This window comes from Capricornis sumatraensis, chromosome 17 (assembly GCF_032405125.1).
Source record: "Capricornis sumatraensis isolate serow.1 chromosome 17, serow.2, whole genome shotgun sequence".
Lineage (NCBI taxonomy): Eukaryota > Metazoa > Chordata > Mammalia > Artiodactyla > Bovidae > Capricornis > Capricornis sumatraensis.
Window position 1 is genome coordinate 61,090,477 of NC_091085.1, and position 120,657 is coordinate 61,211,133.

General features: G+C 40.1%; 6 protein-coding genes across 9 annotated transcripts; 2 read left to right on the top strand and 4 right to left on the bottom strand.

The window, feature by feature from the left end:
* Window positions 1-1,675: 1,675 nt before the first annotated feature.
* Window positions 1,676-22,226, bottom strand: ANAPC7 (anaphase promoting complex subunit 7). 3 transcript variants are annotated; one of them, XM_068989671.1, is made up of 11 exons: window positions 22,055-22,226; window positions 16,652-16,838; window positions 14,311-14,430; window positions 11,078-11,189; window positions 10,655-10,808; window positions 9,849-9,991; window positions 8,143-8,260; window positions 7,365-7,561; window positions 4,920-5,144; window positions 4,138-4,288; window positions 1,676-2,464 (listed from the first exon to the last, which is right to left on the bottom strand). In XM_068989671.1, exons 1-11 carry the CDS (start codon window positions 22,153-22,155, stop codon window positions 2,275-2,277), a joined length of 1,698 nt encoding a protein of 565 aa, XP_068845772.1. In that variant the 5' UTR covers window positions 22,156-22,226; the 3' UTR covers window positions 1,676-2,274. The 3 variants fall into 3 exon arrangements, with proteins under 3 accessions (XP_068845772.1, XP_068845773.1, XP_068845774.1); XM_068989672.1 differs by lacking the exon at window positions 4,920-5,144 and having other exon boundaries at window positions 22,055-22,210; XM_068989673.1 differs by lacking the exons at window positions 14,311-14,430; window positions 16,652-16,838; window positions 22,055-22,226 and adding an exon at window positions 12,578-12,699.
* A 15,863-nt stretch (window positions 22,227-38,089) lies between these two features.
* ARPC3 (actin related protein 2/3 complex subunit 3) lies at window positions 38,090-48,916 on the bottom strand. Its single transcript, XM_068989870.1, has 7 exons — window positions 48,789-48,916; window positions 46,087-46,186; window positions 43,532-43,608; window positions 40,200-40,268; window positions 39,233-39,359; window positions 38,780-38,874; window positions 38,090-38,292 (listed from the first exon to the last, which is right to left on the bottom strand). Exons 1-7 carry the CDS (start codon window positions 48,792-48,794, stop codon window positions 38,230-38,232), a joined length of 537 nt encoding a protein of 178 aa, XP_068845971.1. The 5' UTR covers window positions 48,795-48,916; the 3' UTR covers window positions 38,090-38,229.
* Window positions 48,917-51,474: 2,558 nt separating this feature from the next.
* Window positions 51,475-70,284, bottom strand: GPN3 (GPN-loop GTPase 3). 2 transcript variants are annotated; one of them, XM_068989995.1, is made up of 8 exons: window positions 70,123-70,284; window positions 66,253-66,361; window positions 56,562-56,729; window positions 55,428-55,552; window positions 53,595-53,710; window positions 53,363-53,459; window positions 52,734-52,862; window positions 51,475-51,948 (listed from the first exon to the last, which is right to left on the bottom strand). In XM_068989995.1, exons 1-8 carry the CDS (start codon window positions 70,168-70,170, stop codon window positions 51,886-51,888), a joined length of 855 nt encoding a protein of 284 aa, XP_068846096.1. In that variant the 5' UTR covers window positions 70,171-70,284; the 3' UTR covers window positions 51,475-51,885. The 2 variants fall into 2 exon arrangements, with proteins under 2 accessions (XP_068846096.1, XP_068846095.1); XM_068989994.1 differs by having other exon boundaries at window positions 70,093-70,284.
* Window positions 70,285-70,916: 632 nt separating this feature from the next.
* Window positions 70,917-79,879, top strand: FAM216A (family with sequence similarity 216 member A). Its single transcript, XM_068990284.1, has 7 exons — window positions 70,917-71,008; window positions 72,569-72,606; window positions 75,904-76,019; window positions 77,041-77,170; window positions 77,251-77,431; window positions 78,303-78,385; window positions 79,687-79,879. Exons 1-7 carry the CDS (start codon window positions 70,917-70,919, stop codon window positions 79,803-79,805), a joined length of 759 nt encoding a protein of 252 aa, XP_068846385.1. The 3' UTR covers window positions 79,806-79,879.
* A 412-nt stretch (window positions 79,880-80,291) lies between these two features.
* Window positions 80,292-88,387, bottom strand: VPS29 (VPS29 retromer complex component). The gene is made up of 4 exons (XM_068989830.1): window positions 88,322-88,387; window positions 83,887-84,078; window positions 81,936-82,171; window positions 80,292-81,694 (listed from the first exon to the last, which is right to left on the bottom strand). Exons 1-4 carry the CDS (start codon window positions 88,322-88,324, stop codon window positions 81,577-81,579), a joined length of 549 nt encoding a protein of 182 aa, XP_068845931.1. The 5' UTR covers window positions 88,325-88,387; the 3' UTR covers window positions 80,292-81,576.
* Window positions 88,388-88,814: 427 nt separating this feature from the next.
* Window positions 88,815-115,352, top strand: RAD9B (RAD9 checkpoint clamp component B). Its single transcript, XM_068990134.1, is given in 11 exon segments — window positions 88,815-88,903; window positions 90,521-90,593; window positions 91,982-92,131; window positions 92,325-92,439; window positions 99,449-99,548; window positions 101,921-102,027; window positions 105,594-105,700; window positions 105,788-105,852; window positions 106,370-106,492; window positions 107,687-107,957; window positions 115,224-115,352. Coding segments are annotated over 11 exon segments (1,329 nt in total).
* Window positions 115,353-120,657: the final 5,305 nt, after the last annotated feature.

Consider the following 120,657-nt stretch of genomic DNA (forward strand, 5'->3'; position numbering starts at 1 on the left):
AGGAGGAACACCACACATCAGGTTAAAACATCGCCATGCTGGCTGTGTGGAGATCCCGACAGCAGCAGGAGACTGCAGGCACATGGAAGGCCATCCCTTAGCAGACTGCTTGGCCTCCCGCAGGTGGCTCAGTGAGACAGTCAGAGCTGAGCGGCCTGATTCGGCCCCTGCTTCCTGGGGCTCCTCACTCTCGTAAGGCTTTTTGTTTAGGAGAGCAAGCAACAGTGGCAGAGAGAGCTTCATGCCAAGTGAAACTCTTCCCATTCTCTGAAGTGGACCAAGGGTGTTTTCAATCCTATGTCAGGTGCTCTAAAAATACGGTCTTGTCACCCCAACACTGTGTGATGGATATACTGGAGCTGCAGGCATGAAGGGCCTGAGGAGTCCAGCGCAGGGTATTGCTGGGGTGGAGGGGCCTGGCATGGACAGGCCAGACTAATCCAGGGGCTCCCAGCAGAGATGAAAGGGGAGGAACTTTGTGAAGCTGATGACTGAAGGCAATGTATAGGCCTGGGTGATCCTGAGAGAATCTCAGGGTTCCCGGTGATGAGCCTGACATGCAGAAACAGATCAGGAGGGTAGGGCTGGGCTTCCTCCCCAGGTTTCACCTTTTCTCTCAAAGCACTGGCTGATCATGGCTGCTCATGGCAAGCTGAGGAAGGACATGAGCCTGCAGTTTCTTTCCTGGGCCTCACATTCACCTGGCGTGACTCCAACTGCCTGCTGGGCTCTTTAAAAACTGCTCTGTCAAATGATGCTACTCAAGCTTTTGTTCTCATACTGATACTTTAACAGTAACTTTTTGCCCACTTTAAATTGCAGTAACCAAATGTTCTGAGCTCCTAAACTATTGTACCCTGCTGCTGCTGCTGCTGCTAAGTCACTTCAGTCGTGTCCGACTCTGTGTGACTCCATAGACGGCAGCCCACCAGGCTCCCCCGTCCCTGGGATTCTCCAGGCAAGAACACTGGAGTGGGTTGCCATTCCCTTCCCCAATGCACGAAAGTGAAAAGGGAAAGGGAAGTTGCTCAGTCGTGTCCGACCCTTCGCGACCCCATGGACCGCAGCCTACCAGGCTCCTCTGTCTATGGGATTTTCCAGGCAAGAGTACTGGAGTGGGGTGCCATCTAGACACAAACAATAGTTCTGTTTAAGAGAGAACTTCCCATTTATGTCAAATCATCCTTTGTACTACCTTTGACTAATTTTAGTAAGAATTTGAGATTAGCTGCACCACCCCTCACTACCTTGACCTCTAAAAGCATCACATTTTAAACGAGGAGGAGAGGGTGGGTAGTCTCCCAACACACAAGCCCAGGAATGAGACCCCTGCTGATCCCACAAAAGAATGTTGAAATCAGACATCGACCTCAGCACCCCTGACAGAGACTGGCAAAATCAATCTAAAATCCAGCCAGACTCTTCCCAGGAATTTACCAATTGAAAACGCTAATAGATGAACCAGCTCAGTATACCTGAGGTTCCCAATCCTTCTGGCTCCCACACTCTGGGAAGAAAGGGAGTCTATTTATGGCAAATAATTCTATGGCTGAATCAATGCACTGTAAACAAGAGACCAAAAAAAGAATCTATAAAGGGCTTCCATTCTGATCAACCCAACACCATTACTGTACAAAAAACAGTTTTATTAATTACCCCAACTGCGCTTCTGTTCATGCTCTCGGTCACACGTTTCTCAGACTCAGCCCAGGCTCATAGGCAAGTTACCAGGTTAGCAAATCGGAAAACTGTTCTGCAAAACAGCAACTGTCAGCTTAAGGCATTACTAACATTGCAGAAGGAAGCAAGGTTACTAGGGAAGTTTGGACAACTCAGGATGATGATTTCTGGGACAGGAAACCCTCTCTGAAAGGGCCAGCCCATGCTGCCGCCGGGAGATGACTCTTGCTCTGGACGACAGGTCGCCCCTTTAAACCCATCCACAGTATCACAGACAAAACACTGTCTAGTCCTCGAGCTTTCAGATTTTGAAACAAAAAGCACTCTGTCCCAGAAGCCCCGACACGTCCATGGGCCTCTCAGAGCACTCACTTGGTCCTCCCTGGCAGGAGCACGGGAGGATGCAGGGTTGGTTAGGCTCAGGTTTTAAAAATGAAGTCACTACTAGAAATATGGAGTAAGGGGCAGGGACCCCTGCTGCAATCACATGCTGAATCATTGTCCTCCCAGAGAGCAGGCTCCTACGGGTTCCTTCAGTCCACGGAAGTGCTCAGAGCAGGGCAGGCCAGTGTGGCCTCGGAGCTGCTGCCTGCCTCACTGCATGCCGAACCACTGCTCCTGGTCAGCCCACTGGGCCGCCTCACTGTCGCTGCCCTCCAGGTCCCCTTCTTCCCCACTCCCTTCCATGTCGTCCACATCCTCCTCCTGAGTGGCATCCGTGGGACTCTCCTCCTTCTCCATCTTCTGCATCCCCTCTAGAGACTTCTGGTCATTGGGGTCCAAACTAGGGGACAACAAAACAGAGGAGAGGCCTGAATCTCTGCCTTGCTTCTTGCTGGCTGATGTGTCATCTCCCTGGTACGGCAGTGAAATGACCACCCAGTCACAGAGAATCTGCTAACGCCTGGCCTCTCCAAACAACTCCAGTTCCATAGGCAGGATTGAGGGAGTCCACCACTAGAAGTGAAAAAGGCGTCTTGTCCTAAGTTTTAGAATTCTCAATTTGAATTTTCTCCATATAGTTCTTAAATTTTTTCACACCTAAAACCCCTAGCATTCTGCCAGAGGAAGATACTAGATAAATGAAAAAGCAGCAAACAATCATTAACAGAAAAATTCAAATATAACTTAAGAGTATGGGATTTCTAAGTTACAAGGTTACAAAAACTACTTATTTTTCTGTGCGTTAAAATTGTTCCATGTTCTTACAACATAATTAAGCATATCAGCATTTCAGAAGGCATCCAAAACCATCATGCTTACCATGACCCAGATTTGTCAACTCCTAGGTTAGACCCCAGGACCCCAAGTTATCCCTACCTGGGCATTTGGCTGTAGGAGCTAGGAGTATCGCACATGTCCAAACCCTCAAAGTTCAGAGGGTCCAGAACATTTATTTACTTGGTTCCTAAACAATCTCTCCGCTTGCCTTTGTGACCATCACTAAGGCCAGCTGGTGTCTAATCTCTAGCAAATCCCACCTCTATATTTTATTTTATTTTCTCATTTATTTGCTTCTGGGCTTTCAAAAAGCAGATGAAACCCACGTTGGAATCCTGTTCCTACTTATGTAACTATAGATGATCTGTATCATCTCTTCTCTGAAACCTTCCATACAGCTCTCACCCACACCCATGGATTCCCACCCGCTGCACTCCCACCTTGCCTTCTAGAGATTGCTTTGAAAGCACTTAGCACATGGTATCTATTAGCCTGCACATCTGAGACTGTGAGCTCCTGGAATCACAGCATCCCCAGTGGTTACTGAGATGCCAGCACATGAGTGGTGCTCAACTGCTGAACAAGTAAATGGATGTGATCAGATTCCATTAAAGACAGGCCTTCACCATAACTTTATAGACACACAGACAATCCTCAAAGAAATCACTTCTGTATTAAGCAGTAAGAACACCACTATTTATTTAGTATTTACTATGTACCAGGCACAGTGCTAAGAGCTTTACATGAAATAATCATTTAATCCTCATTTAATCATTCAATACCTAATAAGGTAGATATAGACAAGGAAATTTGTTAGTAACTTCCCAAGATAACAGGTGGTAAAGGTAGTATTCTTCAGAGCTTAAGTTCTTTACTACAGTAGATAGAAACATGGGAAAGTACTTACAATATGCTGATTTGAAAAAGCAGAATATAAAATATATACTACGTATAACCCTATAAAAATATGTGTATGTGTTGGCAAGGCCAAGAAGATGATCTACACAAATGAAAACAGATGTTGTAGTGGTGTGGCTGGTAATGAGTGAAACAGTTCTTTAATGTTGTTAATATCACTTAAGACTTCAGAAGTCATAAATTAACAAACACTATCATCACTATTGTTACTGTTTTCAACTGTGGGCACATAGTGTGTGTGTCTCCAGAACGCCTGTTACACTGATCCCTGCCTCTTCTACCCCTCGTGAGCTCCCCCATGGGAGGCTAAGTGCCTACCTTAGTGCTATACTATACTGGTCCATTGCCTCCTGATACTCATTGACAGCTACAAGGAAATCTCCTAGGATCCGATGCAGGACACAGTCACTCTGATTAGCTAGTGCGTTCCTCAACAAAGCAATTCCATCTTCGTATTTCTGTTCTCTGCCTGAAAAGAAAAACACCCTCATTTTCCTACTTACACATTTCAAAACATATTCCCACTGCAAGTCATATACATATAACCACAAAAATGATTACAATCCAAATATCTATTTATAGAGAGCAAGAGAAACTGGTGTGGCAGGAAACAAGAACAAGCTCATTTGAATCCCTATTCCATCAGGAAGTCAGCAGTTTGAGTTCTGATTTTTAAAAACTTATTCTTAACAAAAGTTCATATAAAAAGCCAAAATGGATTTTATTTGCCAAACTAGCTCAAACTCAGTTACTCACAAATCAGGATTTTAAAATAACCAAGGCTGAAAGGGAAGTCACAGGAGAATCATGATGGGTTAAAACCAGTTGTATTCAAATTAGTTCAGGACAAAGTGAGCTGAATAGGTACTAACCGAGTATAGCTGGCTTGAGCCACTCTATAAGTAATTCACTGTCAATCCAAGAAGGTCTAAGCCAATTAAGTTTGGTTGTGCTAAATATAAACCAATTCAAATAGGCTCAGACCTACTGCAAAAGCACACACCTGTTTGGTCATCTGTAACCAACTGGGACTAGAGAATTCAACTGGACTCAGGTTTTGCACAATTAACTAGGAACAGGGAGGTAAGCAAGATACTTACTAAGCAGTTCTGCCTTTTTCACCACAGCCTTAATGTAATCCGGCCTTTGGGTCAGGGCTTTATCTAACAAGGTTTTGGCTTTCTCCTGTGTCACTGGGTCTTCAAGACAAACGGTGGCTAAAAGGGTAAGGGTCTGTGCATTTGCTCCTAGAGTTTTGTAAACATTGTTAGCCATTACCATTGCTTCACGAATACTGTTGGAGGCTAAGTAACATTCGATGAGACCTGAAAAAATATAACACAGAAAATTCAACCACATTACCATTCCAAGCCATGCTTCCATTCTGACAGCCTTCCAAACGGCAAACCTTCAAAGTTTCAAACAACAGGCAGGTCAGGGGAAGACTCTGATGGTGAGATCAGACTGAAGGGCAGGTTAATGAAACAGCTAAGAGGTGCTCTCCCCAAGAGCACTTGATGAATGTGGAAAAAGCCTGTAGTACAAAGACACCTTTAGTGAAGGAAACAGATATGCATAAGTAAACCAAATCATGTAGCCAGCTCAGCTGACTGTTAGAGGAACAAATGTGACTACTCATTAATTGATACTGAAAAAGATGAGGTTTCCAACAGAACCCAAAGTCTTGCTGCCTTTTAACAAGCTGTTAATTTCCAGCACTGCTCAGTCACCTTTAGTCCTAAATTTAAGGGGGAGGGTTCCTACTGTTTACCTCTAAAAACTGAAGGAAATAGGGGGCAACCTAGGGTCTCCCTAAACTGGATGAAAAGGGCTTATCACAGAGATCAAACACACTGAGACTGGCAGCTCTGCCTTTACACCCACAGCAAGAGGCTGATGCTCCAAGGGGACATTTCAAGAGTCAACCCTCAAATCTTCATGCCAAGAAATCGAAGAGAACAGAGGAAGTACTCTTTGGTACAAAGCACTCATCAAAACAGAAAAACAGCTTAAACCCCAAACCCACACACTCCCTGGCAGATTTTCTCTATATACACTCCTCCACCCTAGCGGCATTTATAACATTTGTGCACATTCTACCACACACTACAGTTACTTAACTAGAAATTACCTAACTCTTAAGGGCAACACGGTGGACTTTGGAATATGGTTGTTTGTAACTACTTGAATAGTTTTACTTTCCTGCTAAAGCCCCATAGGAAATTCAAAGGGAAATGTTAAATGTCCATCGGAGGGCATTACCAAGTCACCCTGATCCAAATCTCCAAATGGGAGCTTGAGTGAAGTCATCTCATAAAGCTTCACAGGCCAACTAGGGAAAAACTCTTAACTATCCTGTGTCCAACCACTCATCTGGGTAATGGAGATACTCGACTGCATTCCTGGGCTCTTGTGTGAGACAGGCACACAGCAGAAGGGAATTAGTGTGATAAAAACAATTGGAGGATAGGGAAACTACAGTTTTAGGATCAAGAATTTAATCAGAAACCAAAAGCGTGGCTTGCTGCAGTTTCTTTAAGAACAAATCCAAAAGAGGCATAGATCTCTGGGTATCTAAGCAGATTTGTTTTTCACTCCAACTTCCAATTTTCTCTTTTTTTAATCTTTTGGCCATGCTGCAAGGCATGTGGAATCCTAGTTCCCTGACCAGGGATCGAACCCACACCCCCTGCATTGGCAGAGCGGATGTAGAGTCTTAACCACCGGACCACCAGGGAAGTCCCCAAACTGTAATTTTTATTTCTCAAATTTGAACTCATCTTTCTGTTAAGAGCAAATCACTCCTAGACTCCTGGGTCTATTTTTAAATTCTTATAAAAATATGCTTTGGAGGAACTGCATTTTGTAAGATCTATTTTAATGTCTGTGACTGAGTCACCAAATGCTGCTGAAGCTGGCACAGCTTTGAACTCCTAGGGTCAGTTCACATGAACCTAAAATAGTATGTCACAAAACAAAGCTTGACCCTGATGAGGCCTCCTCTGGAGGTCACAATGAACCGACCAGTTCCCACAACCAACACTGACATATGGATGTAGAGTTATCCTATGAGTAGTGGCCCAAGGTAAGACAACTGTAAAAAAACACAAAACAATAAAGACATACCAACCAATCCAGCACAGTGCCGGCACAGGGAGATCACATTAACAAGCGAGCCAAATCTGAGAAACAAAACAGAACCAAAAAAACACCAAAACTATACCCGAAACAAAAAAATAAGAAAAATGAATTACAAAAGTATGGAGTGAAAAGTCCAGCCCTAAATAAATGTGTAACGCCTAATGAAGTGGTTTGCAAATATGTCTACATGTTGGCATTACCTGTGATCATAAAAAAGTACTGACACCTCTAGCCCAACAGCAAATATCCTGACTTACGCAGTACTGAAATGACCTAGCATCAAGATTTTTAAAAGTATCCAGAGAGGACTCCAACGTGCAACACAGTTTGGAAATTGCTGGCCCAACAAAACCTTCTATCTGAGTGCCACATCTATAGATCCACACCATCTATAATTATCTTACCTTCATAACAATCTAAGCGACAAGGTGCAAGACGTATAGCCTCCCGAAAGTGGATTATTGCTTCCTGTACTCTGCCCATGTTTCTAAGAGCTGCTCCCTTAAGTAGCAAAGCTTGAACACTGTTACTGTTCAGCTGAATGGCCTTGGCTCCTAAATAGAGGGCTCGAGAATAGCGTTTGCTGTAGAAGCTGTGGCACCTGGAGGAAAACACAATCAAAGTTATCTGAAAGAAGACCATAAATAAACTTCATTCAAAAGGAAAAATCAAAGAGACAGCCTTCTACATGATCCTTACTACAAACCCCTTAAAACTTTAGCGTAAGGTATTAGTGAAAAACAACAGAACAACAAAAATCTACTGAATATTTAAGAGTAAAATCTTGATATGGAAGGGAAAATTACAAAAAAGAATCTGATCATCTGTATATGTTATCAGATCAGAGACATTCAGAGAATTTGTTAAGCCAGGTCAATAACAAGGCAGCACAGCTCCTGGCCTGCTCACTGATGGCTTCCTGTGAGCGGGTCCAGAGCTGAGCATGAGGTATTCACTCAGTAAACACTTACCCCACAAAGCAGGGGTAGGATCCTCATTTTCCAAATGAGAAAACAGACTGAGAGAAATGATGCATCCAGAGTCACAGACAGACCATGACTTGAATTCAAGTCTGATTATTCTTTAAACCAGTGCTTTCAAATCTATATTCTACTTAGGTGAAACCACAATTTCCTAAAGAATCTATTAAAACTAGGGAGAAAAGGGAATGCATAAACATACCCAGAGACCACCCAGGGTTCTGCATGTTGGTCAGAAATATTAAAAAGGCGGCAGCCAAGGTTCTCCACATCCTCCAGCCGCCCTTCTCGTGCCAGGAGGTAGCCATACACATCCATTCCTACAGAGGAAGAGGCTCATTAAAGCAGCAGGGGTCTTTTCTAACGGAGCTACAACCTTCATCAGAGCCCACACAAGGGCTTCTGCAGGGTCTGAGCCCTCTCCAATATCATAAGCTCCTCCCACCAGCATTCCCATTTTCCTACAGAATGACTATTAAAAAGACAAAACACTTACAAAAGTAAAAATAAATAAATAAAAATAAAAAGCAAAGGAGTAGAAGGACCTACCTCACAATTTGAAAGCCTGTAATTTTCAGGAACTATTTGTCCCTACATCCTGTGGCGTGATAATACAGCCATAGTTATCCTAACACATAACCAGAAAAGGCCCAAAAAAAGCATCAAATTAAGTTCTCTCTTCCAAGAAGTCTAGACACAATCAGGAGTATACACTTAATATGCCAGTTAGTCTCAGAAAAAAGCTATTCTAGAAAAAGCCATCCAGTTCTTTCTGGAGTCTATTTCATTTAAGTTCATCCCCCTGCCCTCCCTCCACCCTATCCCCTTTATTCTCGTTTATGCTCTATTAAAACAAAAGAAAAAAAAAGGCCTTCACTCACTGTCACCCATCTCTTACCACCATTCCCCTCCATTCCTTACTATTCCTTCAGATGCTCAAGAAAATGTCTCTTAAACCAAATTACTGCAACACTCCCTGCTGGTTCCTGGACTCGGGTCTGAGCTTCCAGTCTTAAGCAGCTGACTACTGTCAGGCTAGTACTTCTCAAACGCCATTTTCACCATGGGCACAGGCAGTTTGGTAAAGAGGAGTAACACTGGGCAGGAGGGACTCTGAGCAAACAAATTCATCTTTCTGAATCTGTTTCCCTATCTACATGCTTGTGAAGGTCCCCTCCCTGCCCTGTCATTCTTGTGGCTTAAGAGTCTACAAAACTGTTTATTGTCACAAGGCCGTATTTTTCTGATGGCCATTTCTGGGCCTTTGCAAGCAGACTTCTGCCTATTTACGCAACGTTTTTTCCCATCACTATTCCCGCACACATTTCCTTCACTCACTGCCAGTCACCAGACAGCCATCCTTTGGAAGTACAGATCTGCTGAGCTTCCCAGCAGGTCCATGCTATCTCTGTGGACCTGTGGCTTACCTCTTTAGCACCAATCTTCTTTTACATCAGTGACTTTTTAAAAATTGATGTTCACTTCTAATTACTTCTTTTAATCATCTTATCACTTTCTTAATATCTGTTCACTCACTCCTTTTTAAACTAAATTTAAGGACATAGTGAACCTAAATTCCCTAAAAGGATATTATGATTCTGGGGATGCCATCCAAATTCTCAGTCAGACACATCATAAATTTATAAACCGTAAGAAAGGGCTGTGATCCCTCCCCAAAGAAAAAAAGTCAAGTAATGATCTGTGGGGATATGACACTTGAATCCAAGCAAAAACAACTGCTCAAAATGGAATTACCCAGTGTTAAGAGACATTGTCAGGGTCTTAAAAAAAAGGCTACTCTAATATATTTTATGAAAAGCTGTTATCAGAAGACCATGCTACATCTTCTCCCTATCTTCTGATCTGACCCTGTACAGTCACCTCCATCCTGTCCCAAGAATGAATTACCTTTTATCAGATATGGATCCAACATCTGTGCCTGTTCAAACTTGAGGACAGAGTTTTTATTGTCACCAGCTCTGAAGTACAGATCTGCTAAGCTTCCCAGTAGGTCCACGTTATCTCTCAACAAGGACTTTTTCTCTAGTGAACTTCAAAATATTAAACATGAATCTTAAAATATATCTTAAGTCTCTTAGTTGTTGAATCTGGGTGATGGGCATAAGGGTACTATTTTATGTAAGATTTTTCATAATGAAAGACTTCAAAAACAAACTATGTAACTAATTTTCTTAATTCTGAGCTTATAACAAAGTTATAAAAGATAGGATAGTAAATACACAGAACAAAGCAGAAATCTCTCTCATTACCTAGAAAGAACTTTCTGGTTGCAGTTTTTCAGAAGATAATATATACTGTATAGTGTTAAATATAATATTATTCAAAGTAACAGCTATTTATTACTCAACCCTAATACAAATCCCACTCTGATGACCTTGGACTTTACCTAACTAGAAAGAAAAACCCCAGTACTGAGGCAACCCAGGTCAGATGGTGCCAAAACCATGCTTCTAGGACATCCAAAAAGATGTTCTTTCAAGTATGATACACAGAGTTAAACTTGGGCCAAGTTTACATTTAACAAAGATTATTACATCTGGGGCCACTGAGTACATTAAGAGATTAACAAAGCCCAGGGACAACAGGCTTTAACAACAAGAGACAAACATCTCATTTTTCCATTTTGTTAATTTAGATACATCAATTTCCATATAAGGGTCCCAAGAATACTCAATTAACTTTGTGGTTCTCACCAAATGGTATTGATTGCTCTCGAATTGTCACCAACATGCACAAAAGCATAGGCTTTGATCCACACAGAAAGCCAATCCAAGTTAGGCACAGTCTGGATCACATTCATTGTCATTGACGCCACCTCGGCACCTTTTACAGAAAGAGACAGCAAACCTAATCCAACAGAAAAGTAGGAGAAAGAAGGTGAGGCACAGCATCCTTCTACAATGCAAGAAGCAATAGGCTACACTTTTCCTAGGCTGTAAGGCAACCCTTTCCCTATTTTAAGCAAGATGCATATGATAGAACAACTACAGTATTTTTTCAGCAGTGAAAGAATACACAGCAGTCGTAATCTAAATTATTCTAACGTACAGCCAAGATTAAGAATCACTATCTTAGAGAGTGAACACTCCATGAAACTAGGGGAAGAATGACCTTACCTAGAATCGCATCAAGGGCTAATGGGCACTGCCTCAGCACTTCCTTATAGCTGGTGACTGAAGGTCGCTCCTGACCAGCCTTCTTGTACAGGTTTGCCAACATCATGTTTATCTGCAGTGAAAACAAAAGATAATAAGGTAAGTATTTAAAAATAAAATCTTACCATCAACAAGTTCTGATTTTCATTATTAGCTATTCTACTTTTTACTGAAAAATCTACCCAAGGCCCTGTGGAAACAAAGTGCAACCCCACTCTTCAAACAAAGAGGAAATTACTACCTTTGCTTTTCTATGTCCTCCCATTACCTCCCAAATTCCTCACACTTACCCAACCAAAAGGCCCAATAATATCTGGACCAAAGATGCTGCCTCTGGAAATGGAAGTAACATTCATTTGAGAAATGTTACAGAATTTTAATTACCTTCATTTTTAAAACAGAAGATGAACTATGTTAAAAATGTTTGTTTACATATTTTATTTTTTAAGCTTAATATCACAGTATAAGAAAGTGAGAAAGTCTTAACAAAGCTAGCTCAAAAAGATCAGATGAATTTTCCCCAAAAAGGAAATGATGGACACAGAAGTAAGACATTTGGCTCCTCTCTGACAATTAGTCTAGCAGCTAGACTCTTGGCTTTTCTAATGCTTAAAGCTTTGACTCACAGGTATTGTCTGACTCAAAAAAATGCTACAAAAATCAAACTCTAACTGATCTCCAGAGGTGACAATGATCCAGAGATTAGCTTTATTATTTAAATCTAGTGAATGCATTTTTAGCACAACTCAAATATGTAACTCAGTTTGGGGGCAAGAGGTGGGGGCAAGACAACTTCCTAAAAATGCAACAGGGAAAATTTGAGAAAACCTAAAAGTTCCAAAGAATACAGATGTTACAGAGAAGAGATAAATGATCTTCATAGTACAAAGAGTACACAATATTCCAATTTAAAATTAATAGATCTTAAATGGAACACAATGTTTGCCAGATCATTAATCTAAGAAAGCAGTCAACACAAGGGCACAAAAGAAAAAGAGCCAATCCCCAATCTCTTCAATTATCTGTAGCTTGGTATGCCAGATATTTACTCAAAAAATTACTCTGAAGATGAAAAACATCTGTTCCAGTTATGAACTCACAGTATATAAAACAATCTAGTATGACATTAATCCATACTGATTCAATGAAATAATGAAATACTAGAAATTAAACTATTTTTTATTTGGCCTCAGATTTTTCATTTTAGGCTATGTTGAAATGCAAAAAAAAAAAAAAAAAAAAGGTACTTAAAGGAAAACTCCAGTAGTGGTGTCAATACTTGAAAAAAATAAAAGAATTAAATTTAAAATCCTTTCTTGATTGCTTGTTATTAATGAACTATGACTGACGGGCCTTCTATCTCAACAAATATTAAAAATTCCCTTTAAACTACCTGACACTTTGAATTTTGAGAACTACACCTAGTTAGAAAGTCAATTCCTTTTAAAAACATATCCTTACTTGGGGACATCATTTAAGTTGCATTCCACCAATTATAAATATAAGCAGTCATCATTTTCTAAAAACTGAGTGACAAATTGTTTCTTGGTATGTTTCTCTTAAAAGCTGAAGATTTTCCACGACATAATAATCTCACACTGGAATTTTCCTTTAAAATGTGAAGGAATGTGTGGCGGTGTTTACCATACATTAACAGACGTTCACTTAGACGTGTTTTGACTCACTTCCTTGTCCTTTACACAGACTGAGAAGCCAGTTAACTCCCTAACGGACAAGAAAGAAAAACTGTAAATATTATAGGTTTATGTTGGAGGCACACATCTTTGTTTGCTCCTGGCTACAACAGCTCTATGAAGGATATGTACTCCTAACATATGTGGACTCCTCTAGCGCTTCCTAAAATGACAGCTGTAAACACAAAAGTGTTGGATACCACAACGCTCACTTGCTTCGCCATTACTCATTTTTAAAAATGCCCCCAAACTCCCTCAAGTCATTAAGAAGAAATTATGGAATGTTTCCAATAAGATAAGGAATAGGTATCCTTCAAAGCTTACAATCAAAGCAGCATTTTCCAAATGAAGACACCCTTCATATATACAAAAAAATTACTCTTAGGGTAGACTTTCATAGCGTACCAGAATATAATTAAGTATACAGTGTCCAGCTTATTGTGAGACAGGTTAGTCTATAATATACTTACAAATGTTTTAAATAACAATTATCACCATAAAATATGAAGAAATAGCTTAATTTTTAAAATTCAGAAAATATTAAATAAATCTTCAACATGAGAAGATGCTTAAACATGTTCTCATCAAGTGTGATTACTTTTAAAACTCAGTAACACTTGGGTGAAAAAACACTAAATACACCTGGTCCCTACTGCTTATAATTCCTTTTCTTTTAATGGCAGGGAAGATGTGCAAAAGTTCCTATCGTTAACTACACTGCCCAGTTTTTCAATGAAGAGAGGAAGGTAGGTGACATGAAAGTATGTGTTAGAATATTAAATAATGATGTGACTTCACTCCAAAGAGCTAAGATTTTCATTGTTCTTCTAAACTGGACTTCAAGAAAACCTGTATTCAGATGCCTAATACTCCTTATAGAATAATACTTTAAAAAGTATTCTCACATACATGAACTTAGTTTATACCAGAGAAAGTATTATCATCCTCAACAAGGAAAAAAGTAAAGCCAGATTTTTAACTTGCCCAAGCTCACCACACACTGCCTGTATGCCCTAAACGCAAAGGCAAGAGACTAGATCTTCTGATCTCAGCTGGAGGTATGCTATATACTATTGTTGCCAAATAAAACACAAATACTATCCTACACACAAACACGTACAAAGAATCTTGAAGTTTTAATTCTGAAAATAAAAGGAATACACATTATCAAATGGGCATACCTACAGAATGCAAAAAATGAGATTCTTAAAAAGTATTGTTGCTACCTGGAAATATATTCAAATCATGTTTCCTACAATAAGAGAAACAAAATAATTAAACACATGTAGTACTCTCCAGCTACCATTTTCCTCGGCAGCATTTTCAGGGTCTTATAAGAAAGTCACTCCTCTCTCTAAACAAGGAGAACAGGGGAACAAACTGGGAATAAGAGACAAGGTTTGTAAAATGTTCAGATGTAGTCCCTGAAAACACGGAGGAAGACAGCTGGAAGGACAGGGGAAGAGAAAAGTACGTAACCAAATTGTTAATTCAACTTACTTTGGGAGTTCTTTGTCTTGAAGGGATCCCATCAAGTATAGCAATGGCATCTTTATCTTGTTTTAGCATTGTATAACATTCAGCCATTTTGTATTTTACTTCAATTTCAGATGGAAGACACTTAAGAGGAAATGAAAACATCTCTTCAAAATATTACTTCAGAAGTATGGCAGTTCTTCAAAATGTTAAACATGATTACCATATGACCCAGTAATTCTGCTTCTGTGTACACAGCCAAGAAAACTGAAAACCTATGTCCACACAAAAACCTGCACACAAATGTTCACAGAATCATTAATGATAAAAAGCAGAAACAACACAAATGCCCACCAACTAATGAACAGTTAAAATATGGCACATCCACACAATGGAATATTATTCTGCAACAAAAAGGAATACACAACTGCTTCTTTATTATGTGCCATAATATGGATCAACCTTGAAAACATACTAAGTAAAAGCAGCCAGCCACAAAAGGGCACACACTGCATGATTCCATATATAAAAGGTCCAGAATAGGTGAACCCACAGAGGCAGAAAGGTCAGTGATTTCCAGGGACTAGAGAGATAACAAGGCTTTTCTAGAGGGATGTAAACCTTCTGGAATTAGTGGTGGTGGTTGCACAATTCTGTGAAAATACTAAAACCCCTGAACTGTGAAAATTATGTTGTAAACTGTATCTCAATTTTTTAAAAACTCCTTCAAGATTAAATAAGCATAGTGCTTAGCATACAGAATGCCCCCAAAAGTTACTTCTATGAATTATTCTGTGTGGATAATACACATGACTTCAGGGTCAGAAAACAACTCCTGGCAATCAGCTCTTTAGTAACAAAAAACAAAGGCTCTACATAAAGAGAAATAAAACAAGAAAAAAATGTACAGGTGCTGAAAAAAAAAAGCAATTATATTACTTTGTCTTTTTTTTTAGTGGAAAAATACAGAACATGATTCATAATTTCACTTCAGTTCATTCTGATATTCCTTTTAAATGTAAATTGTATGTATAATTTAAAGACAGGTTCAAACTGAAAGTCAAGGTTCCCCCCTCTCTAAAGTTTTGTTAATTTTCTTCACACACATATGCTAAATTTTCCATGTATATTATCCATATATATTTTAGGCATATACCAGGATGTATGTATATAAACTATCCCCTTCAGGGAATTCTCTGGCAGTCCAGTGGTTAGGACTCCACACTTTCACGGCCAAGAGGGCCAGGGTGGGTTCAGGTTCAATCCCTGGTTGGGGAACCAAGATCCCACAAGTAGCAAAGTGTGGTCAAAAAAATAACTATCACCTTTAAACAGAAAGAGTAAACACACTGCTTAAAAGCTTATTTACTAATATATACAGGCCTTTCCAAATCAGCGCATACAATGCTATATTTCACTTCCTCAATATCCCATCCTAGGGCTACACTATAACTAGATCCTACTGATAAATACTTTTGCTTGTAGTTTCTTACCATTATAAACAGTGCTATAGTAAGCAGCCTTACTTATATACCCTTGCAAACCTTTTGTGAATCAACTATTACAGTAAGTATCTAGCAATGGTATGACTGTCAAGTGGTGAAATTAGTTTTTTACCCTTCATTTATTTAATCATCAAGCAACCAAAACCAGTAAGAACTCGTAAGATAATTTCATATGAATTTCCCCAGGTATTCACAATCCTAAGAATTGACTGACATCTTGAAATTAAAAAAAAAAAAAAATTTTAGACTTCTTAACTCTGTTTGTATAAAAGGGAGGAATAATACATGACTTTGGTTAGAGCCCAGATAATTCTATTTTTCAATTCATCCAGACTGAATTTTGTTTTTAGCCCTTTGTGCTTAGTTGGATGAATTCTTGTACCTAAGTGGTTTTTAACTTTTGTTTCTCCAGTCAGCTCCCCTTTAAAATTACTTTAAAATTTTTTTAATTTATTTCTGGCTGTGCTGAATCTTCATTGTTGTGCAGGCTTTTCTCTAGTTGCAGTGAGTGGTGGGGGGCGGGGGCTGGTCTCTAGTTGCAGTACACAGGCTACTTATTGTGGTGGCTTATTTTGTCAACCACAGGCTCTAGGGCACGTGGGCTCAAGAGCACAGGCTCTATAGTTATGGTGCATGGGCTTAGTTGCTCCGGGGCATGTGGGATCTTTCCAGATCAGGGATCAAACCCATTTCTCCTCCATTGACAGGCAGATTCTTTACCACTGAGCCACCAGGGAAGTCCTTAAAATTACTTTTTATTTTACATCTTCTACATCTAATCAGCAGTCTTACATTCCTTCCACCTCTCCTGCTCTCAATACAAACAAACCAAAACATATCACACATCTATCTCCAATTACCTGACTCTGCGGAGTGGATGCAGAATTTCCAGTTGAAGGTCTCACTTTTGAAGTTTTACTTAGGGCTTTCTTTTGCTGTAAAGCCATAGTATACTTACTCACAGCATTCCGATACTCCTTATCATGAAAGAGAGAATCTGCATGATACACCAAAAGCTGGTACTTCTGAGATGGGGAGAATAACTCACTAGAAAAACAAAGAAAGTATACCCCCTACATGGGTTATTTTGAAATGTCAGAAAGAACGCCCTCCTTAGTGTCTACATAAGCCAAAAAACAAAGGCAATTACTTTAATTGCTAGTCCCTAAAATAAGAGCCAAGACACATACTCCATGTTAATACTGTCAACATATGTAGGAAATTGCCTTAAATTGTTTTCCTTTACTATGAAAACAATGATACTTCTAAATCAAATTCAGTAATACAGAGATATACAAAGAGAAATATTAATACAGCTGACCCTTGAACAAACCAGGCTTGAATTACAGGGTCCACCAATATGTAGATTTCTTCTTTCAATAGCACACACTACAGGAGTATATACCATCTGGGTAGAATCTGTTTGCAGAACTGCAAACTCAAAGGAAATGCATACATAAAGAGCCAAATATAAGTTATACATTAATTTTTGACTGTGAGCCTCCTACCCTCCTCTGAAACTTGCTCAAGGGTCAGGTGTACATCTTTTCCTCCCCCTCTTTAACCCAAGCCCCCTTAAGAATTAATACTCTCACAGTAACATCAAGTTTTCAGGCTAATACAGACAAAGGAGAGCAATCATGACTTAATATTACCAAATACTGCCAAAGAAGGGTTAAAAAACTGCAAAAGAGAAACTCACCACTCTGAATCTTTTTTATCTAAGTGTTAACAAAAAGAGGTTTGGAGGGAATTTGAAACTCTTCAAATACTGAAGAAAATGGGAATATTTGAAATACAGAAAAAGACTAGGACAAGCCAATGGGACAGAATGGAACAGATGAGAGGATTAGCCGTATTTGATAGAAGCTGTTTTTCTCTCCATATGTAAGTAAATTTTACTGGGGCTTCCCAGGTGGCTCAGTAGTAGAGTCCACCTGCCAAGCAGGAGACACAGGTTCAATCCCTGGGTCTGGAAGATCCCTAGAGGAGGAAATGGCAACCTACTTCAGTATTCTTGCCTGGGAAACCCCACGAAAAGAGGAGCCTGACAAGCTACAATCCATGGGGTAGCAAAGAGTTGGACACAACTTAGTAAGTAAACAGCAGCAGCAAATAAACTTCACTAGCACTAGAAGATTACTTCCTTGAGTCTCAGGGGTTTAAGGACATAGTAACGAAGAAATACATTTCAGAATGTTCCCTTCAATATTGAATATTGCTTGCAAGTGTTATAGGTGCCAGAAGTGTCCACCAATCTTAATGGGAAACTTGTATTTTTAATCTCCAATCCCATCCCTCATCTAGTTAAAATTTACATTTTTCCTTTGACAGGGACAAGCTGTTGCTGCTAAGTCACTTCAGTTGTGACCAACTCTGTGTGACCCAATAGATGGCAGCCCACTAGGCTCCCCCGTCCCTGGGAGTCTCCCGGCAAGAACACTGGAGTGGGTTGCCATTTCCTTCCCCAGTGCATGAAAGTGAAAAGTGAAAGTGAATTCGCTCAGTCGTGTCGACCCTCAGCGACCCCATGGACTGCAGCCTTTGAGGCTCTTCCATCCATGGGATTTTCCAGGCAGGAGTACTGGAGTCGGGTGCCATTGCCTTCTCCGGACAGGCACAAGCTGCTGCCACTTACAAAGAAAAAATAGTCCAAGAACTCTGTAGATGGTTAATTGCTCAGCAAATGAAGGATACTCAAGAACAGGTACCACGGATTAGTAACTGCCAAAGGCTGGGGCAAGTGGGATCTGTGACTACGAACTGATTTGGGGTTTCTTTGGGGATAATACAAATGCTTTAGAACAAACATTGGTGATGGTTGTACAACTCTGTGAATATACTTAAAACCACAGAAATGTATTCTTTAAAAGCGTGAATCTGATGGTATGCAAATTTTATCTTAATACAAAATAATTTTAAAAAAGGATAGATAGGCTAAACACTGAATATAAAGTGACAAAGAAAGTTAAGGATTGAAAGGTACAGTTCAGACAGTTGAGACCTATTCCAGCTCTGACATTCTATTTAGGGAGACACACTGGATCATGGAAAAAGCAAGAGAGTTCCAGAAAAACATCTATTTCTGCTTTATTGACGGTGCCAAAGCCTATGACTGTGTGGATCACAACAAACTGTGGAAAATTCTGAAAGAGATGGGAATACCAGACCACCTGACCTGCCTCTTGAGAAACCTATATACAGGTCAGGAGGCAACAGTTAGAACTGGACATGGAACAACAGACTGGTTCCAAATAGGAAAAGGAGTACATCAAGGCTGTATACTGTCACCCTACTTATTTAACTTCTATGCAGAGTACATCATGAGAAACGCTGGGCTGGAAGAAGGACAAGCTGGAATCAAGATTGCTGGGAGAAATATCAATAACCTCAGATATGCAGATGACACCACCCTTATGGCAGAAAGTGAAGAGGAACTCAAAAGCCTCGTGATGAAAGTGAAAGAGGAGAGTGAAAAAGTTGGCTTAAAGCTCAACATTCAGAAACTAAGATCATGGCATGTGGTCCGATAACTTCAAGGCAAATAGATGGGGAAACAGTGGAAACAGCGTCAGACTTTATTTTGGGGGGCTCCAAAATCACTGCAGATGGTGACTGCAGCCATGAAATTAAAAGAAGCTTACTCCTTGGAAGGAAAGTTATGACCAACCTAGATAGCATATTGAATAGCAGAGACATTACTTTGCCAACAAAGGTCCCTCTAGTTAAGGCTATGGTTTTTCCAGGGGTCATGTATGGATTTGAGAGTTGGACTGTGAAGAAAGATGAGCACAAAAGAACTGAGGCTTCTGAACTGTGGTGTTGGAGAAGACTCTTGAGAGTCCCTTGGACTGCAAGGAGATCCAACCAGTCCATCCTTAAGGAGATCAGTCCTGGGTGTTCATAGGAAGGACTGATGCTGAAGCTGAAACTCCAATACTTTGGCCACCTCATGCGAAGAGCTGACTCATTGGAAAAGACCCTGATGCTAAGAGGGATTTGGGGCAGGAGGAGAAGGGGATGAGAGAGGTTGAGATGGTTGGATGGCATCACCGACTTGACGGACATGAGCTTGAGTGAACTCCGGGAGTTGGTGATGGACAGGGAGGCCTGGCGTGCTGCAATTCATGGGGTCACAAAAGAGTCGGACACAACTGAGCGACTGAACTGAAGATTTGAAAGAAAACAGTTGATTTGATAATATTACCCTCAGAGAAAGGATTCAGATGTTTATATATTGTAACTTACATGCCTACTTACTGCATCCACAAGTTATTTCTGAAATGATACAGAAAAAACTGTTAATTTGTTGCCTCCAGAGAAGGGAAAAGGTGGGGTGAAGTTCCAGACTCCGGAGCAGACACTTATCTGCATACCCCTTCATACTGCTTTCTTTTTTTTTTTAATGGTATATACTGGAGATTAAGTAATAAACTTTAAAATAGAAATGATTAAGGTCAGAATTTAAACACCTTCTGAAAGCAGGAAGGAAACTGCCAGTTCAGCCTAATATAAAGAATGGGCTAAATCTAATCAGAAGACCAACCTCCTTCTAATTACCCTGTAACATCTGAAAAACCAAGAATAATGACTGACCAGTGTATAAATTCCCAATAGTTGACACTGTATACTTTGACAACTCACTAAGAACCAGGTGAAAGGCTCCAGAATAAACAAAGTAGGCTGACAGAGACCAGGGCTCCTCACTGTCAACACTAAGTGGATGGTGGTAAAACGATGGGCCTCACATAGTGAGGCCTAAAAGCACACTAGTGGAAATCAAACAGGGAAAAACACCTGCAACACAGTTAAGTGGCCCAGACAGCTTCCAGAGCAAATGCAAACGGGTCCACACTGAGTAGATTGTAATGCCACTTGACACAGTAGACTATGGAGGGTCAGAATGAGACTTCAGAGTCAGAAGGACCAAAATCCAGACATTGTGGCTCCTCCACTTACTAAATGTGTCAACTTGAACACCATGTTTCAACTTTGTGAGGCACGCACTTTCTTTGCACATCAACAGGCACACTGCAGACTTCATTAAGTGTTAAGAGGAAGAATACAGAAAAAAGAATATAGAAAAGTTCCCATCACAAGAAAAATATTTTTCTGTAACTATGTGGGGTTGTTAGATGTTAGCTAGACTTACTATGGCGATCATTTCACAATATATACAAGTAACAAATCATCATATTGAACATCTGAAACTAATAAGTCAAAGATATCTCAAACAAACAAAAAGTGATGTATAATATACAACAGGGTAAAGAGATAGAATGCTGAGGGCCAGGAACAATTCTGACGGCCAGACAAGAGTTCTCTAGGAAGGATATCTGAGTTGAAACCTGAAGGAGGGAGCTCTGAGTTGGACTCCAAGCAGAATGGTAAACGCAAAAGCCCTGAGCTGAGAACGACCTTGGGGTGTTCAAGTAACAGAAGAGCATAACCAGGGAAGCGAATACAGAGAGCAGAGTAGGTAAGACTGAGTCGGAGAGAGCTCTTTGGCTTCATAGGCCGTGGGAAGAAATTTTCATTTAAACACAATGAAAAATTTAAGCAAAGGGGCAAGCAGTCAAGGCTAGAAATAACCCACCGCTTCATCCGCAATGTGTGCTAAGTCACTTTACTCGTGTCCGACTCTTTGCAATCCTGTGGACTATCTGAAAACGTCAAAGGGTCACTGCGGGTCCTTAAAAACGCGCCACTCCCACCCACCCAGGAAGTCTCCCGTCTTCAGGTGTTTGCGCGAACGAGAAAGCAAACGCTACTGATACACTCAAGGGGAAAGAAAAATCAACCTCAGACGTGGCACGAGGATCTAAAACTAAGAACGAAGTATTTTAATCAGGCGCCAGGACAAGGCTTCTTTGAGCCTGGGCAAGAGAGAAAACGTTCTTCGGGAAGAGAGGAGTCAGCCCAGAGATGTGACTGTCGCTCTGACCGGCGACAGTGCCTTAGCGAACCCTCTGCTTCCAACTTCCTGGAAATCTTAGCCAGGGTAATTCTCAGAGCCTCCGCCTTCTCGCTCGCCGCATCTCCCGCAGGGAGCGCCTCCCAGCGCCCTGCACAACGCGGGGACCCGGCGAACTCAACTTGCGTTCCTAAGCCTGCTTCGCCCGACAAGGCCCTTGCTGACCTCGGAACCTCAGCCGGGAGCCCGCATCCGCTCCTTCCCGCCAATGCCCAGGCCCCCACAGTCCCCGCTCCCAAACCGGCGCCGCTTTCTCCAGAGCCCCAGGCCGCTCCCCGCCTCAACTCACGGGTTGTTATTACTCATTGTAAGTAACAAGCTGCTGAGGAGCCGCACGTTGGAATGCAGCCCCGCGGCCGCCATGTCTCGCACATGGTCTATCACATTCATTCTGCCCAGAAAGGCCGCAGATAGCGGCGGCGGCAGCGCTAAAAGCCGGCTGAAGCTCCTTGGGGAAGAGTCCAAAATGGCGGCCTCACCCGGGTCCATCGGGTCTACACGCGGCCCCGCCCCCAGGGTAATAGGCAACTACTTAAATGCCTGAGGAACAACAACGACAAAAAAAAAACCCTCCGTTCCTTCCGTGCCAAGTTCCCTGTGAGCTGGTACAATTTAGTTTGGGATTTTTTGGTTTGTTTTTAGCAAATGTTACATCATTTTAAGTTGTAACCTTTCCTGAAGGCTTACAGCTGGCTGGGGACAAAAGACACTTCAGGATCAACTGAAATTAGACTTAAAATTAATTAAAATGTATTAACATTTATCATAAATAAAAACTAATATTCTAGTAGGGTGCGGAGGGAAAATCTCCAACAGTTGGAATTAAATATCTTAATCAGGCGCCAGGGGCAGTCCTAACTGCTTTAACGGTCTCGCCCGAGCTCTAAGAGCCACGCCCCCTCCTCTCAGGTGTTGTGTCTGTAGTACCTGCGGGAGTCAGGCTTCGCTCTTTGGGGACCAAAGGGCGTTTTTTGACCCTGTGAAATTAGTCGTTAGCTCAGAGTGAATCAACAGCAGGTTGAGTTTTAGCCATCCTAATATGAGTGCAGTGTTATCTTATTGTGATTTTAATTTGCCATTCTCTAGTGATTTGTGAAACTGAGCATGTTCTCATATGGTTCTTTGGTGAAGTATCTATATAGATCTTTTGTCTGGTTTTAGTCTTTTTTTTTTTTCTTTTTGCTGCCCCAAGAAACTTGTGGGATTTTAGTTTCCTGACCAGTGATTGAGACTGGGCCTTCATCAATGAGAATAGGGACTCCTAATCATTGGACCTCCAGGGAATTCCCAGGGTGTTCCTGGTCTTATTGTTCAGTTTTAAGGGTTCTTTGTGTATTTTGGATAGCACCTCTTTATCAGATTTTATCAGAAAATATTTTTTAGTCTGTGGCTTTTCTCAGTCTCTTGACCACTATTTTATTCTCAGTAATAGCCCTGAAATAAGATGACCAACAATAATGGTCAGAAAAGAAACAGTGAAAATAGTTGGGAGTGGGGGTTGAAGGAGAAAAACATTGCTTTATTGCTTTGCCAGGCAAAGGGGGACACAATGGGTTTCTGTCTGGAAAAACTGTGGATTTGATGAGGAATTTTATAACTATTCAAATGTAGGATTGCTGATAAGAACAGAATGTGTACTCCTTTAATCTGGTCTCACCTAATCTTAATGAGCGTCTTTGGTTCCTGGCCTCAGGTGGTCTTTTTGCTATGAAAAACACTGACATCTTCCATTTGTTGGGTCTTAATTCTGGTCTCAGGACTTAATGAAGCTCAGGTTCTTGATGTCTCATGGTAGAATTCAGTGTGAGACAAAGTGATAGGCAAGATGTGGATTTATTCAGAGAAAAACATTCCACAAAGTGTGGGGGCTACCTCAGAAGGTGAGAGCAACTGGCTACACACCAATATAAAATAAAAACAAAGAACTGCAAAGAAATCTGAAGCTTTCTTAATATGGTAATCATTAGCTTCAGAATCATACTATGTATTACATATGCATATGGTATAATAATATTACTACCATTATAAATTAGTATAAAGCAAATTACAAGTATATTAATGATAACAGAAACCAAGATTTTCATTGAAAGATAAAAGAGAAATAAGATTTTTTAAAAAGTCAAGAGCAGCATTATTTTATTAAACTTTACCTAAATAATATCAATCAAATTTCTAATGAAAAAACTATTATACAGGACAAAAAGGTACTGTATTGATACTTTTTAATTATATTAATGTATTTTTAAATACATGTGGATTAGTAAAGAAATGAATAAGATACAGTTTCTGGCTCTGATCCTTAAATTCTGCAAACTTATCAATGACTGCTTATCAACTTATAATGACTAATCAATGATCATCTTTACATATTCATGTTCCATACACAAGGTAAACAGATTTGTCAATCACTGGAGCACAGGCATGAAAAGACATGGAGAAAACTTAAATGCATGTTACTAAGTGAAAGAAGCCAATCAGAAAAGGTTACATTATGTATCATTCCAAGTGTATGACATTCTGGAAAAGATAAAACTGAGACAGTAAAAACATGAGCAGTTGCCAGGGATACCGAGGAGGGGAGAATAGGTGGAACACAGGGTATTTTTAGGGCAGTGAAACTATTCTATGTGACATTATGATGGAAGATACATGTCATTCATTTATCAAAACTCATAAGATGTACATTACCTAGATAGAGAAACCTAAGGTAAACTATGGACTTCAGGTGATAATGGTAGATTCATCTTTTTAACAAAAGTATCAAGAGTGTGAGATGCTGATTGTTGGGGAAGCTGTGCATGTGTAGAGGCAATGAATATATGGGAACTCCCTGTTTAGTTCAGTTCAGTTGCTCAGTCATGTCCGACTCTTTGCGGCCCCATGAATCGCAGCACGCCAGGCCTCCCTGTCCATCACCAACTCCCGGAGTTCACTCAGATTCATGCCCATCGAGTCAGTGATGCCATCCAGCCATCTCATCCTCTGTTGTCCCCTTCTCCTCCTGCCCCCAATCCCTCCCAGCATCAGAGTCTTTTCCAATGAGTCAACTCTTTGCATGAGGTGGCCAAAGTATTGGAGCTTCAGCTTCAGCATCATTCCTTCCAAAGAAATCCCAGGGCTGATCTCCTTCAGAATGGACTGGTTGGCTCTCCTTGCAGTCCAAGGGACTCTCAAGAGTCTTCTCCAACACCACAGTTCAAAAGCATCAATTCTTTGGCGCTCAGCCTTCTTCACAGTCCAACTCTCACATCCATACATGACCACTGTAAAAACCATAGCCTTGACTAGACAGACCTTAGTCGGCAAAGTAATGTCTCTGCTTTTCAATATGCTATCTAGGTTGGTCATAACTTTTCTTCCAAGGAGTAAGCGTCTTTTAATTTCATGGCTACAATCACCATCTTCAGTGATTTTGGAGCCCAAAAAAATAAAGTCTGACACTGTTTCCACTGTTTCCCCATCTATTTCCCATGAAGTGATGGGACCAGATGCCATGATCTTCGTTTTCTGAATGTTGAGCTTTAAGCCAACTTTTTCACTCTCCTCTTTCACTTTCATCACGAGGCTTTTTAGTTCCTCTTCACTTTCTGCCATAAGGGTGGTGTCATCTGCATATCTGAGGTTATTGATATTTCTCCCAGCAATCTTGATTCCAGCTTGTGTTTCTTCCAGTCCAGTGTTTCTCATGATGTACTCTGCATATAAGTTAAATAAGCAGGGTGACAATATACAGCCTTGACATACTCCTTTTCCTATCTGGAACCAGTCTGTTGTTCCCTGTCCAGTTCTAACTGTTGCTTCCTGACCTGCATACAGATTTCTCAAGAGACAGCTCAGGTGGTCTGGTATTCCCATCTCTCTCAGAATCTTCCACAGTTTATTGTGATCCACACAGTCAAAGGCTTTGGCATAGTCAATAAAGCAGAAATAGATGTTTTTCTGGAACTCTCTTGCTGTTTCCATGATCCAGCAAATGTTGGCAATTTGATCTCTGGTTCCTCTGCCTTTCCTAAAACCAGCTTGACCATCAGGGAGTTCACAGTTCACGTATTGCTAAAGCCTAGCTTGGAGAATTTTGAGCATTACTAGCATGTGAGATGAGTGCAATTGTGCGGTAGTTTGAGCATTCTATGGCATTGCCTTTCTATGGGATTGGAATGAAAACTGACCTTTTCCAGTCCTGTGGCCACTGCTGAGTTTTCCAAATTTGCTGGCATATTGAGTGCAGCACTTTCACCGCATCATCTTTCAGGATTTGTTAGTGGCCCTTAATTTTGTGCTGAATTTAAACTGCTTGAAAAAAACTTACTAAAAAAGAAAGGGGCTGGTGGTGTAAAAACTGACCTTCTCTGGGTGTCAAACATGCTAAATACACCACTGTATCTAACACACTTAGAACAAAGGAAGGCAAACAGTAAGCATAAAAATGCTTGCTATTATATATTTTTCTGATACACTTGAAATATTTCATAATTAAAACCATATCTAAAAAAACCCATATCTAATAATAGCAAAAAGTGGAAACAATTGAAATGTTTAAGTGATCACTATATAACCAAATATGGTATATTAATACAATGTAATCCTATTCAGGAAAAATGAACAAATTGCTGCTAACGTGGATGAATCTCAAATATTATGCTAAATAAAAAGTCATGCTAGACGAAAGAAACCAGACCATAAGAGATATCCAGAAAAGACAAGCTGAAAGCTACAGAAAGATTTGTGGTGACTTGGTGGTGAGAGTGGGAACAAAAACAAAAGCCCATGGTCTTATGGAGCGACACTCTAATGAATAATAAACACTAACTAAGTAGTACAAATATTACATGAGATGGTAATAAAACATACTACTCACCAAAGAAACAATGTCTAGGATTTATTGTTAAAATATTCCTGGGAGTGGGGGAGATAGATGAAAATTAGCAAAATGCTGGTATCAACTGAAATTAAGTGGCAGGTACACGGGAGTTCATTATGCTATTCTTTCAAAATGTATATATATTTAAAATTTCCAGGACTTCCCTAGGGGTCCAGTGGTTAAGATTTCACCTTCCAAGGCCGGGAGTTAAGATCCCACACGTCTCAGGGGCAAAATACCAAAAACATAAAACAGAAGCAATATTGTAACAAATTCAATAAAGACTTTAAAAATGGTCCACATAAAAAAAAATCTTTAAAAAACATTTAAAAAAAAATAAAATAAAATTTCCAGACTTCCTTGGTGGGCCAGTGGTTAAAAATCTGCCTGCCAATGCAGGGGACAAGGGTTCAATCCCTGGTCCAGGAAGATTCCGCATGTGCGGGGCAGCTAAGCCCGGGCGCCACAACTACTGAGCCCAAGCGGTACTGAAGCCTGCATGCTTTACAGCCCATGCTCAGCAACAAGAGAAGTCACCTCAACGAGAAGCCCACGTAGCAACTAGAGAAAAGCCCTCATAAAGCAAAGAGCCAGCACAGCCAAAAATAAATAAATGAATAAAATTTAAAAAATAAAAAATAAAATTTCCATGTTTTTTAAAGGTGCTTAAAAGGTAGAGAAGAAAGAAAAGGAGCATTGGGGCAGGGATTGCCGTTTTTAACCAGAGAAGGATGCACTGACTGGGTGACATATGAGTAAAGACCTGAGGGAGGGAACAGTGGGAGCCACGTAGAAATCTAGAGGGAGGGAGAGGACCCCGAGCAAATGAAACGATAAACTTGGAGGTCAGAAGCAGGAGTAATCTTAGCAAGTCAGAAGAGTAAGGAGGTAAGTGGGCTGGAGCTGAGAGAGGTGGAAGAGGAGTTGGAAACAGGCTTATGGATGTCAAGACTCTGGAGCAGAAAAGTAATGCGGTCTGACTTGCTTTTTGATGGTTGTTCTGTCTGATGCATTAAGTAGATTGAAAGAGGAAATCAAATCCAAAATGTCCAAGTGTCAAACTTGAGAAGTCCTGTGATACAGGGAAGGGGCAGGGGTGGGGCGGGAATGAGTGATAGCAGAAAAACAGAAGGTTTGGTTTTTTTTTTTTCTTTTTTAAGATGGAAGAAATAACATGTTTATGTCCTGATGGGAATGAAGGAGAATGTATCACTAGCTAAATGGCAGGAGAAATGTTGATAATTTCGATAAAGAAATAGTGGTAAAACACATCTGTGTAGTTGATAAACCACAAGAAGAATGCACAAAGCAAAATATTTATAGGAAAAAAAATAGGCAAAGGAGAGTCCGCCCCCTCTGGAAATTTTTTTATAATCCTCTTTAAAATAAATTACTACAAAATAGGATGGATTCATCCATAGTTAATCACTCACCCATGGTTAACCATTCATCCAAGGTTAAGTTCCATTAAACTCATGCAGGTCAGATCATACTGATTTTCATAATATACAAAGGGCACATGTAATATTAAACTAACATGGAACACACAAGGGGACAAGGCCTCCTCTTTCTCATGGAATTTTCTAAAATAATTAATAATTTTGTAACTGAAGGGGTCTTTTTAGACACACAGCTGGCTATGAACCTTTTGCTAAGCCAGTTAACAGATGCAGAATGACATGGATTCTGTGGAGTATTGACTAGAGGAACAATTTATAAATGTAAATGCTCTGGTCCACTTAAGTTCATTTCTAAATGTCCAACAGCCACCTAAGAATGAAAATCAAGCAGCTGCATTAGACATTTTTCTTAGGTCTGTCTTTTGTACAGGGGAAAACATAACACTTGTAAATTGTTCTAAGGGAAACATTACTTAATATGCCTTAAGTGTCTCCTGGCAGTGATAGCCTTCCTTTCACTGGGAAAGTAACTTCAGGATGAAGAATTTCCCTGGACAACTGGAGGGAATAAATACAGTCATCTTTCCAAATGATTTTCCCTCTTCTCAGTAAAAGTGGCTGACAAGGCAATATATTCTAGGGTTCCAAGTTGTCCAGATTGACGTTTTGTTTATGAGATGGTAAGACAACTAAGGATACAGCAACTAACTGTAAAATGCAAAACCAAGGTTTCCAAGTGAGTTCAACTGCCATAAAATTTTTTGGAGATTTTAACACTATCAACAACCCCTTCCAAGGAATTCCTCTCTAGGACTCCCACACATTATTAATCCACCTTTTACTCTGATTTACTCTAATTAATTAAGAATCTTAGGCTGATTCTTTGCTGAGTCCTTCATTCTTCCTGATTTCTAGCTGTTGACTTGTCTCAGGGATCAAATTCAGTCTCCTAATTCTGCTAGGACCTCCTGTCTCTCAAGTGCCTCTTGTATGCACCTCATTGTTCTAGGCATTGGGGCTACGAAAAACTTAAATAGCGATATGACAGATAATGACTAGTTCAGGGAAAAGTCTTCAGGGGGGACTTGTGACAAAGTGGCAAATGAGTGATCTTTATTTTAAAGCACTTTTGAGAGAGAAGAATTCGAACCGACACTTGTACACTGATGTTCATTACAGCATTATTCACACTGGCCAAAAGATAGAAGCAATCCACCAGCAGGTGAATGGATAATGGGGTATTATTCAGTCACATAAGGGAATGCTAAAAATGAACCCCCAAAACATGATGCTAAGTAAAAGAAGCCAGTTACAAAAGGACAAATACTGTACGATTTCCCCTTCTATGTGACATGTAAGTAAGCAAATCCAGAGACAGAAAGTAGATTAGAGGTTAACACGGGCTGGGGGTAAGAGGAATGGGGAGTTACTGTTTAGTGGGTTTGCGATGATAAAAAGTTTCAGAAATACAGGATTATATTTTTCTCCTTCTAGACTGAGCTGATGTAGTGTATTCTTGGTTATCAAAATACTCATAGCCTTTGGATTGTGAAATAATAAATATTCAGGATGTGTGAAAAAGCATGATACATAACTATGATTTTAATTACATAAAAATGGATGGTTACTTGTGTAAACACACAAATGAAACCTAGAAGGACACATCAAACAGTCAACTGCTTGTGATTATGGATGACTGCTTTTTGTTTCTTGTGGTTTTTGGTTTCCTATTATGTACATGTTAACTTTAAAGAAATGTTAGAATATAATGCCACTGAATTGTACACTTAAAATGGTTACAATGGAAAATTAATATGCTACAAACCATTGAATTGCATACTGTAAATTAGTGAATTATATGATATGTGAATTTTATCTCAAGAAGGCCACTGTTTTTTTGTTTCTGTTTTTTAAGAAAAGCACTTGAAAGTAATGCACAGAACTATGGAATGGTTTGGGGGGAAAGAGGGAAGGAAAAGTGATGATTAATCAGGCAAATAGGGGACTTCCTGGGTGCTAGTGACTAAGACTCCATGCTCCCACTACAGGCGGTCCAGGTTTGATCCCTGATCAGGGAACTAGATCCCACATGCCCCAACTGAGTAAGCTGCAACTAAAGATCCCTGGTGTCTCAACTAAGACCTGGTAAAGTAAAATATTTTTAAAAATCAGGCAAATTGTTCTCACGTGTGCATGCTCAGCTGCTCAGTTGTGTCCGACTCTTTGTGACGCCATGGGCTGTAGTCCGCCAGGCTCCTCTGTCCACGGGATTTTCCAGGGAAGAATAATGGAGTGAGTTGCCATTCCCTACTTCAGGGGATCTTCCCGACCCAAGGATGGAACCTCCATCTCCTACACTGGCAGGCAGATTCTTTGCCACTGTGCCATAATGGTCGGTGAAAACAGAATGGTGCCTTTGTGTGGAGGTACCGTCCTATCCTTTGTCCCACTAACAGAATACAGTTTAAAGTTCTAACCCTGACCCTGGCTCTCAGAAACATGGGTCCTTCATTATCACCTGGTAGGGCAGCTTTGTCCCCATATTCTTTGTGCTAACGTTGTCTTCATGCCAGGCCTGCTTATGTCAAAATATACTTCTCTCTCATTTAGCCTACCTGATTGGGCTTACCTGTTCTGACCTCAGTTAATTTAATTGCCATCTTCATTAAGCCTTCCCCAACCGACCTCAGTAATATCAGCCTGCCCTTTCTCTGGGCTTCTACATCACTGAACAGTCATGTAAATCTTTCAGTGTTTCTTGGTTTTTATATTGTTATACATATTTCTCATCAGATGGCTAAGAGCCTGGAAAGCATAGCTGCTGTTTACATTTCTTGAACATCTGCAATCTCCTGATTTTATTGCCTGAATGTTTTACTAAAAAGTTGCAGTGTAGCCAACTGACCATCTTATAATGGCTGCGAGGGCCAGCCCTAGGTTTGGAAAGACTTAGGTTTCATTGCCATTTCTGCCAACTTCCAAGCGTTTGAGTTTGGGCAAATTATTTAGTTCCTGTAGGCGTCAGCTTCTTGATAGTACTTGTATCTGCCTCAAAGACCCTTGAAAGGGTTAAATAGGATTTAAACATGCAAATTGTTTAGCAAGCTGCCAGACCACCTGTAAATTGGAGTTGCAATGTTAAGGCAAAGTGGGAAATTGTGATTGGTGATTTATCTCAAACTCAACACAGAACAGATGTGGCCCTAAAATTACACTCTCCTAATGAAATGGGCTTCCAAACTGCTATAAACAAAATGAAGGGAGAAATGAACCAAGTGGCTTTTAGTATTACATCCCTTTCTGGACACAGCTCCAGACTTTTATTAAGGTCTTCAGTGCTAATAATTTTGGAGGAAAGGAAAATGTAGAAGAAAACAATTCTCATAAATCTTATTCAAGCATTTCCATGTGCCATTACTATACATATGACAGTAATCAGTGGCATATTAAAATAGCAAATGTAAACAGTATGCTTAAGAAAAGTACCAGGTGACTGCTGTCCTCAACTTGCTTATGGCTAATGCAGTTCTTCTATTTGATTTTCTATCAATGTTTTTTTAAAGACTAGATTCCTGCCCCCTCAGTTATTAAGTAATACACATCTTACTGAATTACAGTTTATATGACTTAGAATGTACAAGTCTTTGTAATTGCCTTTGGTGCAAAATAATCACTCTCAACAGTTTGGTGTTATGTATTTCTGTAGTTTTTTGGGGAGTTCAGTTCAGTCGCTCAGTCGTGTCTGACTCTTTGTGACCCCATGAATCGCAGCACGCCAGGCCTCCCTGTCCATCACCAACTCCCGGAGTTCACTCAGACTCATGTCCCTCGAGTCAGTGATGCCATCCAGCCATCTCATCCTCTGTCGTCCCCTTCTCCTCCTGCCCCCAATCTCTCTCAGCATCAGAGTCTTTTCCAATGAGTCAACCCTTCACATGAGGTGGCCAAAGTACTGGAGTTTCAGCTTTAGCACCATTCCTTCCAAAGAAATCCCAGGGCTGATCTCCTTCCGAATGGACTGGTTGGATCTCCTTGCAGTCCAAGGGACTCTCAAGAATCTTCTCCAACACCACAGTTTAAAAGCATCAATTCTTCGGCGCTCAGCTTTCTTCACAGTCCAACTCTCACACCCATACATGACCACTGTAAAAACCATAGCCTTGACTAGACGGACATTTGTTGGCAAAGTAATGTCTCTGCTTTTCAATATGCTATCTAGGTTGGTCATAACTTTTCTTCCAAGGACCAAGCGCCTTTAAATTTTTTTGGGGGGGGAGAGTACGTAAAACAAATAATCAAGGATGGAATCATACTATAATGCTACCCTAAACCTTTTTTTAAAAGTCACTGATGTATATCCTAAGGCATCTTACATGACAGAACAGATAAGAGCCCCTTATTGATTTAATGGCTGCATATTTCATTTTATAAGTAGGTCATGACTACTTATGTATCCAATACTCTATTGAAAATGTCTGAATTATTTCCAGGTGTGTGTGTATGTGTTCCAATATTCAACAATACTTCAAGCTGAGTTGCTGAATCAAAAAGAATGAACACTTAACAATATAATACAATTTTAAAAAGACAAAACAACCTCAATAACTACTAAACTGCCTTCTCTACAAAGTTGTACCTTGTAATCATCTTCTTTTAATGTCAGCATTGAATTTTGATTAAAGCTGTATTTTTGAACCCATTATGCTATACTTCATGTATAATTTACTTCTAAATCCTTTGGAAAGTGTTCTCTCTGGTATGTTAAAAAACAAAACACTTAACCATCATACAGCACTGATGGGAAATGATTAGAAGCCAGGCTTTTAACTTATTGTCTGTGCTCCCCCTGCTGGTACTAATGAAATAGGCACCACAGTGAATTGGTTTCTGTAACAATGTTTCCACAATTAAAAAAAAAATAGAACATTTGTTAGAAACAAACCTTTGATCTTGATATGAATCACTGTGGCTTAATTTTTGACATGTCTCTCAGTCTATAACAGAACTTCCAACCCAAACACCTAGCATCTGATTTGAGATAAGAGTTTCAATTAAAAAAAACCCAAAACACTCTTTTGGCTTCAGGACTATTCTTTTATCTATCTATGGAGTATGTTTTCTTGGGTATGTGAAATATGGTACTTAACTTTGTCCATAAGTTAGATCACCAGTGAACAGATGCTCAAGAGTTATAATTTAACTCAAACATTTTAATTACCTTTTAACCCATAAAAGCCAAAGTGAAAATTCTCTGTCAATCAAGTTTCACTGCAAAGCTCCAGTTTTAATACCATTTGAAATTTAGTTCTGCTCCTATATGCATTCCCTGTGCCCTTAGCAGCACAATACAAACAATCTGGGTGGCAAGATGCTCAGTTAAAACTTGCCTCTTGGGCTTCCCTGGTGGTCCAGTGGTTAAGAATCTGGCTGTCACTGCAGGGGACACATTTGATCCTGGTCCAGGAAGATGCCGCATACCACAGGGCAACTAAACCTGTGCTCTGAAACAAGAAAAGCCACTGCAATGAAGCCCATGCAGCGTAAGGGTAGCCCCCACTCCCTGCAACTAGGGAAAGCCCATGCAGCAAAGCAGACCCAGTGCAGGCAAAAATAAATTTAAAAAAAGCAAAACAATCTTTCCAAGCTCTCTTGTAGCTGGAGATCAAGACACAAGTGCAAGTCTGGGCAGGATTTCTGGGAAGGTAAGGTGGCACTCAGCTGCTATGCTCCTTCAGCCAAGCTGAGATGCAGGAGCGAGAGACTATGAGGATGACAGCCACGTGCAAAGGAGAGTGGAGCAGGAAGACAGGAAGAGCCTGGGCCCTCCACAACATCTTTAAATGGCCACCCCATCTGGGACTACTTCCAGATTTAAAAAAACAGGGACTTCCAAGTGTTTTAGCAGCTAAGACTCTGAGCTCCCAATGCAGGGACCCTGGGTTCGATCCCTGGTCAGGGAACTAGATCCCACATGCCGCAATTAAGAGTTCGCATTCCACAACCAAGAGATTCCACATGTTCCAACTATCCCACATGCAACTAAGACCCCGTGCTGCCAAATGAATAACTATTTAAAAACAAAACCACCAAAACCCCCAAGACACTGTAAATTGGGTTTTCTGAGCTTGTGGCCAAATACAATTCCAACATAGATACCAAAACAACTGCCTCTTAAAGCAAAAATCTAACACATAAAGGTACAGCAAAGGTGAGTGAAATTCACTCAGTCATGTAAAACTCTTTGTGACCCCATGAACTATACAGTCCATGGAATTCTCTAGGCCAGAATACTGGAATGGGTAGCCTTTCCCTTCTCCAGGAGATCTTCCCAACCTAGAGGCAGTGCAGTTACTTTATGGCCAAAAGTCTTGAGGCACTTTCTAAAATACCTAATTTATAACCTTAACATACCTGAAAAATACATGGTCCCGTAAGTTTTTGGAAGAACTCGTTTACTGTCAGCCTAAAAATGAAAACCTCTTAAATGCTAAAAACTGGCCAAATGTAAAAATGAATGCCACGTAAGGACAGAAAATAGCATGTAAAAATAAATCTAAAAAATAATAATAATAATAAAAAATAAATCTATACATTTATGTTCTGCTGATCTTTGATGAGGGAGCCAATACAATTCAAAGAAGAAAGGATAGTCTTCTTCAATAAGTGGCACCGGTACCAATGGACAGTCATATGCAAAAGAAAAAAAGTTAGACCCCTAACTTACTTCATATACTGAAGATAACTTAGAAAATGGATCAAAGACCTAAAATTTCTTGTTACTCTAAATTTGTTACAATGTGGGGGAAAAAAGACCTAAATATAAGAACTAAAAGTATAAAATGCTTAGGAAACATAGGTAAAAACTGATACTTTGGGACAGGTAATGGTTTTTTAAGTATGAACCAAAAGCATAAGTGACCAAAGGAAAAATAGACAAATTAGCTTTAACTAAAATTAAATATATCTGTGCTTCAGAAGACACAACCAAGAAAGTAAAAAAAAAAACAAGGACCTTCTATAGAGCACAGTGAACTTAACTCTATATCTTGTAATAACCTATAATGGAAAAGAATCTGAAAAAGAATATAACAGAATATTGTAAACTATGAAAGTGAAAGTCACTTAGTTGTGTCCGACTCTTTGTGACTCCAGGGACCATACAGTCCATGGAATTCTCCAGGCCAGAATACTGGAGTGGGTAGCCTTTCCCTTCTCCAGGGGATCTTCCCAACCCAGGGATTGAACCCAGGCCTTCCATATTGCAGGCAGATTCTTTACCAGCTGAGCTACAAGGGAAGCCCAAAAACACTAGAGTGGGTAGCCTATTCCTTCAGCCCATCTTCCTGACCCAGGAATCAAACCGGGGTCTCCTGCATTGCAGGCAGATTCTTTACCAACTGAGCTATTAACTATACTTCAATTAAAAAGGAACAGTTCTTCATAGAAAATAAACATTTCCTTCAAGGTAAAAAAAAAAAAAAAACCCTATGGAATGGGAGAAATTATCTGCAAATCACATATCTGATAAGGGTCTAGTATTTAGTATATATATTTTAAAAAAACCCTACAACTCAACAACAAAAAGACAAATCAAACAAAAAAACGAGCAAAGGATTTGAACAAACATTTTTCAAAAAAAGATAGACAAATGGTCAATATCCACATGAAGAGATGTTCAGTATCATTAGCATTAGGGAAATATAAATCAAAATCACAAAATGAGATACTTCAGACCTACCAGGGTATCTATAAACAAATAACAACTGTTGGTGAGGACATAGAGAAATCAGAACCTTCATGCTTTGCTGGTAGGAAGGTAAGACAGTACAGCTGGTACAGCCTCTGTGGAAAAAAGTCCTGAAGTTCTTCAGAAAGCTACATATAGCTATCATATGACTCAGTAATTCCACTTCTACGTATATAACTGAGAAATGGAAACATATGTCCACACAAAAATTTGTACATGAAATGTTCTCGGCAGCACTGCTTATCATAGCCAAAAAAAAAAAAACCAGAAGCAACTCAGATGTCCTTACCCTGATGAATGGACAAATAAAACAGCGTCTATTCACATAATGGAATATTACAGAGCCATTAAAGGGAATGAAGTACTGACACAGGCTACAACATGCATGAACTTTAACAACTATGCTAAGTAAAAGAGGCCAGACACAAAAGGATACACATTCTTTGACTTAATATCTATGAGGTGCTAGGAAAAGGTAAATTCTGACACGGAAAGTAGATTAGAGGTGACCAGGAATTGGGAGTTACAGGTACCTGGGATTTAATGGTTAGTGTTTCTGTTTGGGGTAACAAAAAAGTTTTGGGAGCAGACAGTGGTGATGGTGGCACAACACTGTATGTAATTAATCCCAGTGAATTATACACTTTAGACTGGTTAAAACATAGTAAATGTGATACATTCAGTTCAGTCACTCAACTGTGTTTGACTCTTTGCAGCCCCACGGACTGCAGCACGCCAGGCTTCTCTGTCCATCACCCACTCCTGGAACTTGCTCAAACTCATGTCTGTGACTCGGTGATGCCATCCAACCATCTCATCCTCTGTCGTCCCCTTCTCCTCTCGCCTTCAATCTTTCCCAGCATCAGGGTCTTTTCAAATGAGTCAGCTCTTCACATCAGGTGGCCAAAGGATTGGAGTTTCAGCTTCAGCATCAGTCCTTCCAATGAATATTCAGGACTGATCTCGTTTAGGATGGACTGGTTGGATCTCCTTGCAGTCCAAGGGACTCTCAAGAGTCTTCTCCAACACCACAGTTCAAAAGCATCAATTCTTCAGCTTTCTTTATAGTCCAACTCTCACATCCATACATGACTACTGGAAAAACCATAGCTTTGACTAGACGGATATTTGTTGGCAAAGCAATGTCTCTGGCTTTTTAATATGCTGTCTAGTTTGGTCGTAGCTTTTCTTCCTAGCAGCGAGCATCTTTTAATTTCACGGCTGCTGCTGCTGCTGCTGCTAAGTCACTTCAGTCATGTCCGACTCTGTGCGACCCCATAGACGGCAGCCCACCAGGCTCCCTCATCCCTGGGATTCTCCAGGCAAGAACACTGGAGTGGGCTGCCATTTCCTTCTCCAATGCATGAAAATGAAAAGTGAAAATGAAGTCGCTCAGTGGTGTCCGACTCTTAGCGACCCCATGGACTGCAGCCTACCAGGCTCCTCCATCCATGGGACTTTCCAGGCAAGAGTACTGGAGTGGGGTGCCATTGCCTTCTCCGAATTTCATGGCTGCAGTCACCTTTCTGCAGTCTTTAACCATAATCTTTTTAAAAAAGGAATGAGGTACTGATACACATTATAACATGGATCAATCTTGAAAACATTGTCCTGGGTCAAAGAAACAAGACAGGAAAGACCCATTTTACAATTCCATTTATGTGAAATGTCCAGAAAAGGCAAATCCATAGAGACAGTGGGAGGAAGGGGTTGGAAAGTAATTTGGGGAGAATGATTGCTAAAGAGTACATCTTTTTAGGGTGGCGAAAATCTTCTGGAATTAGTGGTGATGAGAAAAACTTAGTGTATAAAAGGAAATCAACCATGAATATTCATTGGAAGGACTGATGCTGAAGCTCCAAAACTTTGGCCACCTGATTCAAAGAGCCAACTCATTGGAAAAGACCCTGATCCTGGGAAAGATTGAGGGCAGGGGGAGAAGGGGGCGACAGAGGATGAGAAAGTTGGCTGGCATCACTGACTCAATGGACATGAATTTGAGCAAGCTTCAGGAGACAGTGAAGGACAGGGAAGCCTGGTGTGCTACAGTCCATGGGGTTGCAAAGAGATGGACATAACTTAGCCGCTGAACAGCAACAACAATGTATTATCAACTGCTGCATTGTACACTTAAAAAAGGTGAAAACAGTGCCCCCAATTTTTATGTAAATGTCAAAGATAAGCAATGGATTTCTTCTGACATGAAATGTTAGAAATTTCTTTATTATTATTTATTAAGCACCAGCTTAATACTGCAGACATTTCAAATCACCAGGCAACAACTCATTCTTCCCCACCCATCCCACCCCAAATTCTTGATAAAGAGCTCTTCAAGTAAAGACACACGCTCTTCTCTCCTCTGTATAAAACTTTATGAAATAAAGGCAAAGAACTGTGTACATCTTGCTGTGAATGCTGCCCACAGCTGTGGAGCCAGGGTCCACCTGAGGCTGGCTTTATTGTCCAGGTCCTGAAAGACTCTTGTTCATGAACTGTCTCTTCACAAAGCAAGTCCACCACTAACAAGGGGGAACAAAACAAGGAACAGTGGTGGTCAAATCACAGTGCAGGTTCAAGGTAAGGTCAGAATATGAATTTACTTAACAAGAAAACTTAATAGTGGTCTGGCAGCCCTTACATTATATAAGCTCTTTGAAAGTACATGTAAAATTTTCTCTTTTTCTTTCTTCCTTTCTCTCCTTCTTTTTTTTTCTGCAGTGACTCACAGGTCACTCAAAATTACGACAACAAAATAAATACATTAAAGCTGTCTCACACAATACCTGTTCTACGGGTTTACAATGCCCCAACCTAAGAACATACAAACAAAATTTCTTATTACAGGTAATTCATTATTCTGTGTGACTCAGGGAACTCCTACCATGTATAAGGTACCAGAGTTAGGCAACACTGCAATGTGAAAACTAAACACCTTAGCATGGCTTAAGGTGGCTACAGGGTAAAAGGTAATTTATCAACTAAATAGGCAATGAAAAGAGTTTTTACCTTGCTGGGTTTATCATTCTGAGGGTCAAAAACTTTCTCACAAAGTCTCAGTCCAGTCTCTTGCCTCAGCTGTTGTAAGTAGGCCCTCATCACCTCTAAAATCAAGAGCAGGTAAAATAAAAAATTATATTTGAGAAAGCATCCCAAATGTGCTAGCTGTTGATTTAGACACTGACCTTGGCAATATTCTTCAACATCTGAGCAGGACAAGAAATAGAAACAGCAGTTCAAATGGTTTTAAGACTATACTCATTTTGGTCGAAAAGGTTCTCTACGTGTCATACTTGTTGCCAAGGATCTTTTGTGAGAGTGACCCTCACAAAGTAGGCTAGTGCATGAGCTAATGAGTCCACTCTCAATCTGTACAACAATCAAGTCAAGAAAAGGAGGCGGGTAAACAGTCCAGTGGAGAAAACCATGTGCCACACAGGAAGGGGGAGGAGATGTTCTTACCATCTTCCTGTTTGTTCGCAGGTTTGGCGTAAATGGCATTCAGTGGAAAACCAGGCTCTCCAGGAATGGGAAAATTAGTGATTCCCAGTGTATACATTTCTTTCTCGCCTTGGCTTTTAGAATTGCACTTAAAAAAAAAAATTATATATACAAACGTAGGGAAAAAGGATATAACATTTCAATTTGCAGTTTTTTAGTCTAAGTGGCTAGGTCTGGGGTTTTTTGTGCCCTTTTGTAATCTGGTGAAGCCTGTAGGCTCCTCCTCAAACTAACCTTTTAAATGAATAAGATAAAACAGGACTACACAAGAATCCAATTATAATGAAATACAATAATTACAATATTTAAAAAATCAAATTTATGACATAGCCACACATGTGCTCTTTAATGCACTAAATAACAAGACTCAGCAGTGGACCTAACAACTGAATTCTGAAGCAGTAATGAATGCAAGTAAAATTTCAAAATATCTTCAATTATAAATGTAGTATGAAAATGCCGCAGAAAGTCACAGGTATTGCTAACGCTACTGTGGGCTGCTGCCTACGTTACAAGTAAATGCTAGATTTCAGTTGGAAGTTAGTGAAAAGATGTAATCTTTTCTCCACTCAAGTTCATGCACCCCTGAATTCTATCCCTGGACCCCAGGTTAAGAACCCTTGAGCCATGGGCTTAAAAAAGAATATTTTGGTCAAGATTTCTGTCTTCGAAAAATATATGCAAAGCCTTAAAACACCATCATCCTAATCTCCTCATTAGTCAACTACTGTTAAGAGATATACATTTGCAAAACCTTAAACACCATCATCCTTCTCAGTCAACTACTGTAAGTTTAGACATCTACATTCAGATTTTCCTCTCAAGTCCATGCTCTAAGTCAGAGGAATATTTTCTACTTCTCCTTAAAGACTCAACAAGTCTAAACACCTATTGTGTTCCTGACAAATGATTATCCAAGCTTAATTACCTTTTGGAGTTTCTTTAGACACTCAGAAATGTAGAGAGTTATATATATCAAGGTCCTATCGGCTTCATTCTAAGGGAAGAAAACAAAACTTAAAAACAGTCCTGAGCAAAATGGAATAACTATTTGCAATAAAAGAATTCAATCTTTGTGTTTTGATTTATTAACTGAAAACTGAGAGCACAGTTATCACAGTATCAAAAATTCCCATTCTCCAAATGCTATCTTCTCAAGCTCTGTCTGCTCCTGGGGAGGCAGCCACCAGCTTCCTCCCTGAGCTGTGCGGCTGGCCCTGTTTTTCTCAGCTCCCCTTGCCTTGGGTTCCTGAGAAGTTGTACCAATAACTCCTTCTAGGAAGGAGAGCTAACAAAGGCGCCTGGAAAACCTGAGGTGAACCATATGGCTGGTTAATATTTAAAAGCCCTTTCACTTCAGGATCTGTGCCGAGAATAGAAACATTTATGACTCTAAAGGAGGAAGCAATTATTTCACAACTGACCTATTCTTGAAGAGCTCCAAAAGTCCAACTTTTGCCCTGACCCAAAGGAAAATGTGGAGAAGACAAATGGATGCTAATCAAATGTGGCACGTACTTCAGGTCAAATTTTACATAGATTTATAATTTTAAATAAACAAACTACACTTTTCCCTAGTTTTAAGAGTCTATGATATTCGAGAGAGAATGAAATGTGGTGGAATTTTAATACAAACACCACACTTAAGACCATGCATTAGATTAGAAACGTCCATAACATCACAGAAATGTTTAGATCACAGTTTATTGCCCAAGAGTCTACAAATAAAGATTTCACACTCTGTTGGATTCCAAGAGATTAAAGTTTGGCAAGGAGTTGAAAGAAGCAAAAAGTAAAGGAGAAAAGGAAAGATATACCCATTTGAATGCAGAGTTCCAAAGAATAGCAAGGAGAGATAAGAAAGTCTTCCTCAGTGATCAGTGCAAAGAAATAGAGGAAAACAACAGAATGAGAAAGACTAGAGATCTCTTCAAGAAAATTAGAGATACTAAGGGAATATTTCATGCAAAGATGGGCTCAATAAAGGACAGAAATGGTATGGACCTAACAGAAGCAGAAGATATTAAGAAGAGGTGGCAAGAATACACAGAGGAACTGTACAAAAAAGATCTTCATGACCCAGATAATCACAATGGTGTGATCACTCACCTAAAGCCAGACATCCTGGAATGTGAAGTCAAGTGGGCCTTAGAAAGCATCACCACGAACAAAGCTAGTGGAGGCGATGGAATTCCAGTTGAGCTATTTCAAATCCTGAAAGATGATGCTGTGAAAGTGCTGCACTCAATATGCCAGCAAATTTGGAAAACTCAGCAGTGGCCACAGGACTGGAAAAGGTCAGTTTTCATTCCAATTCCAAAGAAAGGCAATGCCAAAGAATTCTCAAACTACCGCACAACTGCACTCATCTCACATGCTAGTAAAGTAATGCTCAAAACTCCCCAAGCTAGGCTTTAGCAATACGTGAACCGTGAACTTCCAGATGTTCAAGCTGGTTTTAGAAAAGGCAAGAGGAACCAGAGATCAAATTGCCAACATCCGCTGGATCATGGAAAAAGCAAGAGAGTTCCAGAAAAACATCTATTTCTGCTTTATTGATTATGCCAAAGCCTTTGACTGTGTGGATCACAACGAACTGTGGAAAATTCTGAAAGAGATGGGAATACCAGACCACCTGACCTGCCTCTTGAGAAATCTGTATGCAGGTCAGGAAGCAACAGTTAGAACTGGACATGGAACAACAGACTGGTTCCAAATAGGAAAAGGAGTATGTCAAGGCTGTATATTGTCACCCTGCTTATTTAACTTATATGCAAAGTACACCATGAGAAATGCTGGGCTGGAAGAAACACAAGCTGGAATCAAGATTACCGGGAGAAATAGCAATAACCTCAGATATACAGATGACACCACTCTTATGGCAGAAAGTGAAGAACTAAAGAGCCTCTTGATGAAAGTGAAAGAGGAGAGTGAAAAAGTTGGCTTCAAGCTCAACATTCAGAAAACTAAGATCATGGCATCTGGTCCCATCATTTCATGGCAAACAGATGGGGAAACAGTGGAAACAGTGTCAGACTTAATTTTCTTGGGCTCCAAAATCACTGCAGATGGTGATTGCAGCCATGAAATTAAAAAACGCTTACTCCTTAGAAGAAAAGTTATGACCAACCTAGACATATTAAAAAGCAGAGACATTACTTTACCAACAAAGGTCCATCTAGTCAAGGCTACGGTTTTTCCAGTAATCATATATGGACGTGAGAGTTGGACTATAAAGAAATCTGAGCACCAAAGAATTGATGCTTTTGAACTGTGGTGCTGGAGAAGACTCTTGAGAGTCCCTTGGACTGCAGGGAGATCAAACCAGTCAACCCTAAAGGAGATCAGTTCTAAATATTCACTGGAAGGACTGATGCTGAAGCTGAAACTCCAATCTTTTGGCCACCTGATGCGAAAAACGGACTCATTTTAAAAGACCCTGATGCTGGGGAAAGATTTAATGCTTAAGGAGAAGATGACGACAGAAGATGAGATGGTTGTATTGGCATCACCAACTCAATGGACATGAGTTTGGGTAAACTCTGGGAGTTGGTGATGGAGGGGGAGGCCTGGCGTGCTACAGTCCATGGGGTCGCAAAGAGTCAGACATGACTGGGCGACTGAACTGAACTGAAATTCCATAATCTAGAACATTATCAAGAAGATCCATTGACATTCCTTTTAACTTGCTCACAGCAGCATCTCAGAGAACTTCTTTCCATTTCTCCCTTTCTTTTTCTACCCACTTCCACTTCTCCCTCCTGAGATCACAAGAACTATGAGGTTGAGGGAAGGGTCCAGGACACAGAAGTATATAAAAAACAGCATGCAAAATTTTTTGGTTTTGGACTTGTACAAAATAGGTGCTTAATGCTGCAGAGTAAATAAATATAAAGAAGTGTGTAGACAAGGGTAAATCTCAGTATAGGACCAAACAATATTAAGCTCTGTGAGCCACAGTCTGTCACAACTACTCAACTCAGCTGTTGTGGCATGAAAGCACTCATAGGTGATGTGTAAATAAGTGCAAATGGCTATGTTCCAGTAAAATTTACAAAAACATATGGAAAGCCAGATTTGGTCCTCAGACAGTGTCTGCAAAACCATGGTGAACTAAGATCAATATAGAATTAGGGACTGTTCTGGATTTTTAAAATCACACAATCTAATTTCATTTTACTTATACCTCACATTAACTCTGACTGCCAAGTACATACTATCCCCATCAGAAAACTAAAGCATAAAAGTTTTGTACTTTACCTTAATTTCATAGTTTTTGAAGAAGACATTGGCCTTAAAGTAATAGATAGCTTCATCCACAATATCGGTATCTTTTGCTAAGCAGGGTAGGATGGGAGAAAGGCAGAGGATGTTAGCCAAATGTAAAACATAACATTTGAAAAGCTATAAAGAAAAAAAAAAAATCAAAGCTCAACAGTCAAGGGCTTTGGAATTGAATAACATAGAATCAGGCTACTGAAACAAAGTCTTTAGAAAGAATTTCTAGAAAAATAAGCACATGGTTTATTCACACAGCTTTATTGTCTTTATAAAAATTATACACGCTGATTAGAGAAACAAATGAATCAATACAGGAAAAAAAAAGGAATTATCACCCTAATCTCACTACCCAGAAATAACTACGCTCAGCATTTGGTGAACATCACTCCAGACATTTCTCAATGCATTTACAAAAACAGACTGAGACACAGACTAAATTTAATAAACTGCTTTCTTAAAAATATTTGGATGGCCAAAAAGTTCATTCGAGTTTTTCCAAAAGATGTTACAGAAAACCCCAACGAACTTTTTGGCCAACCCAACACAAAGAATGCCATACAATTTTATTTGAACTTACATACTATAGCTTTAGGGGAAAAAACTCTCAGCTGTTCACTTAGGAATGTACTGGGATTCACACATACATCTTTCTTTTTATAAAAACTGTGACTTCAAATATGTACAATCTGTTCAAGGTGGCTAGAGACTGAGAAAAACCAGAAGTACTGTTGCAGCAAAGACAGATCTCATTACAAAATTTCTGTGGCTTTTTTTGGGTTTTCCTTTTTTTATTTTAAAAAGGTCACAATCCCAGGGTCTTGATATCCGGCAGCTGGTTTTAGCAACATAGAAATGGCTATTTTCATTTTGCAACACTGACTGCTATCCCTCTCACACAGCAGAAATGCAGAAGCTTTGGACTCTAATCCAGTTGTCTTTATCTTTGCCCATTCCCCTGCTGGAGAATTTTAACAGAACTCTTTTTTTTTACCCTCCTTTAAAAAAATTTTTTTGGACATGTGGGATCTTAGTTTCCCAACCAAGGGTCGAACCCACACCCCCTGCAGTCTTAACCACTGGACCATCACAGAAGTCCCCCAAAGAATTCTAACTCTAGACTTCTGTTCCCTGTGATCTAGTCTCTTATTTGCTAAAAAGAAACTTCCTACTATGATCCCACAGTACTTACAAAAAACAAGCTAGCTCTGGTGCCATGTTGCAGAGGAAGGAAAAGAGGCTAGCTGATAGGATTCAGGCTAGTTGATAGGATTCAGAACATAGAAGAGCATTTGGCATATATAAGGTGTTCAAAAGATATCTGTTGAATGTAAATAACTAGATTAATGCTAACAGTTACTTAGTCCATAGCACAGGCTTATATTTCTCCATAGTTCCAATTCAGTCCTATTCCAGCCCCCTAGGGAAGAGTAACAGGCCACTCTTAACTACAGAAATCATGAAGTTCCAGTTTCCTGCAGTCCCATTCTCTCTCAAGGGCCCAAGAATTGCAAAGGTGGTAATTAAAGTCACTTCACTGGTCAATTAAATCTTCTGATATACTATATGGTATTTTGGCACAATCTGGGAAGTAACCTGGTTAAACACTGATCCTTATTCTTCCTCTGCAAAAGAATAATGTCATTCTTTTACATTATTTTTCCTGTTTTTGGTGGCTTTTTTTTTCCATCTCAGAACAAGATTGTGGTGACTCACCAAATTTATGAAGTTTACTGAGCTTTAACTGGTATTGAAAACAAAACTAAATTAAGAGGAAGTCAAGTCAAATAAACTGGCCAGAAGAATGGAGACAGGGTCAGTACAAAATTAGTAATCTAAACTATGGTCTTGGAAACCACAAATGGAACTCAGTGCAGACCCTTCCTGGCTGCAGGGAAACCATGTCTAATATAACACAAATTACACTGTTGGCAGAACATCTCAGAATGTCGTCAGAAGAGTCTCAGATAGTATCTGAAAAGAATGAGGCATTCTGAACAGAGGAAAAAAAAAAAAAAAGCTCCAAAAAAAAAAAGTGAGTGCCAAGAAAGAAAGCAAAAGATACAAAATTCAGAAAAGCAACAGAAGAAATGAATACTGTTATACAGGACACTTAAGACTGAGGTATTGGTAAAAATTGGGGTCCTGAAGAATGGACAAAGGAAGTAGATTTAGATAAAGAAAGAGGTTAAAATACGCTTTGTTTTTTCCAGCTTGATGGCACAGAAAGGATGGGGACACGATGTTCTATAGAGGCAGCAGCATTAGATTAGTAAGAACTGACAGTGATGATAGGAAGAGTGTTGAGAATTAAGCACATTTCCTCTTCTCTCGCAACAAAATATCCCAGAGAAACTGGCAGCAATAATACAGTTTCCTATTAAATGCAACATCTACCCAAGATCTGAGAAGGTGGAAAGCACAATATCCATCAAGCAAATAGAAAATACAAGAGCAATCTGAGATTTCCCTGATGTGCTAACATCAGAGGGTTTCATACCAAAATGTGAAAATAATGGAAAGGGGTTTTGACTTACTTTCTCTAGGGGCAGGTCCTTTGAACTGACTTCTGATAGGCAATAGTGCCATGTTTCCAATGAGTTTGGTGTCAGGGTCCATGAGGGAAGAGTGGTAAGCCTGTAAGGACAAGCCAGGTAAGAACACAGAAGCAGAAAGAGAGCAAATGTCACTGGGGCAAACAAGTACACTTCCCCAAGGAAAAAAAGAATAATTCATCCAAGATAAACTGGCTCATGAAAACTATCAAAGTTTGAGGAATTCTGAGAAAATTTGAGGCAAGCTAGTTGTTGAACACAGCCATTATTAAAAATAAAGTTATAGAAAATTTCAATTAAATAAATTATATTAAAAACAAAGGTAATAAATATTTGACACTTTCATTATTTCCTATTTTAAAATTATTTTACCAATGTCTGTGATCTTAAGGTTAGTTATGCCTTTTGCACCTACGGTGGAAACACTGTATGATAAGGTGCTACTGTGCTTTCCTTCCAATTTCACATCTGGTGACATAACATTGGTAACTGGTGAGGTATTCACACTATAGAAATAGGCAAACACTATATAAATCAGAGGTACCCAGCACCCCAGCTGGTGTTAAAACCGCAATCAAAGAACTGGCTCTTCAGCTCTGCCACTTTCTGGCTTTATGCCTTAAGACATCACTTTTCTTCTCTTAGCCTATTTCTACATTTGTAAAATAAAAACATATATACTTGTTTTAAGTGGGTGCATGTGAGTTAGAGGAGAGAGGAAAAAAATCACATTTATGAGAACAATTTATAGGCCAATTTCTAGTTCGGCATTTTACAAGATGTCTGGCTTTTTATAAGACAACATGGGCCCCAGTCATTTATTCATCAAAAGATTACTAAGTACCTTCTGTGTGCAAGGCATGTGGAGATATTGGCATGCAAGACCAGCCCTGGCTCTGTCAGGTGAATAGAGGAGACAGATAATAAGTAAGTGATCACAGGGGAGGTCAAGGGTGCTCTTTGTGCACCTGGAATGATGAGTACAAGGCATTAGGGTTCTGGCTTAAAATCTGGCTTTATGAAGATTTACTAGTGTGCTTATGTATTTAAGGGCTTCTCTGGTGGATCAAATGGTAAAGAATCTGCCTGCAATGCAGGAGACCTGGGTTTAGTCCTTGGGTTGGGAAGATCCTCTGGAGGAGGAAATGGCAACCCATTTCAGTATTCTTGCCTAGAGGAGGAGCCCAGGATTCTTGCCTAGGACAGAGGAGCCTAGTAGGACCCATGGGATCCCAAAGAGTTAGACTCAATTGAGTGACTAACTTTAACTTATGCGAAAATGGATTTAAAATGGATAACCAACAACGACCTACTGTACAGCACATGGAACTCTGCCCATTGTAATGTGGCAGCCTGGATGGGAGGGGAGTGTGGGGAAGAACAGATATATATGGCTGAGTCCCTTTGCTGTTAACCTTAAACTATCACAACATTGTTAATCTACTACACCCCAATACAAACACACAACACACACACACACATACTGGTGTGTTGCACACACTAGTGTGCAACTTTGGGCAAGTTACTTAACTTCTCTGAGCCTCAACTTTCTCCTCTGCAAAATGAAAAACCACTAACATATCTACTTCATAATCACTCTGAGGATTAATTAGGGAATAATTTATACAAACTGTGTAGCTCAGAGTTGGCCTGACATGCATCAGGAGTCAAACGGTAGCTATGGGATTCACCAAACGTAACTATGGTTTACTCCCTTTTATTACCGATGTGCTTCACCTAACTGCAGCCCCTTGTCCCCCCTGCACTAGCTATCCTGCTTATTACCTTCATGGCATTTGCCACTATCTCAAACAACCCCCCTATTTTATTCACATTCACAGATTATGTCTCCTCATTAGAATGTAGACTCCTTAAGAATAGGGACTTGTTGGCCTTATTCACTGCTATAATAGTGCTTTGGCATGCAGCAGATGCTAAACATCACATGTTACTGAACATGCTTTTTCCTCATCTGCAAAATGGAGACCATGATGGTGATAAATCTACCTGCGACCGTCAGAAATTAAGAACCACCAAACCACCATCAATTTTAACTCCTACTCTGATGCACATGAAAACAAACATGTGGAAACTAGGCGCGGACCTTGCACCTGCTCTGAGAGCCCTAAACCCAGCGGCTCAGGGGTAGCAGCCACTGCCGGGGCGACAGGGGAGGAGGAGTCAGGGAAATGGGGTCGGACAGGCGACAGGCAGCATAAGGGACCCGCCTCCAGAGGCAAAGGAGGAAGTGGGCCTACAGGGAAAAAAAAAAAAAGAAGCCGGGCCCTAGCTGTGATATGAGAAATTAAAAGGGCAGCCCTTGCCTTCGCGGCTCTAGTGAGGCTTTGGGAACCCCGCTGGAATCGGGGGGGACGGGGAGAGGGGCAAAAAGCGACAAAAAGGATCAAGCTTGGAGAGGAGGGGGCAGAAGATCTGTGGCAGTCTCCTCAGCACGCCCCGGGTCTCTGGCCCACTCTGCCATGCCCTGTTCCTCCACGGCCGGCCGACATCCCCGGGCCGCCCTAATCCCACAGAGGCCGGCCCCTCTCCTCTGGCCTTTCCCCTTCTCAGTCCCCTGCTTTCTCTCTGCCCTCCTCGGCCTGCTTTTCTCAGCGCTCGCAAGACTTCTCGCGACTCTCTCAAATCCCCGCCGTCTCCCGACACCCCCACTTTGGCCCATTTACCGGCATCTTAGAGGCGCCCGGGTCTCAACCCCAACGAAGAGAATCTGGGTAGAGATCGGCGGTTCCGGTCTGGCAGCCCGGGCGGGGTAGGCGGAAGTGAGCCGGAAGGGGAGGGCGAGGGCAGGACGCCGCGCTTCCGGCCTCGCAGTTATGTGGCTAGCCGCTGCAGCTGCGCGGATCCGACAGGGCACCAGGGGGCGCTCGAGCCCTAGGCAGGGGCTCTGAGTATCGCGCCTGCGTGAAGTGTGGGCGAGAATGAGGTTGATTTCAGGGTTACAGAATCCTAGATATATCACCTCTTTCGTTTTTTCTCAAAGACCACCTTTTCAGTGGCATTCCCTGGGTCATCCTAAATTCAGTCCCACTTCACTTCCCTTTCCCTCAGTTCTTATGATTCTTTTATGTTTTACTTTTGGGTTTTGTCTCTGTTCATTCGTATGAACGTCAAAAATGCAAGGATTGTCTGTTTTGTTCACTGCTTATATCCCTATACCTGGAACAGGACGGTACAAGGTAAGCATCAATAATATGTGTTGAGTGAGAGAATGAACTCAACCCACTGATTTTAAAAAGGATAAAACGATCACAGAAGGGATTTGTGTACTACTCTTGTGTGATTACGTACTGCGATTCTTTGTGTAATGGTTGAGAAAAAATTGAAGCCAGCTCCAACATTTATTGGCTGTGTCACCTTGCAAGTTAACCTGCATACCTGTTTCCTCATCTGAAAATGGAGATAACAGTGATTACCTGAGTTTTGTGAGGATGAAATGAATTGCTTGGAATGTGCTTAGAACTTACATGCCTGGAACATACTAAAAGCTAAGCAATTCTTAATCAGCAACACCAGACCACCTGACCTGCCTCCCGAGAAATCTGTAGGCAGATTAGCATAACTGTAAGCAACAGTTAGAACTGGGCATGAAACAACAGACTGGTTCCAAATAGGGAAAGGAGTGTGTCAAGGCTGCTTATTTATTGTCACTCTGTTATGCATATGCAGAGTACACCATGAGAAACGCTGGGCTGGATGAAGTACATGCTGGAATCAAGATTGCAGGGAGAAATATCAATAACCTGAGATATGCAGATGACACCACACTTATGGCAGAAAGCAAAGAACTAAAGAACCTCTTGATGAAAGTGAAAGAGGAGAGTGAAAAAGTTGGCTTAAAGGTCAACATTCAGAAAACGAAGATCATGGCATCTGGTCCCATCACTTCATGGCAAATAGATGGGGAAACAGTGGCAACAGTGACAGACTTTATTTTGGGGGGTTCCAAAATCACTGAAGGTGGTGACTGCAGCCATGAAATTAAAAGATGCTTGCTCCTTGGAAGAAAAGTTATGATCAACATAGACAGCGTATTAAAAAGCAGAGACATTACTTTGCCAACAAAGGGCCATCTAGTCAAGGCTATGGTTTTTCCAGTAGTCATGCATGGATGTGAGAGTTGGACTATAAAGAAAGCTGAGCACTGAAGAATTGATGCTTTTGAACTGTGGTGTTGGAGAAGACTCTTGAGAGTCTCTTGGACTGCAAGGAGATCCAACCAGTCCATCCTAAAGGACATCAGTCCTGAGTGTTCACTGGAAGGACTGATGCTGAAGCTGAAACCCCAATACTTTGGCCACCTGATGTGAAGAGCTGGAAAAGACCCTGATGGTGGGAAAGACTGAAGGCAGGAGGAGCAGAGGATGACAGAAGATGAGATGGTTGGATGGCATCACCGACTCAGGGGACATGAGTTTGAGTAAACTCCAGGAGGCCTGGTGTGCTGCAGTCCATGGGGTTGCAAAGAGTCGGACACGACTGAGCGACTGAACTGAACTAGGACTTAGAAGAATTCCCTAAGCAGCCCAGTCTGGCCTCATGTTGTCTACTACTGATGTTCTCCTAAGTGCCCCTGTGAGAATTAGCTCACACCAGCAGATTATGGTGCTAATACCCAACTCTTGCCCCCAGCTTGGGCCCCCAGGCACATTGCTATCAGTTACCCCTGATAGCTATGGCTCCTCACACTTTACATCTTTAATGAAAATGGATCAAATTTGACACTGTAGGCGTACTTCTGCTATCCAGGCCCAAGAATGATTAAAAATTTAACCCGAGTTGCAGGTTTTCTACAGGGACTTGATCTGCATCAGTAGGAAGATCCAACACCAATGGAACCTAGACCTGCTGTGAGGATTAAATGAAAGAGATTCTGCTTTCCGTTAGCAGTGTCTGGGTTATTAGCGGGTGCTGGAGAAGTATCTGTTGACTGATTAGCCATTTCCCAGTACCTATCACAAATGAACTTAGAAATACTGAAAATAAACAACACAATGTGGCAAGAAGGTAAAAAGAAAAAATTATGTCTTTTGCATTTTTGTGTGCATTTGTTATTAAAGCAAAGTATATATTTTAAAAGTGCTCAGAGACTATAAACCACATTTTAAAAAACAAAGTCACTGCCTACATTTTGACACTTGGGGAAATTTACTCATTCAAAAATTTGCCTTAGTTGAGTATTTCAAATTCTGATTGGAAAACAAGAGTGTGATGAAAAGTTGGTGCTATTTTTCTTTTATTTATATATATCTTAAGACATAGTTACTTTTTTCATTTTTTAATTACACAAATAATACATTTTCAGTGTAGGAAAACTAGAAGCTACTAATAAACAATGGTCTTATCTCTATCCTTCCAGATTTTATTTCTCTGGACACATAATGTATATTTTGTTACAATAATTCCTGTCCCTCAAAAAAAACTTCAAAAATAACAAAGATCAACAGTGAAATTAAAAGTAGACTGGTCTTAACTGTACCCCAGGTCCTAATTTATATTATATATACAAATCTATGTACATTCAACTTCAACTTTTAAAATCTAAATTGATGCTGTTAAAATAATACCAAACGATACCACTTTAACCAGAAGCACTTTCAGAATACCTAAGAACTTGATTCAGGCATGTTGATGACTGCTGATAAAGAGTCAAGTATTATTTTTTTCATTAAATAAGTAGCTTTCTCTAGCATTCCTAAAAGCAGGTTCTGGGAGTTCAGCCACAAGCTCCTCACACATATAGTTACTTTTTAAATAAATTCTTCATTCATTCTGGTGTTCTTGAAAATATTCGTCAAACATAGAAGAAGACTCATCTTCATGTTCCTGACACCAAGGAAACACAAGATACAAAATACATTTAATTCAGAACTTCCCTGATGGTACAGTGGCTAAGAATCTGCACTCCAAATGCAGGGGGCCCAGGTTCGATTCTTGGTCAAGGAACTAGATACCACATGCTGCAATTAAGAGTTCACATGCCACAACTAAAAACGATCCTGCATGCAGCACAGCCAAATAAATAAAATTTTTAAAAAAAGAAGAAAATACATTCATTTCTCCTTAGTTAGGCCTAATATGTGCTTACTGTTTTTAAGCAATGCTCTATAAAGAGCTAAGGCCCAGCATCAGCTCCAGGTGTTCTTCACAGTAATCAATAATAACAAAAGCAATGATGGATAGAATGTTTCCAGATATGTGATAAAAGGCTTATGGGGAGTCCCTGGTGGCCCAGACAGTAAAGAATCCTCCTGGAATTCGGGAGACCTGGGTTCAATCCCTAGGATGGGAAGATTCCTTGGAGGAGGGCATGGCAACCCACTCTAGTATTCTTGCCTGGAGACTCCCATGGACAGAGGAGCCTGGCAGGCTACAGTCCACAGGGTCGCAGAGAGTTGGACCCAACTGAGTAATATGTACTAACTCAATGAAAGGCAGAGTAAAACTGGTATTGCTTGTTTAGCACAGTGCCAATTTCAAAGATTACCTAGAACAGCCTAGTGTACTGCCACCATGAAGATAAAATTTAGACTTGCTGGGATTATGCAGGAGGTCAGAGTGCTGGTAAACACTTTTACAAATAGGCAGTAACACCCCAAACCAGAAATTACCTTCGGTTCTTTAAATTCCAAGTCTTCTCCATACTGGATGGCAAAATCAATATGCTGTAATACAATGTTCATGCTTTCTTCATCTGACTGATCGTAAGGCAAAAATCGAACCATGCTGTAGTCATCAATCTACAAGTTGAGGATTTCAGAAAAGGTCATTCTGAGGTATAAAATAATTTTCAAAGTATATTTGAGTTTTATAACCATTTACAACTTCTGATTAAAATCAGCTGTGTGTGCGCTGTGGGGAGGAGGGACAGACAGAGACAAAACAACAGCAAATCTATACTGATTTTTCTGACCTCAGATCAACTACAACACTTAACTAGACACTGTTTCATAGGCATTTACCTGAATTCAAAAACCACTGGAAATTTCATAAGGACAAAGACAGTTCTGAACTCCCAAAACAGCTTGGAATAATAGGTATGTCATTTAATGTACTGGCTATTGCCAATGACTGCTTCTAAATTCAACTGCTGACCAGCCAGTCCACAGACTCCCACCCTCCCCCCTTTGCAAGGGACTAGGGTTGGACTGTGCTTTCCAAAATGGTGGCCACTGAATGGATGCTGATAAACACCTGACAAGGCCATTAAAAACAAAACTCAACAACTTCAAAAGCTTACCAGTCCACATATAGCGTTAGTCAATTTTTTGAATTTTTTGCTCCTTAAGTCACCTGTAGAGTCATCTAATAAAGAATACATGTCTGGATCTAGAAACCTTTAAAAGTGAGAAAGAAGACATAAACAAAAGCAAGAATAAATCAGGAAACTAGTTTTATAGCCTCACATCTAAATGACGCTTTGAGGGTTCATCTCAGCAACAGAGATGTGATGATAGCGGAAATGAACTCACTTCTCAATTTCCTTTTTGGCTTTTTTACTCAGCAGATCCATTTTCGTCATGATGTTAACTTGAGGAATTTCTAGAGAGATCATAGCACTCAGGGCTGCCAAAATGCCAGAAATAAACTGAAAGAGGAAACAGAAAAGGGAAGATGAATTAACTTTGTATGACGAAAGTTCCCTGGTCTCTCTGCGCAAAAGAGAGGTTTCTGCTCCTCTCTGAGCAAAACTGGCCTAAGCAAAAGAGGGGCTAATTCTAAAGACAGGACATTTCACTAATCAGATGGTTGACTCCTGGTTTCCCAGGGTGAGGATGAGATGGGAAAATGTAGATATAAACAACAGTGATCACAAATCTCAATTTAGATGATATCTTTAATCATTCCCATCAAATATTCCTTCAGCTCAGTTCAGTTCAGTCATTCACTTGTGTCCGACTCTGCGACCCCATGAATCACAGCATGCCAGACCTCTCTGTCCATCACCAACTCCCGGAGTTCACTCAAACTCATGTCCATCGAGTCAGTGATGCCATCCAGCCATCTCATCCTCTGTCATCCCTTTCTCCTCCTGCCCCCAATCCCTCCCAACATCAGGGTCTTTTCAAATGAGTCAGCTCTTCACATGAGGTGGCCAAAGTATTGGAGTTTCAGCCTCAGCATCAGTCCTTCCAATGAACACTCAGGTCTGGTCTCCTTTAGGATGGACTGGCTGGGATCTCCTTGCAGTCCAAGGAGTCTTCTCCAACACCACAGTTCAAAAGCATCAATTCTTCAGGGCTCAGCTTTCTTCACAGTCCAACTCTCACATCCATACATGACCACAGGAAAAACCATAGCCTTGACTAGATGGACCTTTGTTGGCAAAGTAATATCTCTGCTTTTTAATATGCTATCTAGGTTGATCATAACTTTCCTTCCAAGGAGGAAGCGTCTTTTAATTTCATGGCTGCAATCACCATCAGCAGTGATTTTGGAGCCTCCAAAAATAAAGTCTGACCCTGTTTCCACTATTTCCCCATCTATTTGCCATGAAGTGATGGGACCAGATGCCATGATCTTAGTTTTCTGAATGTTGACCTTGAAGCCAACTTTTTCACTCTCCTCTTTCACTTTCATCAAGAGGCTTTTGAGTTCCTCTTCACTTTCTACCATAAGGGTGGTGTCATCTGCATATCTGAGGTTATTGATATTTCTCCCAGCAATCTTGATTCCAGCTTGTGCTTCCTCCAGCCCAGCATTTCTCATGATGCACTCTGCATATATGCTAAATAAGCAGGGTGACAATATACAGCCTTGATGTACTCCTTTTCCTATTTAGAACCAGTCTGTTGTTCCATGTCCAATTCTAACTGTTGCTTCCTGACCTGCATATAGGTTTCCCAAGAGGCAGGTCAGGTGGTCTGGTATTCCTTAGGGGCTACTAATGAGAAGTAAAGTTTGTTTTAGATAGTTCATAAACTAGACAAACCATTATCAGAAAAACATGTATATATGCACACATCTGCCTAATTTTATTCATAAGTAGTACTCTCAAATCTATATAGTATAATTTACCATATAAATTTTAAAATACATTATTATAGCAACTTCCTTGGTGATCCAGTGGTTAAGACTCAGTGCTTCCACTTCAGGAGGCAGAGTTCAATCCCCTGTCAGGGAACTAAGATCCTGCATGCCAGAAAGCATGGCCCCCCAAAAAATTATAATAATTTAATAATAAGGGATACTAAATAACTCTGGAGTATAGTTTGGGAAATATCCAGAATCAAAAAACAATTAAAGGAGATTGCCATCTGCCTGTACCCATGACCAAAGAATTGACAACAGATATATTCTCAAACCTTGAATGACTCCACCATGAACTGAGAATCAACAAGAAAAACTCCACAGACTCGAAACTCCCACTGTTCCAGCTGCTGGACCAGCTGTTTCATCACAGGCAGGTGAGTGTACAACTCAATCTGACCTACATGGAGAACATTACAAGACTGTTACAATCAGGACACAAGATAAATTATCAAAGTACAGAAAAAAATTTTGCCATAAGACAGCTGAGAAAATTTAAAAAAAGGAAGTCAACCTCTGTTGGTAATTTGTTCAACTTTTAAGGGGTCTTACAGGCTCTTAAAGCAATCACAATACCAAGAGAATCCCAAGGAAACTATTCAGTTTTATGTAGAAAGTGAGCTTCTTCACACTTCTGTTTTAGCTAATTAAAAGCAAGTACTGTGAAGGTGTGTTAGGTTTGGGAATATTCATCAGGTTGTACACTTATGACGTCTGCACTTTTCTGTGGATGTGTGTGTTTAATTAAAAACAAAGGGGAAACCAACACAATATTGTTAAGTGATTTCCCAATTAAAATAAAGAAAAAAAAAGGGAAAAATATGAGAGTCACAAATTATCAAAACTAGGTTAGGCTCAAGTCTAAAATTCATGATTTGGCTTGAAAAGTCAGTGTGATCCTTTGCCCCTACCAGTCTCATCTCAGGACACTTCCCTTTGTTTACTGGGCGCCTCAAATCCACCTGGCTCCTTTCTGCCTCAAGGTCTTCAGCCCACGCTTTCTGCCTGGAGCACAGTCTCCCTCGCCTCACCCTATGGCCTGGCTCACATGCTACTTAGTCAGAAACCTCCCACCTCCCTGCTGCGTGATGGTCGGTGCTACTCCTGTGAGGAGCCTGTCACAAATATTAAATAATCATTTGGGTGATTTCTGATGTATACTGCCTAGCATTCCCACTTTCCTATGAACTCCCTGAGGGCAGAGACCATGGCTACTTTGTTCTTTAGGTATTTCCAGTGAACAAAATAAGCACTCAGCAAACTCGGTGAATGAATAAGAGATGATGAATGAGCGAATGGTACTTTACTGCAGCAGGGTTTAGAGCTACGAATGCTAACTTCACTGTCTCCACTGAGGACTGAAAGACCATGATCTCAAGTAAAATGACACATTCAAATTGCTGACTTACCTGGACAATCAAAAAGGATGTAGTCATCTTCTACATGGCCAAGACAGTTCTCTAGCCAGTCAAAATTATTGGCAAAGTACTCCATGCAAAATACCAATCCTCCATTGGGACCAAACTGCAGAGTATTGTCCTCCATCACATCATCCACCTCAATCAGTTCTCGGATGTCTGAAAACAAGAGACAGGCCCAGAACACAAGAGCATCATCCTCACTGGTGATAATTAACAATTATATAACAACTCACATGTATGAGATGATTTCTGTCCATGACTATTAACTGTAGTAGTGTCCATGGAAACAAATTAAATGCATCTTTGTACAGCCAGATTATGGAATACTGTGCAGCCACAAAAAGAAGTTCTTTAAGTACTGATGTCATATAGTCTCCCAGGTATACTGTTAAGTGAAAAGTGCAAAACTCTGTGTTAGAATGCTATCATTTGTGTTAAAAAATAAAACACAAAAATTTACTACGTATACATATATATACATTTGATTTTACATGCATAGACTGTGGAAAGATACCCCAGAAATTAGCAACACTGGCTGCCTCGAGGGAGGGAAGCCACTTTCCAGGACCCAGAGCTAGGAGGAAGACATTTACCTGCATATTTACTCCTTGTGTCTTTTACAGTTTGAACAACGTGAATATACATTCAGTTCAGTTCAGTCGCTCAGTCGTGTCTGACTCTTGGCGACCCCATGAATCGCAGCATGCCAGGCCTCCCTGTCCATCACCAACTCCCGGAGTTCACTCAGACTCACGTGCATCGAGTCAGTGATGCCATCCAGCCATCTCATCCTCTGTCGTCCCCTTCTCCTCCTGCCCCCAATCCCTCCCAGCATCAAAGTCTTTTCCAATGAGTCAACTCTTTGCATGAGGTGGCCAAAGTACTGGAGTTTCAGCTTTAGCATCATTCCCTCCAAGCAAATCCCAGGGCTGATCTCCTTCAGGATGGACTAGTTGGATCTCCTTGCAGTCCAACGGACTCTCAAGAGTCTTCTCCAACACCACAGATCAAAAGCATCAATTCTTCAGCACTCAGTTTTCTTCACAGTCCAACTCTCACATCCATACATGACCACTGGAAAAACCATAGCTTTGACTAGATGGACATTTGTTGTCAAAGTAATGTCTCTGCTTTTCAATATGCTATCTAGGTTGGTCATAACTTTTCTTCCAAGGAGTAAGCGTCTTTTAATTTCATGGCTGCAATCACCATCTGCAGTGATTTTGGAGCCCCCAAAAATAAAGTCTGACACTGTTTCCACTGTTTCCCCATCTATTTGCCATGAAGTGATGGGACCAGATGCCATGATCTTAGTTTTCTGAATGTTGACCTTGAAGCCAACTTTTTCACTCTCCTCTTTCACTTTCTTCAAGAGGCTTTTTAGTTCCTCCTCATTTTCTGTCCTAAGGTAACTATTCTTAAACTTATGGACAGAGGTTTGTGACATTGTATAGAGGCAATGATCAAGACCATCCTCAAGAAAAAGAAGTGCAAAAAGGCAAAATGGTTGTCTGAGGAGGCCTTACAAATAGTGGAGAAAAGAAGAGAAGCAAAAAGCAATGAAGAAAAGGAAAGATATACCCATCTGAATGCAGAGTTTCAAAGAACAGCAAGGAGAAATAAGAAAGGCTTCCTCAGTGATCAATGCAAAGAAATAGAGGAAAACAACAGAATAGGAAAGACTAGAGATCTATTTAAGAAAATTGAGAAACCAAGGAAACATTTCATGCAAAGATGGGCACAATAAAGGACAGAAATGGTATGGACCTAACAGAAGCAGAAGATATTAAGAAAAGATGGGAAGAATACACAAAAGAACTGTACAAAAAAGATTTTAATGTCCAAAATAACAACAATGGTGTGATCACTCACCTAGACCCAGATATCCTGGAGTGTGAAGCCAAGTGGGCCTTAGGAACCATCACTACAAACAAAGCTAGTGGAGGTGATGGAATTCCAGCTAAAAGAAGTCCTAAAAGATGATGCTGTCAAAGTGCTGCACTCAATATGCCAGCAAATGTGGAAAACTCAGCAGCGGCCACAGGACTGGAAAAGGTAAGCTTTCATTCCAATCCCAAAGACAGGCAATGCCAAAGATGCCAAAGATGCTCAAACTACTGCATAATTGCACTCCTCTCACACGCTAGTAAAGTAATGCTCAAAATTGCCAGGCTTCAATAGTACGTGAACTGTGAACTTCAAGAGGTTCACACTGGTTTTAGATAAGGCAGAGGAACCAGAGATCAAATTGCCAACATCTGCTGGATCATCGAAATAGTAAGAGAGTTTCAGAAAAACATCTACTTTTGCTTTATTGACTATGCCAAAGCCTTTGTGTGAATAACAATAAACTGTGGAAAATTCTTAAAGAGATGGGAACACCAGACCACCTTACTGGCCTCCTGAGAAATCTGTATGCAGGTCAAGAAGCAACAGTTAGAACCAGACATGGAACAAGGGACTGGTTCCAAACTGGGAAAGAAGTGCATCAAGGCTGTATATTGTCACCCTGCTTCTTTAATGTATATACAGAGTACATCATGCAAAATGCCAGGCTGGATGAAGCACAAGCTGGAATCAAGAGTGTCAGGAGAAATACCAATAACCTCAGATATGCAGATGACACCATCCTTTTGGCAGAAAGCAAAGAGGAACTGAAGAGTCTCTTGATGAAAGTGAAAGTGGAGAATGAAAAAGTTGGCTTAAAACTCAACATTCAGAAAACTAAGATCATGGCATCTGGTCCCATCACTTCATGGCAAATAGATGGGGAAACAATGGAAACAGGGACAGACTTTTTTGGGGCTCCAAAATCACTGCAGATGGTGACTGCAGCCATGAAATTAAAAAACACTTGCTCCTTGGAAGAAAAGCTATGAGAAACCTCAGTTCAGTCTGTCGCTCACTTATGTTCCACTCTTTGTGACCCCATGAATTGCAGCACGCCAGGCCTCCCTGTCCATCACCAACTCCCAGAGTTCACTCAAACTCATATCCATCAAGTCAGTGATGCCATCCAGCCATCTCATCCTCTGTCGTCCCCTTCTCCTCCTGCCCTCAATCCCTCCCAGCATCAGAGTCTTTTCCAATGAGTCAACTCTTTGCATGAGGTGGTCCAAGTATTGGAATGTCAGCTTCAGCATCAGTCCTTCCAATGAACACCCAGGACTGATCTCCTTTAGGATGGACTGGTCGGATCTTCTTGCAGTCCAAAGGACTCTCAGGACTCATCTCCAACACCACAGTTCAAAAGCCTCAGTTCTTCTGTGCTCATCTTTCTTCACAGTCCAATTCTCACATCCATACATGACCACAGGAAAAACCATAGCCTTGACTAGACGGACTTTTGCTGGCAAAGTAATATCTCTGCTTTTGAATATGCTATCTAGGTTGATCATAACTTTCCTTCCAAGGAGGAAGCATCTTTTAATTCCATGGCTGCAATCACCATCTGCAGTGATTTTGGAGCCTCCAAAAATAAAGTCTGACCCTGTTTCCACTGTTTCCCCATCTATTTGCCATGAAGTGATGGGACCAGATGCCATGATCTTCGTTTTCTGAATGTTGACCTTGAAGCCAACTTTTCACTCTCCTCTTTCACTTTCTTCAAGAGGCTTTTGAGTTCCTCTTCACTTTCTGCCATAAGCGTGGTGTCATCTGCATATCTGAGGTTACTGATATTTCTCCCGGCAATCTTGATTCCAGCTTGTGTTTCTTCCAGCCCAGCGTTTCTCCTAATGTACTCTGCATATAAGTTAAATAAGCAGGGTGACAATATACAGCCTTGATCTACTCCTTTTCCTATTTGGAACCAGTCTGTTGTTCCGTGTCCAGTTCTAACTGTTGCTTCCTGACCTGCATATAGGTGTCTCAAGAGGCAGGTCAGGTGGTCTGGTACTCCCATCTCTTTCAGAATTTTCCACAGTTTATTGTGATCCACACAGTCAGAGGCTTTGGCATAGTCAATAAAGCAGAAATAGATATTTTTCTGGAACTCTCTTGCTTTTTCCATGATCCAGCGGATGTTGGCAATTTGATCTCTGGTTCCTGTGCCTTTCCTAAAAGCAGCTTGAACATCTGGAAGTTTATGGTTCATGTACTGCTGAAGCCTGTCTTGGAGAATTTTGAGCATTACTTTACTAGCATGTGAGATGAGTGCAATTGTGTGGCAGTTTCAGCATTCTTTGGCATTGCCTTTCTTTGGGTTTCCTGGTGGCTCAGAGGTTAAAGCATCTGCCTGAAATGCAGGAGACCTGGGTTCGATCCCTGGGTCGGGAAGTTCCCCTGGGGAAGGAAATGGCAACCCACTCCAGTATTCTTGCCTGGAGAATCCTAAGGACGGAGGAGCCTGGTGTGCTACAGTTCACGGGGTCGCAAAGAGTCGGACACGACTGAGCGACTTCACTTCACTTCTTTGGGATTAGAATGAAAACTGACCTTTTCCAGTCCTGTGGCCACTGCTGAGTTTTCCATATTTGCTGACATATTGACTGTACCACTTTCACAGCATCATCTTTCAGGATTTGAAACAGCTCAACTGGAATTCCATCACCTCCACTAGCTTTGTTCGTAGTGATTCTTTCTAAGGCCCATTCCAGGATGTCTGGCTCTACGTCAGTGATCACACCATCGTGATTATCTGGGTCGTGAAGCTCTTTTTTGTACAGTTCTGTGTATTCTTGCCACCTATTCTTAATATCTTCTGCTTCTGTTAGGTCCATACCATCCCAAGTCCAAGGTAAGAGAAACCCAAGTAAGATGGTAGGTGTTGCGAGAGGGCATCAGAGGGCAGACACACTGAAACCATAATCACAGAAAACTAGTCATTCTAATCACACTAGGACCACAGCCTTGTCTAACTCAATGAAACTAAGCCATGCCGTGTGGGGCGACCCAAGACGGACGGGTCATGGTGGAGACGTCTGACAGAATGTAGTCCACTGGAGAAGGGAATGGCAAACCACTTCAGTATTCTTGACTTGAGAACCCCATGAACAGTATGAAAAGGCAAAATGATAGAATACTGAAAGGGGAACTCCCCAGGTTGGAAGGTGCCCAAATTACTACTGGAGATCAGTGGAGAAATAACTCCAGAAAGAATGAAGGGATGAAGCCAAAGCAAAAACGACACCCAGTTGTGGATGTGATTGGTGATAGAAGCAAGGATCAATGCTGTAAAGAGCAATATTGCATCGGAACCTGGAATGTCAGGTCCATGAATCAAGGCAAATTGGAAGTGGACAAATGGGAGATGGCAAGAGTGAACATCGACATTCTAGGAATTAGCAAACTAAAATGGACTGGAATGGGTGAATTTAACTCAGATGACCATTAGATCTACTACTGTGCACAGGAATCCCTTAGAAGAAATGGAGTAGCCATCAGGTTCAATGAAGAGTCTAAAATACAGTACTTGAATGCAGTCTCAAAATGACAGAATGATCTCTGTTCGTTTCCAAGGCAAACCATTCAGTACCACAGTAATCCAAGCCTATGCCCCAACCAGTAATGCTGAAGAAGCTGAAGCTGAACGGTTCTATGAAGACCTACAAGACCTTTTAGAACTAACACCCAAAAAAGATGTCCTTTTCATTATAGTGGACGGGAATGCAAAAGTAGGAAGTCAAGAAACACCTGGAGTAACAGGCAAATTTGGCCTTGGAATACGGAATGAAGCAGGGCAAAGGCTAATAGAATTTTGCCAAGAGAATGCACTGGTCATAGCAAACACCCTCTTCCAACAACACAAGAGAAGACTCTACACATGGACATCATCAGATGGTCAATGCCGAAATCAGATTGATTATATTCTTTGCAGCCAAAGATGGAGAAGCTCTACACAGTCAGCAAAAACAAGACCGGGAGCTGACTGTGGCTCAGATCATGAACTCCTTATTGCCAAATTCAGACTTAACTTGAAGAAAGTGGGGAAAACCACTAGACCATTCAGGTGTGACCTAAATCAAATCCCTCATGATTATACAGTGGAAGTGAGAAATAGATTTAAGGGCCTAGATCTGATAGAGTGCCTGATGAACTATGGATGGAGGTTCATGACTCTGTATAGGAGACAGGGATTAAGACCATCCCCATGGAAAAGAAATGCAAAAAAGCAAAATGGCTGTCTAAGGAGGCCTTACAAATAGCTGTGAAAAGAAGAGAAGCAAAAAGCAAAGGAGAAAAGGAAAGATATAAGCATCTGAATGCAGAGTTCCAAAGAATAGCAAGGAGAGAGAAGAAAGCCTTCCTCAGCGATCAATGCAAAGAAATAGAAGAAAACAACAGAATGGGAAAGACTAGAGATCTCTTCAAGAAAATTAGAGATACCAAGGGAACATTTCATGCAAAGATGGGCTCAATGACAAACTTAGACAGCATATTAAAAAGTAGAGACATTACTTTGCCAACAAAGGTCCATCTAGTCAGAGCTATGGTTTTTCTAGTAGTCATGTATGGATGTTAGAGCTGGACCATAAAGTAAGCTGAGCACCAAAAAATTGATGCTGTTGAAGACTCTTGAGAGAGTCCCTTGGGCTGCAAGGAGATCAAACCAGTCAATCCTAAAGGAAATCAGTCCTGAATATTCATTGAAAGGACTAATGCTGAAGCAGAAACTCCAATAGTTTGGCCACCTGATGGGAAGAACTGACTCATTCAAAAAGATCCTGATGCTGGGAAAGATTGAAGGCAGGAGGAGAAGGGATGACAGAGGATGAGATGGTTGGATGGCATCACCGACTCAATGGACATGAGTTTGAGCAAGTTCCGCGAGTTGGTGATGGACAGGGAAGCCTGGCGTGCTGCAGTCCATGAGGTTACAAAGGGTCAGACACGACTGAGCGACAGAACTGAACTGAACTGATAAGCAAGTAAAACAAAATCAAACAAAGAAAACCAATTCCATTTCTTAATTTGATGGGCCGGGGTTTCTCTGGTGAAGCAATAGCTGAGAATCCACCTGCCAATGTAGGGGACATGAGTTCGATCCCTGGTCCAAGAAGATCCCACATGGAGCAACTACTGAGTCCAGATGGCCAAAGCCTGTGCTCCACAACCAAGAAACCACCACAATGAGAAGCCCAAGCACCACAATGAAGAGTAGCCCCTACTCACTGCAACTAGAGAAAGCTCTCACAAAGCAACAAAGATCCAATGTAACCAAAATAAACATATTTAAATATATATATATAAGATGATCCTACACTGACTTGTCTTCCTTCCCAATAAACAGGATCATGCACTCAACAGCTCAAGTCAGAAACCTAACAGTGACTCTTGATCCCTCCCTTTCTTCCAACCTTTTTAGTTCAATCTCCCACAAAATGCTGCTAATTCTATTTGCAAAATATATACCTGTCTGCAGCCATGAAATTAAAAAAGACGCTTACTCCTTGGAAGGAAAGTTATGACCAACCTAGATAGCATATTCAAAAGCAGAGACATTACTTTGCCAACAAAGGTCCGTCTAGTCAAGGCTATGGTTTTTCCAGTGGTCGTGTATGGATGTGAGAGTTGGACTGTGAAGAAAGCTGCTGCTGCTGCTGCTAAGTCACTTTAGTCGTGTCTGACTCTGTGCAACCCCACAGACGGCAGCCCACCAGGCTCCCCCGTCCCTGGGATTCTCCAGGCAAGAACACTGGAGTGGGTTGCCATTTCCTTCTCCAATGCATGAAAGTGAAAAGTCAAAGTGAAGTCGCTCAGTCGTGTCCAACTCTTAGCGACCTCATGGACTGCAGCCTACCAGGCTCCTCCGTCCATGGGATTTTCCAGGCAAGAGTACTGGATTGGGGTGCCATTGCTTTCTCCGGTGAAGAAAGCTGAGCACCAAAGAATTGATGCTTTTGAACTGTGGTGTTGGAGAAGACTCTCTTGAGAGTCCCCTGGACTGCAAGGAGATCCAACCAGTCCATTCTAAAGAAGATCAGTCCTGGGTGTTCAGTGGAAGGACTGATGCTAAAGCTGAAACTCCAATACTTTGGCCACCTCACGCAAAGAATTGATTCATTGGAAAAGACTCTGATGCTGGGAGGAATTGGGGACAGGAGGAGAAGAGGACGACAGAGGATGAGATGGCTGGATGGCATCACCAACTCAATGGACATGAGTTTGAGTAAACTCCGGGAGTTGGTGATGGACAGGGAGCCGACTCAATGGACATGAGTTTGAGTAAACTCCGGGAGTCGGTAATGGACAGGGAGGCCTGGCGTGCTGCGATTCATGGGGTCACAAAGAGTCAGACATGACTGAGCAACTGAACTGAACCGATACCTGTCTGTACCTTTGTATGTTCACCATGACCACCCCAGTCCCCCTTCTACTCTTGACTCTCTCGAGTTTATTTTTCATCTGAGAGCCAGAGATATTTTTAAAAACATAAATCAGATGTCAGTCCTCTCCCCTGCTGGAAACTCTCTAATGGCGTTTCACAGTTGAAAGGTGCTAGGGGGTTTTTTGGGTTTGCTTTTTTTTTTTGGCTCTGCGGCACGCAGCCTTCAGGGGTCTAATCTATGCCCCTGTGATGGCAATATGGAGTCCTACCCACTGGTAGGGAATTCCCTTATGAGTATTTGTGTCCCTCTAAAACTCATGCTGAAAACCTAATGCCCAGGGTGATGATATTAATTGGTGGGACTTTGGGAAGATGAATGGGATCAGTGCTCTCATAAAAGAGGTACCAAGAGATCCCTCGCCCACTTCCATCATATGAGGACACAGTGAGAAGTCGTCAGTCTACAAGTGGAGGAGGGCCATGCTGGCAGCGCCCTAATCTTGGGCTTCCAGCCTCCAAAACTGTGAGAAATCCATTTCTGTTGTTTAGAAGCCACCCAGTCTGTAGTATTTTGTTACAGCATCCCAAACAGACTAACAGGGTGAAAAAACAGGATAGAAGCCATACTCCTCTTGTCCTACTAGCTACTACCCATCTCTTTCCTTCATTTCTTATGCCCCAGCTCATCAACACCTTTGCTTTTTCCAGAACACACCAAACCCTTTCCCATCTCTCGGCTATATATTGACCTTGACGTTCCTTTGTCTTGGAAAGCCTTTCGCCAGCTTGGTGAGCATGTTACCATCTTCAGGTCTAGGCCCTAATAGCCCCTCCTCAGAGATGTCGTCCCTGACTATGCCACCTACAGCACTCTTCCCTAGTTATTTCTTCACATCAGCCTATAGCAGCACTTATCACAATCTGCAACCGATTTTATCATTTTGTTTATTTCCTTTGCTAAAAGGCCCACAAAGACAGAGAGAATATCTGTGTTGTTCTCTGCTATGACTCTGGTGTCCAGCATAAAGCAAGTGCCCAGTAGACATCTGAATAAATTAAAAGATTAAAAGACATAACCAAACACTTAAAGCTTGCTCACTTATAGTATAGTACGATCAGCAGTAAAACAGACTTACCAAACAGGATCAAACACGAAAAAAACAGAAGGGAACGGTGGTGAGGGAAAGTCTACTCACTTTTCATTCCGACATCAGAGACTAAGAAAGGATACTGTCACACGTCAACATGAGATGATGTCACCACATGACATTCCGCCTCATGCTGTTCACCATGAAAGCAGGGGACCAGGCTGTATTAATTTTCAGCTTCTGTGTGCAGCAGCCAGCACTCACCGCCTCCCCACTCTCCTATTTTTCCTGAAGGAGGGGGAAGGCTCTGCTCAGGACTTACCAGCCATCACGGAATAGCTGAAATGCTCTGCTGCAGGATCTAGGTTCACAACTTGGACAGACCGATTGAGGGCTTCGCAGTGCTGCACCATGGTGGCACAGTAAGTGCTCTGTAACATCACAAGGCACGAGGGGTTAGAGCAACGCTCAGTCCAGTGCTTACCCCGCCACCTCCAGAAGGACTCTCCACCCACCTTGGGCAGTGTCTACTAAGCCCAAAACTATTCCTTCATTGACCAAGAAGCTAAAAGGCATTAGGCTGGGAGTCAGGACACCTGACTGGGCTGTGGATCCAGACCTGGCTTGGACTCACGGGGAGGTGCTTTTGCATTCTCTCCCTACATTTTCTTGTCTCTAAATGTGATGGCTTCCATGATCACTAAGGCTCCTTACCGCTCTCATGTGCAACAAGCAGAATTTAAAGGGCAATTTTCTGATTACACTGTGCAGCATCTAACACATGATGTCTCCACTAGGATTGGTACAGTCCAAACAAAGCTTTAGGTAGGCTGGTTAGGGATGATGTATCTGAGAAGAGAGTATCTGAGCTGAGGGACAGCAATGCACTTGCCAGGCCAGCGGAATACAATCCAAGATGAGAGAACATCAGGCCAATAAACAGCCTGGCAATATGCTATCAGTTTACACCTTCTGGTTTACAGAATTCTTCATCCCTCATATACTACATTAAGGCTACTTGTCTGTCTCTCCCACCCTCTATTTAAAGGCAGGGATGTGTCAGGAATTCCCTGGCAATCTGGTTAGGAGTCGGTGCTTTCACCGCTGGGGCAGGGTTTGATCCCTACCTGGTCTGGGAACTAAGATCCTACAAGCTGCCTGACACTCCCAATAAATAAAGAAAGTTAGGGATGTGTCTTATTCAGTTTTATAAGCCTAGGGGCCATAACATACTTCCTAGGTGGCTCAGTGGTAAAGAATCTGCCTGCCAACGCAGGAGACGTGGGTTTGATCGATGGGTCTGGAAGATCCTCTGGAGAAGGAAATGGCAACCCACTCCAGTATTCTTGCCTGAAAAATCCCAGGGAGAGAGGAGCCTGGTGGGCTATGATCCATGGAGTTTCAAAGAACTGGACATGATTGAGCAATTGAGATGCACGCAGGAGTTATAACAGTACTTGGTACATAATAAGTACTTGATAATTATTTCTAATTGATTAATATGTTTGAATAAACTCCATCAGGGAAAGGATTTTTGTGTGTGTATTTTAGTCACTACACAATCCCCCAGAGTATTTCTGATAGTAAGCATCAAAAGTTTACAGAAAGATACTTATTTAACACAGTGTGCAAGTTAATCTAGAATATAAAAATAACCTCTATCATGCTTTTATCTTTCTCCTCAGTGACTTGACACACACTGTTCTCTCTGCCTAGGAGCCCTCTCTACATATCACATTGCATTTTAATTGACTAGTCACCTATAAGTGTGATAGTAGTCTACTATTCACTCCAGTATTCTTGCCTGGAGAATCCCACGGTCAGAGGAGCCTGGTGGGCTACCATCCATGGGGTCACAAAGAGTCAGACATGACTGAGCAACTAACACACATATACACATCCCAAATAGACTGCTGGCTCCAGGAAAGCAAGGGTCATACCATAGTCACATGTGTATCTCCTGCACCCAGAAAAAGCCGAGAATCAGAGGAACGAGTTTGTCAACTTAAAAACTGAAGCCACAAAACATTTTCACAGATTCCAGTGTTTCCCACACTCCTGTTATTTGATCAATAAAGTCACAATTTCTACCATATTTAAGAGCCTCTAATAGGATTTCCTTAATAGTTGCTTACAAGAAAAAACTGTATCTCTAACCAGAAAAACAGCTATGCTTATCATAACGTGAAGATAACCATAAAAGATAACACAACTTTAAAACATTTTTAGTTCTAGGTAAATATAATTGCCTGTCAAAAGCTCTGAGTCTAAGATCTGCTCTCAAAAAAGAGCAGAATTAAAGACGTGTTGAAGACACAAAGAAACGTAATGTCAAAGAATGCTCAAACTACCGCACAACTGCACTCATCTCACACACTTGTAAAGTAATGATCAAAATTCTCCAAGCCAGGCTTCAGCAATATGTGAACAGTGACCTTCCAGATGTTCAAGCTGGTTTTAGGAAAGGCAGAGGAACCAGAGATCAAATTGCCAACATCCACTGGATCATCGAAAAAGCAAGAGAGTTCCAGAAAAACATCTACTTTTGCTTTATTGACTATGCCAAAGCCTTTGACTGTGTGGATCACAATAAACTGTGGAAAATTCTCAAAGAGACAGGAATATCAGACTACCTGACCTGCCTCTTGAGAAACCTGTATGCAGGTCAGGAAGCAACAGTTAGAACTGGACATGGAACAACAGACTGGTTCCAAATAGGAAAAGGAGTACATCAAGGCTGTATATTGTCACCCTGCTTATTTAATGTATATGCAGAGTACATCATGCAAAATTCCAGGCTGGATGAAGCAGAAGCTGGAATCAAGATTGCCGGGAAAAATATCAATAGGCTCAGATATGCAGATGACACCACCATTATGGCAGAAAGTGAGAAAGACCTAAAGAGCCTCTTGATGAAAGTGAAAGAGGAGAGTGAAAAAGTTGGCTTAAAGCTCAACATTCAGAAAATGAAGATCATGGTATCTGGTCCCCTCATTTCATGGCAAATAGATGGGGAAACAGTGGCTGACTTTATTTTTCTGGGCTCCAACATCACTGCGGATGGTGACTGCAGCCATGAAATTAAAAGATGCTTGCTCCTTGGAAGGAAAGTTATGACCAACCTAGACAGCATATTAAAAAGCAGAGATATTACTTTGACAACAAACGTCCATCTAGTCAAAGCTATGGTTTTTCCAGTAGTCATGTATGGATGTGAGAGTTGGACTTAAAGAAAGCTGAGCACCGAAGAATTGATGCTTTTGAACTGTGGTGTTGGAGAAGTCTCTTGGGAGTCCCTTGGACTGCAAGAAGATCCGACCAGTCCATCCTAAAGGAGATCAGTCCTGGGTGTTCATTGGAGGGACTGATGTTGAAGCTGAAACTCCAATACCTTGGCCACCTGATGAGGAGAGCTGACTCATTTGAAAAGACCCTGATGCTGGGAAAGATTGAAGGCTGGAGGAGAAAGGGACGACAGAGGATGAGATGGTTGGATGGCATCACCGACACAGTGGACATATGTTTGGGTGGACTCCGGGAGTTGGTGATGGAGAGGGAGGCCTAGCATGCTGCGGTTCATGGGGCTGCAAAGAGTCAGACACGACTGAGTGACTGAACTGAAGACACACTAGCACCAAACTGATGATTTCATCTCAATGCAAACTGAAAGAAAACTGAAAAGGGAGCGACTTTCTCAATATACGATTCAATGTTCATTAATGTCAGGCGTATTTCCTAAGTACACCACAAGTCCACGTCTGAAGTTCTGAGAAACAGTGATTAACGAGACCCCACCTTAAATTAACCTCCTGGGTTAAAGACACGGGCAGATTCTGGAGTTACACAAAACTGGATTCAAATTCCAGCCGTCACTTACTAGCTGTGCGATCTTGAACAAAAACTTAAGTCTCATTTTCCTTACCGGCAGGAGTAACAGGACTTAACTCACGGGGTTGTTGTGGAAATAGTTTAAGCACAGTATCTGGGGCTTAATTATGCAATTAAAAACTAGAAACTATCACTAATTTCCTTTCAAAAGAACAACAAAAAGGACAGTGAAGCCCAGGCTGCAGAAGCGAGCTGCCCAGGTCTCAGGGTCCCCAGTCCAACCTCCAGCCCTTCCCTCAGGACGCGAACCTCCCTACCTCCCACAAACTTCGACATTTCCCTCCTCCGCCTGCCAAATCCTTACCTTCCCGCTGCCGGCGGGGCCCATAACCAGTTGAGCGTACCGAGGCATGGTAGCTCCCCCGGTTCCGGACGCCTCCAGTCGCACAGACTTAGAATCTGACCACCGTGCTCCCTTCAGCCTTCGCGCGTTGCCCACTAAGTTCCGGGAACACGAAGTAAAAACCAATCGCAATCCAACTTCCTTGGCTTCTTCTGTTCTGCCACGCCTCCGACTACGGAGCGTCCCGAAGGCCAAATCCCAAGAGAAACGCGTTTCGCCAAAAGTCCCGGAATGTTTTGCGCGTGCGCAGTAGTTGGCGGAAATCACCAATTGGGATTCTGGCAAGGTCTGGTTGCCTTGGTGATAACGAACAACCGACAACGCTCCGCATGCCTCAGCGAGGTGCTTTGGTCCTTGGTTTGCGTACTGCTGTTTGACCTATATGGTGACCCTCAAGATTTGCAAATTTGCAGAGGGTCTGGATACTAATGTGAAAGGAACCTTTCGTTTTAGAGGGAAATTATACTTCCTTTCTGCGACGCATCCCTTCCACAAAAAGACGCAAATGAACAAACGCGTAATCAACTAATGAACTCCCGCCCCTCCCCCAACTTAATTCCAGGATCTTGGATCTGCCCTCTCCGCTTTCCCGAAGCTATTCGGACAGTGTCCGGACTTCATCAGAGGGGGCTAGAATCCGGCGTCTGCCTCTTCACCCCCAATATCTCCCGGCCTGACGCACGCGTGCTGACAGGGGAGGGGAAAGGGGAAAGCTTCTCTCGCAGAGAGCTCGCGGTCAGGGCACCCGGGAGGAGATGCCCAACCAAGGTCCAGTGTCCGGCTGGACGGAGTGCAGTTCTTCCGCAGAGCCGCCCGCAGTGGCCAGGGCCGAGGGTGGCGGCGGCGGGTGAGGCTGCGGGGCCCTGGGGGATTTGGGAGGATGGCCGTCAGCCCTGGGTCGTGATCCCGGGGTAGAGGAGGGGGTGGGAGCTGCCTGCTCCTGTGGACTGGTCCCTAGTGTTCTGAAGTGAGAGGAAGGGAGAACCTTTGTTGTGGCCGACTCACAGTTTAGGGGACGGGCTTCTGAGGAAAGCTGAGGACAAGGGTTGGTGCAATGACTGACTAAACGCAGTGACTGCGACAGTCGTCTGGGTGCTTCTTGTGTCCCGGGGGCGCTGCGACATCTGCTTGAACGTTTGCCGTCTGGCCACTGTATTTCTACAAAAAGGGGTTGGCAGGTAGGGGGTTAGGGAGGCACCGAGGGAAGAGAGGCTCAAAGGAGCGCTTCCAAGTCAACAAATCATTTCCCTGTGTGACATGAGTCACCTTCATGTCAAATTGAGATTCAAAATCTGTAATGAGACAAGTTTTAGAGGCGCCTTGAATTTGGCATTTTCTTCACTCAATAGTTCCTTTTTCATAAATCCATTCTGAGCAGGTTTTTACTTTTTCTTTTTTAACTGCTTAGTGGAAACTTTTTTGTATTTTAATTTTTAATTGAAGAATAATTACAATATTGTAATGGTTTTGGAGAAGGAAATGGTAACCCACTCCAGTGTTCTTGCCTGGAGAATCCCAGGGACTGGGGGAGCCTAGGGGGCTGTTGTCTCTGGGGTCGCACAGAGTCGGACACGACTGAAGTGACTTAGCAGCAGCAGCAGCAGCAGCATTATAATGGTTTCTGCCATGGGTTTTTACTATTATTTTCTGGACGCTGAAGATAGTTGGTGAAATTACTGTTGGAGGCAGTACCTCATCCCTTGCATCCGTTATTCCCTGAAAGTGAGAACTGCTGGATGTTCCTCTCAAGCCCATAGTCATGGCTCCTGCTGCACCCATGGCCATCTTTAAAAATATATATATATGTGTTTGGTGCATTGATGACTTCTAAAGACAGGATGGTACTATGTTCCTCTTTTCTGCTCCTCAGAGTGTTTAGCAAAGTTCTGGATCCCAGTATATCAGAGCATCAATGAATTGGTCATTGAAAAAAATTGTAGGAAGCGGAAAAGGGGAGTGTTTTGTCTTAATTTGAGAACCGAAAAAATGAACTGTACAAACATTCTAGACCAACTTAGTTCCAGTACACCTTAAATTACATATAATAATTTTACTAAGAATAAAGGAAGAAAATATCATGGATAGCACAGAAGCCCAATTACTTCATTGAGCTCAGTGTAGGAATTAGATTCTGAGACTGTAAAAGTAAGGCCAAATCTGGCTTAAAGTAAATCCTTTATATATAGTATGGTAAAAATCTCTGATAATTCACTTCGAAAAAGCTTGGAGTCATTAGGATATAACCAGAATTATAGAAGAAGGCTTTGCAAGACATTATAGCTGATGGAAATGGAAAGTAAAAAGCATATGTAATACTGTCCTTATTTTTCATTTAAAATACTTTACTTAATGCTTATACAACTTTCAATTGTTACATATTACATACATCCTTTTTTTCTTAAAACAGATCAGCTGGACATTATTACCAGAATTCCAAAGGTACTGGTGAGTATATAAAGCAAATATGCATTGATAATATGCATCAATAATGTAGCTAAGAGAAATAAATTTTGCTATAACTACTAATACAATGGAGTTTCAAAAAGTCTTTATTAGCATCTTTGGTAAACTCAGTTTTTAAGATTTTCAAAGAACAATCCAGCAGGTCTTTGTCTCCTGCTAAGATATCTCACATCAGGGACTTCCCTGGTGGTTCAGTGGCTAGGACTCTGTGCTCTCAGTTCAGGGGGCCCAAGTTTGATCTCTGGGCAAGAACTAGATCACATATGCTGCAACTAAGACCTGGAGCACCCAAATAAAATACCACACATCAAAAGAGTACTTCAAAATTGCAGAAAATCTGAAAAGAACTGTTTATAACTGATGTTGGTTGAAAGGACAGAACATAACCTGGGGTTTATATTAATACAAAGATTGAAGGAAAAAATTCTCAATTGTACAACTTCAAAGAACATAAAATATTTTTCAATGCTATTGTTTTCCTCTCACTTGAAATTAAGGATATAGCTGCTGGAGGTAATAGGTTAAGACAGGCCCCCAAAGACCTCTCACTTTTTGTGGGTGAGCAATTTCAATTCAAATGATATATAAAACTTGAATTCACTTTGTTTTTTCTTGGAAAATTTATAGTCCTTACAGTTACCTAAGAAAAACACACATATTTGTGTGTGTGTATATATCCACATAACTTTTTTTTATATACATGTGGTTGTTTTAAAATGGAATTGCTGAATCACATGGCAATTCTGTTTTATTTTTTGAGGAACTGCCATACTATTTCCTCAGCAGCTGCACCATTTTGTATTCCCAGCAGCAACACACAGAGGTCCAGTTTCTCCACATCCTAGCTGACACTTGTTTTCATTTTTTGATGAGAAGGAAATAGCAACCCTCTCCAGTATTCTTGCCTGAGAATCCCATGGATGGAGTCTGGCAGGCTACAGTCCATGGGGTCAAAAAGAGTTGCACACCACTGAGCGACTTCACTTTCACTTTCTCTCACTTTCATACTTACGGATACGAAGTGATATCCCATTGTGATTTTGATTGCATTTCCCTAATGATTAGTGATAGTGAACATCTTTTCATGTGTTCATTAACCACTTGTATGTCTTCTTTGAAGACATCTAAAGTCTATTTAAGTCCATAGCCCATTTTCAGCTGGGTTGTTTGTTGTGTTTAACTATTGTTTTTAAAGATTTCATTTTCTGTAAAGAAATGCTAAGCTTCTGAGGAATTAAATTTTAGTCCCAGTTCTAATATGCACCTCAGAACTATTAACAAGGACACACAAAATATATTCTTAATTACTCTACACTTATGACTTGAAAAGGCTTAAAAAATAAACTTTTAGTATGTTGAATTGCTGTTCGTTTTATTATTACAGATTCCAAATTATGTTTTAAGGATCAATCATAATAATGTAATTTCTAGATGATTTTGTATTTGTTGGTAAATTAGCTAGTCCTTTAGTATGCAAATGTAGTTCTTAGTTATCTGCACTAACCATCCAATTTCCTCAAATCTTGAAGAAGTAACTAAATTTAAGGTTTAATATGTAAAATTACAGTGGCTTTGTTATCAATAATAATGGAAACAAAACTGTGCTTAGTTTACCTAGTACAGATTTTTAACTTGGAATTTATTCTGCCAGCTGTTTGTAATAGCCCCAAACGGGAAACAACCCAGATTTCCATCAAGAAGTGGATGGATAATCAAATTCTGGTATAAACATGCAATGGAATAAAACCCAAGAATAAAAAGGCACTATCTATTGTTACACATTACATAAATAGATCTCAAAATAATGAAGTTGATCGAAAGAAGTCAGACAAAACCAGAATATATACTGTATATTTCCATTTATAGCAAACTCAAGAAACTAAGCTATAGTGATAGAAAACGCATCAGTGGTTGCTTGGAAAGAGGAAGTGTATGGGGAGGATAGGAATGTAAAAAAGTGTTATTTTCTGATTAAACTTTGCCAGGCACTGTTTTTCCCCAAACTGCTAGTAATACTGAGTTATCTTAACATATGTGAAGCTAAAAACTACTTTCCATTCTTCTGCGAAAACATCTCAACTTTTATTTTTATTGAAGGCAATTACTTTAATCTACCTACATCATATTTGAAACAATGAAATAACTGAAATTATGTAAAAATAAGTTTTAATTAATTTCTGCAAAGCTCTTCATTTTAACACTGCCTTATTAAAGGGACAAAATGTGTGTTCTTCTATGTTGTGTCTAATATAAAATTTTGAAACTACATACTGAAGTTGAATGATAAAATATTTTTGAAAATCTTTTAAAAGCACAAGTCCCGCATGTATAGTCGTGTTTAGTGTGGTCTGACAAACAATGAACTAAAGAAGTATACTGTCAACAGTTTGCATCTCAGTTCAGTTCAGTCGCTCAGTCGTGTCCGACTCTTTGCGACTCCATGAATTGCAGCACGCCAGGCCTCCCTGAGAGTCCCTTGGACTGCAAGGAGGTCCAACCAGTCCATTCTGAAGGAGATCAGTCCTGGGTGTTCTTTGCGGGGAATGATGCTAAAGCTGAAACTCCAGTACTTTGGCCACCTCATGTGAAGAGTTGACTCATTGGAAGACTCTGATGCTGGGAGGGATTGGGGGCAGGAGGAAAAGGGGACGACAGAGGATGAGATGGCTGGATGGCATCACCGACTCGATGGATGTGAGTTTGAGTGAACTCCGGGAGTTGGTGATGGACAGGGAGGCCTGGTGTGCTGCGATGTATGGGGTCGCAAAGAGTCGGACACGACTGAGCGACTGAACTGAACTGAACTGAACTGAACTGAACTGAACTGAAGGCCTCCCTGTCCATCACCAACTCCCGGAGTTCCCTCAAACTCATGTCCATCGAGTCGGTGATGCCATCCAGCCCTCTCATTCTGTCGTCCCCTTCTCCTCCTGCCCCAATCCCTCCCAGCATCAGTCTTTTCCAATGAGTCAACTCTTCGCATGAGGTGGCCAAAGTATTGGAGTTTCAGCTTTAGCATCAGTCCTTTGCATCTCAGCTGAGTTCAAAATAATTTTGTCTCTTTGGTGATGTCGGCAGCTAAATATTTATATTAAATATTTATAAATGTCGATTTTTTGTGTGCTCTAAAACCACATGGCAATCATAAAGTCTCTTCAAATTTAATAGTTTGACCAAAACTAGTACTCCAGAATAATCACTCACACATGTAAACAGATAAAATTGTTGTTAAACCAGTCTTTGCTCATGAGATTCACATTATAATGTCCTTGCCTACAGACAGAATCAAAGATGGACACAAAGTGAACTCACCTAGAGCCAAGCTGCAAGAGTTATGGAAAATGCCTCAAACAATTCACACCCCTAAGTCAAAGCCAGAGCCTTTCTTTCTAAAGGTATGCTAACTAAATACCAATATTTTATTTAAATGCTAATAGTCTTTGTATTCAGAGTTGAACTTTTTATTGAATCTAGTTAAGAGAGTAACTGGAAAAGGAAATGGCAACCCACTCCAGTAGTCTTGCCTAGAAAATCCCATGGACGGAGGAACCTGGTGTCCATGGGGTTGCAGAGTCGGACACAACTGAGCAACTTCACTCACTCACCCACTCAAGAGAGTAAAGCACTGTAGAACACAGGTACACCCAGCACATTGTCTAGTGAAGTCACTCAGTAGTGTTCGACTCTTTGCGACCCATGGACCGTAACCTACTAGGCTCTTCTGTCCATGGGATTTTCCAGGCAAGAGTACTGGAGTGGGTTGCCATTTCCTTCTCTAGGGGATCTTCCCGACCCAGCGATCGAAGCCGGGTCTCCTGCATTGCAGGCAGACGCTTTACTGTCTGAGCCACCAGGGAGGAGTCCATAAATATCTGCTGGGGTGAGCTGCCGTCTATAGGGTCGCATAGAGTAGGACACGACTGAAGTGACTTAGCAGCAGCAGCAAACTCATCAATGCAAGAATTTTATCATTATAGATTCCCTTTCATAGGAATATTTTCATGCTTTATGATACTTTGGCTTTACTGTGTATTTCTTCACTCAGGAAGCTTAGTGCCCCAAGCACAAAGATGCCTGAGGAAAGTTCCACTCTAGAGATAGAAACCTAACCTCATAAAGATTTTGTTCAAGGACTCTAAAATTAAAAGCAAGAAAATGGCAACAAGTATTTCATGACTGTTGATCTGTATTATCCATTAAAGATCATAGCTGCCAGAATTAACCTCTCTAGAGCAGTGTAAATTACGGTTATTAAAGAGGTGTGCAAATTGGTAAATTTTGAGCCAGATTAATGTAGTTGAATTTGCATAAGTAAAATGTACAGATGGTATGACACTCCTGAACATTTCATCCTTTCAGATATGGAATATTGCCAACCTCTGTTCTACAATACAGCCTCTACATTTTGTCTTTTAGCATCCAGACCTCACCTTAGTCGAGAAGCGCTACCTGTGTAGCATTGCTAAGATCTATAACGCAAGCTATCTGAAGACTTTAATGAAGAGGCACTACATGCATGTGATCCAGCGCAGCTCCCAAAAGCCAGGCAGGTGTACCTCCAGGTAGTTTCTCAATAGTTCTCACAAGAAACAAGAGAGCATTCTAACAGAGGTGATTTGTGTACAGGTGTCCTCACTCATCACAGGGGCCACCTCAGTTCTCGTTCCTCACAGAAGCAGCATTACCCCTGCACTACATGGCGACACCAGCTGGAGAGAGAGGACTTGGGACCTTCTAACATTGCAGCTGCATCTGCACCTGAGATGATACAACATTCACTTTGGCGACCAGTGAGAAACAAAGAAGGGTCTGTTTCCTTTTGTTTCAGAGGAAAAAAATGTACCCCCAACTTTACTTGAAGGGTAGCTAAATGATGTTATTTCTCATGCTCCTTATAAGTTCACTTTAAGTTCAGAATAGGTTGGACAAAGGCACAAAAGAATACTATCTTATGGCCTCTTTATTGAGCTGACTGGGATATGCTACTGCCTTTTTTTTTTATATGCATAATTTTATTTATTTTTGGCTGCACTGGGTCTTTGTTGCTTTGCATGGACTTTTCTCCAGTTGCAGCAAGCAGGGGCTACTCTTCGTTGAAGTGCACCAGCTTCTCATTGAGGTAGTTTCTCTTGTTGAGCACAGGCCCTTGGTGCACAGGCTTCAGCAGATGCAGCAGGCAGGCTCCAGTAGTTGGCGGCTCAGGGGCTGAAGAGGGTGGGCTCAGTAGTTGTGGCTTGTGGAATCTTCCTGGACCAGGGATTGGATCCATGTCCCCTGCACTGGCAGGCAGATTCTTAGCCACTCTGCCACAAGTCCTGCTACTGCTTTTAGAATTTTGTGGAATTGTAAAAATTTTGATCAGCTAGAACCCTTTTAAATGATTCCCTCTTAAATTCAAAATAATACAAACTCTTCCAAAAGGAGAAGTATACAGTGGCTTCTGCATAGGGGAATACAATACTATAAACCAAAAAAGAGATTAAGATGCTTGATTATTCAACCTATGCTACAACTGATAGCTTTGCGTCTCAGGGTTAATAAGTTATGTGAGAATTCAGGGGCTAAAAGGGTCTCTTTGGTGATGTCGGCAGCTTAATAAAAATTGGTATGGTCTTCCACATATATTAGACAACTATGCACTTTGCTAGTTCCAATTAAGATGCTTCTCTTTCTTACAGTTTAAAAACTGGATATGCATCTAAAACAAGATGTAAATCATTGAAGATTTTTAGAAAACCAGGCAGACTGTTCATGAAATCAGGTAAATTTGAAATTTTTAATATGTTTTTAAAGATGTTATGCTTTAAAAACATTAAACCCAATATAGCTCCATTTCTATTAGAGAAGACATTAAAATTTTTGAAGTGTGATTTGCTTACTGCTCCAAACAAAACATGAAATCGATTTCTGTTTCCACATAAAAGAACAGTGGTCAGGGAAGTTAAGATTCAATGTATTTCTAAGTAAAGATATTATAGTCAAGGCCAGAGACTTAACAGAGAATGAAATTTGTCAGAACACACAGCCATAAACATAACCTTTTCATGTTTATGAAAAGCACTTCTTTTATGAGATAGTGTAATTTTTTGACAGATAGCATTGAAAACATTTTTTTGGCTACTTGTGTAACATGAGAGATCTTAGTTCCCTGACCAGGGATCGAACCTGTGCCCCCTGCAGTGGAAGCAGTCTTAACCACTGAACCACCAGGGAAATACCCTAATAGCACATTTTGTATGCATCAAATAGTTAACAAAGGGCTATATCACCTATACCTTTTTGTTTAATATTCAACAAACCAGAGGAAGCAAACCAACATTAGCAAAATTTTTCAGAGCTACTCAGATAAATCCACATTGAGGAAGGACTGGCTTAAAGGATCCTTCTACCCCAAGTATGACAAAATGAAAAAGGCGAAAGAGGAAGGAAAACTGAATGCTCAGAGGTATTTCTCAGAATTGATGAAGTGGAAAGGATTAAGTGGAAGTTAAACAGTTACCTAGTTACTACCACAGTAGGAGGGAAGTGGGTAGGAAGTAGGGAAGTTAGGCCTTCTGAACCCCTATCCCACTGCTGTGTGACAGCACCGCCCAGCTCTGCTGTAAATACCATGCTATGCCTACCCAAGAAATGAGGGAAATGGCAGGGTAGAACATAAGTATGGTTCCAAAAAGCACAACCGAAGGAAACCACAGAGGAAAAGTCCCTGTGGTCCCAAGAGAAAAGAAACAAGAAATTTAAGGAATGGAGAATACTAAAGCTATAACTTCCCCCAGTTAAAAAGATTTTTGCAAAGCAATGGGAAAACAGGACTTAGTAGCAAAGAATTTGCTATAATACAACCTGATTAGAATACAGTATTAGGCAACTTACTTTTAAAAAGTGAGATATTTAGGGGGAGGGGGAAGTCATGAAATTTTGAAAATTACAGGAAGTTTATGGCAAATGCTTATTAATAAGGTAGGTAATTTTGAAGCTTGTTCTTAAAAACAAATCTCAATTTTCAGGATGAAATACTTTATTTCCAAAACAGACTTTATAGACTCTTTATTTTCCCTTCAGTTTCTACAAATGATTCTGAATCATACATGAATGAAGGAAAAAAGGAAGAAGATTTACTAAATAAGTGTATGCAATCAATGTCACTTGAAGAACAGGGAGAACATCTGATGTTAACTTGACAACCTGAGTATTGATGATGTGCGAAAGGTGGGGGAAGGGATAGTGAATTGTGTCCTCTCTCTACATTTAGGGCAGTATTGTTATTCACGTAATTTTAGCTTGTTCAGAAACTTTTACCACAACATAAAAAGTCTGATGTAGTTTCATGCACTACTGATATTTATGTAATAAAACTTATGTGTAACACATGCTTGTATTCCTAGATACAATTAAAGTTTATTGTCACCTAAAATCTGAATTATTTTTCTTTAAAGCTGACAAATGCATTGTATAATTCTGTTTACAAGTCCTAAAATAGCAACATTAGAATATCCTAGAAATATTTTCCTCAGGCTGAGGAAAACTCTGAATATCCTGATATAGAACAGCCTTTGATAGAGATAATATCCTGCCTTGTAGAGAAGGTGCTCAATAAGTATTATCTTCTTGAACTTAAAAATAGAAATATCAATTTGCCCTATTTTATGAAAATTGCCAAACACTTGGACTCTCAAACTAAAGATTTAAGTTTTAATACAACAGTACAACAGTTGTACTAACAAAAAAACTAGTCACATTAAATTTTCACTCTAGTGTTCTTACCTTCTAAACATCAGTGTTTAAAAAATTTTTAATTTTTTGAGGTACAGTTGATATACAATATTATGTAAGTTTCAGGTATACAACATAGTGATTCACAATTTTTAAAGGTTATACTCCATTTTTAGTTATAAAATATTGGCTATATTCCCTATGTTATACAATATATCCTTGTAGCTTATTTATATTTTAAGTTTGTACCTGTTGATCCCCTTATTCCTATCTTGCCTCTCCCCCTGTAACCACTAGTTTGTTCTCTATATCCATGTTGCCTTTTTGTTATATTCACTAATTTATTTTTTAGATTCCACAAACAAGTGATATCTACAGTAATCTGTCTTTCCCTGACTTAATTTAGCATAATACCCTCCAAGTCTATCCATGTTTCTGCAAATGGCAAAATTTCACTTTTTTTAATGGCGAGTAATATTCACCACATCTTCATCCATTCATCTGTTGATGAATCCTTAGGTTCTTTCCATATCTTAGCAATTGTAAATAATACTGCTATGAACACTGGAGTGCATGTTATCTTCCTGAATTAAACATTAATGTTTGCAAAATTTTGTTGTTAAAACTTAAAAGAACAGGGCATTTAAAAGCAACAGTCTGAAAAATCACTGGATTTACTATGTCAATATGGTATACTATTTAGAAAATAAAACCTGAGTCCAACATTATGATCTACAACAGTTAAGGAATGAGCTCTGAAGTCATCTACCTTATCACTGTAACACTTGACTGCAGTTTCATTTGGCCTCTTATTTTCATGATTTTTAAAAATTAAAACACAGTTTAACCAAGAAAGTATAAATGAAAGGTAACTGTTTATTACTGGAGAAGAGAAAAATGTATACAAGAAAGTCTAGGTTCTTCCTCTTCATGCACTACTTTGGTAATAAAGTTCCAAGTATCAACTATGAAGATATTTACAAGGCTAAATTTTTCTTAATGTGTGACCATTTACTGTGTAGTGAACATTTTTTCATAGAAATCATATACTTAAACTAAATATAATCTTATAGTTTACAAGAAGCTCCAACACTGTATTAACAGAAGACGATATATTTTACTGCAAAATATTATAAAAGTGATACAATTTTGTGGCTCTTAAATGTTTAATTACTTGAGTTGAACAGGGGAATGAAAAAAAAAAGGCCCAGGAGAAAAATCAACAGGACAGGCCTGGCTTTAAGACTTTTTGTATTCGATTCGTTCTACTTTCACATCATCTCCAATTAGCTGATACACATAAGTGACAACTGTAGAAGCCTGGATATCCATCAACACAAATGAAGGAATAATGTTTCTGGAAGAAAATATAAATAATGTCATTGTTTTGTATTAAAAAGCCATAGCATTATAAATTTCAACTTAGGATGACAATTGGGATTCAAGGAGAAATCTGGTTGTTAGACATATCAAAGATAATCATCAATAGAATACTGCCAAAAAGGCTGTAATTATTTAAGTAACCATATTTATCTTTTACGAAATGTCACATGTGCAATTATTAACTTTATAAAACCCCCAAATTGCATACTACTCACGTTTCCAAGGCATTATATGCTCCAGTGGCAGAACCTGGATTAATGTAGAATTTATTTTCATGCTCAAATGCTTCAAATTTATGTGTATGTCCTGAAATAAGAATGTCCACATCAAACTGCCTCTGCAATAGGGCTAGGCTGGCCATATCTCCCCATGGAATAACTTGATGTCCATGGATCAAACCAATTTTGAACTGCCCAACAGTCACAACTTTCTGCTCTGGATAATTCAGATTCTAAAATACGAAATAGACATAAAAAAATATTTTAGAGATACTGATGTTTATAAATAACTTTCTTTTAAATATTCAGTCTCATATTGGTGTTTTGAAACAGTGCTCCACAACCAACAAATCTGTTAAATATCTGATTTCTTCGCAATCTAAGGCTGTAACTGCTCAAAACATAACTTCCTTCAGAACTGGAATTTATCATGCAATCTCTTTATTGAGTTTATTTTTATAGACTATGAGTTCTTTACAGAGTAATTCCCCCAAATTTGTGTTTCCTCTAAGAATCCAAGGAATATGACCTGTAAGCTAGGATGTGTTGAAATTACATCCCAGGCTTTAACAGTTAATGGCTTAGAATAATAATGATAGTTAACACTTATGTAGCACTTAGTATGAACCAGGCACTCTTCCAAGAGGTTATAAATGTCAACCTATATAATACTTACAAACAACCCTAAGAGGTAGGTTTCATTTTGACCTCCACTTTATGGATGAGGAAAATAAGGTACAGAGAAGTTAACACAGCTTGCCTAACGTCACAGTTTATTAACTGTTTAAGCCAAGATCTAAACCCTGGAAGTATGGCTCCAGGGTTGGTGAATTTATTAGCAAATTAGAAGCAAAAAAAATTTAATTCTTGCTACTGAAACTAGCATATCACAAACAGAACTCCTAATATATTTTTAATAATCCAAACCTATACTCTGTTAACAACATGTCTGCCCTTTCCTATTTCATCACCCTCAACCCTCATCCCACCTTCATGCCAACTCTAGTTTATTCAAACTTAATTGCAAAAAGAGCACCAGCGAAGTTAATTTATGAAAAATCTTCTATTTCCAGAAATACAAAATAAAAATTTCACACTAGAGTCAGGTTTACTAAGCTTGATCATACAGTGTTAACACTGGCAGGGATCTTAAAAATCATCTATTCCAATCTTATTTACATAGTAGGGAACTAAGAAAGAGGATACAGCTTGCCTAAAATCCCAGTATTAATTAATAGGCAAAGTTGGAACTTTAGGACTCCATATTTTGCCTCTAAGGCAAGATTTATGGAGATATAACTTCCATACAGGAAAATTACTCTTTCTGGTATACAATTCAAGGAGTTTTGACAAACACATATAGTCGTGCCGCCACAGTCAAGATACAGAACAGTCTACCCGCTCCTCACAACTCCTTCATGCCTGTTTATAGTTAACCCTTGAGATAGGGAGCCATGGTAGGATTTTTAGCAGAGAAGTGATCTGATCTCACTTCACCTATAAGAGGTCACTCTGGCTGCTACTGGGAGAACAAACTATGGAGGAAGCAAGGGTAGAATCAGGAAGTTGGACACAGTAAAGTGATATAGTGGCTTAGAACGGGTAGCAGAGATGGTGGCAGTTAAATTCCTAACAAAACTTTGCATTCTAAACGATAGCACAACAAAAAATAGAAACAAAACCATATCAGTTCAGTTAGAACAAGTATGTAACGTTTAATAAGCAGTCTAAAATCAGCCATTTTCAAACTGTGCATACAGTATGTTTTCACTGCAACACTAGGGAAAAAAAAAAAGACCTTAACAGTTGAGAAACTCTGGTCTAAAAAATAAAGCTTATACATATATAAGAATCAAGAAAAGGAAATATTTCATGAGTATATAGTCAACGCAACAAGAAAAAAAAAAGGAAAAGGAAGTATTTGGGAAGGTAAAGGGAAGTACATCACCTCATCGAAGTCTCCTCTCACAATATGGACGTCGCCAGCCAGAGTCTTGAGATAGTCATAACTCTCTTTGGTGCAAAGGTTTCCGGTGCAGAGAATGTGCTGAATCTTCCCTGGCACCAGCAGTTTTTTGAACTTAGCTGGCAAACTGTTGCACCGATGTGGGATGTGCAGGTCTCCTAATACCAACACCAACTTTAAAGTGTCAAGGTGAGAAAAGGTGTAATGTTAAACATGATTTCAAAATAAGACATTCTCCTCCCATAATTCCTCTTTTAAATTAAATTAATCAGACTCCAGAACCCCAAAGAGCAGAACTTATTCACACAGTTCCTATCATGAACATTTTAACAATACATGTGATTCTAAATCAATCTTAGTTTATTTTGGTCATAAATAGGTGTACACACAATACAAGTAACCATTCTATTTATTGAGAATAAAGCCAAGCTTTCTAAAGCAATTCATTTAGAGACCTATAAAATTAAACTCCATAAAAAAATTGAAAACTGAACCCTATGGAATTTTGATATGGTAATTCATATTTCTGCAGTTTTAAATGTACAACATATATTAATTCCAGGGACATTAATAAAAAGAATGGTTAAAATTATAATGATAGAGAAAAAAGTTAACTCCATAATTCACTATGTTGTCAACTATTTGGAGGAAGAGTAGCCAAAATTTACAATATTTGTTACTTAAAATATTAACTATATATTACAGAAAAATAAAAACAGCCTATGCCTCAAAGAGTTTCAGTAGGACAAACGTGCTTTTGAATTGTAATCTTTGTTATCCTCTTTCTTTCACTGTTAGAAATCCTGTCATATTTTTGTCTGGATTAAACTGCCTATCCTCAGTTTAGTTACCAAACTTAAAATAACAAATCACAAATTTCATGTACATTAGAGCATTAAAAAAAGAAAGGAAGATCAACCAAATAAGTGATAATTCAGCAGGAGGTGGTTTAGAGTTGGAACACAATCTCAGATGATAAAAACAAATTCTGCACATAAACACAAGAATTTAAAAACCTCAATTCTGTGAATTTTTAATTTTAAAATTTCAAGATTTCACATGTATAAATCATTTAACAGAATTGTCAAAAAGGTCATATAAAAATAGTTATCTGCCCTCCAAAGGACAACAGAATCAATTTCTCCATGTGGATTACTATAAGCACCTTCAGAGGAGATCAGGGTGGTATGGCCATAGACAGTACAGGCACCTTCTTTCTACAACAGGATGTCTTTCCACACAGACGTCCCATCCATAAATGTAGAAGCCCTTTAACTGGTTTCAAAGAAGGTATGACTATTCCTTGATATTACCAAAGGAAATATTAACTGTCTTAAGACCAACAGAAAAGTTTGGCCACCACAGACTTTGTAAATTAAAATTAATCAAAAGGTATAAAATTAAAATTATTACCACAATAAGCTTGATTCGTCTTGCAGCAAATATCAAAATGATTACAAACCAAAGGAAACGTCAACAGAACATACAGTAACCAAAGTAACAGAAGGTAACAAAACCCGTGCACTTTAAAAGAAATTATTAAATAAGCTTCTTTACAAAGAGTAGTTTCAGCCGGTATTTGCTCAATGACTTATATTGTTTCAATCCAGATCTCAGTGGACAAAACATCTATAAAACTAAAAACCACCACATAGCTTCCACCCTCAGTGGTAATCAATACAAAAGTACCTGCAGATAGAACAATCTTCATCTTTAGAGGGGGATCCCTTCAGATATGGACTGAAGTGCATAGTTAATGTGGGAAGCTGGCATTTAAGAAAAAGGTAAAAAAACAAATTTCTATATTAAAAAAAAAAGAACCTCAAACTCATAAATTAAGGGTATATGACTGTAACAGGCTGAAAATGTTTGGGATCAATCTGAGTGTGGCTGAACAAACATTCATAAAACATAGTACTTTATAATGATCAATAACCTGAATTCTATAATGTACTGTGGATTATATCTAAGTGTACCTACCTTATTAGCAGTTTAAAGATGTAACAATGAAAGGCCACAAAGAAATTATTTCAAATTAATAAGGATCCTTACTAGCACTCTGGTTTCCTGCAGCTAACGAAGTTATATGGGGAACAGTGTCACATACCAAATGTCATACTTTTAGCAGCGTCTTTGCCCAAATTCCACACTTTGATAGTGCAGGTTAGACATAGATTACATAGAGTCTTTTAAGATGGCAAAAGATTCTGGAAATGGCAGTCTTGTTAAATTTAAATGAAGAACCAATCTAATCAAAGCATAGAAAATTTGGTTACTTGCTATTTGATAGACTGTAAAAGGGTGAAATCCCAGTAATCAGCCACCCCACCACCACTGTTAGTAGGAGCTAAGAGAAGAAACTTACTCTGTGCCCAGCCTTAGTGGAATGAAGAAGTTGATTGCAGACAGGGGAATGAAAAAAAAAAAAGGGTGAAACATGACCAATGTTAAAAGAAAGCAACGAAAAGAAACAAACCAAAAAAAGAACAAAAAACTCATCAAATGAATAAGCAAACAATTGTTAATGATTTCTGAGTGTTATGAAAGAAAATGTTAAAAATCAGCTTTGCTCAAAACAATACCAAAAGAACCATTTGCTGTACTATTAAATATCACACACACACACAAACACACATTTACAGTCTTTTCTAATTTTCTTAATCTCACTCTCCACTTTGACACCTATCCCTTTTGTTTGTTGTTCTGTTTAGAATTTTACAAAACAATTTGGAAAATTCACCACTGATAGCTTAAATGAAAGCTAACATTTTCTGGATTCTTTAGGCTTAATTATTCTTTAAATACATTGACTTTAATCCTCTTATGTTTAAAATTCTAGTGGTTGGAAAATTATGCTGCAGCTAAGTCATTATTTTGTACATAAGATCTAACACAGGACTATGAATACATCATCAAGTCACCAGATACTGGATGATAGAAGCAGACACCCTCCTCCAGCTAAAACTGGACTTTTCCCCACACCTAAATTTGTCGCCCACAGACTCTGGATACTGCTGAATATTAAACATTTTAGTCTCTTTACCAAATAAAATGCTTTTAATTGTAAAAGAATCCATCAATGCTCTAAACCTTGCCCAGTTCTATTTCACATGAAAAGTGAATCTACTTCAGTACAACTACCCTGAAAAACTACCTCTCAAAAAAACCTCAGAAACATGAATACTTAAATCATGTCAGGTAATTTCATCTTCTCCCCGGGATAAGATGTCTCAAAATTAATGTTAACTGGACTACTCTAATCTGGAGTCTGTTTAGAAGCAAAAATCATAAGTGAGATTAGAGTCTCTAACATATACAAAGTACTAAAGAACCACAGATCACGAATGTCACGTTTATAAGGCACCTTAAAGGTTGCTTGTTATAGAATCACGATTATTTTAAAAACGCACTGGATGTTCATCACAGAGAGGAGCCCCTTTTTATCAACGAACACCAAGATCATCAGAGCTCCTTTTCAAACCGTTCTTAACTTTTCTGAAAATCAAGGGCACTTTGAAAATCTGGTAACAGCTATTAGGCCTCTCCAGCAGTAGCTCCCAAGTTTTCACGTAGGAAGGTCTTAGGGATACCGACTTATTGGGGGTGGGGGTGATGGGTCGGTCAGGGGCAATCCGATGGACAATGAGGTAAAGCTTCCCAAATTCCTCTTGGCCGCCAATAATGGCCCTTTAACTAGAACAACACACGTACTCACAAAATCAGTTCGAAAACTACTAAGGAATTCTACTCTAAAGGGTCGCAATCTCCTGAAGAAGCAAGTAGTTCCAGCAATTCTTAAAAGCCAAAAAAAAAAAGAAAAGCCAAATCCAGTCCTTTGAGGGGACACCGCCACATTTCAATGGCAGCTGCACGTTATTTCAGGGGAGAAAGGAGACTTATCCCCTTTCCCCAGACAGCAAATTCAAATAGGTAGATAATTCTACTCGCTTCTTTCCGTTTTGCATCCGAGAAGCCAGTTTTCGCCACATGGGGGTGGTAACCAGTGGGTTACCAACCAGAGGGAGGTGCTTTTTGCGGGAAAAGAGCTAGGAAACGTCTGGAAACGGAGGGGATCCCGTGGCTCCTTTCTCGAGGACTCTCAAGGCACAGGCCCAAAGCCTTCCCCGGCTCGGGCGTGCGGGTCTCGTGACAGAAGCAGCAGCTGAGAGTGGCCCTTTCCGCCTTCGGACGTCCTCTGGCCCCTGGGGCCGGGATGCAAGGCCCCGGCTGGCCGCACCCAGAGGTGGCCGCTCTCTTTCCTCCTTTGCCTTTCCCCAGGCACCAGCCCAGACCGCGGTCGCGCCCGTCACGGCCTCCAGGATCACCCAAGCCCTCGCCCAGAGACTCCCAGCGGCTCCCAACGACGCAGAACCTCAGCCGAGAGGCAGGCCTCCGTGATCGCAACTGCGGTACTCACCATCCTGTCACTGGGCTCCGCTCAGTCACCACAATCACCGCCGCCTTCTCTTCCTCACGCTTCTCGGCGACCCGCCCACCTCGTTCAACACCAATGAAAAGAGAGGTCAGCAAGAGACCGTTCTACGGAGGCCCGCGCGGGCCCTTTCCCGCCGTAAAGCGAAGTTGTTCTTTGGCAAATGGGGTGGGGGCAAAATCGCGAAGTTTCGAAGCGCGGGCAACATCCGGGCAACATCTGGGGCCCTCGGTCTGAGGCGTGCCGTGTGACGTTACTTTTTAGGAATTGCAGCCATGCTGAAATGCGTGATGAGCGGCAGTCAGGTGAAAGGTGCAGAGGCCTTTCTTGCCTTCCTGTGTAAAAAAGGGTTTGTGGGCGTGGGGACGTTTCCACCGTCGTCTCATTTCTTGACCTTTGCCTTTATGCTTAAGGGACAGAAGGCCTGGCCATAGGCAGCATCCACTCACCCAGGGTCCTGTTAACTTCTGAGGTGCAAATGAAGGCTCATCTGCTTTTATTTATGCGTATTATTTATATTCATTGATGTCCATTAAATGAAGTTGCACCACCGGGACAGGTAGTGGAAGGGTAGGCCTCAAACTCGGGGTGATAAGGACTGTGTGGGAACTTGGGAAAAATAACGCTTGGACAGTTAAAAGTATTTTAGCCCGATGAGAAAAGCATAAACCTCGTTTTTATTCCAAATTCTACCATTTTTAAAAGTAGGACCTGGGACAAACCATTGAATCCCTTCAGGGCTCAGTTTCCTCATCTGTGAAATGAGAATAATAACAGCATCTTTATTATAGTATTGTAGGAATGAAATGCAAGTTAAGAGCTCAGTAACAAATGGTAATGTAAAAGAACTAATCCTTATTATAAATGGTACTTTAAACATGTAAGTTACTGCAGAAAGTCTCTGTTTCGAAAAGTAATGGTTTTCCACAGATCATAATCTGAAAATGATCATTGAAAGGCATCGTGTGTCGCAGCTGGCTCCCGCTATGTTGAGGGCATCTATGGATCAGTATTAATGATCAGGAAAGAAAAAGATCCCCATTGTTGCATGTTTTCAGAGTTCTAGAAAGTTCTCTTTTGCAGTGTGTACCTTAGTTCTCAATAAGTGATAATTTGTATGATTCTTTAATTTTGTTTTTCCTCCAGAACCTAAGCACTGTGAGGGTGGGAACTGTAAACCTGTCTTGTTCATTGCTATACCCTCCATTGCCTTGGCTTATACTCTTGGTTGGAATCTGCTAGGGGCTCAGTGAATATTAACTGAATGAACAAAAAGGTCTTCATTAGCTAGCTCCAGGAAAATGTGGTGAATGTGAAGTGTTAAAAAAGGGCCACTTTCTTTTTTTTCCCTAGTCATCCTGTGTTCTCAGTTTGAGGCCCGCACCTCCAGCTCTGATTCTGTTCCCCCCCTCTCTTTCTTAGTATGCCATGTGGCTTGTGGGATCTTAGTGCAGACTCCTAACCACTGGACCAATCATAGTATGATGCTCCCAACTCTGATTCTTAAGCGTAATATGATTTTACATTCTAGGATTATTTTTCCTTTTTTTCTCCTTTTCCATGAATTGATATAGCCATCCTTTTTCATTGAAGCATAGTATCCCATATCTGTTTGCTGTATATATATATATATTTTTTACTTACTCATAATTTTTAAGAACACTAACAGTGTCATACCAAATCAGACCAGTATTTCATCCAGGTCTAGCTACTCTTTATGACAGGGCATCTAACTGTGTTTTCTGGCAAGATCAAGCATCAGAGATATATCTTGAATGCCTCTAATTTCTCTCTTGTTTTGACTTTGCCACCTGTGAAGTTATGAAAACCCTTTGAACCATTTTCTATATGCTCTGTTTTCACACTTTTGTTTTTTTGCAGTAAGGGGTATACATTTAAACCAAGTTTAAAAATGCTTTAGTATGGAAATTAGCTTACCACAGTAGTTCCGTTTGTTGCATTTTATTATTTCACACACCCAATCTGTGAATTTATTGAGCACTTATTATGTGTCTGGAATTTTGCCAAGGCCATTATACTGTATTTCTTAAAGCAGTTTGTAGCATTAGTCTATAAAACACTGTTCTTTGTGAGTTTATCTTGAGTCCTGTGAAAGCTGAAGTAGTTCTATGGTTTATTTTTATTGTTTGAAAGAATGTAAACAGCATCTTTCTTTTTCTCTGTAGTATTTGGGAAAGCAATCCAAGCTCTCTCACGAATTAGTGATGAGCTGTGGCTAGACCCCTCTGAAAAAGGTGTAAGTAAGAAATTTAGCTCATAGACCATCAAGTAAGGGCAAAAGATGATGTTTAAAGATCCCAGTCCAGATTGAATGTTAACTAGGAAATCCAGAAATTGTAATTATCCCTTTCACTGTTGATCTGTATTTTACATATCTGAATACATTTAGAGCATGGTAAACTTAAAAAAAATCATACACAATTGATTTAAGCCAGAATCACAAACTAGTGGTCAAGAGGCTAGATATAATTTGAAGAAATGTTTTGTGGGACCTGTACTGTTTTTTCAAAAATTGAAATATAACATAGGGAGTGCGATTTGGTGCTCTGTGATGACCTAGAGGAGTGAGATGGGGGAGTGGGAGGGAGGCCAAGAAGGAAGGGAATATGTATACTTACAGCTGATTCACACTGTTATACAGCAGAAACTAATACAATATTGTAATGCAGTTATCCTCCAATTTTAAAAAATTGAAATAATTTTCTAACAGTAGTTGAGAGGGTCCACATAAAAATCTGAATTTCTTGCTTCACTTGAAAACTCAGAAGATCTGCTAGTTTGGGGCCTGCATTCCCAAGTGGAAGTATTAATGGTTGACTGACTAACAATTTCTTACCTTAGACAAGGTAAGACTGCCATTTGCTGCAGTCTTTTTACTTCCTCTCGTATTATTTCCTTTGCTCACTTTGTACTTTAAAGTTAAGGTACCTGTGAGCATTTACATTTTTGCAATTAAAAATATGTTCTTGTTACCAAAACAAACAAAAAATACAAATTCAACATGCAGGATTTTAGACCTGAAACCTATAGGTATAGTATAGATATGGACACATATGTGTAAACATATGCAAATTACAAACATATTCTAAAGGGGCTTCTCTGGTGGTTCAGTGGTAAACAAATCCACCTGCCAGTGCAGGAGACACCAGTTTGATCCCTGACCCGGGAAGATCCCAAATGCAGTGGAGCAACTAAGCCCCTGTGCCATAACTATTGAGCCTGTGCACTGAGGCCCAGAAGCCACAACTACTGAGTCCACATGCTACAACTGCTGAAGCCCATGCTCCCTACAGCCCATGCTCTGCAACAAGAGAAGCCACCACATTAAGAAGTCCCCGCACCGCAACTAGAGAGTAGTCCCCGCTTGCTGCATCTAAAGAAAAGCTCATGCAGCAATGAAGACCCAGCAGAGCCAAAAAAATAATAATTAAAAAAAACACACTGTATAATGCAGTTCATATCAATATTATAATTCATATGTATAATGTCCATATAATGCAGTTAACATCGCATAGCTAACTTGAATGCATTTCAATGACATGCTAAACATATTATAATTTTTTAAATTAACCATTAAAGAAAGCTGATTTCTTTTCCTGTATGGCTGTTATTTTATTTTTCTAGCTTGCTTTAAGATCTGTGAATTCTTGTCGGTCAGCATATGGATGTGTCCTCTTCTCTCCTGTGTTTTTTCAACATTATCAATGGTCAGCCTCAGTGAAAATGAATGATACTGACATAATATTGAATTTAAATTGCAGATTGGGAATGAAGGTAAGTGTAAGAGAGCCTGATTTCCTCTTGTGTTGTAGAAATGCTCGATATATAGGGTATAACACCTATCCTGTTCTTAATACTTGGACAGGTCTGTTCATTTAAGAATATAAATACTCTTGTTAGATTTTTTTAAAAGTAATCAAGCAACCATGTTAAGTATGTGCTATTCTTTAATGTGTTTGCATTACAGTCAATTCTGCCCATCTTTAGATGTCTGAATTCCCTAGAGAAAAATGTGGAGAAGTGCAAAATATTTACCAGATCTGATAAGTGCAAAGTAGTTATTCAATTCTTCTGCAGACATGGTAGGTATAGTTAAATCTAGTTTAAAGTATGTGCATTTTTTGTTAATATTGTTCATGTTTAGAATATTCAGACTGCAATATTGCTTAGAATTTGTGTAGTCTATGGTAGGGAGGTTATAAATATTATTGTACTTTTCTCTGTAGAAGTATTGTGAGATGACTGGTATTAATTCTTTCTTTTTTTGGCTTGTGAGTGGCACAGGCTATGCCTACATACAGACCAGTTGGGATTTTTTTTTTTGCCATATAGGATCTTATTTCCCCAACCAAGGATCAAACCCATGCCCCCTGCATTGGGAGCATGGAGTCTTAACCACTGGATTACCAGTGAAGTCCCTAGACCAATTTTTTAAATGTTCATCTGAACTCTAACAATTGATTATTCTAAAATTAACTAACTGCTGGATGATATTCTGTAAGCGTGGCTTGGTAACAGTGTTCCTTGCAAAGAACAGAAAAAGAATAATGCCTACTTGTATTAGAAGTGCTCTGAGTCCAGTCCCTCAATTGTAGGAGCCAAGACCTTCATTCATTCTCTCTGATACACCAAGTTGTAAAAGAGATTTCCTGCCTCCCAGCCTTGCAAGATAGATATTCAAATGTCGTAGTCATGTAGGATTTTCAGTTCAGTTCACTTCAGTCGCTCCGTCGTGTGTCTCTTTGCGACCCTGTGAATCGCAGCACGCCAGGCCTCCCTGTCCATCACCAACTCTCAGCGTTCACCCAGACTCACATGCATTGAGTCGGTGATGCCATCCAACCATCTCATCCTCTGTCGTCCCCTTCTCCTGCCCCCAATCCCTCCCAGCATCAGGGTCTTTTGCAGTGAGTCAACTCTTCGCATGAGGTGGCCAAAATATTGGAGTTTCAGCCTCAGCATCAGTCCTTCCAATGAACACCCAGGACTGATCTCATTTAGGATGGACTGGTTGGATCTCCCTGCAGTCCAAGGGACTCTCACGAGTCTTCTCCAACACCAGAGTTCAAAAGCATCAATTCTTCGGCACTCAGCTTTCTTCACAGTCTAACTCTCACATCCATACATGACCACTGGAGAAACCATAGCCTTGACTAGATGGACCTTTGTTGTCAAAGTAATGTCTCTGCTTTTCAATATGCTATCTAGGTTGGTCATAACTTTCCTTCCAAGGAGTAAGCATCTTTTAATTTCATGGCTGCAATCACCATCTACAGTGATTTTGGAGCCCAGAAAAATAAAGTCTGACACTATTTCCCCATCTATTTGCCATGAAGTGATGGGACCAGATGCCATGATCTTAGTTTTCTGAATGTTGAGCTTTAGGCCAACTTTTTCACTCTCCTCTTTCACTTTCATCAAGAGGCTTTTGAGTTCCTCTTCACTTTCTGCCATAAAGGTGGTATCATCTGCATATAGGATTTTACATGGTTAATTATATATAGCATGATAATAAAGAGCATGGACTCTGGAGGCCCCAAGGTCTGGGGTGGAAACCTGCACTGCTGCTTCCTTGCTGAGACACTGGGCAAATTATTTTACTTGTGTCTCAGTTTCCCTTATGTAAAATGGAGACAATAGTAATACAAGCCTTCTAGGGTTTTTGTGAAGATTCAGTGAGTTATAGGAAGTTATAGCTCTGCAATGTTTAAAGGAATACCTGGCATAGTGTCTAAGAGGTATCACTAGTACTAAGTTTTCAGTTTCTTAAGTATGTCCCAAGTCACTTGATTAATGTCCAATACATATTTGTGATTGGTAGATTTTTAATAGCTTTGTTGGGAAATTGTATGAGTTAGGATGCTCTAAGTTACAAGTAACAGAAAGAAAGGAAAAACACCCAGAAAATCCAACTCAAACTGACTTAAACGGTAAAGAGGAATGTTGGCTCATATAAGCTAAAAGTTCAAAATTAGATCAGAGGGGTGGTTTGATCCAGGCTGCAGCAGCTGCTTCTCCTCCTCCTTCCTTTTAAAATTCTCTCAGCTCTACATTCCTCCATGTGATTTATACTAAGTCCAGCTTCTCTTATAAACTTTTAATAATAAGGTGACTTCTAGCAGCAGCTGTTGGGGCCACATGCTTGCTCTTTCATATAAGAGGAGTGAGAGTTATACCTCATACATGCATTGAACAAAAGTACTTGGCTTGGCTCTGATTGGACCAACCTAAACTAATCCTGGGGGACCACGGGAATTCCATTCTCTAATTGCCTTGGCTTATTGCCATATCTGGACCAAATTCAATCACAAAGGAGATAAGATTACATCAATTGATTTATACCAATGAGGGCCCACAAGTGATGCTTGAAGTGAAGCTGGTGCCTCCCAAACCTTGTGGTGGCTGCACAACAGGGAAGGATGGCTCAGGAAGGAAGGAGAACAAAGGCGATAGATGCTAGTATAGTAATTGGGGTAAATATTAATAGTTATATATTTTCCAAAACTGTATGTACTCGGGAAATTATGCTTGCAATTTTATTTCTGTAATCTGGCAGGGAAACTGTTCAAATTTAGTTGAGAAAAATCACCTGGGCAGAGATATCCAATAAATTGCTAGAAATACATATTTGGAATTTGGGAAGAAATTAAGGACAGTGAAGTAAATTTGGCTCTCTTCACTGATAGAAAACAGTTGTGAAAATATGAGCCACTAAAAAAGACTGATTTCTCTAAATCTAATCACAAGTAGTTCCCAGAATGGTGATTTCTTAGAGTACTTAGCATCTATTAATGGAAAAAAGATGATTTATATCATCAAGAACCAAGATTCATATGAAATATTCACCTGCCTAGTAATAATTCTATCATCTCTCTGTATTTTCATTTGCACAAGTCCCAGAGTAGCTAAAAATGAGTCAGTGAGTTGTCCCTGAAGAACATGCTCTGTTGATCCAAAGCGCCTGCTACTAAGTTCTGTTCTGATCAAGAAAACAGGTCTCCAACAGAGAGGGGATTCCCTAAGAAGGGGGCACTGGCTATTTGAGTGAAAATAAAACCCTGATTTGTACATGTATATTAATGACATGGTGTCAAGAGGGCAGGATTCCCACTTCAGGGTTTTAAGATTTTTTGAAAGGGCGTTTACAGATCTACTCATGATTAAACTTCGGTAACAGTGAATGTAAAGGGATTCGGAACATTGGTCAACTTGTAAGATTTTTGAACTATCACTAACCTCTGAAATTCCAAACTCCACAAATGGAACATCTCCAGAATAATACTTAGTCCTTAGCTGTGCCTCTTCGGGTCTGAGAGAGTTCTCTGGAGCCACTGAAGGAAGTTGCAGATTGAGCTATGAAATAGCAAGCAGGATTCTATCGTAGCATCAGGTAGTCCATTGCTGGGAGCAGACGGTACAGACCAGTGCTTTCAAGCGGTCCACGGACTGGCGGCTGGACCTCAGACTGTTTGTTGCTGGTCTGTGAGAAGATAAGGAACTTATGCCAGAATTTAAGTCAACACTGCTAAGCATTCTATTTAGTTCAACTTTTGTTTTCATTGTTGTTTCAATAATAAGACTTTCTTAATGAAGGAAGAAATTCTGGTGAAAATTCCTTGTCTCATTATAGTTCAGTACTTTGTGCAGCACTAGAAAAAGTCAGTAAATGACACAGAGTAAACAGGACTTTAAATTTTTATCCCATTTGCATTCTGTCATGGAAAATTAGTAAACTAGAAGGCTAGAAAAAAATACAATGAAGAAGTACATCAAGCCAAGTTACTTTATTTTTTTAAAGATTTATTTGTTTATTTTTGGCCGCCCTGGGTCTTCATTGCTGCGTGGGTTTTCTCTCATTGCAGCGAGCAGGGGCTACTCTCTGGTTGTGGTGCTTCTCATTGCGATGGCTTCTCTTGTTGCAGAGCATAGGCTCTAGGTGTGTGGGCTTCAGTAGGCGCATCATGAGGGCTCGGCTGCAGCTCAAGGGCTCCAGATAGAGCACAGGCTCAGCAGTTGCGGAGCACTGGCTTAGCTATCCCGCAGCATGTGGGATCTTCCTGACCAGGGATTAAACCCATGTCCCCTGCATTGGCAGGCAGGTTCTTAGCCACTGGACCACCACGGAAGCCCTCAACCAACTTAACTTTTAAAAGGGTACAATGGATGTACTTGGGAGAGAAAAGGTGAAGAGGAAAGGAAGGTTTTGTAGGTGCTGGCCTCACATCTGGGTACATTTCCAGTGGTCAGAAATGGGAGGGCATTCTACTGTGAGGAAGCTGTGTGATCAAAGGTCTAAACTAAAAGTGTCTTGTTCGTGTTAATGAAAAAGGGGAAGGAAGCAAGCAGCAAGAAAAAGAGCCTCAGGGATGACAAAGAAATAAGGCATTACTTGGATATCCTTGGTAATACCAATACAATATTCACCTGAGTCAGATATTTGTTACAGAGGTATGATTGTGCTTGTATATGCATGGACTATTTCTGGAGCATACCTAAGAAACCAGTGACAGTAGTTACCTCTGAAAAGGGTACTGGGGTGGCAGGAGTCAGAGGTGGAGGGTCACTAACTTTCATTGTCTATTTTTGGTAATTTTTAAATGTTATGCCTTGCACATCTATTGTCTTCTATTACGTATCCATCTAAAAGTAACTTGAAAATATTTTTTAAAATAAGTAAGGTATGCCAACTTTTGAGCTTCATATCTTTCCAAAATAGCAGCCACAGTAATACCTTTAAAATAGGTCAGATTATGTCACTCCAGCTCAAAACTCTCAAAAAGCTCACCATTGTACCCAAGGTAGCAGCTGAAGATTTTCCAATGGCCTGTGAGGTCCCACATGATCCAGGAGTCCCAGGCATGCTTTCTCCTCAAGGGCTGGGCTGCTGTCCCCTCTGCCTAGCAAGCTCCCTCTCCAGACAGCACGTGGTTTGATCTTTTGAAGACCTCCTTCAGTCTTTGCTCAAATGGCATCTTTTCCATGAGGTCTTCCTTGAACTCCCTATTTAAAATTGCTACCCTCACCACTGGCACTCCCCAGCTCCCTTTCTGCCATATTTTTTTAATTCCTGTGTACTTACCACTTTGTAACATGTGTACATGAGTGCTAAATTGCTTCAGTTGTGTCTGATTCTGTGCAACCCTATGGATTGTAGCCCACCAGGCTCCTCTGTGCATGGAATTCTCCAGGGAAGAATATTGGAGTGGGTTGCCATGACCTCCTCCAAGGGATCTTCCTGACCAAGGGATTAAACCCATGTCTCTCTCCTGCATTGGCAGGCAGGTTCTTTACCGCTAACGCCACCTGGGAAGCCCACTATGTGATATACCATCAAAAATACAGTGAAAATAATAAATATTGCTGTTATTAATTCAGTTAAAAAAACAAGTTGAGAAATGCTATTTATAGTGAATCATTTTGATTCTCATTGTAACATTATTATGCTGTAGAAAGTTGTAGCCTACCTGGATTTTATTATATGGGCTCTATGTTCAAACTTCAGTTCAGTCACTCAGTCGTGTCCAACTCTTTGCAAACCCATGAATTGCAGCATGCCAGGCCTCCCTGTCCATCACCAATTCCCAGAGTTCACCCAAACTCATGTCCATCGAGTCGGTGATGCCATCCAGCCATCTCAACCTCTGTCGTCCCCTTCTCCTCCTGCCCCCAATCCCTCCCAGCATCAGGGTCTTTTGCAATGAGTCAACTCTTCGCATGTGGTGGCCAGAGTATTGGAGTTTCAGCTTTAGCATCAGTCCTTCCAATGAACACCCAGGACTGGTCTCCTTTAGGATGGACTGGTTGGATCTCCTTGCAGTCCAAGGGACTCGCAAGAGTCTTCTCCAGCACCACAGTTCAAAAGCATCAATTCTTTGGTGCTCAGCTTTCTTCACAGTCCAACTGTCACATCCATACATGACCACTGGAAAAACCATAGCCTTGACCAGAGGGACTTTGTTGGCAAAGTAATGTCTCTGCTTTTCAATATGTTATCTAGGTTGGTCATAACTTTTCTTCTAAGTAAGCATCTTTTAATTTCATGGCTGCAATCACCATCTGCAGTGATTTTGGAGCCCCCCAAAAATAAAGTCAGTCACTGTTTCCACTGTTTCCCCATCTATTTGCCATGAAGTGATGGGACCAGATGCCGTGATCTTAGTTTTCTGAATGTTGAGCTTTAGGCCAACTTTTTCACTCTCCTCTTTCACTTTCATCAATAGGCTTTTGAGTTCCTCTTCACTTTCTGCCATAAGGGTGGTGTCATCTGCATATCTGAGGTTATTGATATTTCTCCTGGCAATCTTGATTCCAGCTTGTCCTTCCAGACCAGTGTTTCTCATGATGTACTCTGCATATAAGTTAAATAAGCAGGGTGACAATATACAGCCTTCAAGTACTCCTTTTCCTATTTGGAACCAGTCTGTTGTTCCATGTCTGATTCTAACTGTTCAAACTTAGATTCAGAAAAAAACAAAAAGATAAACTTAAGTTCTGGCTATACTTGTTAAAACAGCTAAGCCTTGTAGTCATTTAACCAAGCTCGAGCTATAGTTTCCTCTTCTGAGATTAAGTACCTACTCCATAGAGAGATTGAGAGGATCAGAGATAATGTCTGTGCAGTGTATACTGTAGTTGTGGGTACTCTGGACCATAGCCATCACTGCTCCATACTCCTCTCATCCTCTCAGAGGGAAAGAACACACAGGCTCAATGCTCAGGTTTTATTTTCAAAGGTCCCATCCAGAAATATCAGCCTTGGTTGAAAAATTCTGAAAGAGAATCATAGATATATGATTGGTAGTGGGCAATTACTATTTTACACACAATTTAAGAAATTGCCCATAATTCAAAAGAATGTGGGAACTCTACTGCCTAATTGTTTGGAGAGTGTGACGTGTTACATGGTGTCCACTAGGGAGCGATAAACACATTCATTTGGGTTAGTGTTTCTTGTAACCTATGTGCACCTGCTAGATATTAAATATTACTTTAATTTTATCATTTTAATCTGAACTTAAAAGTGTAAAAGTCTTAAAAAATTTTTTAACTTTGCACTTAAAATTATTAATGGATTGCTTTATTATTTTTAAGGTATTAAAAAGATTCATAATGTGTGTTTTCAAGAAAGTCAGCCTTTGCAAGTTATTTTTCAAAAGAATATGTGTGCTAATACACTAGTGATTCAACCAAGGTAATGAGTTCTCTGTTGTTTTATTCCTGAATATAGTATGGTCACAGAGTAAAGAATTAATGCCCTAGAACTTTTAAATCAATTACATTTTTCAAAGCTAACATTAGACTTGGAGAAATCACCTTATAGGATCAAGAGGAAACCTGAAGGAAGGTAATAGGAGATAATAACTGCCTAATGGTAGAAATAATAACTTATTGGCCAAGAAAGTTCTAGAAATATCCCATCAGTGGCTTTCTACATCAAGTGGTATTAAGAGAAAAATATATTATTTGATAACACTTTGCATTCATATGATGCTTTTTATTAGACACTGTGTGTCTTAAAACACACAGCATGAGGAAATCGTAACAGTTTTTATGTGATTGATTTTATCCCTGTTTGTTTTTTCCTAGAAAATGAGTGAGAGATATTTGTCAGTGTGGGGGAACTCAATTTTTCAATTAAACCGTAGCATTAAACATTAATTATTTTGTAAGCTAAAAGATATTTTACCCTTACTGTTTTTTATTTTTTTATTTTATTTTTTTTCCCTTACTGTTTTTTAAATTACAAAAGAAATACATACTCCTTGCAATGCATCTATGATTTATAGAAAAGTGCAAAGATGAAAAGTGAAAGTCTTTCCCCTCTGCTCACCCCATATATCACACTTGGCAGGCGTACCATCTGTTAACAATTTGGGGTATATCTTTTTACATCTTCTATTTATAGTCAGTTTGTCTATAACTTTCCCTCTCCCTATATCTATGGATACCTTTTTCTCTTTGAAAACTGTATCACATACTTTGTTGTTTAGTTGCTAAGCTGTGTCCAGTTCTTTTGCAACCCCATGGACTGTAGCCCGCCACGCTCCTCTGTCCATGGGATTTTCCAGGCAAGAATACTGCAATGGGGTGCCATTTCCTTCTCCAGTGGATCCTGCTGACCCAGGAATTGAACCCACATCTCTTGCATTAATAGGCAGATTCTTTACCACTGAGCTACCTGGGAAGCCCACAACACATATTGAGTCCTGGAAATGAAACTACTGGGTCAAACGCTTACACAAATTTTAAATTTGCATACATATGGACTAGCAAATCGCTATCTGAAAAGTTTGTGCACAATTTACATTCCTACCAAAAGTGTAGGAGAATCCTTCCAAGTAAAGGATTATGATTAATCTTCAAAAATTTTGCCAACCTGTTTGGTAGAAAATGGCATTTTAGTTGTTCTTTACTATGTCTGTTTTATTACTAGGGAGCTTGAGCATCTTTTTACATTTACTAGAAGTTTGTATTTTTCTTTTTTGAGTTGCACATTCATGTTGTCATTTTTTGTATAAGCTTGTTTGATATCTTGAACAACACCTCTCCCTTGACACTGGAAAAGTTCCCGGATTAATTTGGTAGGTGTTCCTGACATTTTGGCATTGAGAAACACTGCTAATCTAAAGTCTAGCATCAGGTTAACACCAGCATTACAGAAATTCTAAGAATCTCATTTTTATCTAACCTCACTTAGATTTTAAAAATAAGCCAGAACTTTTAATTCAATAATAAAAAGATAAATAACCTAACTACAAAAATGGGCAAAGGATTTGAGTGGACATTTTTCCGAAGAATATACACAACTGGCCAACAAGCACATGAAAAGATAATCAACATCATTAGTCCTTCAGTTCAGTCGCTCAGTCGTGTCTGACTCTTTGCGACCCCATGAATCACAGCACGCCAGGCCTCCCTGTCCATCACCAACTCCCGGAGTTCACTCAGACTCATGTCCATCAAGTCAGTGATGCCATCCAGCCATCTCATCTGTCGTCCCCTTCTCCTGCCCCCCAGTCCCTCCCAGCATCAGAGTCTTTTCCAATGAGTCAGCTCTTCACATGAGGTGGCCAAAGTACTGGAGTTTCAGCTTCAGCATCATTCCCTCCAAAGAAATCCCGGGGCTGATCTCCTTCTGAATGGACTGGTTGGATCTCCTTGCAGTGCAAGGGATTAGTCCTTAGGGAAATGCAAACCATACAGCTTTCAATCTGTGAATTGTGTAGAGTATGAATTGTATCTCAATGGTGTTTTTAAAAAGGGAACCCAGGATGAAAGGGCATTTGGGATGTCAGGACAACCTGGACCAGGGATTGAACCCAGGCCCCAGCAGTGAATGCCTGAGTCCTAACCACTGAAACACCCTGGTATTTCCAATGGTGTAATTTTAAGGTATGTGAAAAATATAGCAGGTCATGTAGAAGAATAGAGATGAGTCTTTTGGGTAGATTTTTCTAGATTCAGGACAATTCAACTATTTCCAGATTAAAGATTTGAGTTCCATTTCATAAGATAACATTTCTGTTCTTCACATAGTGTAATATTGTTCATTGCATCTTATAGGTTGCTTGCTGAGGCAATTGTTCTTTTTACATCGAGTCAAGAGGAAGTTACTCTTGCTGTTACTCCACTGAAGGTTTGCATTAAGAGTTCTAATGAGGAATCAATGGGTAAGGATTATATCTGTCACTGTGCTTTGATGGAATATTACTTCCTGGCTTTCTTGATTACTCTATGGTTATACAGTAAATATTACTGGCACAATATTTATTCTTGACTAAAAGGCAGTAAAAGTAAAATATAGAAAGATCATCAGAATTTTCAAGAGACCAAAGAAATTTGTCAACCAGTAATTAAAATACTTGGCTTTGAAATTCAAATTGTTTTAAAATTAGAATGGTTACTGAGAAAAATATTTTTTCAGTTATAATTTTAAGGTCTATTTCTTATCCTTTGTATTTAGCATAAAGGAAGGGAAGAGGCCAGCCATCCAATTGATATGATCTTTGACCACATCAAAAGGAAAATTAACTAAGTTAGAAATGTAAGATATTCCAGATGGCAAATATATAGGGCAGAAAATGTGAATATTACTTTAGTTCACTCTTCCAAGAGTTGTCCAGATGGAATGGAGACACTATGGCATGATTAAATCTGGAGTTTTGCTATTAAGGAAATTTACTAGGGTATTTTTGGCATAAGCTGTTTGAGATTCTTTGACCTTGGATAATATTTTGGGGGTGATAGCATTAAAGAAAGAATATAAAGGTAGAAACATTATTTGAAAGTGAAAAACCAGTATAACTAGTGCTTAAGGTGGGTCAGGTGACTTTGTAGTGTTTAGTTTTTGCCAGATGCTGTTCTAAATGGTTTATATTTGTGAATCCATTTGATCTTTGTAACAACTCTATGATGTAGCTACTATTAGTATCCTCATTTTCCATATGAACAATAAGAAGCACAGAGAAACTAAGTGACTTGCTGCTGTCACACAGTTAATAAGTGGTGGATTATGATCTGAATAGAGGCTGTCAGGTTCCGGGGCTTAGGCTCATTACCACCGTGCTCTTATTACTCCTCTCAAGTCTCATCTAGTATTCTTTTTTGGCACTTAGAAGTGCATGATCTGGAAAATATATGCGTGGCTAGTGAGAGGGTCTGTTTTATATTCATAATGCCATCTCTGAATAAAGATGGCCATTTAGTAACCAGGAGACACTATCCCTTGTGAGCAGCTTTCTAATGAGTAGTTATAGTTATGCTTGGCTGGGGACCCAGTTGTTTAATTTTATTATTGAACCTACTCTATTGCCAGCACACGGAGTGACATGAGCCTTCTTTTTTTTAATTTATTTTTTAAAATATTCTTGTTTTGCATTCTTTTCCATCATGGTTTATTATAGGATATTGAATATAGTTACCTGTGCTATACAGTAGGACATGCTTATCCATTTTACATCTAATAGTTTGCATCTGCTAATCCCAAACTCCCAATCCAACCCTTCCTTGCCCTCCCGCCTCCCCCATGGCAACCACAAGTCATAACATGAGCCTTCTTGATTGAGATGAAGGTATTTGTAAGGTATTGTTTGGTCCTTTTAAAATATAAATACTATTTCTCCTTTGTTCTTACACTTAAAAAAATTCATGTTCACTGAAAAAAATTAAAAACACACAAAAAGCACTAATAAAGTAATAAAGTCACCTGGAATCCCCCTATCTGGAGAAAAGTACTTAATATATAAAAGCACTTTTCTATATCTTAGATCTGAGAATAGGAGATTGGTTTAATTGGTGAAATACAATGAAGCTATTATTAAAAGTAGTCGGGAGTTCCCTGGTGGCCTAGCAGGATACCAGGCCTTTGCTGCCATGGGCCTGGGTTTGGGCCCTGGTTGGAGGACTAAAGGCAGTGGCACCCACTCCAGTACTCTTGCCTGGAGAGTCCCCTGGATGGAGGAGCCTGGTAGGCCGAAGTCCATGGGGGCGCTAAGAGTCGGACACAACTGAGCGACTTCATTTTCCCTTTTCACTTTCATGCATTGGAGAAGAAAATGGCAACCCACTCCATGTTCTTGCCTGGAGAATCCCAGGGACGGAGGAGCCTGGTGGGCTGCCATCTATGGGGTCGCACAGAGTCGGACACGACTGAAGTGACTTAGCAGCAGCAGCAGCAGGAGAACTAAGATCCTGCAAGCCACGCTGCACAGCCAAAAAAAAAAAAGATAGTGGTCTTGTTTGTGTGTATATATACATCTCTTTCTCTCTGGGTATGTATATCAAAGATGTTTATTGAAGTTAATATTGTAGTGGAAAACACAAAACACCAATACACAGAAATAATTTGGAAAATGTACTTATTGACATAAGGGACTGAGCTTCCCTCATAGCTCAGTTGGTAAAGAATCCGCCTGCAATGCAGGAGACTCCAGTTTGATTCCTGGGTTGGGAAGATCCCCTGGAGAAGGGAAAGGTTACCCACTCCAGTATTCTGGCCTGGAGAATTCCATGGACTGTACAGTCTATGGGGTCACAGAGAGTTAGACATGACTGAGAAACTATGATGTGGAAATATAGTCAGGATATATTATTGAATATATTATAAAATGGTATGCATAGTACGATTGTATTTTCATTTTTAAAATGCACATGAAAATTTAATGAAATATTAGAGAACAAAATTCTCCTGTTATTGTCTGTCTTTTGGATTATAGCCATCCTAGTGGATATGAAGTGTTGTCTCACTGTGCTTTTGATTTTCATTCCTCTAGTAACTAATGACGTTGAGTATCTTTTTTTGTGTGCTTATTGTTTATTCGTATATTCTCTTTGGAGAAATGTCTGTTCATATCCCTTGTTTATTTTTCACTTGAGTTATTTGTCTTTATGGTTCTGAATACTAGCCCCTTATCATATGTGCCGTGCTGTGCTAAGCCACTTCAGTCAACTCTGTGTGACCCTGTGGACCATAGCCTGCCAGGCTCCTCTGTCCATGGGATTCTCCCAGCAGGAATACTGGAGTGGATTGCTATGGCCTCCTCCAGGAGATCTTCCCAAGCTAGGGATCAAACCTGTGTCTCTTATGTCTCCTGCATTGGTAGGCGGGTTCTTTGCCACTAGCACCACCTGGGAAGCCTCCCTTATCATATATATATGATTTAAAATATTTTCTCCCATTCTGTGAAGCTGATTTTTACTTTCCATTTTTTTCTTTTTTGGCCACCCCTCCCAGCTTGTGGGATAGAGGAAGTGGAGATGGCAGTCTCTTAATGCCTGGGCCCAGACCAGAAACTAGCACTGGATCACTCCACCACATACTATTAGTGAGAGTAGACAGAAAGCCCACTCACCCCAAGGGGAAGGGACACAGAGATAGACCCTACCACTCAATGAAGAAATGTCAAAGAACTTGTGGCTATTTTTAACCTACAGTTTATGGGTATATTTACTTTTCTTTTTTAAAAAATATTTATTTATTTGGCTGCACTGGGTCTTAATTGCAGGATCTTCCATTTTTGTTGTGCTGTGTGGGATCTTTGGTTGCAGCAGGGGAACTCTCAGTTACAAAATGTGGGATCTAGTTCCCTGACTAGGTATTGAACCCCAGCCCCCTGCATTAGGAGTAAGGAGTCTTAACTGGACTACCAGGGACGTCCCTGACTATATTTTCTTATTGAAATTTCACAAATACCTACAGAATTGATGTTATTCTTTATTTTCCTATAATATTGAACAGACCTGACCGATTCTGTATACAGTGAGATGTTTGTTGGTCCAGATGAGTTTGACTTCTTTCAAGTTGGAATTGACACTGAAATAACATTTTGCTTCAAAGAACTGAAGGTAAAACCAAAAGTAGTGTCCAATTAGAATTATCAGTGGCAGTTTTTAATAAAGACTTCACATTTTTTTCCCTTCTTTTCTTTTCAGGGAGTGCTGATATTTTCAGAAGCTATACATGCTCCTATAGCCATTCATTTTGACTTTCCTGGGAAGTAGGTCTTTGGGAAATTTCTGAGTTTATTTCTTTTCTTTTGTCATATACTAATAAATAGAACCTTTTGGGTCACATTGAAATTAATTCACACCTCAGGAATTCCTTAACTTTACTAGCAAAACTTATCAAACTAAAATTTTGAAACATGTTACAACCTAGTGTTCTTTTGATTGGTGACTTGATTTACATTATTTTGCAGAGCGAGAACATTTATAAACTTGATATACTGAATAAATTGCCTAATTAGAAAATTATATATGCCTTAAACAAGTTAAATCTCTATGAAATATGGTATGTTATATTTCAGAACTAAAATTTCAAAGAGATCGGGTTAGGATGTGATGATTTTTAAGGGCTCTTTTAGCTCTAAGGACTATCTCAATTTGTGAAAAAACAAAGAAGACTTCTACTTTTACTGTTTCTTTTTACTCCAAAATTAAGTATCGTTTTCTAATGTTTTCCCAGTGTCCATCAGAAAGTGAATATGGTTTTTGCTCTGGTTTTGCCTTTTTTAGACCAATGGCTTTAAGTATTGATGATATGTTATTGGAAGCCAACTTTATTTTGGCTACATTAGCTGATGAGCCAAGTAGAGCATCTTCTCTACAAACACTGTGTCTTTCACAAAAACAAAAAAGGTAAGGCTGTGTTTTTAATGTCTTTATTGGTTTGGATAAAGCTACTGCAGTCTTATTCTGCAATAATTCAGTGGCATTCATTTAGGAAACAACTGAGAAGGAAAACATTAGAAGATCTGAAATTTTAACTGAATCAGGAAGAGCTCCAGGAAGACCTAACTGTAACATAGAAATATCACCCATCTTTCACAGATACTTGCTTTTTTCTCTTATGATCACAATTTAACAGAACTGTCTGGTTTATCTTTGTCATTGCCTAAAACTCATTTCTGATTTCAGTGGTTGTTTTTTAGGAGTGATATAGTGTTAAGTTTCACAGGAAGGTTTGTATTCATTACCCAGAGCTCTCTTTCTTAGATGTATGGACAGGCAGCCATTGTTTTTCTTTCTTTCTTTCTTTTTTTTCCCTTTTGTCTCTCTCTTTTCTTTTTTTTTTTTTTTAAATTTTGGCTGCACTGCATGGCTTGCAGGATCTCAGTTCCCTGTCCAGGCATTGAACCTAGGCCACAGCAGTGAAAGTGTAATGTCCTAACCACTGGACTGCCAGGGAACTCCCCCTTTTGCCTCTTAACTTTTTTTTTTTGGTGGAGGCTACTTCATAGTAAAAATAACAAATTTCTATGGGAAATTAGGAAAATGCAGTAAAGTGCAAAGAATAAAGTGAAAAACACCCACAATTTTTCCACCTAACAACAGCCATTGTTAATGTTTGGCACACTGTGTTTTCTTTCAGACTTTTAATTTTGCATATATTTGCATTTTAAAACAAGATTGGCTCATATAGCATATGTAGTTTTATATTCTGTTTTTTCCCACAAAATATTATATTGTGAACATTTTCTAATATTGCTGATAATGACTTGGAAACATGCTTTTTAATGATTCTATACAATTTTATCATACAGATGTATTATAATTTATTTGACTTTTTTTTCCCTACCTATGCCCTTCTACTGTGTTATAAGATTGTCTCCTGCACACTTGGGTTGCTTTACTGAAAAATTTGAATCTGCAAGAGAATTTCTAAATAATCGTATATGTGAATCTTAACCTTCAAACAATTAGTTTGATGTTTTTTCAATATATTCCCTAAACTGGTATTATCATTGTCATTTCATGTTGCTCCTTTAGTTATATACAAATATGTATTTCAAAGTAAACAGTTCATTCATTTAATCTCTATTAATACCTCAGGTCAGAGCCAATACATTCAAATTCAAAGGCTGGTAAAAATGTAACCAGCAAGGTCCCAGAGTATATCTCAAGAAAAGTAGAACCCAAAAGGCTATATTCTAATGAGACTCCCACGAACAGTTCTACATTGGAAAACTGTGGCAGCCCTTTGATGAAAAGAGCGAACAAAGACATTACTGAAATACCCGAAAGCGATGGAGATATTAGTGAAGTACCAGAAAGCAGTGTCAGCGACACGGAAGATGTGCCAGGGTCTCCATGTCTCAGGAAGGTAAAGGAACAACAACAACACTGAGACATAACTAAGCCAAGGTCAAGAATTCTTGTTGTCCGTCTCCTTTTTCAATACCCTGCCTCAGCCCACCCCCAAGATCCTGGAAATTAATTTCCTTATTTTTTGATGGAGAGAGCTGAAGCCAGTCTGAGATGGAGAAAAGGCTGATTTATACAATGTCAATACAAAACAAATTGTTCATTGAGTAATTCTAACAAAGTATGTTTAGAGATTTGAGTCACTTGTTTTAAAGAACAAATAATGATTGTTTATAGCATATTTATCTTTGCATACAAATACTGATAATATGCTAAAGTCATATACTTTGTTTTCTAAAATAAGTGTCCTAATTTTCTTTTTCAAGTTTGGTCAAGAAATCTCTTACTCATGGTAGCACAGATATAAATTTCATCACAAGAAACATCACAAATTTCTTTGTAGTAGAGTCCCAGTTAATAACATTATTGTAATACCAATATTTTGCTATTATAGATGGATGATAAACTCTACAAAATGCTATAATGTTAAACCTTATGTCATCTATTGCACTGAAGATAAACATAATTTATTAGAAGTATCTTAATTAATGATAGTCCCCATTTTACATGTTTACATTAATGTTTTATTCAAGCTTGTTTTGCTGTTGTTATTATTGGTTTGAAAATATGAGTTTCTTAGAGTTAGAAATTTGAAAGGAGAAATAATATTGCTAAAAGTTACAACTTACTTCTCACTAGTCGTTTTCAGAATTGATAGTAATTAGCAAAATGGACCAATTTAAGTTGCAGTTCCAAAGTGTCATTAGGATGGCAGTCAGTTTTTTACTAAGAGAAAGAGTAGGGAGCTGACACTTGCCATGTTACATACCCCTATGAATTTTACATTTTTGACTTTATTTCACTTTTAAGTCACAATATCCACTGCTACTGGGTTTTCCTGGTAAAGAATCTGCCTGCCAGTGCAAGAGATGCAGGTTTGATTCTTGGATCAGGAAGATCCCCTGGAGAAGGACATGGCAACCTACTCCAGTATTCTTGCCTCAGAAATCCCGTGGACAGAGGAGCCGGCCAGCTAGAATCCGTGGGGTTGCAAACAGTCAAATACGACTGAGCAACTAAACAATAACAACGCTGTAATAAAGACTTCTAGGGCTGTAAAACTGGACAGTAAACTCCACTTGTTATTCAGCTTGATGCCATAAGTGTTTATTGAATACCTGTTATATGCCCAGTACTTATGGCAATTTTCTCTTCTTGTGAATTACTAACTTGGCCATAAAAGAAAACTGAAATCTGTCTTTTCATTATGCAAAAACATTTTCCCCATCCTGTTTTTTGGTCACACATACTGTGCTTACTTTTATTTTTCTTACAGACAACAACAGGAACACATTTCCCTGCTGCTTCATCTCCCTGAAATTCGCTAAGATTGCCAATTTTCTTACTAGGGAAAGTGACATTTAGAGCTGTAAGCTCCCCAGGTTTCATTACAGCACTCTTTTCTTTTCTATCATGTCACTTAAATCCTGAATTATAAAAAGAAAACTCTACTTTGGAAGGGAAGTTTTTGCCTTAACTCCTGCAAAAATGAGATTACTTTATGGGTAAATGATTTAGACCCTTATCATCTCTCTGAACTGCATACAATGAGCCTTCTGATGGGCCTCCACACCTCCATTCTTCTCCACTCGCGTTTTCCTCCACACTGTACTAAAAGATTCTGTTTGGACCTTACAATAAGGTATAGGGCTCCTGGGTTGGAGTCTCTGTCTTGCCACTTGTGTGACTTGGACAAGTTACATGTCTTTGCTTCAGTTTTCTTTCTGTTAGTAAAATGAGGATAATAATGATGAATTGTTGTGAAACTGAATTGTTGTGAAAATTAATGGAGCTAATGGATGGAGCTGGCAGATAGTCAGTGCTCAGCATCACTCTCCTGCTTTTAAATCTCTTGGATTGTCCACTTTTCCCATAGAATTTCACTTAAACTCCTTGAAATGGCATTAGGGGACTTTCCCTAGAGTATTTAATATAATCTTCTCATTTCCTCCTCTGAGGTCCAGTTCTAGTCCTTCAGATTATGTTTTAATGTCTGGTAGATTTAGTATCCCTTTTAGATTTTGTCAGTTTTTGTCCTGGTTATTCCTGAGTATATATTTTTTATTTGAACTTTAATATCAATGTATCCAACTCCATAAAAAAATCTATTGGTGTTTTTTTTAATTAGAATTTCCTTAAATTTCTGTTAACTTGAGGATGTTAAGTGACATCTTTATGATGTTGAGTCATTCTGTCTATAATCACAGGCAATGTATTTCCATTTATTCAGGTCGACTTTTGTGTCTTTCAGGAGTGTTTTAAAAATGTTTCTCATATATTTACACATTTATTATTAAGCTTATTCCTAAATAATCTTTTATATTGCTACTGTGAATGGATGTTCTGTTTTCTGTTTTCTCACTGCCTTTTATGTATATGAAGGCTATTGTTTTTTGTGTTAATTTTATATCATACTACCCTGCTGACTTATGTTATTATTTCCATTAGTTTTATCACTGATTCTCTCAGGGTTTTCAGACATACTTACTATATGTCACTTTTTTATATACCAATAGTTTCATTCCTTCTTTAATGCCTCCAACTGATTCTTTCGTTCAGTTGCATTAGCACATAACCTCTGGTACAGCATTTAGAGTGGAGAGAACGTGCCTGCTTACTAGTTCCTGATCTTAATGGAAACATTCGGCATATACTTTTGTGTTCTACTTTTGCTCATATTATTGCACCTACATTTCAGGGCAGTAGTATTCCTCTTTTCACTGTTCAAACTCCTACCCACCTTCAAAGCCCAACTCAAATGATACACCTCCTTCTGAAGTCTTCTCATTCTGCTCGTTATTACTGTCACATAGTAACTTGATAGATATGCCCGTTACTCTACTAGGTGGATTGTGAGTTCATCAAGGGCAGACCTGAGTCTTATTCATCTCTGTATTCCTCGTGCGTAAGCCAGTAGTTGGCAGACCTTCAGACCTGGTTTGGGATAGCCCAAGAAAATTTTTAAAATCCCTCCAATAGTATCACAAAATTCCAAAATGAAACCAATTTTTAAATTCACCTTATTAAAAAAAAATAAATATATGGTAGTAGTCTACTTTGGGGAAGGGGGTTTTCAAAATTAAACTATTGTAGAGGAGTATTGGGCTTCCCTGATAGCTCAGCTGGTAAAGAATCTGCCTGCAATGCAGGAGACCCTGGTTTGATCCCTGGGTTGGGAAGATCCTCTGGAGGAGGGCATGGCAACCAATTCCAGTATTCTTGCCTGGAGAAGTCCATGGACAGCAGAGCCTGGGAGGCTACAGTCCATGGGGTTGCAAAGAGTCAAACATGACTGAGTGACTAAGCACAGCACAGAGAAATATTACTGTATTCTAAATAACGACCAATATTTTTTCCATTGTGGATTTTCAATAAATTTAATCAAGAAGTTATACACAGCTCTCAGGGACACCAAAATGAGGAAAAATATCTAGTCTTGTTATCTTTTTTGACTGAAGTATGATTGATGTACAACACCATGTAAGTTCTATGTGCATAACATAATGATTCAGTATTTCCACACATTACAAAATGATCACAATAATAGAAATTTAGAGTGGTTTTCAAAGACCGAAGTCCCATAAAAGTTATGAGAATATTGTTGACTATTTCTTCATGCTGTACATTTCATCCACATGACTCATTTATGTTGTAGCTGGAATTTGTACCTCTTAATCTCCCTCACCTGGTTCACTCACCCCCCACACCTCTCCGCTCTGGCAGCCACCTGTTTGTTCTCTGGATCTATGAGTCTGTTTCTGTTTCACTATGCTTGTTCATTTGTCTAGCTTTTTAGATTCCATATATAAGTGAAATCTTATAGTGTTTGTCTTTTTATGACTTATTTCCCTTAGTATAATACCTTGTAGGTTCATTGATTTTGTTATAAATGGCAAGATTTTCATTCTTTTTTGTGGCTGAGTAATACTCCTTTGTATATATGCACCGCATCTTCTTTATCCCTTCATCTGTTGATGGACACAGGTCACTTCCATATCTTGGCTATTATAAATAATGCTGCAAAGAATATAGGGGTGCAGATACTTTTTTGCATTAGTGTTTTTATTTTTTTCAGAAAAATAGCAGAAGTGGAATTGCTGGATTGTATGGCAGTTCTATTTTTAAGAAAACATGTATACTGTTAAAAAAATTTTTTATAACAATGCACCTTCTTACTCAGTTCATACAGAACTTGGACTCATTCCAAGTTACATAGCTATTCACAGACTTTCTGCATTAGAAGACTATTAGATAGTAGGGAAGGGCTTGATCATCCAGCCATGAACGATTTAGAGGCAGAAGAGTAGGTGGGGACAAGAGGGGGTAGCAAATGACATTTGACCTTAAGTCAGTGGCAGATTCAGGGCAGCTCTCAAAGACTATAGTAAACTAAGATTTTTAGCTTACCCGTGTATTAGTTTCTTATTGCTGCTATAGCAAATTACCACAAGCTTAGTGGCTTAAAACAACACAAATTATCTTTCAGTTCAGAAGTCCAAAATGGGTCTCATTGAGCTAAAATCAAAGCATTGGCAAGGCCGTGTCCCTTTGTGGAGGCTAGGGAAAAATCTGCTTGCTTTCTTTTCCTTTCTTCTTGAGATCATCTGCATTTTTTAGTCATGGTTACCCTTCAGCTTTAAACCAGCAATGGCTGGTGGAGTCCATTTCACATTTCCTCACTCTGATGCTGATTTCCACATTTAAGGGTCATTGCGATTTCCCACTGGGCCTACCTGGATAGCAACCTTATTCCACTTGCTCTTTTAATTCCCTTTTGCCCTGTGATATATTCTCAAGGTCCTGGGATTAAGACGTGGACATCTTTGGGGGTGAGGGCAGACCATCATTCTGCCTACCACAGGCAATATCACAGCTAATTTGGGGTGTTTCGCCTAGAAAATCCCATGGACGGAGGAGCCTGGAAGGCTGCAGTCCATGGGGTTGCAACTGAGTGACTTCACTTTCACTTTTCACTTTCATGCATTGGAGAAGGAAATGGCAACTCACTCCAGTGTTCTTGCCTGGAGAATCCCAGGGACGGGGGAACCTGGTGGGCTGCCGTCTATGGGGTCGCACAGAGTCGGACATGACTGAAGCGACTTAGCAGCAGCAGCATCTGGAGCCAAGGTTCAGCAACTGCTGTCTTGAAGTGCCCCATGCAGAGGGCATCTTCAGTTTCTGATTTGTAAGGGTGAGCCAAGAATAGGGATCGTTTGTTTATTCATGCTTGATACCTACCATGCAACTCCCACCAGTATTTGTTGAGGGCCTTGCGTCATAGACGTGGGTATACAGTGGTGTGCAAAATAAACAAGGTTCCTACACTTGATTATAGACTGGGGATGGGGGGTGGGGGAGGTAGACATTAAACAAATAACCATATGACTAAACATATGATAATTTAAAAACTAACCTGTGGTAACTTTAATAAAGGAAAAGTTCAAGGTGCTTTGAGAGGATTTAAAGTGTGAGCTGACCTACTCCAGGAGGTCAGAAAGTCTTTGAAACTGGTGTTTGGAGCTGAGCTGGAAAGGATAAGATAGCAGGGGGAAGCTGAGTGGATGTGGCATGTGCAGAGGCCCCTGTCGTGGAGGGAGTGTGATAGTTTTAAGGACCTGGAGGAAGACCAGTGTGGCCAGAGGGCAGGTAGACAAAGGGGAAACAATGGCACAGGGTGAATGAAGCTGGAGCAGTGAGTGAGCTCCAACTCATGTCGGAGGTAAATGGCCATGTCAGGTACTGTGGCATTGAAAGTATTTGAAGGGTTTTAACAGGGAAGGCTGCCCACAGTGCAGTGAAGCAAGACTGGAAACTCAGTTGTGGTGTCTGAAAGATGGTGATTCAGTAAAAAATGGAGAGAAGTGGCCAAAGTAAACAGCTAATTGAGGAAATAAAACAGCAGGACTTTGTGACGGATCGGTCATGGAGCTTAAGGGAAAGGGAGGTATCAAGGATGGAGAAGCAGGTTCAGTCCTAAGATCATGAATTCTATTTTGGATATAAGTTGCAGAAATCAAGTAGGTAGTAGGATGTAGGAAGCTCAAATTCTAACTGTGAGACTCCCTGGCATATACACAGTAATCTCTGCCAGCAGTGTGAATGCGAGTTCCTAGAGAGAGGGCGTGGCAGAGAAGACTGCCACCATTTAAAGCAGTGGCTCTTAACCACAGCCAGGGGACACAGAGCCATCAATGTCTGCAGACACTTCTGGATGTCGCAGTTCAGGAAAGCGGGCTGCCACTGGCATCTCAGGTAGAGGCCAGGGGTGCTGCTCTGTGTCCTCCCAGGAGCGGGACAGCCCGCACAGCAAAGAAACTTAAGTCCTCCCGTGTCAGCAGTGCTAAGGTTGAGAAACCCCGATTCAAAGTGTGGGTAGAAGAGGGTAAACATTCATGTTTGTTTCATTTAAAGAGAAATAAATTTAATAATAATAATAAAAAGGCAAGCCAACTGAAGAACCACCAGAAGAACATAGCATGGGGAAGGTAGGAGAAGTGTGTCAGTGAGTATCTAGTGGGGTGGAGACTGAGAATGGCCATTAGTTTAGGGAATCTGCCAATTTTTGGTGACCATTATAAGGACAATCTCTGTATGAGGGTCAGGAGCTTTTTTAATAGGACCTAAGAGTAGGAGAATGAGAAAATAGAAAAAGCACGTGTAGACAGTTCTACACCAGAGATTAAGTTGGAGGGAGGACGTGGATGAGGCCATATGTTTTAATGAGACATCTGATTATTTTAAAATGCTGATATTCCTATCCAGTAGAGGAGGCATGGGAGGGGCTGGGAGTCAGAGACAGGGAGAGAAGGACTGACTCTGGTCAGGAGTAGCTTCTGTCACAGCAAGAGGGAAAGGGGAGAGGATGGATGAAGTGGAGGAAGGTAGCCAGCAGTCTCTGTTCATCTGTCTCCCACAGCCCTGGTGTTGGTTTCAGTGGCTCGGGCAGGGTAGTCCAAAGATCACTGATCCCAAACTGTGTGCCTCTGGAGTCCAGGGAGGGGTTTTACCTTAGGGTGTTTTGGGCCACTCATGAAGGTTCTGGATATCTCATGAACCATCAGCTAATGTGAGACCACAGTGGCTGAGTTTCTGAAAAGAGGCATTTGACAAGCACTGACTTGCTTTGAATAAACAAGTTATCCACCTCCCACCCCCCCACCCCCAGTTCTCTTGCATGTTCTTTGGAGCAGCTTCTTCTGACCAACAAGAACCCTGCAACCTCCCTTTCCAGAGTCTGGCAACAGCAAGTGACAGTGAAGAGGAAATGAGTAATGGCAGTTTCTCCACATTCTAACAATGATGACTGAGCTCGCCCCCTGCCCATTTACTGGTTCACTTGTACCGCAAACACATTTTCACATTTAAATCTATGAAGATACTGTCTTGGGCTTCCTGGAGAATGGGCTACTGGTTATCTACACATCATCTTGTACAACCATCATATCTAGAAAATAACTACTTGTCAATAAATGTAACTTGCTTTAAATCCATTATGCTAAGAAAAAATAAAATAAATCCATTATGCTATGTCGAGGCAGAAAAGTTTTTTGTGTAGGGAAAAAGCTCATTAGAATTTTCTTCAGTTCAGGGAATTCCCTGACAGTCCAGTGGTTAGGACTCGTGAGTTTCCATTCAGGGGGCCAGGGTTTGATCTCCGATTCCATCACAGGTTCGATCTCTGGGACCTAAGGTTCAACAAGCTGCATGGCATGGCCAAAAAAAGAAAAATTCTTCAATGTATTGTTTATTTACAATAGAGTTTTTAGCATTTTCTTGCCAGTTTTATAGTTATTTAAACTTTCTGTAGCAGCCATTTCAAGTGCATCAGAATGGCTTGCAAAGTTCAGGTATCTTTTGTATTTGATTGCAAGTATTTGAGTTTTGATGCTTTCTGACAGATTAAAACGTCCTGAAATCTTTTCTCATGTAAGATCATAACTTTTACACAGCAGGGGGAAGAGTGAGATGAATGGAGAAAGCAGCATCGACATATATGCACTATCAGGTGTAAGATGGACAGCTGGTGGGACGCTGCTGTGTAGCACAGGGAGCCGTCTTGTGCTGTGATGGCCTGGAGGGATGGGATGCGGGGAGGCCCAGAGAGAGGGCACGTACGATTGTGGCTGATTCACATTGTTGTGTGGCAGAAACCAACCCAGCACTGCAAAAATTAAAATAAATAAAGGGCAAAAAAACTTTTTCTCCACTGCTTATATTAAGAATTTAAGTTAAATAATGTGATTTAAAAATCTTGCAGTGTGATGCAGAAAAGAATGGAAGGGATGCCAAGAAATTATTTCTGTATTAGCTGACATAGAACAGCAGCCTCCACTGCCAAGAGAGCCTGGGTCTGGAGTGGAATGAGGGGGAAGATTAATGTCTCTGTTCTTTGCCTCTTTAAGAATTAGCTTCTTACCTGCACAAGCTAAACAATCTGACACAATAACATTGTTATGTAACATCTTATGATGTATGCCTCTCCCTCCCCTAAACCTGTTTATAGTCAGTTATAACCTGACAAACTAGACTTCTGTAACACCTATTGTTAAGTCTATGAAACCATCAAATCACAAGGAAATATTAACTGGCAAGCAATTGTGCTTTAGATTTTGTGAGGATTAACTAAACAAAGGTGGCTGAGTGGATTAGTAAACTTTAGAACTGTGAACAGAGTTCTAACTGAAACCAGAATGAGTCTGGCTCATGTAGCTTGATGATGAGTCAGAACTACCCACAATAACCTAATAAAAACTCAAGTTCATCCCGAAATGTTCCTCAGTGAATGAAAATGGGCTTTCACCAAGCTTTTTGTGGAAATCGGCAATGCCCACATAATTCCACATTGTAGCCTAAAGATTTATGTATCTTTTGTTTACACTGATGATTAACAATGAATTACACATATTCCTAACAAATGCAGATGACTACCCAGAGGATATTATATCCAAGAATAAGTGTAGGTCTCCTCGCTGAGGATGAAGTTTCTGATTTGCTCACTGAAATGGGCCAGGGCGGTTTGGCCTGTGAAGGCACCATCACTAGTGATCACCTAGATTTAGCACTGGTCTGTAAACGATAGTGACACTGTCAGGTTGTAGTTTGGATTTTAGAATTTGGATACAGAATGCTAAATTTAAATGACACCAGATTTGTGTCTGACTTCACACATCATTTAAAAAATGCTAAAGTTTTCCCAGCTGGGAGAACAGCTGTCTGTTACATTCAATGAAGCTAAACTGATGTAGTAAATCAGCTGGTGAAAAAGAGCCTTAGCGATCAACTAGTGAAAGACAGAAACGACAGCCACAAAGTATGGAGTCACTGCTAGACTGAGAGGCTTGGAAATGAGGACCTGATAGAGACCAACAAACTCAATGTCAAGGCCAGTGTCAAATTAAACGGAGTACACAGATTAGTATAAATACTATATTTATTAAATATCTTTACAGTTTATTTAAATGTATTTACAGAACTATTCCTGCATAAGTTAAACTTCAGACATCCAATTCAGGTCATTGCCTCTTGGGTAATAAGACAAATAATGATAGTCTCAACAGAAAAAAGCAGCTTATTAGCATACACAAATTCAAACTTGCTTCATTGTTTAGCCATCTTTGCCACAAACTACCTGCTTACAGTTAAAATTTTGACATGGACAACTGCTGATTTTTAACTAAGACCAATTTTGCAAGTAATTTTTTTTTAAAACAAGTGCAATCCAAATGTTTTCTGTTCCAAATGTTTTATAAGCAGATTTTGGTTTTTTTGCTATTGCAAAATTTGTTAAATGCACAAATGTGATAGATTGGATGCTGTAGCTTCTACCAAAGATAGCTGGTATAAGGTGACAAGGAACCATGAACTTAATCAAAAGTACAAACATTTACAGTTCTAGCCAATCTTGTTTACAATCTCCAAAATGCTCAAAACTGACTCAGTGAATTCCCACAATTCCTGCCTTGTTACTTGATGTGGTACGTTGGTGGTACTGAAGGTGGTACTGAAGGCTACTGTTCTATCCAGAACAAATGCAACCGATGGGGTAAGATACCTGCCCACCATGCAAAGCTTGAGGTCTATTTTCTAAATCTAGTCACAGCCCAACCCCCAGACATACACAACTGGAATGGATTCTTTTGTGACTTAGTACCCATCAACCATGTCAAGCCAGTACAGTAATTCAGGACAAAGAACTTGTTCTCCCAACCTCATTTCTTGCTTCAGTTTTAAGAGCGTATGGACTCTACTGCATATCCGTTCGGTCATTTTTTGTGTGTGTGTGCGCAGGCAGCCTAAGTTCACAGGAAGAAATAAGGTTCTGATATGTTTAGAGTGCACATTTTAAACAGAACAAAATAAAAATTTCAAGCATGTGATAAAAATATTGACTTTTATAATACAGTATTGCTTTATAAATATAGATGGAAAAGCTATAAACTTTACTGGTCTTTGGTGCATCCAGAGAGGGATAAATAATTTGCCATTTGTAAATTAGAAATCCAAATTCTCTTTTGTTATAAAAGTCCACTACACGAGGCAAATGTGTGTGTTTATACTGCTTGACTTAAAGTACAATTAACACATCAAGTTTAGAATTAGACCCACCAAGTGGTATATGTTAGGCACGCCCCACAAAGACTTGGGTCCTGTGGCCTGGAAAATTCCAGTATGGGTACCTACACAGCCTCTGACCATTGAGAGTAGGAGAGTTGTTAAACAGCACTCCAACAGACCCCCAAAGTCATAAAATTAAGTGCATAACACAAAAAGGGCAGGGGGGAAAAAGAGAAAATATTTTGTGTCCCTAATCTACAGGCCAGGTCCAAAGTCAATTCCCCTGTGAAACTCAATTCTTGTCCCACTGTTTTCAACATCACTGAAACACATCGTCAATTTCTAACGATCATTTCTCAAAAAATACTAAGTTGATTAAATGAGTTGTGTAAAATACCATCAATCTACCTTTATGAAGACGGTGTTTGATGAGTTTAGATGAGTGCAGAGAAAAGCCAGTGACTTGACCAGCACTGCTCTTACCAGGAATTAAGTGTATGCAATGGAAAACTATGATACAGAATACACCTGGGTCATAAGGCTCCATGCCTCTGACCAGAAATAATCAAAAACCCAACAAAAGAACTGAAGTTGTCGGTCCAAGTGTAAATGTATTCCTTCCAACAAAACCTTTCTGGATGCAACTTTCTTTACTTTTTAAATACAGAAAGACTGCAAATAGTTTGTGCAAAATAAATACCCTGCCACTTGCCACTCACCCGTCTGTGTATTATCACAGCACGATGGGTTCTCATTATTTAAACAGTCCCTCTCCACTCCCTACCCCACCCCCCGATCTCCTTTACCAAATTCTGTTTTGTCAAGTTAGGGTAGTTAAGGCATTCTGACAAGTAAGTAAAGGTGATTCAAAATAGGTATCTAAACATTATGCCAATTTAGGAATAGTAGATAAATTACTGAACGGCTTACAAATGAATAACTCATTCTTATTATAAATGAAATGCCTGTTACAAGCATGATGCATTGAAATATAGTAATGACATGTACATGGTACATGTTAAACAATTTTAAATAAAACAAGCTTGACAGTTACTCAAATATACAGTACAAATTCACAAAACAAAATCTTTTTAAAACAAGTTGAGGTAACCTCAAACATAAGTTTTAATGCAATAAACCAGGGAGTAAGTATCTCCTTTAGAGAAAGAGACTGTCTATGTTCTCCTCAAGTAGATTCTCATCAGGTTTAATTGCATTCTTATCTATACACCAATGTTACCTGACTTATATATAAAACATGGCTTTAATTTAAGGATTTCTAAGTATATATATTTTTCTACCACCAAGTTAATGAAGGAAAAAAACTGACCCCAAAATATGTATCTTTACAGCAGTCGACTTGTACACAAACCTTAAAAATAACTTTGAGCTTGCAGATAATGGAAAAACTGGATATGGGGTAATTTTATAGGAAAACTATACACTGCAAGATGGCTACTTGGAAACTGTAAACATTAAGCTTGATTTGGAAACCCCTACGTTTCTGTGGAGGGCAAATGCAAATGTCAGGTCATCACTAGACATCTTCCTCGTGGACTCGTCTGCCCATGGTGCTCTTTCACATGGACTCCCTGAATTTGTCTACAGAAGGCAAGGCTACTAGCAACAGGTCTAAGACATGAGGGGTAGCATGACCTGATAGGCCAACAAAATTCAAAGTTAGAGCTGTCTATTCTCAACCCTTCAGGCCTATGGGCCTTGAGCTCTCACATGGGGGAATCATACCAGACAGCTGGGAGGAATTTCAGCTGCAACATTAAATACCTAGGCCTTGAGGAATTTTATAACCTTGAATAATAGTCATTAAAAAATTCTGGTAAGGAGTCTCCCCAACCCCTCCTGCAGATAAGCCACCAGCCTGTGATATGCACTAAAATGCTGAAACTTTCATCACAGGAGCACAATTAAGCATCTTTTAAAAACCATGAAACATTTGCATCCATAGAACTAAACTGAATTTCTTTCCAACCTGCAAAAAAAAAAAAGCTCCTAGGATCAAGATTTTATAATCCAGAGCAATGTTT

Coding starts and splice junctions, on each gene's coding strand:
- ANAPC7 (XM_068989671.1), bottom strand. CDS start 22,155: ATGAATGTGATAGACCATGTGCGAGACATGGCGGCCGCGGGGCTGCAT. Junction 7,562..8,142: donor GAACCCTGGGTGGTCTCTGG/GTATGTTTATGC, acceptor GTTTTCCTCCAG/GTGCCACAGCTTCTACAGCA. Junction 2,465..4,137: donor CAGTATAGTATAGCACTAAG/GTAGGCACTTAG, acceptor GTTGTCCCCTAG/TTTGGACCCCAATGACCAGA.
- ARPC3 (XM_068989870.1), bottom strand. Junction 43,609..46,086: donor AGGACCTGCCCCTAGAGAAA/GTAAGTCAAAAC, acceptor TACCCTGCTTAG/CAAAAGATACCGATATTGTG. Junction 39,360..40,199: donor GTCTAAAGAAACTCCAAAAG/GTAATTAAGCTT, acceptor TTTTTTTTTAAG/TGCAATTCTAAAAGCCAAGG.
- FAM216A (XM_068990284.1), top strand. CDS start 70,917: ATGCCCAACCAAGGTCCAGTGTCCGGCTGGACGGAGTGCAGTTCTTCC. Junction 77,432..78,302: donor CCAGTGAGAAACAAAGAAGG/GTCTGTTTCCTT, acceptor TCTTTCTTACAG/TTTAAAAACTGGATATGCAT. Junction 78,386..79,686: donor CAGACTGTTCATGAAATCAG/GTAAATTTGAAA, acceptor TTTTCCCTTCAG/TTTCTACAAATGATTCTGAA.
- GPN3 (XM_068989994.1), bottom strand. CDS start 70,170: ATGCCTCGGTACGCTCAACTGGTTATGGGCCCCGCCGGCAGCGGGAAG. Junction 66,362..70,092: donor GGCAGGCGGAGGAGGGAAAT/GTCGAAGTTTGT, acceptor GTGATGTTACAG/AGCACTTACTGTGCCACCAT. Junction 52,863..53,362: donor CTAACGCTATATGTGGACTG/GTAAGCTTTTGA, acceptor CTCAACTTGTAG/ATTGATGACTACAGCATGGT.
- VPS29 (XM_068989830.1), bottom strand. Junction 82,172..83,886: donor TGAGAGGAGACTTCGATGAG/GTGATGTACTTC, acceptor TTCGTATTTTAG/AATCTGAATTATCCAGAGCA. Junction 81,695..81,935: donor GCATATAATGCCTTGGAAAC/GTGAGTAGTATG, acceptor ATTTTCTTCCAG/AAACATTATTCCTTCATTTG.